At 34.0% G+C, this 121896-nt stretch overlaps 8 protein-coding genes and 2 pseudogenes across 15 annotated transcripts; 4 read left to right on the top strand and 6 right to left on the bottom strand.

The window, feature by feature from the left end:
- Positions 1-464: 464 nt before the first annotated feature.
- On the bottom strand, positions 465-15059 carry DEK1 (calpain-type cysteine protease family). Its single transcript, XM_078293191.1, has 31 exons — positions 14814-15059; positions 14119-14297; positions 13232-13482; positions 12812-12994; positions 12210-12345; positions 11699-11829; positions 11502-11616; positions 10064-11003; positions 9848-9958; positions 9661-9719; positions 9403-9565; positions 8897-9170; positions 8532-8682; positions 8337-8448; positions 8085-8250; positions 7919-7989; positions 7739-7830; positions 7459-7621; positions 7297-7368; positions 6793-7173; positions 6462-6577; positions 5999-6296; positions 4770-5089; positions 4137-4488; positions 3503-3820; positions 3269-3373; positions 3048-3176; positions 2591-2971; positions 2229-2366; positions 1897-2133; positions 465-1393 (listed from the first exon to the last, which is right to left on the bottom strand). The coding sequence occupies exons 2-31, from the start codon at positions 14244-14246 to the stop codon at positions 1091-1093; spliced, it is 6396 nt and encodes a 2131-aa protein (XP_078149317.1). The 5' UTR covers positions 14247-14297; positions 14814-15059; the 3' UTR covers positions 465-1090.
- An 11138-nt stretch (positions 15060-26197) lies between these two features.
- On the bottom strand, positions 26198-36737 carry LOC144544262 (paired amphipathic helix protein Sin3-like 3). Of its 4 annotated transcripts, none has more exons than XM_078292719.1 (23): positions 36245-36737; positions 35321-35509; positions 34653-34818; positions 34444-34542; positions 34189-34332; positions 33614-33929; positions 33319-33452; positions 33097-33172; positions 32989-33015; positions 32504-32769; positions 31942-32096; positions 31661-31788; positions 30942-31196; positions 29632-30090; positions 29431-29525; positions 28600-29184; positions 28397-28497; positions 28058-28196; positions 27824-27976; positions 27281-27441; positions 27062-27164; positions 26687-26876; positions 26198-26506 (listed from the first exon to the last, which is right to left on the bottom strand). In XM_078292719.1, exons 1-22 carry the CDS (start codon positions 36310-36312, stop codon positions 26706-26708), a joined length of 3990 nt encoding a protein of 1329 aa, XP_078148845.1. In that variant the 5' UTR covers positions 36313-36737; the 3' UTR covers positions 26198-26506; positions 26687-26705. The 4 variants fall into 4 exon arrangements, with proteins under 4 accessions (XP_078148845.1, XP_078148843.1, XP_078148846.1 ...); XM_078292717.1 differs by having other exon boundaries at positions 26716-26876; XM_078292720.1 differs by having other exon boundaries at positions 33614-33926.
- A 14514-nt stretch (positions 36738-51251) lies between these two features.
- LOC144544590 (RAN GTPase-activating protein 1 pseudogene) lies at positions 51252-53656 on the top strand (annotated as a pseudogene). The gene is made up of 2 exons (XR_013508265.1): positions 51252-51459; positions 51699-53656. The product of XR_013508265.1 is annotated as an RAN GTPase-activating protein 1 pseudogene (transcript).
- Positions 53657-54350: 694 nt separating this feature from the next.
- On the top strand, positions 54351-56243 carry LOC144544336 (uncharacterized). Of its 2 annotated transcripts, none has more exons than XM_078292823.1 (2): positions 54351-54473; positions 55647-56243. In XM_078292823.1, the coding sequence occupies exon 2, from the start codon at positions 55684-55686 to the stop codon at positions 56116-56118; it is 435 nt and encodes a 144-aa protein (XP_078148949.1). In that variant the 5' UTR covers positions 54351-54473; positions 55647-55683; the 3' UTR covers positions 56119-56243. The 2 variants fall into 2 exon arrangements, with proteins under 2 accessions (XP_078148949.1, XP_078148950.1); XM_078292824.1 differs by having other exon boundaries at positions 54372-54477.
- A 2031-nt stretch (positions 56244-58274) lies between these two features.
- On the bottom strand, positions 58275-60531 carry LOC144544589 (RAN GTPase-activating protein 1-like). Of its 2 annotated transcripts, none has more exons than XM_078293120.1 (2): positions 60411-60531; positions 58275-60227 (listed from the first exon to the last, which is right to left on the bottom strand). In XM_078293120.1, the coding sequence occupies exon 2, from the start codon at positions 60218-60220 to the stop codon at positions 58547-58549; it is 1674 nt and encodes a 557-aa protein (XP_078149246.1). In that variant the 5' UTR covers positions 60221-60227; positions 60411-60531; the 3' UTR covers positions 58275-58546. The 2 variants fall into 2 exon arrangements, with proteins under 2 accessions (XP_078149246.1, XP_078149247.1); XM_078293121.1 differs by having other exon boundaries at positions 58275-60244; positions 60411-60481.
- An 11829-nt stretch (positions 60532-72360) lies between these two features.
- LOC144544587 (E3 ubiquitin-protein ligase SIRP1 pseudogene) lies at positions 72361-73708 on the top strand (annotated as a pseudogene). The gene is made up of 2 exons (XR_013508264.1): positions 72361-73250; positions 73455-73708. The product of XR_013508264.1 is annotated as an E3 ubiquitin-protein ligase SIRP1 pseudogene (transcript).
- A 710-nt stretch (positions 73709-74418) lies between these two features.
- LOC144544588 (uncharacterized) lies at positions 74419-77751 on the bottom strand. The gene is made up of 7 exons (XM_078293118.1): positions 77615-77751; positions 77056-77130; positions 76863-76926; positions 76086-76193; positions 75468-75729; positions 74971-75048; positions 74419-74853 (listed from the first exon to the last, which is right to left on the bottom strand). The coding sequence occupies exons 3-7, from the start codon at positions 76905-76907 to the stop codon at positions 74711-74713; spliced, it is 636 nt and encodes a 211-aa protein (XP_078149244.1). The 5' UTR covers positions 76908-76926; positions 77056-77130; positions 77615-77751; the 3' UTR covers positions 74419-74710.
- A 5949-nt stretch (positions 77752-83700) lies between these two features.
- Positions 83701-85535, bottom strand: LOC144544285 (paired amphipathic helix protein Sin3-like 5). Its single transcript, XM_078292741.1, has 5 exons — positions 85408-85535; positions 84550-84663; positions 84142-84313; positions 83875-83973; positions 83701-83778 (listed from the first exon to the last, which is right to left on the bottom strand). The coding sequence occupies exons 2-5, from the start codon at positions 84657-84659 to the stop codon at positions 83701-83703; spliced, it is 459 nt and encodes a 152-aa protein (XP_078148867.1). The 5' UTR covers positions 84660-84663; positions 85408-85535.
- A 3882-nt stretch (positions 85536-89417) lies between these two features.
- On the top strand, positions 89418-90578 carry LOC144544284 (uncharacterized). Its single transcript, XM_078292740.1, has one exon. It carries the CDS (start codon positions 89418-89420, stop codon positions 90576-90578), a length of 1161 nt encoding a protein of 386 aa, XP_078148866.1.
- Positions 90579-103217: 12639 nt separating this feature from the next.
- On the bottom strand, positions 103218-105535 carry LOC144544586 (paired amphipathic helix protein Sin3-like 6). The gene is made up of 4 exons (XM_078293117.1): positions 105378-105535; positions 105035-105160; positions 104174-104254; positions 103218-103623 (listed from the first exon to the last, which is right to left on the bottom strand). The coding sequence occupies exons 2-4, from the start codon at positions 105104-105106 to the stop codon at positions 103432-103434; spliced, it is 345 nt and encodes a 114-aa protein (XP_078149243.1). The 5' UTR covers positions 105107-105160; positions 105378-105535; the 3' UTR covers positions 103218-103431.
- Between the last annotated feature and the right edge of the window lie 16361 nt (positions 105536-121896).

Raw genomic sequence — 121896 nt, 5'->3', positions numbered from 1 at the left:
AGCAAAAGCAAAAATCGATTTTCCAGATCGCCAGTTGGTACAAGACCACCCTGCTAGGCCCTTGTCGTTAGGTTTTCCAGTCTTATATCAAACGCGTTTGGTTGACAAAATTATTACGGTGGTGTTCAGATAGTATTACAATTTACCAGACTCTCACATTTTTAGATTGAGATTACAATCTCCGATCTGCTACGATGCATTAAAGGGAGCAAAACACACAGTTAGCTAGTATCAGAAAAATGCAAAAGACCAACACCCACTTAATTGAACTGTCATGCAGACGAAGTCCTTATCAGCACAATTTCAAAATGGATATTTATTTTCGGTGGGTCATATTATCATATACACCCCATCCCCATGATGGTTTTATGATGATTTTCAGATAATTTTGAATCCCTAGTAGATTTTTAAGTTTTGGTATTTTTGACTATCCAATGTTTGCTAATAATCGAAAGAAAAACAACTTGCTGGAAACATTCAAAATTGGATTTGACCTATTTCTAAGTTAAATGTCTGATTATCTGAAGAAAGGATAAAATTAGGATAGACAGACGCAACTACACGAGGTTCCAATCCCACCCAAATTCTGCCTCCAAAGAATTTAACTATCCAAAAATTAAAAATAATCTACCAACAACAGACTCTGACTAATCCACAAGCAACTACAACTACACAACCATGCTACTTTTTTATCCCTTTTCTCTAATTTCACTGGTTACCGCCCCTTTGGTATGTACAAAACAAGTTAAAACTTATCTACTCCTATACCACAGTTGGGAACCACATCCCTTCAAAACCCTAACAACTGTCGCTATTTACACAGGCGACCTTTCCTGTTCAGCAGGTATAAACCATGCTAGTTTCTCATCTGCACTAGACCCTACTTGTTTCAAGGAAAAGACCGACTTGGGGTTTAAGATGTGCCCACAAGAGCCTCAGCCACATCAAGTTTTCGACCTCCATGCAAAGAATTATTGCCACAGTTCGATCTTGGACATACATTTGAGACCATATATGTGCAAAGTGGACCCACCTCATGGCAACCAAAGATACATGCTTTCTCCCCTTATGAAAAAAATCTCCCTTCGACTCAAATTGCTTCTAGCTTGATAGAAGCTTTAGTGAAAACTGACAAAACAAATGGTGCCTCTTCTCCAGGTTGGATGGTGGTTGGTACAATGGTGTATCCCTTCGGATACGGATCTAGTACTAATTCACATGAAATCTCTCTGGAGTTGACATAGTCTGTACCACCAACCGACTCATGCAGGTATATGTTGTAAGCAGCCCGACGGCCACGGGTTTTTAGGATCCGCAAACCGATATAGTACATGGAGTCCGTGCTTGATTGGTAGTTCCTAAACCCATTTGTTTTTCTCGAGAAACCAACTCCCTGTAATTATAATGGATATCAGACAAACAAATATTTATTGTGTGAGACTTTCATATTAAAAGTATTTTGTGTATGTTGGTAAGGAGAGGAAAGTAAAAAGAACCACATCGGCAATAGTCAGTAGCATACAGTGTTTACCAGTGTTGTTATCAAAATCATACTGCAACGAAGACATGGTAAGATACTAAAATCTAACCCAACACAGCAACTGATCGACAATTCACTGGCATACATTATATAAGTGTTGTTATCAAAATAATACTGCAACCAATAATACTGCGACTGCATGATTAACCATCAATCAGGTCTGACCTAGTATTTGAATTGATCATAATCTACAAACATAAAAATTAAATAGATTTCGTTTTAAGCTATGTAATGGGAGATCCAAAATCAACATTTCCTACAGTGATCCCCACCCACCTGAGTTGGCCCAATCCGAACCTGCCCAACTTGGCCAGATTCACAGTTTTTGCACCTCTACTTGTATACTTTGCATGTACCTGAGTAAGGGTTATGAAGACATGGATGGGTGAAGATGCTTCTGGCCCAGTGACTCTGAGGCGGAATTGCGGATTCTGATGCCAGGTGTCAAAATCCTGACAGCCCCCAGCGCTGTAACCACGCCACTGGCCATGGATTGAATACCGCATCTCTGGGGGATACACTCGGCAGACATATATAGATCTAAAATGGATCTGAAAATCTTGCCACGACATCCAAAATATTCCATCCTTTGACTGTAACAAACCAAAATGTAAAGCTAGACAGGTCAATAGGGAACATTAAAGACAATGTCAGGAAATATTTATTGTTATTAACCTTTTCAATTTACCTGAGGGATGTGCTTGAGTTTATGTTTCATTCGGTCAGTCCATTCAGGCGATGAATCAGACCAAGGGCCGTTCCACTGCACCTCATTTGCCCATGGGTTTCTAATCTGAACTAGCTTGTGGCCATCAACTTCTCTTACCTGAAACCAAACAAATACGTTTTTAAACCAAAAAAGATAGCACCATGCATCCAATGTCATGTTACATTTGTTTGCCCCAGAGCATCTCCCATTTGACTTGGCATAACTTTTATTACAATACAAATGCTTTGAAGGAGGGATCCATTGCCATTTTATTTACCAGAAGGCAGTAGCACTGAACCACACTTCCAGTGTACTAACTTAACACTTTATGATGGGCATACCTGCAAAATTGAGTATGCATGGCCTTGAACAATGCCGGTGGAGGAAACATGCACGTCAGAGCCAGAAGGGCTCCCAGCACCAAGTAAAAAACCTTCTTGTTTAAAATACAACAGCTGAGACCACAGCCTGCCGCTCGCCAAATCAAGCTGTGCCTGGGGGCTCCTCATGTCAATCTCCTCTCCGGCCCCACCTGTCAGATCCACCAATGCATCTTGCACCAGACCTCCCTCTAGAGCCTCGTAAGAGCCATGAAGTTTAGCATAAGCTTTTTCCAAAATTGACACCCAGAGTTCATTTCTTTTCTTGCTTGTTGCAAAGGCTGGTTTCCCTGGAGATTCACACGGGATCCAATCATCTACCACAACAGGTACCCACTCGCCCTGGAGATGGAAGAATTAGTAAATCCAAAAGGATGATCTGATCAACATATTTCTTCAATTATTAACTGATAATTACCTGAATACAAAATCGGACAGTGTAGATTCCCTCTTCATTGAACTCTGGTGTGATTATTACTTCTGATATGCGGGACATCTCAGTCAAAACTGCAACAGCACTTAGAAACCAACAGTCTCCCAGTCGACCCTGAAAAAATGAAAAGGAAACAAATAATATTATAATACAGAAAATAACAATTTGAATGTTCGTACTTAAACTGTTGTAAGAGAACGGAATACCTGACAAACATCAGAAGAATTAACACTCCCAGAAAACAGGCAAGGCCTAGAGACAATGCAAGTCTCTCTCACGATGTCAGTGGGTCTCAACCACTCTGAAACAACCTATTAAATTATTTATAAATTTAAAATATAAATATCAACACATCTAAAACAAAGAGGCAGTATTTATATCATTGCTCCCATCAAAATTTATCTTCTACATTTTAATAAACCTTAGGTCAAATGATATACCTGCAACTTCAGTGGCGGATTAGCTGGGTCAACAAAAAGTGAGCGGTCATTTGGAGGAAACTCAAGATCGGTGAAGTGAGCCTCTCCTTTGGCAAGAAGGGAGTCCCGCACAGCTGCCTCAACTGAGAGCATGCGCCTTGTCACCTCCTCTTGCAACTCATATCGTGGTTTTCTGAGCTTTCTTGTAAGTGAATCTACATCAATTGCAACTCCCTCACGACCTGACCTTTTTCTGCCACTAGAGTATTGGCCGTCCCATTCTACATCCTCCCGCTCGTACATTTCATAGTTTGCCTCCTCAATCTCCCAATCTTCGACCTAAAAATTACAGAAAGGATGTATTTTTCCTTGTGATAATTTTGTTTCTTTTGTGAATGTTCTACACGATATAAGTTTAGTGTCAAGCTGTACCCACGCTTGAAATTATTACTCTGGAAGGAGACACATGGAGACCATATTTCCTTTTGGATTCTCATGAATTTGCACACACCATAAGCTCACAAATAATTATACCAGTGTAACTATATGGCACAAGTACAGGAAGCCCGCTTGAATGTTCTTAGGTACATCCAGTTTCTCACCTCTAAATAAGGAAAATAAAATAAATAAAGTGAGAAAAAAGACAAAAGGTTACCCTAGAAGATTCGCCGCCATGCCAGCATGCATCCTCTGGCAACTCGTACAGTTCGTCCTCTGATGGTCCCATTGTGGCATGGAATGCTGCCACTTCATCGTCAGTCAAACATCGGCCCCACAAGAATGCATCCATTATGTGCATCTTGCAACCTGCACCCTCACTGTCTGACCGCCCAAATGCATCTAGGTCAGTTGGTGGCCGGACACCAATCCAGACATGTGTTCCGGCTTCAAATATGCCGCTGCTCTGGGGGAGGGGTAATCCAGTTTGGTATCCATCATAATTGCCATCTATGTACGAGGTCGCCTCACCAAGGTCGGTATCAAGGGTTACTGTCACAATATGCCACCTACAAAAAAATGACAACTACTTTGAGCACAAATGATGAGAAATGAACAATCAACATATATTGGTGTTAAGTTAAACCTCAGATGTAAATCCTCTAGGTTGAATATATCCAGAGAATGATATATGCGAGTAGCAAATGTGGCAAATATACGGTATTACTTTGAAGTAAGAAATATCCAATATAATTTGCATAGTTTGATGAAAGAATGAGATCATGTTGTCAAAACCTCCTCCCTCTATTTATCATGAAAATTGAAAAACAATTTGAAATTGTATTATTACCTTCCATCAGCAATACTAGTGGAGCCAATATTCCACTCCTTTGCAACAGTAGTGAGCCTCTGGCCTTTGGTGACAAGTCGCAAGCCGACCTGCCCAGCCTCCATCCCCTGTTCAGCACCTGCAATCAGTATCTCCCAGCACATCTTCTTCTCGAATTCTGTGCCCAACAGGCAGACTGGACCCGAATCAGGCTGGACCATGACGGCAACAGAGAAGCTGACCTTGTGGGTTCCCCACAATTTCACGTCAATCTCCCCACAATCCCTCCCAGTGGTTCTTGGTTCATCATCTAACACGCAGACTGTTCCTTCGATCGCAGTCTGTTCAAAGAACAGAAGATTGTTCATATATCTTTTCTTTTGTGTGATGCTAAGGAAAGCTAAAGCCCAACTTACAATTAAACACCAAGCAACCCGGGAAAAGACAGAAGGCCTAAAAGAAGAGCATAAAGATTGTTTCCAGTATCACAAAAATCATAAGACCCCATTCCTGAAATTATCTCTAGGTTTTCTAGGGTTTTGATTTTTTTTTAATTACTCGTTTTTTTAGATATATTCTCGACTCCAGGAGGCAAATCAACTTTATTAGATTTGAAACAATAGATAATTTCAAGTGCTGTACCAAAAGCAGTATACACTGCATTGTCAGCTAGTGCATGCAACAATACTTGATATTTAAAGAAAACTAATAATAACAATAAAGCAATTTAGTACATCCTAAATAGCGTGAAAAGACCTTCGCCAAGGAGCACTATGTATCACGATGACCTTAGAAAACATAGGAAACATCACAAGATAACCTGAGTATATATATGAGAAGAAGAACAAAAGATCCTTTACAGCCCCCATACCCATTAAAAGCACAGCATAAAATACCACAACTTTGTGATTGTCAATGTGATTAGACATCCAAACCTTCTAGGAAACAAAGTTTTACTTATTTTAGAAAACTTTACTAATTTCTAGGATTTTTGAAAAAATGGCTGTGTTGATATGCATCATTTATATTTTACTATTTTAGCGCCACTTTTCAATATCTACAAAAGAAAGTAAAAAATTCTAAAAACAGTAAAACTCAGTTTCCTACGAGATTCTGATATATAAATCACATTGAACACCTTGGATCGAATATTCAGACATGAAAGCAAGAATTTGACAATTCATATTTCAGCAGAAATACAAACAGTTTTACAATAGCCGAACTCTACATTCTCCTATATATAAAAATACCTGCTCGGCTCGGCGGGCCAGCTGGGAGCTGCGAATCCGTCTGGCGATGCCTGACACATGTTCCCTAGCAAAGGAGTCTCCAAGCGCCGAATCACCACCTACTGCCCTAACAGCTGCAGCCATGGCTACAGCATCTCTGCTCCCAACATTTGGCATGGTAGAAAGGATAGAACTCTCTATTTCTTTCCATTTTCGCTCCTCTTTCTCTAGGAGAGCTTTCCTTCTTTCCTTTCCCTTCCCTTCTTCTTCTCTCCTCTGCATTAAAACCTCCTCCTCCATCTCCTTCTCCCTTATATAGCTGCAAATAAGATTTATGACAATTGCATGAATATTAACTACATTCTGCAATAAGATGGATATTATTTTTTGTTCCATCAGACTTCAATACATAACAAAAAACACTCATGATGTCAAGAACAGTAAACAAGCCAAAAGAACGAGAGTAAATAAAATAAAGACCAACCTTTCCTGGATAATTTCAAACTGCCTCCGGTCCTCAGGCATCCACTTCTTTATTTCTTTTGCACTCAGATCGGAGAGACCAATACTATCAAGGAAGAGCCTCAGCCTTACCTCGTCCTGCCAAAAAGTAAAAAAAAAAAAAAAAATCAGTATAAACATCTCTCGCACAAGAGCTCTTATGATAGCACATGAAATATGATAATGTGATCCTTTCTAGTAGGAAAACAAGGACCTGGAAGTCAGTACTTTTGTACTTATAAGCACATTCATTTATAACAAGGACCTGTCGCACAGCATGCAAGAAAGGGAGGGAGAGAGTATAAAAGTCATACTTGTATTTGTTCAGCCTTAGCAGTCAATCCAAGCAAAAGAAGCAAATAGCCACCAAATTTGTCCCACATATACACCCACTCAGTATCTATCGCCTCTTCCAGAGCCAAAATCCGTGCATGTGCACACATCCGCCTCCTGTGGTCCATGTCAGCAGGAGAATCATGAAGGTAAGCAATACCAGAGCTGAAAAAGCCACAACCAAAGCAACCAGCTGCTGCTTCTTCATTTTTGAGTCGGTCTCTGAGCTTCATAACATCAGCCCTAGGAAGAACAAAATTCCCAGCCCTGTCACGGGACACGGCCGGATCTCCTATCAAAAGAGCTGCTGAGCTGGCAGATCGCTGTGGAGCAGAATATGTTCCAGATAAAGCATTTCTAGTCTGTTCCACAACAAAAGAATCAAAAGAAAATATTCTATAAGGTTCTCTCTGATATGAACCAGCTTCAGTAAAAGGTTCAAACACATGGTGCAATAATACTGTTATATACTGAAATATTATTACCTTGGTTGCAGACCGAGATATTGCCTGCACAATTGTATCCTTGCTCAGAAAATGCACAGCATCTTCCAACATCTAGTCATAGACAAAGTAGAAAGCCTGTTGGTAAATATTTAACAAAAAAAACTTAAATTAAAAATGCACCAATGCCCGAATTTAACAAACCTTGAGACTGATAAAAGGTCGAGAAACAGCAAAGCTAAAGGAAACAACAAGCGTGATGGCTGACACAGCAGCTCCCGCAAATGGAGGGTATAATTTTAGACTTGCTATCACACCCCATCCTTCAGTTGCCAAGGCAATCCCGTATAGCAAAAGAAATGCATGGCTGCATTTCAAATTATGTAGATGGCAAAAGTGTCAAAAGGAATAAGCAGGAACATAAGTAAATAAAAAATAAGACGGAGAGAGACGGGAGAGGGTTGAAAGGGAAGGAGAGACTAACCTAACATTTTTGGCACAATCAGCATGAGCATCATAAACATAAACTGGTAATATTCTTGGGGAATATACAACTATAGGTGGAGAGAGAAGCACCTACAGACAACAAATAGCTACCAAGGTTAATATAAAAGCAAAAGAATAATTACCATTACAAAAAATAATAATAAGCCTAATAACATACAGTCAATGCCCTTCCGGTGAGAAGAAAGAGGAAGGAGAAGTAAGCGACAGATGCACCAACAAATGGTTTTCCTAGATAAAGTAAGAAAATGGTGATTTAGAACCTTAACTAATACTAAGACAATGGAAAACGATTGATGACAGTAATTCTTTTGAAAGAAAACTACCTTCAAAAAGTCCTAGCAAGAAAGCAGCCAGTGCAAGAAAAATAGCAAGGAAGCAAACAATCATCATTTGGGTTCTTGTCAAATAGAAGTTGTTAGAGGCCCAGAAGTGCGTGACTCCAATTGCAAATACCAGAAGAAAAACAACCAACAGAAATCCAACCCCAACCTAGAAATAACATAAAAGAAAATTAATTTTCATAGCACAGAAATATTGGAAGTATGTTAATTACCTAGTGATTTCAACAGACTTACTGTCCAAGGCCTGATTGTTACTATTACTGCGGAGATTGCACCGACCAGAAGAAGGAATCCAATGCCAACAAACACATATACCCCTCGAGATAGCTTCCAATCATCATCCTTCCTGAGATTTTTTTATTAAAGCATAAATATTAGTTCCTGGGGAGCAAAAGTAGACAAGGCTACAAAAAAAAGGTGCGTGCTAACCATTTGTAGAGGCCAGTAAACAGCGAGAATATGGCAGGAATGCAAATCAAAGGAAGCAGGGCTGCAAGGAAATCAGCCTTCAGTGGAACTTTGTCTTCCCGTGAATTCACCACTCCCCAGTATGATGCTCCACAAAATGAGACCAAGACAACTACACATCATAAATCAGAAACTAAGTAAAGGAGGGAAATTTTAAAGCAGCCACTGTAAACTTGAATCCGCATAAAATGTTATCCATGTATACTGATTTTTTATTCAAGCAATCTTGTCTATTTTCCTAATATAGTTCCCCAGATCCACTTTACAATTTTACCCATTTTTGTCAAGTGTATTTTTTTTGTATTAAACAGAGCTAGTAGACTTACCAGTAAATAAGCTAACACAAATAGCAGAGGAAAGCGTAAACCGATAAGTGGCAAACCAAGCAACAATGGGCAAAATGGCAGTGAACAGAAGTGCAATAATGGCACTAAGAGCCCAGCCGAGATACATGGAGGTGGCATACGGAGAGTGAGGGCTCTTGCTGTCTCCATCCCATCCCTTGTACCCCAAATCATCTAGTGGCTTAGCAGATACTATTAACCCCAGCCCAATAACTGAGGCAGCAAATGCTATTACACTAGCCACAAGGAGAATCCGCTGACAAATCCATGGAAAATAGGTAAGCATTTAAAAAAATATGACCATGCAATTTTCTATATTAGCACCTGTGACCCAAAGCCTTAAAACAGTAATATTTAGGACGTACTTGTGTATTCAAATGCTAAACCATATATCACAATAAAAAATATGGTAAGTATATAAAAAGGGGGTCTACTAGTAAATAGAAAATCCCAACTTTTGCAAACGCTAAGTTTAGAGAAGGCTTCACCTCCTTAGTAGTAGGTGTCTCATGGCTGCTTGTGCGGGTTTCAAGCTCAGACTGCGGGACCCAGAACCGATAGCCACACCGTTTCCATATTGGAATGGCGAAAGCAAGGCACACCACCATAAGAGGTACAGTCAGTGCCAATCCCAATATAACTGATGATTTGCTGGAATAAAATATTTAAAAACCCACAAAGCAGTGTAGGATTGTCAAAAAAGGATATTGTGAAAAGGCAATTTAAAGAGAAAGTTAGGGTTATACCTTAAGAAAGAAAGAAGCAAACCTACGCAAGTGCTCAACAGCCATGCTATGAAGCCATACTGCCAGAAAATAACAGTCATCAGTAAAATAGTCTTACACAGATTTAAAAAAACCAAGAGGAACAAATCAATGTTCACAGTTCAGAAATGGCTTTGTATATCAATTGCAAGAAATGCATATAAATTACCTTGCGAGGATTTGAAGTCATGATCATCTCTTCTGCATGTAGGGACCACAAGAAAGCCATTATAGAACAAACAACCGGTGATAGCAGAAGCACGGATAAACCAAACTCAAACTACAATTTAAAATCATGAAAAAACTAGTCACGTAAACTTAATGAAAAACAGGAGCAAAGCACAACTTGTGGCAGAAAAAAAAAATAATAATAATAATATTGCACCTGCTCGTGAGTAGCATTAATGACTTTAACCGGCTGCGGCCGGTGAAGAGCCAAAGTTATAGTCTCAGTGACAAAAACTGCAGTAAAAAGAACCAGAGCTCTCTCTGGGCTCCCTGCAATTTGGCGAAACAAAAACCTTGATACATACAACCAATTCTCGAAACCGCTCCTCCTGAGCTCCTCAGACAGAGAAATCTGGTTATTCATCGTTGTATCCAGCCTACCAGAATCTGCCACATCAGTTGCTGTGGCACCCTCTGGCTCCTCCCCATGGTCTCTATCCGCATCCAAACTACTCCTTTGTAAAAGAGAAAGAATTTTTGGGTCAAGACCTTTATCTTTAAGCATATAGGCAAAATTTGGGTCTAAGCCCTTGTCTCGAAGTAGATTAATCAATTCTATATCCCCTTGCGCGCCCCTCTTTTTCAACATAGAAGTGATTCTTGGGTCATTAAGCTTCTCTTGAAACACTGCGGCAAGATTCAAATCTAACAGTTGGTTATTTGATGACACTGCAGTCGAGACACTCGTGAAATCAGATACCAGTATGTCAGGATCCTGTAAAACAGATCTGCACGAACTACTCCGCTGTGCCAGACTAGCACAGCCACTCTCCGAAAGATTCTTGTCACGGCTGGTGCCCTCCTGACAGCTGTTTGACCGGCCAAATAACACGGAGTCATCATTCGTGCAGAAGTTACTATTTTGTGCTGCATCAACACTGCCAGAGCTGCGTTTGAGGCTTGAACCACATCCCTCTGATGAACTGGAAGAGGAGCTGTTGCTCCTTCTGCGAAATCCTTCACGTAGACGAACCACAGTACTGCGTAAGGCATCGATTCGCGCTGCTGAGGGACTGGACACAGAGAGTCGGCGGGAGACAACAACAGCTGAGAGAACAGATGCTACAAAAGCATAGCTGATACAATGGCCCAGATACCTGAAAATGCAGTCACAAGCACAAGAAAATACTTAGGACAGCTGATACAATGGCCCAGATACCAAAGACTTCTCACATTTGCTTCACTCATAATTATGAAGACATTTTCAGCATATAATGGATTGATAAGGTACATAATTCATTAAATGTTAAACAATTTTATCCTTATCTTTGATCAGCTATATTTTGTCATTCCTAACTACTGCATATATAAGATATAAGATATAAGATTGTATGAACACGTGACAAGGCAATTTAATATGTATGCTATTTGCAAGTTCTACAAAAAAGAAAAGAAAAAAAGGTCAGCTGTCAGTTGCCAATGTTAGTGTCAACTATCAAGTATAATGTAGAAAACTTCAATGAAATTTTTCACAAACACAAGTTCTATCAATTTTTCTTTTCTCAAAATTTCCATGTATGTTTTAAAATGATCACCCATTTCTTCCATAGGAAACAAAGTAATAGGTGTTTAAAAGTGCATAGAAAAATGCTAACCAGTAGTTCACTCCAAAGCATATAAGGAAGACTCTAGAAGTGCCCGCCACAAAAAGAGCAACCACCCGGCTTTTAAGCAACTCAAATTTAAACAAGCATAATCCCATATTCCAGTCTGACAAAAAAAAATAAAAGGGACAGAATAAGTAAAATAGAGCATTCTAAAAAAGAAATATTTACACAAGAAAAAACCTTACCGAGAACAATAACAGCAATTGAAGTAATAGCCCCCAGCCATTTAGATTCTTTTGCAGTTAAACCGTACAAAACGGAGTACATTATAAGTATGATTAGTGAACTCATGTAAAGAAGCCCCAAACGTAAAACCCTGTTACAAAAAAAGTTGGACATCATATCTCAAAAATGGATTAAGAATTAAGAGACACGAAGTAAAATAAATTAAGCTCTTTGATGTATGCCTGCACATCATGGGTTTTACTGCATCATTGCCTGCTTCACTACTTTGCTCAGTTAACATCCAAAAACTAAAAAACTACCAGTTTCATGCTTTAACACAAATTTGCTCAGCTGGAAATTAGAAACCCCAACTTTTGAAATTAATATTTGAACAATTAGGTTGAACACAAAGCAGAAGGTTTGAAATAATTTATTCTACAACAGCAAGCTGAAAACTTCTCCAGAAAGTTATGCAATCCCCAAACTTAAAAGTTGATGGCACAAAGCAAAAGGTTACAACATAATACTTGCCTAGTTGATTTCTTCATGTATAGTTCGTTCGGATCAGGCAGATCTGGTAGACACGAAACAGGCCCCACTTCAACACAGTCAGAATAAGCAAACTTGTACGACCTCCTCACATACTCATCCACATCAAATCCATTTCCTACAACCATCCACAAAACTTAACATAGTAATAGTTTGAAATACTTTTTATATGCTGAGAATGGGTTTTAGCAAATAGATTGAACACCATCAAAGCAAATGTTGAGTGCAGACAATGAACAATACCTTCAGTACTTTTCATCTTGAGTTAAACAAAACACCATCTAGTTAAAACCAAATGTACAGACTCTTAACTATAATTACAAATTCTCTTTGCTTCATATTAAATGAACTTAAATAAGTTGCTTATTAGAATAAAAATAAAAAGTTCCAATATTTTAGGAATTGAATTTCTTCCTCATATCAATATGATACTATTTGCAACAATTTCAGTAAAGTCGATCCATTGCCAAAATATGAAATTTTAAAATATATCTATAAACAATTTGAAGAAGCTGTATGCAAATTGTCAAATGACATAAAAATAAAAATTATCATACTATCAGCTAAAATTGACAAATAATTACCATTGAAGACCATCTTGCAGATAAAGAGCATGTTGATGGCTAGTGCTACAGCAGAAACACCGAAGAAAAATCCAGAAGGAGAGTATCTTTGTGATGCGCTGGTGCCAGCTGTGACATAGACAGCACACAATTCATATGCACAGAGGAGTGATGCTGCCAATAGAAGTAGATACGCCACAGCTCCTGCATCAAACAGTATATAACCAGTTAAAACAAGGAGCAAACAAAAAGAACAGTAGATAAGAAACTAGAAGTCTGCCACTATAAAACTGGAACATGGATATGTCGTAGTCAAAAACTAGGATCCTTCGTCTTTTTCTTTGCTTGGCTTATTTAGCTTGTCTATAAACAACTGCTGGCGCTTTGACTTCAACTACAGCACAAATAACACAATAAATAACAATAAAAAAAGAGACATACTCGAGCTTTGCCACTGAGTTCTCCACCAGAGCATAATAGAATAGAACGCGAGAAGAAGTGCTGTACCACCCATAATAACAGCCATGCCTATAATATTCCTCTCCAGAAGAGAAATGAGAAGACTCCCCCATGTTATTACCACCCCAACAGGAGATATCACCACTACCCATGCGGCTATGCTCAGAATGGTGCATATTACAGTTAGTAGTGAGCCTTGTACCAATTTAGGCCATTTCCTTGCATATATCCAGCTGCACAGATAAACAACACTGTGAATGTTTACGTACCGAAATAATGAAAAAGGTAACGAATAATCTCTGAGCACTAAGTTCAAGTGCCAACCTTTTTTTTTTTTTAAATGACGTGGCAAATTTTAATTGAACATTTCAGATTTATTAAATGCGTTACAACTTTATATCCACCAATTAATTTGTCTATGATTTACTTCTGTTTATAGCACCTATTGGAGTAACATTGTATTATGCACTCCTATATTTGGCAGTAATCATAAAAAAATATACTATATGTGAGTAACGCTGTTTCTGTAGTCCTATAATTGGCATTAATTACGAGAAAATCACTATAAAGTGTTAGAGATCCTGTTACAACCACAACCTAATGTTCAGAAAGAACATTTACAAAAGAAATAGTCAAAAGAAAATTTAAAACAACATGAACAGTTAGAACTCTCAAATTTATCAGGGGAATTAATTAAAGAAATTGTTTTATCATTTCTAGAAAAGAGTTGTGCATGATAATGTATCTTTCTCAAGCCCAATTTAATGACATTTCTTTGCTAAGCCTAATTTAAATAAGTTCATGTTTTGTACCTGACAAAATGTTTGCAACGTCATGTAAATATAACGAAATGTAATCACGGAACTGACCTGTATATGCGCCATGGTCTCCAGTTGACGGTCCAGAGAAGCCAGAAGCTAAGAGAAGCAAGGAGAGAGAAAATGGCACCACATACGCTGCATGCAATCACCACCTTTTGGTGCCTCTCCACTTCCATCCCAATTCTCTCCAATCAAATCTTTAAGCCATTAATTGTAGAACCGGAAACCTATAATGAACAAAATTTTGAAACCACGACTAGATAAAAGTTGGATGTACTGGACGGGATACACTCAAATAAATAAGATTCAGAAGAGAACTACTAGGGCGCAAAGAACTGAAATAAACACAAGAAAAACACCCAACGAGCTAAAAAAAATGATGTGGTAAAAAGGAAACCAAGAGTAAATTACATTAAGTTGACCAGCGTTAGGTGATACAACTACTGATATTTTGAAACTTGGAAAGGCACCACAATTAAAACCCGAATTCCAAATTTCAAGTAAACAAAGGAATTGGGTAGGTCATAAAACTGTGAGAAGATAATAAAAGCTAAAGATATAAATCTTGTAGTGGCACTGGTGTAAATCTTAAAATCTGTTGTCCAAAATCCAGCAATAATACCAAAAGTTAGAAGAAGAAGAAGAAGAGGAAGAAGAAGTGCATTTTATCTGGCAATTTGGGAACCCTAGAGGCAGTAGTTGGGAGTAAGAGAGGGAAGCTAAGAGAAAGCTAGGCAAGCTACCTTAAATGGAGGCGCTTGTTGTTGCTGTCGGGAAACCCTAGAATTCGGAGAGAGAGAATATTTTGTTAGCTGTAAACTGTTTGTCTCTCCCTCTCTTCTTCCTACCTTCCAGCCTTCCAGGTCACGGCGACCAACAAAGTGGGAGAATTCAGCGCGTTTGGAAAATAATCCCCAAAATAATTGACGAGACGAGAGAACAAACCCTCGGTAGAGAGTGTGGGTAGAGAGAGAGAGAGAGAGAGCAGTGAAAGGGAGACAAGGGTGACGTTTGTCAACTTCTATGCTGACTGAAGAGAGAGAGAATGTCAAATCCTCTCCAGTTTTTCAAAATGGAATCCTCCATTCCTGTCGAATTTCTAAATAATTGGGCTGGGCCGAATATTTAGCCCAAACACTGTCCCAGCCTTTCATCCAATCAGGAAGCTGTTTCCGGATTGGGATTAACGGGTACCGAATACCGATAGCCAATAGCCGATAGGATTGTCATATCATATCCATTAATCCATGGCTTGAAGCCTTCAATTCGCATCCTCTGATCTGAGATATCTCAATTTTTGCGTGTTTTTTTTCTGAAAAATCTCAACCGTCGATATGTTCTACACGAATCTCAAAGCACAAATAATAGGGCCCTGTCCTTTTTCCTTCATGTCTGGCTAGCTTGTTCTGGAGTTATAGATCAGATGAGAGAAGCTCGAGCCATACATAAAAAAATAAGAAGAGATGACTGACGGAAGTGAAAAGGTATTTGAGCCTCAAATTAAGTCCCTTTTTTTGTTAGCTCGCCTTGCTTGCTCTACCTCTTCGTTCTTAATTTTCACTACAAGTAAATTAATATTGCAATTACCTAAGATTAATTTTGGATAATGTAGTATGTGCACATGAGGTTCTTCATTAAGTGAAAATTAAAAAGCAAAATGATGTTCTATTCAAACTTGATTTTGAAAAAGCTTTTGACCATGCTAATTGAGAGTTCTTACTTGAAATATTACATGCTAGGGGGCTTTGGAAAAAAATTTACTACTTGGATCAAATTGATTTTAGAAGGTAGCTGAACATGTGGAAATTTAAATGGTACTTTAGACCCATATTTTTCTTGCCAAAGGGAGTACGACAGGGAGATCCCCTATCCCCTTTCCTTTTTATACTTGTAGCTGATGCTTTAAACAAAATCCTTCAACAAGCTAATAGAGGAGGATTTGTCGATGGTTTGGGAAACTTTTCAAATTTCGAAAATGTTATGAATTTACATTTTGCAGATGATACTCTTCTTTTTCTTAAGGCTGATAAAGTAGTTTTAACACACATTAGATAGCTATTGGTAGCTTTTGAGAATGTTTCTGGTTTGAAAATTAATTATGATAAAAGTAAGATGTATCCTCTTAACTTATCAGATACTGAAACTAATGAACTCGCTTCAATTTTGAGGTGTAAGATTTCCACTTTACCTCTTACTTACTTAGGTGTTCATATTAATAACAAATCTCTAAATGATATCGATTGACAAGTGTTGATTAATAAGATTGAAAAAAAATTCTTACTTACTTAGGTGTTCCTATTAATAACAAATCTCTAAATGATATCGATTGGCAAGTGCTGATTGATAAGATTGAAAAAAGATTGCAATAGTGGAAAGACTCTTTACTATCCTTAGGAGGTAGAGTAACTCTTTTAAATTCTGTCATTTCTGTTATTCCATTATATTGGTTATCCATGTATAGAGTACTAAAATTAGACATAAAATAGATAAAATTAGACGTAAATTCTTATGGCATGGAGGTAACTCTACTAGAAGAAAATACTCTTTAGTCTCATGGAGAATTGTGTGCAAAAGTAAAGATCAGGGAGGCTTGAGGGTTTTAGACCTTAAACTTATGAATAAGGCCCTTCTGGCTAAATGGTGGCATCGGTTTCTAGATAATTCTGTTTCTGGTAGATGAAAAAATATTTTGCTTAGTAAATATGGAACTAGAACTACTCTTTCTATTAGTTCACCATTTTGGCGATCAATCCTAAAAGATCATATGGTTATCAATTTATGACTAAATAAAGAAATAGGTAATGGTAAAACAACATCTTTTTGGTTAGATAGATGGTGTAGCGAACATACCTTAAAAAATCAATTTCCAAACCTTTATTCTATTGTTACTGATATGTTTATTTCTGTAGGTGAGGCATTTTCTACTTCTTGTTTAAGTTTGTCTTTTCAAAAGCAAATAACTGGTATTTATAGGGATGAATTGATTACCTTGCACCACAAGTTTCAACATTTTACTTTGTCTTCTCATTTGGAAGATAGATTGATATGGCGATGGTCACAAGATGATCATTTCACTGTTCATTCTTTTTATAAATGGTTAGAATATGGTGGTATTCCAAATTCTGATTATGTTACCATTTGGAAATCTCACATCCCTTTAAAAATCAAAATCTTTCTTTGGCTCGTCCGATGTGATAAAATTCTCACTAAGGTTAACTTGGCAAAAAAAGGATGGCCAGGAGATCTCACTTGTGCATTTTGTGACCAACATGAGAGTGCTGACCATTTATTTATACATTGTTCATATGTACGCTTCATATGGAATTGTATTGCAACATACAATTCATTCCCCTTTACATGTAATTCTTTAGATGATTTATGATTACTTGATGCTTCTGTCCCCTTAAAAGATAGACTCCTCGTAGAATTGTTAAGGAGAGCTATCTTATAGAATGTATGGTTAGAAAAAAATAGAGTTATTTTTAATGATAATACTACTCTCATTTCTGCTAAATCATTAGGGTTTAAGATAATCTCTTTAGCTACTTTTTGGTGTAAGTCTAGCTCTGACAATTCATACTTAAAATTAAGTCGAATGCTTCCATGTGATGTTAAGGACCTTCCATATCAGATACTGGGAGAGGAAGAGGAGTCCACCCAAGCTCTTGTAGCCGGCAACCCCCTAGATCATATGTCTGGAGATGAGATGTCGGATGAGGATTTATTGGATTACTAGTCTCCTAGGATATGATTGCTTTTTGAGACTTTTACTCAGGACCGGTCCTGAAGATTTTGGGGCCCGGGGCGGGATAAAAATTTGAATCCTTTATATAGGGGTGTAAATAAATCAGATATTATCCGATTTCGTTTGGATATGAATCAGGAAAATTACTTAAATTATCTGATATGTATTCGTATGGGAAACTATCGATATTTGTATCCATATCCGAAAAGTTATAACGGATAATGATACTATTTAATAATTAACTATTGTATCCGCACCCATATTCGTATCCGAAAAGTTACAACGGATAAGGACACGGTTTAATAATTAACTATCCGTAACTATCTTTATCTGACCATTTACACCTCTACTCCACAAGAAATGATTTGTTAAATACCAATGATTTATTACTTATATTTTAGTTGCATGGTATTGATATATGATCGTTAATGTAGCTAGTTCAAGACTCTCTTTGTTTTTTTTGTTCTGTATGCTTAGAAAAAAAACATTATTGATCTTGAATTGATATTTCTGATTAACAATATAATATTAGGAGATGAATAGTGACTAATATTTTGGTAATATGATATATGTTTTGTATCCAACAAATTTATTATGAAAAATATTAGATCTAATTGTTAGTTTGTAATAATCTAGAAGTCAATAATACGATAAATTATCATAAAACTTTGTTCATGAATTGAATGTTTATTTATATATCATTTTGTTGCCTTGAGTATTATTGAAATTATGGATCATTTCGAGTTCATGACTGAAATTGTGAAACTCCATAATATAGATAATATATACTCTTAAAAGTCACTGACCAAGGTAATTAGCAGGAACACTAATTACCGCGATAAGGTTAGCATGTGGATTAAAAGATGGTTAAGTTTTACAAACCACCTGACACGAGATGTCATTTTAATCACATGGATACATGTTCTAGGAACATGGTATTTGACAGACCCCGAATGAAACATTAAATAGAATTGTGTTCGTGTCATTTATATTTTCATTCAGTGTCAAGTTCTACAGTATGAGGTATTTATCGTTCCCACTAAGAAATATGTATGTGTGAGTGTTATCTAACGCTGTCCGTAAAAAACAGTCATAACGGTAGCATTTCCATATGTATAGCTTAGCTGAGGAAGTGATAGTCTGCCAAGAATACTATTTGTCCCTCGTATCTCTATACGAGCTATAGCATCACTAGGCCCCTTGGTAGAGTTAGATTATCTGCATGCGGTATAATTACAAGAGTAATTATATTTGATAATCTACTCAAGATCAAGAAAATATACAGTTAGCAAGGATGACACACATCTACCTTGAAACTGATCTGATAGCTATGAGACAGAAGAACAGACACAAGTAAATTGTTTACTGGATCGTGATATTGTACAGTACATCATCATCTGTGTAATTGGATGGTCATTGTGTATACTGTCAGATGCCTCCTATGATTATAGAAGTTAAAACAATTTTAATTCTATTTACCAACATAACACAGATCCTATTGGGTCACACCATATAGGAGTTAATCGGGGAATCTTATTGTGATTGATTATAAATTGGTTATGATCAATATTAAGATGGTTATAATTAATTATACGTGTTATAATTAAATTATATTTGTCATGTTAAAAATGACAAAGCAAAAACTAATGATTATAATTAGTTATACTTGGTATAATTAATTATAATTAATTGTACGTTATTTAGAATGACAAATAGAAACACAGGTTTGTTTATAAACGTGTTTGACATGTTGTATAAAAATTATCAAACAAAAACCGTAAACGACTATAATTGTACATGACAATTATACATATTTGATTTGGATAGTTACTATTTACTATTCCTTTGGGTTAATGGGTTTAGAATCCATTAAACAAATTCAACCAATATGAAATAGCAAAATCCAAATTGGATGCCTCATCCAAAAGGGAAAAAAATGTAATTTTGTCAAGTACGGGGGTATTTCGGTCTTTTGGCGAACCTCCTCATTTGCCTATAAATAGAGGGGCATAGGTGAAAGAGAAAAACCACTAATTCACGTGTTAATCTGATTACTTCGTTAATTGGATTTCTCTCTTTCTCTATTTACGGTTTTTTGATTGGTGAATAGTGTTTTACCGAATTTTCGCGGTATTTCAGATTTGGTTTAATTAGCAAATCTGATTGAAACGAATTTTTCGGTGAATAGTGTTTTTGCATAATACCGCGGTTTATAGTATTTCTGGCAAAAAAAATAAACCGCTCTCTGGTTAGTCCTGGTGGATAACCAATAGAGGTATCACACGTGTGATACTCCGAGTCGATTCCTTCCCTGGTGAGGCTCTACTCGCTCGGTCTGCATTCCAACTGTGATTTGGAAACAAGGTATAAACATGTTATATTAATCTATTTAATTGATAAATAGATTTAATGTTTTAGAAAATCAATTATTGAGTAGATCTGTAAATAGGATTAAACGGATCTTCTTGATTCGTTTAATCCGTAGCTTAAGGTAGATGTAAAAGTTTTGTTTTACTCTTTCCGCACCTTAAGCATATAAATGGGTTTGAACAGTCAAAACCCCAACATGATTAATCAATGGGTTTGAACAGTCAAAACCCCAACATGATTAATCAATGGGTTTGAACAGTCAAAACCCCAACACTATTAATCAATGGGTTTGAACAGTCAAAACCCTACACTAATTAATGAATGAAAAAAAAAACTATATTTAGATATTATACTTTACTAGAATGTATATTGGTATTTTTTTTAATTATCCGAATTATATTCATATCCATCCAATATCTCATCCGTATTCGTATACATTTAATATCCGATCCGTATCCGTATCCGTATCCGAGACTATCCATATTCGCATCCGTATTCAAAAAATTATAACGGATAAAGATACAATTTGATCACTATTCAATTCGTATCCGACCGTTTATACCCTTACCTTTATATACATATATTATTTTATTAATATGTCAATAGATCATTCCTATTTATAGAAAAATTTAGAGCTTTTATATATACAAAATTTTATTTATTTTTAATATATACAAATAATTTTTTTTAATATATATATACTAAAAAAAATTTTGGGGCCATCGCCCTGGGTGCCCTGCCCCAGGACCGGGCATGCTTTTACTTTGCTTAGTATTTATTTTGTTTCCATTTTAGCTTTTGCTATGGTACTATCTCTACTTGTATGCTTTTATGTTTGTTGATGGTGATATAAGACTTTTCATATTTGATTTTGATACATATTTTAGGTACCATATCAGATATGCTTGATTTCTATGAAATCGATGATGATACCACTATTTTTCAAAAAAAAAAAATATTGCAATTAGCTATTCACAAAAGTGCAGCACTTGTTGAAACTGGCTATATATTATATTCCTGTGCAATTGGACCACCCCGGCCCGGCCCTATGGAATTTGGAATTAAATCTGATTATATGTATTAATAAAAATATGCACGTATAATAAAAATATGTATTAATTTTAGAAATTGTGATTGTTCTTATTAGTTTTATTTTGAGCTGACAAAATCATTGGAATAACGTGCATAGTGTCAAAGTTCTTAATTATATCTATATTAGTAATTCGATTATAATATAATTTGAAAATAATTTATTCTTATTAATTCTATAAATAATATAACAAAATATTCTACATTTTAAAAAGAAAATAATATTAATAATAGTCACGAATAATATGACATAAATAGCATGTCACTGGTACAATTTGACAAGTATCTGAACATGGTAAAAAAATATAATATAGTTATAATACGAGTATCATTCAAAAATAATAATTACTATTAATAAAAGTAAGTATGAACAGATGAGATCCAAATTCAAATAATGCCAACCCAGATCTGTATCCAATCAAGGGATCAGATCCAAAATTCCAAATTAGCTGCATGCGCTCTTATAGAATAAAACCAGCAGATCCATCTCATGTATTCTATTCTTCGAAACAAAGCTTGGAAGCTTTTGGATTTTATATGGCGCTACCCAAAGATAAACAAGATTTTTTTTCTAATTACTTGGATTAAACGCTCTTATTTTTCCCATCAAACTTCACACAATTGAAGACTATATATCTCAATTTATCTCGGACGCTTGGAAGAGCTCCCTCAATTTTCTAATTATTTGCATTAGTCATTATTTACCCGCTACTGTTTTATTATCCGACAACTATAACGAATAAAGGTAGGATACATATAAGATAATTCATAACGGTAAGAATAAAGTACATGTAAAGACAATTTGTAAGACGTACATAAATAAAAGTGTCTTCACTCAATCCTAATCGCATCCGTTAACATCCCTAAATACAGAGGCAGATCTACTGTAGCACAGGGGGGCAGCTGCCTCCCCTGGATTTCGAGTTTTAGTGGTGATCTATTAGTACCGATCGACTTTGTCTCTTTCTGGAAAAAATTTTGCCCCCTTCTGGACGTTTGATTTGTAATTCGGGTTAAATTTAATGTTAAAATCAAAATAAATTTCTTAAATTATGATTGGTAATATTAATTATAAGTTATAGGATCATAAATTATAAGTCAGGGTATTGGAAAATATAAGTCAAAACATTATTTTTTTATCGAATACCTAATAGTTAATGGGTTTAAATCCGATAAGTTATTTGAATCTGATTCGATATTTTTTTGCCTCGCCTCCTGACGAAAATCATGGATCCACCCCTGCTTAAATATCCCTATACAAATTTAACATTATTTCTTATATTTTTTTTTAACTATTAATATTTTATTTGATTACTTTAAAAATTAAATTAATCAATATATCTTTTAATGGACATATCCATTATATTTTAACGTCCTCTTACTCCCTTCCTCAATGGAATCCATACTCTTGCCGAAAGAAAATATAAACGTTGGCAAAAGAAAAGAAAAGAAAGTAATATATTGAATAAACGTTGTTTAATCATGCGATCGTTATCTGCTGCCAAAAATACATTTTCGTGTGCCAATGGATGTGTCTGATATTTTATTATTAGGGGGAATTTCACGTATACCCCTCAGAAACTTCAGAATTATAAATTTCTGTCTCTAAACTTTAAAATTGCATATTTATCCCTCTAAATTTTAAAATCTCATAAATTTATCCATTTTATTATCTTATATATTAAAATTCATTATAAATTTATAAAATGCTCATTTTACCCTTAATTAAAAGCATAAAACATCTGTCGAACTCAAATTTCAATATGAAGGGTTCCTCTACCGTCTGATATGTGTGCGTCACAGTAAGATTTGTGTGTGTCGCTTCAATATACGTGCGTGTTTGCTTTAATATTTGTCCTGATCTTGCGCACGGATCTTAAAACAAATCTGATCCCCACGCATGCACGTCGCTTCAATATCCGTGTGTATTCGCTTGAAGAACCATGTTGATCTAGCGCGTACAGATCTTAAAGCATTTAAGATGGTAGAGAAACCTTTTGAATTTAAATTTGAGTCTGACAAGCATTTTATACTTTCAATAAAAGGTAAAATGAATATTTTATAAATTTAGAATGAGTTTTAATATACAAGAGAGTAAAATGAGTAAATTTGTGAGTTTTTGAAGCTTGGAGGGTAAATACACAAGTAATTTTGAAGTTTTTGAGAGGTATGCGTGAAAATTATTGGTAGGGCATCATCTGCCAGTGGTGGCGACAGGGAAACTTGATGTTTTAAAGGAGTGGTGATCCACTCGAGCGAGAAACGGACCATGCTCTCCTCATAGCAAACGACATCAGCAATGACTACATTAATTAATTAATTCTCTCCAAGGAAAACTAACGTTTTTTAATTCACACTGCATGCTTGTCAGCACAAAATTAAATATGTAATGGGAATGTATCTAGGGGTGTCAATGCTACCATACGGGTAGGGTGGAGCCATTATTCATACTCATATCCACTAAGAATTGATCTTATCCATACCATATTCATACCCGTTAAGAATTTGCTTTACCCTACCCATATCCGTTAAGATTAACGGGTAACGAAATGGTAGTGGACGAATAACGAATAATACGTACAAATATAATAGTTTTATTATTTTTACAACTAAACTATCAAAACTTATCATGTCATACACATACAATCACCATTACTAATATATAAAATTAAAATATAAATATACAGTCAATTCTAACTTATAATTTTGTACAAAGTAAAACAAATCAAAATCGCAAATAACTCTTCTAACAAATTCAATTCGTTAACTAAGTAACAAAACATTCATACATTTTCTCATGATGTAACATGCATACATTTTCTCATGTTTAGCATAATATTCTTCTTACAATATTCATACAATTTTCTCATGATGTCATGCATACATGTTTAGCATAATATTCTTCTTACAATAACATACATACATTTTCTCATTATGTGATTTATTTTATATAATTACCCGTTAAGGATACAAAATAGCATTTATCCCTACCCATATCCAAAAATTATTATTCATATCCATACCCAATAAGCTAACAAAAAAAAAAATCTTACCCGTACCCGTCCTATCGAATGCGATACGAGTAAGGTAAATGGCTAAACGAGTATCATTGACACCCCTAAATGTATCAGTAGATTAGCATTAACAATGTAAAATGTGTTGGGGATGAGAGGTAAATACCAAGGCTGTACCACACAAATAATTCTAAGAATAATTTTTTCAAACATCTTGTGTGCATACACCAATACTCAAATAAATGGAAAAATAGAGAGTCACACAAGAAATAAGAGAAGACACAAGATTTTACATGGAAACCCTTTCGGAAAAAAAATCACGGGAGCACACGGCACAAATTCACTAAATTAAAGGAGTCTTATAAGTACAAGAGGTTAGAACTCTCAATAGCACTCTCTCTCTCTTGTTATCGAGAACCGTGAAAGGAGTTGTAAGAAGTGAACAAATCACGTCAAGAAGTGACATGAAATGAGGTTGCTGAATCGATCACCCAAGTGGAGTCTTAACTTGTGTAGTTGACAAACCCGACATCACAAGCAATGAACGAATCGATCACCCAAGTGGAGTCTTAACTCGTGTGGTTGACAAACTCGTCATCACAAGCAATGAACACTAATTAATTACTAATAATAAGAATAATGAGACGTTAATAAATTATTAGCACATTATGAAAATAATTTATTGGCCCATTAAGCAATGACCACTGATTAGTAGCACATAAAGTCTTAACTTGTTCGCTAAATGCTCGATTTAACTCGCTAATTTACAACTCCAATCAGTTTCAACTCAAGTTCGATGACTCGTTTAATAAATGAGCTAAGTTTAAGCATACTCCAATTTGCATTAACAACTCGAGTTACACAAAATTCGTCTCAATAAATCCCATGCTCTTCTAAACAATTCCTAAGTTGTTGTTTGATTTTTTTTTTTATTAGTTGTCTTATTAATTATGTTTGAATTGTTTATTTTTAGATAAACTCTTAATAAATTATTTTAATTGTTTATCTTTAGATAAACTCTTATAATTATAACTAAAAAAATTGACTGATCAAACGAATTATAAACAAATTGTGAGTTAACTTGAGTTGGTAATGAGCTGAATTCGAATTGGCTTTACACTTCATTATTAACATCTCTACTCGAATTGACTCGCTCATTTACAAAATAAGCTGAGTACGAGTTAGAGATAATTGGCTCGAATTTAGCTCATCTACAGCTGTAGGCGATGACAATATTAGTGTTGAAACACATTAGAAAATAAAATGGATACATAAAAAAATGCACATGAATAGTATTCAAATTTGACATTATCAAATAATATTTCGAAATTTTGTTATACTTTGATCATGACATAACTAATATACTGTTGCTATCTTATAATAAAAATATAATCGCAACATATATAAATTTGACTTAATTAATTACAGCACGCTACTGGAAGCTGCCTGTAGAAACTCCGAAACTATGCCGCACTTGCGATATATAATCCAAAACTCACGCTAAAACTCTAAAAACAAGTACAACAAACTTCAAGGTAAAATCAAATCCGATATTAGACCCAACACCCCCTAAAGACACGTTGCTTGCTGCAGCCCCGCGTTGATCTGCTCACACCTCAGAAGTCAGAGCCTGACAAAGTATTCTACGGTCTTTTATTATGTACGAGACCATAATAATAATTCAATTTAGAATCATCCAAAACCCAAAAGCCATTTTATCCCAGAAGCAGAAAACTCGGAAATTAAAAATCTGAATGAACATTTTAATTTCTGCCGGAATGGACAACTCTAATTACAACACCATGCAAAAGAATGATACACGGGCAACGGATAGCATGCACAAATCATTGTCATTTAGATATGATAACCCCCTATTGTTATAACCACCAATCTCCAAAAACAGCACAGAAATCTTCAAACATGTTATGTTTACCATAATAACAGGAAAAAGAAACAAAAATAAAAGTTAGGTGTTCTAGTACAATTCTGCCAGATACTACAGAGGTAACACATATGTACACACCTGGCACAGGGAAAAAAAGAAACACTGCAATGATAAGGTTACATGTTGTTGTATACTTGCCCACTACTCTTTCCTTCTTCTATCCCTACCCTCTTACCACTTATAACTGAAAATTTACGATTATACCCACAGATACACTCGATAGACTTCTACATTTCCCCCCTCAGCACTCAAGTCCCTCATTGAGCACAGACCCTGTAAATTAGAGTTAAAATTGAACTTAGCAAAATGGGGAAATGTTATCAAAACTATGTATATCAGTACGTCCACACTATCATGCTCAAATACTAGCCAAATTTCACGTAAATGTCATGTGATCAGGTTACTAAATTATCATGCATGTTTGAAATCTTATATTGTTTGCAAGAAAGTTACCAGTGCTCAAAGGGCAGTCCTAAGATAACCTGCAAAGGAATCGATGAAATTGCTCCACTTTAGCTGCATTCTGCCTTGAAATCTGTGACTGATCAACTGTTTGACCAGCAGTGGACCCACCTACAGAGATTATCCTTCTCTTTTTTCCCTTACGGATGAGAAAGTCTTCAGTGTCGAGCACATAGGAGACCTATCTCATCCCCGTCAAAAATATATAAAAAAAAAAAGAAAAAGAAAAAAAAAAACTTAGTTAATTATACTCGGATAACATTCACAACTTGGAGAACTCAGGGGCACAAGACGCGCAAAAGCAAACAACTACCCAAAAGTCATAGAAGAAAAGAACTTGTAATGTTATGAAACTGAAGGTGATACCTTGGAGGTAGCACACATTAACTTATACTCCAACCCATTGGTGACCTTGACAGCCTTATTTGAAGCCGAAATTTCATCTTTATCCCTTGATTTCCTTTTATTCCTGTAAGTAAAAGCATTTTAGTCCAACAAGTGTAATCTTCAAAAACAAAAGAGCAATTACTAAGAGGATTATTTACACAAAACAGAAATGAAAATGAAAAACAACCACAACAATACCTGGAGAGATAGACGGTATCAATTCCTTTGCGGTTGAATTCACCGTGAAGGAAATCCTTAAATAAATAGGACGAAAAATTCGGGTCGATTGTTACAGCTGTCGCTTCTGGCTTTTCAACCACATCCATTAGCTGGATGAATAGCTCTGAAGGATTCAAACACTGCAAAATAGACAAAATGAATTAGAAAAGAAGTTCAATATTTCATAAGCCTCATTAGATGTAACAGTGTATACTTAATCGGATGTAAGTTTTATCTGCATCTTACTATCAAAAGCGACTAGACTAGTCTACTTAAAGTAGACACTGTCACCAATACATATCAGCATGTACTATATAATAAGGATAGTATTGAATGCTAAGATAAGGATCGTTTGCATAGACAGCATATCAGGATGCACTGCAAATGGGTAAAGTGTGCATATACTAAAAATAAAGAAGGTCATCATCACCAGCAAACAACAATGATAATAATAAAACATATTGTGATTTCCAATTTCAGAAAACTATATAAGGGTTAAAATGGACGTAAAAGAGAACATACACATTCAATACGGTAGATGCTTTCATCATGCATAAGCACGCGTGCATTTTCATAGTAAACAGTGTCAGAAAATTTCCCTGGACCTCTGGATTTCTCATACATGTACAACTGCAGCAGCTTGTTGTCCATCTCATCAGACACCATTGCTTGGAGCTGGTCAGATCAAATTGAAAATAAATTTCATTTTCTAAGAGGGGAAGTAACAATAAAATATAGAAAAGATATAACAATTACCTGCTTCACAACTTTATATATCAATTTGTCCAATGTAAAAAGAACATAGGACTGAGTTCCAATAATGGCCCTGCAGTCATCTTCAAACTTGGCATTATCTGATGAACCATCCAGCAAGCTAAACAAAGCACTCATAAACCTACAAACAAGAGAAGAAAGAGAAAAGGAAGGATACATATTTGTTAATGACTGGGACTTCAGAACTCAAAACATAGGGGGAAAACCAAGTAATCTTTGTTTCGAGTAGAAAAACTATGAAGTAATTGAACCTAACTACTAAATGACAGATTCAAAGGTACAGATTTATGGAAATAAAAGTCTCCGGGAGTAATGCATTACTTTGCGTACAAATCTGGGGGATTCGTATCCTTTGATGTCCTCCATTTCTTCTCCGAGTCTCCTGAGTTCTTCTTGGCTGAAAGAATTCTTTCATACAGAATCTGCAACAGTAGTCAACCGATCAGTATCTATAAGCAAACACAATCCCAAACTATTAGAATAATGGCCCTTGGGGGCAGAAATATGATAAGAAAAATTCGGACCTGATGAAGCCGGAAGAGTATGTAAAAGGAGTCATTCCCATAAAATACCCTTGATGCCTTCTCCTCCATGGGGACATGCTTGGTGACTGGGCGCACAAAGCGATCTGAGTACGGTACTGCAGCCGTTTCTTTCTCATCCACAACCCCAATTGCGGCACAATCTGCCTCACCCTCGCTCTCTGCCCCACCTTCCTCATCTTCTTCCTCCTCCTGGTCCTCCTCCCTTGAGCAATCCTCCCCCTCCCCGGACTCACTTCCCGAGCCTTCCTCCCCATTCTCTGACCCATTCTCATTTTCATTGTCAGAGTCCTCCGCAGATCGGTGTGCACTCTCCTCATCAACTTCCACATCATTTTCAGTTCCAGTGGGCTTGGGTTTTGGTGCATTGGAGGGGGTGGCAACTGCGGAAGGAGGGTTGGGGGTGGAGTCAAAGGCAACAAAGTTGTCTTCCTCAAAATCTGCATTAGGTGAGAGTTCGCCTTCTTCTCTCTCAACTTTTGCAGCTGTGGTAGCAAGAGAGGGAGAGGCCTTAGTGGAGTCAGTGGCTGACGGGCCATTCATGAATGTCTTCGAACCATCCCCTTTCTGCAAAAAGGTGAAAATTGACAAAAGAGATTAAAAAAATTCATTTAGAAAACTGAAAGCTGTTATAGAGGATATGTTTATCTGTTAGCACCAATATATAGCTGAATGTTCTATGATCAATGATACGCATACAAGCACACAAAAAGTTCTCTGATGAATCATTTTTCCCTTTGCAATGTCTATTTGGGATATGTGTCCACATGTACAAAACACTTAATAAACAACTCGGTGTAGAGTGGTTCTCACCTCTACTGCCAGCAAGATTTCATTGGTTGCTCGAGGTGGCTCTGTTGCAACCCCAGCCCCATGTGCTGCACTCTTAGATGGCGTACCAACCACACCTAAATTTCCGAACATATTTACGAGATAATATAACTAGAAACTTAATTTTTGCACTATTTAAAGACATAGTCATATTCAATAGAAGTTTTCACAAATAATATCTACCTGAAGCCACCTCAGCACTACCTCTACCATGAACATGACTCCCATTACCAACAGTATCATGGGACATGTTCTCCCCCTTTGATTTTCCTTCAATCAGTGCGGCCCCACCATTATTCTCAGCCAAAATTGCTATACCCGATTTGCCCCGGCCCTTGGTTCCACTAGGTTTAACCACCGCTTCCTTATCGTCTCCACCCTGACCACGAGGCTGGACCCCCAGCATTGATTCCAGGAAGGTGGTCCAGATTCGCATGACCTTCTCCGCTTGATCAGCTGAGGTGCACACCTCCCCGCAAGAATATTTTATTATTTTATACAGATCACTATGGATCTCCTGATCAGTAAATGCAAAACTCATGTCAGGTTGGAGCGATCGGTTTCTCCAAGCGGAGATTGACTGAAGGATTTCTGCATCCTTCCTCTGCTTCTCGCTGTTTTCTTTGATCTCAGCCAGCAAGGCTAGAAAAGAACAAAATAAGGAAATTAGTATATCTAAAAGAAGGAACAATAATCAAACAATTTTCCTTGTATGGTAGATCATCAGATCAAACCACAAAGATCCATAGATTAACCAAAAATCAAATTTTGCAGCCTATATTCATATTAGGTCATACCAGAATTAAATTATATACTGGGCAGAGGTCAAGCTCCATTTTGGAAAACGAAGACCAAAAAAATCATTTTACATTTTTACCAAAACTTCAACAAAATTATTACCATCTCGGGTCCAACAGGGTTCATAATTTTCCCTAAACTGAACAACCATATCTTCATAAATCTGCTGCTGCAAAAAATTATCAGAGACAGATTCATCCGGATCTGGATAACAATCTGGAACCGATTCCGATTCAGATACATGCATCAGTTCCAAACATGTCTCATGTTCAGAGTTCAATGAGTCTTCATCCTCAAAATTGGAAAGGTTCCCAAAAATCTCATCAAGTACTGTTGCTTTGAGAGGATCCATCCTCTTTTTTTTTTGTTTGTTTGGAAAATCCCTAGAAACTTGAGAGAGGAAGGCGCATGGGAAGGAATTTGTGGGGCAGGGGCGAGCGAGAGGTATTTCTTTCTGAGAGGCGAAAGAAGGAAACTGAAGAGAAAGGAGAGAAAGGGCAGGGTGAAGAAAGTGTTTAATGTGAGGTGCGTGACACTAACCGACAATAGGTATCAGACATTCATGCCTCCCCAGTTTCTACTAGAATGGAAATCTCCAGTCAAGACTAGATTGCAAACAAAAGAGCCCAGTGATGCCTACCAAAATGGACAAACCAAATTCGGAATTATCAAAACATTTAACTACTGTTAATTACCTTTTGTGCTGAGATTCTTTGTATCCTGTTGCTTAAAATAGAAGCTCCTGTGGTCAAGTGACTTGTGGTAATTTTTTGCGTAAATTTCGGCCCAAACCTTGTTGAAATCTGAACGGCACCTGGACCATTCCTCATCCTTCTGCTTCAGGCGGGTCAGTATAACAGGCAATGCGAGGCTGGCATTCTTGCGCAGGACATCCATCACATCCAGGCCATGGTCCCCGTATAGCCGTTCAATGCATCTGAAATTTAATGCTACAGAAGAAAACAGATAATATAAGTTAAGAAAAAGATTTTGGTACTTCAAGTTTGTGTCTAAATTCAACGCTGTACAAGAAAACAGATGATAGAAGTTCAAAAAAAATATATATATAGCCGTTCAATGCATCTGAAATTTAATGCTACAGAAGAAAATAGATAATATAAGTTAAGAAAAAGATTTTGGCACTTCAAGTTTTTGTCTAAATTCAATGCCATACAAGAAAACAGATTATAGAAGTTATAAAAAAAAAAATTAGGTGCTCTCAAGACCCATTTAGTTGGTTTGAGTTCAAGTTGGGTTAAGTTGACCAGCAGGTTCTCAGGTGGGTATAACCAGAAAAGAACTATGAATTCAGCAAAATTGAATAACAGAGTCCAAACTCATTTTTCTTTTAGTAAAAGTAAGAGGTTATCTGTTACGCGGAGGTAGAGGACATAAGAGGAAGCAAGTTACTCACGAGTCAGGTGCTCTTCAATTCGAATAGGGCTCTCAGGCTTAACAGAGTTGTCATGCATCTTTTCTAAAAGCTCCTCCACACGTTTAGTTGTTGCATTAACAGACTCCAACAACATGTCTAGCTCGAATCTGACAAACAATAATGTCAAGAAAATTCAGCGCATAGTTTCTGCAAGATTTTTTTTTTTTTTGGTCACGCTTGAGAATGTTCATCTCATTTTCTTCTATTCATTTTTTTTCAGTTTTGTATTGGGCAGGAACACACGAAGAGATGTGGCCTACCTGTCGTCTTCGCATCTGAACAAGCTCTCCTCGTACTGGTTCTTGCGCATGTGCTTGAAAGAGTAATCTTCACTTCCAGAAGTTACAGAGACCCACACATCATTCAGCACTGACACCCCGAGTGGTGTTCTACAGCTTGCTGGAGGCATTGGATACTGAAGCCAAAAAAATATACATCATTTCACCACCAGAAAAAAAAAAGGTCTCTTCCATAAAATTACAAGTATATATAAGCCATATTTATGTAATAAATTATTCATGGTATTTTTCCAATTGATGTATCAACAACTACAGCATACTTTCACTCTACTCTGCAGGCAGGCTCTTTAGTTTAACAATAAGATTTCAGATAGTTAACAGGGTTAAAATCAGATGATGGGAGGGTACTGCCATTGGCATCAAGCATGTTTCAAAGGCTAATGCTTTTGTGTTCAATTATAAAACAATGGCCATTTGACCACCTATTAATTTGTACAAATATGACTTTTAGTTAATTTTCAAGGTGCTAAAATCAACCTAGTAAAGATGTTTCTAAATAAAAACCAAACTGAAAGTACAGTACATTTTTGGGAAGAAGACGATAGCTAGGAGTACACTTGGGAGAATTGGAGAGATCAAGTTCAGAGATTGGCTTGCAAAGGTTGTATTTCTCTTTGCTGGGAGGGGCGGTCTTGTGCGAAGGCCCCTCCTTGGGAACTCCAGAAGTGCCCTTGTCTTGCCTCTCCACTTCCTTCTCCCGCTCCCGCTCCCGATCACGGTCTCTTTCTCTCTCCTCCTTCTCCCGTTCCCGCTCTCTCTCCTCCGGCTTAGCAGGCCTCGGCATTTGCCCTTCATTAATTGCAACAAGCTTATAAGTACAAATAAAACCTCGGTGTTTGTTATATAAATAACTGCAGACTGTTAAGCCCCCACTTAAGGGCAAGTTTACTTTCATCACAAGAAAAGGTATCAATTTCAGAATACAAATTTATAATTTACCAAAACAAACAAGATGATTCCAGTTGAGCACATTTAAGTAATGAAACCAGAATAAGAAACTTTACGTACTTTTGTTAATGCCGGCAATAAACTCATCTGCACAGAAAATAAATAATCTCTCAGAATCAACAATGAAATAAACAAAAGTTACAAGGCCATAGAGGGATATTCTCATACCTAAGTTTTCACAATGAGTTAAGAATTCGTTAAAGCCCTCCATTAGGTCTGGATACTTCCCAAGAAGGTCCCCTACCTGATAAAGATCACAACAAAATTATGTACTGCATACAATAGAAAATTGATACAAATAAGTTTTTCCCAGAATCCTCTCAAAAAGAGTAGAAATGCCTCACTTGTATTAGAGGATACTGAGATTCAAAATATTTCATCAGAACTCACCAGGTTTTTCAGTTCACCGCGGTTAATTATCTCCTGGCTATAGATGTGAAGGCATTTCAAGAACTCCTGGTACGTACTGGGGTGCAGTTTCTCCTTCACCTTCTCACAGTATTCAAACTCTTGTGGGTAAGCACCTGAACAATGAGAACAGATGTAGAAGAAGCATTATAAGATCAGGTTTGTGCAGGTAAATCCATTTCATCAAATACAAGATCTGGTTTGGCCAGGTAAGTCCATTTCATCAAATAAACAAGCAGCACTGTTACTTAGCAAAAAAATATATATATCTGCTTACTCTTCAGTGCATTCTTCTCATTGAAAGATGAGGATGCAACATACAAATTACTGTTAGCATCCGTGCCCTCGCCAGGAGCCACATGAGCCCGCTCGTCAGAGGGGTCCTCTGCCCTTCTGGACCGTTTGCGGGCCCCACTATCAGCCACATCATGCTCATTATCTCTCTCTTCCCGGTCACGCTCTCTCCTGACTCTACTCTCCTCTTTGCGGCTCTCTCTCTCCTTCTCCTGCCGCCTCTTTCTATCATGCTCCATATCCGGGCGATCCACACTGTGGTCGCGATCCATGGGAAGAGGAGTATAACTTCTTTCCTTCTAAACATAAAAGGAAAAAACAAAGAACAAAGCTGATCATATTGTAAGCCATATAATATACTAAACGAAATAGGCTAATTACAAATTAACTCCTTCATATAATTCTTGTTACAAGTTTCTAACCAACCCAAATTAAAGAATTCGATATGTATTTAGTCTTTAGATATACGGCATCAAGAATAAGAAAAATTTCATACAATTTTATTTTTACAACTTTCAAGTTAAGAACACCATAATCTATATATAGCGGATAAAGTACCTTAGGCATAATAGAGGTGCGGTCGTCTCGGCGTACAACCCTAGCCGGCGATGTGTGCTGGTTAGGCGCCACTGATGAGTTGTCCGGCAAGAAATGTGTGAACTCATCCAACAAATCAGGATGGTTCTCAAATAATACAGCAACCTGCCAAAAACCAAAAGCAAGTTAATCATGTACTCAAAACTCCATATTTTTGCCAAAGTGAAAAGTTGATGTTGTATTATCTTTTAATTATAACATCAAATAAACTCTGACCTCTCTATAGACATCTTGAATGGTCTTGTTCTCCTTGCGATACATGTTAAGGATGTCAAGAAAAGACTTGTATACATGATCCTCATCATGGAAACGATTCTACACACATAAAAAGGGACTCTCTGGTTAAAAACACATGAACCAAAAAGATTACTAACATTTAACTTTTTTTTTTCTATTCCAAGGAGCTCCTCAGAGTAATTACTTACTTTAATTTTGTTAACAAAATTAATCGCCTCATCAAACTCCACAGGCTTCTTCTCGTCAAACTTGATTTCATATCCCTTTGGCAAGAAATTGTTGAAACCAAGAATTAGATCACGGTTCCCTTTGAATAGCTCTTTGACTCTCATAATCACCCCATTTGTATCAATCCTGCAGAAAAGAATGATGAATAAATTGTTACTTAAGCATATGTACCAAATTTGGTTGTTTAAATGTTCAATTGCAAGTAAAATGGTCATTGAGTTAGGAGACATAATTAATATATACATCAGACCAGTCAGCTGTCAGCACTATTTCTGCCAAACAGCGTTGAGTCTGAACGTACAAAGGGTATAAATTTCTTAGTAAATATCCATGTATGTGAGAGAAACCTGGTAATGGCCTTTAAAATGGCATTCTTATTCTAAATTTTACAGTGAATTCAAAGATGCTTTCCCCGAGAAAACCTTCCCTGATCATGCCAGCAAATAAAGTGCTTGTCAGTAAATACGCTTACGTAAGCATGACATCAAATATGTGTCCAAAATTAATGCACTTTTAAATGCATGAAACTTGTCTAACAAGCAACTAATACTACGTGTTTGAGAGGTTATGCAAACTAAAGATAGAGTAACGTCCATGTGCATCATTATTACATGGCAAGATAAGATACCTTTGGCTCTTAAAATCCTTCATAACCTCTAAAAACTCGTCATATTTTCCCTTCTGGTCTTGAAATATCTCTTTGACCCTTTTCAGATAATCCAAAGCATCATTGGTAGTCAATTTTGCGCCGCTCATAGAAGCGGCCACTGACCCTGGTGGTGGGGCCTGCACAACAGTTGGCTGTGATTGCACTGACCTGAAGGAGAATAAACACAGAACATAATTTAGATCCTTTATTACACACCAAAAGGCAAAATATTCCAACTATTTTTAACCTAGCATTTGTTCAATCTGATTTGTTAGTACTGATATATTACTATAGAATCATTTCTAAATTTGAACTCTACTAGTAAGCTTCTATTTCTTATATCAAGTAAAATCTTTTCTTTTTATTTCAATGTTGACGACGTACTTTTCTTACAGTAATTCTTCTCAGAGCAAATAAGTACATAGCACACAATATATTTGAACAAATATAAGTATTTGGACAACAATATATGAGAATAATTTGCCAATTGCATTTTATGTTGTCTTTTGGATGAACAAGTTTACAAATCTAATTCTCCAAGCTCTATTTACGTACGGACAGGTAACAGTGACATGAAAATAAAATAAAAAACATAGCAATAGATTTTTGTGGATTGCTGGCAGATTATATTAACAAAAAAAGGGCCTAAGTATACCCAACCATGCAAAAATAAAAAAGGGAAAAATAAAGTTGACAATTACCGTAAGTCCTTTTTTTCTTAATTAACTCTAAGTTGATCTTAAATTATAATTTCTGAAAGATAGATAGATACAATTCATAATTGTAAGGAGAATAATATAATAAAACTCCCAGAAATCGTACCAAATCAAGCTACAGAAACAGCAAAAGATTAACTATATTAACAAAATAGAAATAAGAATTTAAAATAAAGAGAGAGCTCACGGATCCGGGCGAGCAAGACCAGGCCGCCGGAGTGGCTGGGGCGCACCACCCATCAACTCCCCCTTCATCTATCTCTAAATCACTGTCCTCTCTCTCCAATCCAAAGGCTCAGATTCGATCTACCTTTTAGTGTACTTGTGGAAAGGTGGAGGCAAAGAAACGATTGAAAGGAAAAAAGAGCCGCAAAGGAGATGAATAGACGAGGTGAGTAGCCGCTTATGATCACCGGTCGGGAAATAGTCCACCTCCCCGGCTCAACCACGGCCGTGCGTTTCCAATCCAACGTCTGACTGCGGATCTATTTGTCGCAGTAACTTCGGTACAGAGATACAGAGGGAGAAGAGAGAGAGAGAGAGAGGTTTTCTCTCTAACGACGATACAGAGAGGGAGGGAAGAGACGGGAGAAAAGAAAAGGGAAACACAAGAGAAGAGAGGCGTTTGTAAAATTGAAAGGAGGGGAAAAAAGAGAGGAGGAGATTATAAGGGACCGAACGAAGAGAGAGAAGGTAAGGGGTTGCTTATGTTCACCGAATCAGGAAACTCCTCCTCTCGTCTATGAACCCATTTTAAATTTTGGTTTTTTTTTTTTTTTCAACCTTCTAGTTCTGGTTCTAGGGTTCAAAACTCAAAACTCGTCGTGGAGGTGGAGGTGGAGGATGCTGCTTTTCCTTTTCTATATTTTACGGATATGATTTATTTCATATTTCAATTAGATTACTCAAATTAATTTGTTTATTAATTGGTTACTAACTTACTCATATCATATTAGCTAATTTATGATTGTTAATTATTTTAATTTGGAAATAGCAGGAAACATGAAATTCGGTATTGATTAATTGGCTTTAATTTAATCGACTCAATGTCTAGTTTATACTTTATACATACACTCGATTAATAGATAAGAAATTAATAATATTATTTTTGTGGCTCTTAAAAATATTGGTATTGGTGGGGTTTGTAATTGTATGAATAAATATTACCGTATTTTTCCCAATTCCCATCGTGACCTTGCAAGTTTTTTTATATTCTCTTCCTTGCCCTTGCCCTTGCCCTTGCACCAAACATGTTGGGTGAATGAGTACGGAATATGACCGACGCAACCTCCAATTTTTGTTGATTTATTTTCAATTGTAATAATTTATCGCCCATTAATAATTTCTTCTTTAATAATAATTTATTAGTTACTTGCTAAAGGAGGGAGGACGGACGCTGATCACTATTATTTAGAACAGACACTAGATTGTAGAAATAAAAAATAATATATGTGTGTGTGTGTTGAAATGCACATATCAGAATTTTTGTCAAACACTAGTGCAGAATACACTAAAAGAAAAAGAAAATTACTTGCAACTTAATATTTATGCATAAATCATCAATACACTAGTGCAGAATTTTTGTCAAACTATTAGTACTCTTTTTTCGGCGCATATAAAAACTAGCTTGTCAAATAATGTTTTCATGCAAGTCCAAAAAAGAAGGCTATTTAAATTGGATGTAGCTGAAAAAGGCTCAGTTTTCTTTGTTTGAAGTCCCGTTTGATTAATTGGATAACTGGTAAACTGAGTGCGGAACCAGTAAGGCAGTAAGCCCCTGTCGTTAACCAGAGAAAACCCTAGGGCTTAAATTGGGTCTGGGTCGAATCATATAGCACACAGGTTGTTATATTTTATATTTTATATTTTCTATGGGTGTAATGTAAAATTTCAGGTCCAATGTCGGTCAATTGCGGTTGAACAAGACTCAACACAAAAGGCTATTATATTTTTCTCAATTCTCAACGCTACATTGTTTTTTTGCTGCAAAAAACAATTAATTAATCTTCTCCTTCAATTACGATCCAACGGTCAAGGATTTACCCCTCGTGTATATATATATATACATGCTCGGAAGAACAACTCCCAGAAACTTTCAGAGCGAGTAAAATGAAGAAAGGTTGAAGAAGAAGGCCACGCCGGTGTATTTTCGCAAATACCCGGCGAAAATAGTTTAATTAGAGACTTGTTTGTAGAAAGATTTAAGGAGCTGGTGACGCAGATGAGAAAATTGTGAGGTTGTTTTCAGAACCCGTGCTAATCTGACGATTAACCACGCGAGGATAGATAGAGTCATAATGTCATAGAGAGAGAGGAATTGGGCTCCGGTTTGATCTCCACCGTTTAATTTGGATTGACGGGCTTGATTGTATTTGGGCTCAGAAATCTCTGAATTGTTATATTGGTGACGCAGAGATCCTAATCCTAGCTATAAACGACAAATACCAATAATAATTTCATCTTCCACATTATGATTGCTAATTGAACTCTAAAAACTTGGATCCGATAAATCAAGAGAGATACACCTGATTTTTTTTTATTATTGTTAGTGAACTAATCTAATCTATACAAAAACAAAAAAGTTCAAGAGCGATTCAGACCAAGTGCGGTGCGGCGGCGGATAAGTGACCAAAATCAAGTTTTCTTCTTCAAATTTATGACAAGGAAAAATACTTTGCGTCTTATTAATACGAGCTTACCTGAGATCAGAATTTTGAAAGTAGAATTAAGAACAATTATTTATTATTTGATTTCTTACCAAACTACAAGTATAACCAACCATATAATTGTACCCCACGGATTAATTTGAGCATTCATCGATCAGAGCCGTCAACATCCAACAATCAACGGTCCGATTTAGATCAACCTGTAACACAAGTTCGGCTAAAAGTAAAATACCTAACTAAGCTCTTCAGCTCTTGGGATTTATCAACAATAGCCAGGTCAGGTCATCCAAGAATTTGAACAAGTTTTTTATATATATTCTCTTGGGATTTCCCATTATATTTCAACTTTCAAGAGCATGTAGAACGCGTTGTAAAACAATTAGGGTTTACTTGTCAGGGGCCCGCAACACGAACTGGCTCACCTGTTTGGTTGCAGAGAATCCTAATTCGCTCCACTTTTTCCCAAAAGCTGGAGCTGGAGCTGGAGCTGGAGGGGTATCACTTTATAGATATGAAATGAAATGAAATTTCTTCGTGCATAGATTAGCTGTTGATAATAAATCGGCAAGTTTTCTATTTGTATACATGACGTATATACAAAGTTTTCGTCGGCTTTTGGTTTTCAATTTTCAAACCTTTATTTAATACTATAGAAAGAAAGGTAATTCCAAGGGGCGAATATGAGTTAAATTCTTTGCGCACGCTCCACGCTGTAAAAATTGTTATGCACCTACCCTACCTATCCGTCAAATTTTACACAGGTCATAACATTAATTTATGACTGCATGCTATTAGTTTTGGCGGGCTCCACCTGACAGACAATGATTCTTTTCTGATATCACAAATTTAGTCGTACTGAAACTTAAACCGTACCGTGCGCTCACTCAAAACGCAAATTTAAAGATATTGACAGAGCATATTTTGTTTTATGCAGCAGACAGCTGATAGAATCAGAAAAACGCTACACGTGATTCATGGACTGCACCAAGTAAAAATTGCTCTGTCAATATCCTTACCATATTATTCTCTTCAGAATTCAGATTAAAAGTGGTTAAGATAATTGAATTTAGACAGTAATTAGAACCCAAGATACAATTTGTTTCGCAAAGTAAAGTAATTAATTGGTTAATTAAGCGACATGCAGCTGACAATTCTAGCAAGTTCTTCATTATCTCTGCACCGGATAACAACGAATTAATTCGCCTGCAATTGTGACCGAATTAAATTTAGATAGAAACATAAATAATCTATACACACAGACCATTATCTTTGTAGAACCACCTCACAGCGATCAATATCGATCATCTTGTTATTTTTTTTTTGTTTTAATTTTATTTTGCAGTTTACAAATTTACACTCTTCGTTGATAATTTTGACCAAATTTGGAGTCAAATTAGCCAGGACCAATTATTATTATTATTATTATTATTATTATTTTTTTTTTTTTTTTTAAGGACCATGACCAAATTCAATGAACGAGAAGCTTCTTCAGAACAAAATGAACAATTCAACTTTATAATCTTCACACCGAAAATTGCAGAAATCGAATCCCCAGATATCCAGTTGCAATTTTTAAATATAAAGTGTCCTTTTAATCTGGTACGAATTTCAAAATGGACTTGTACAGTTTTCTTAGAAATCGAATTAAGTCTGATTCAGTTAGAATTAATCTGGCCGTTTATGTAAATTGCACTTTAGGTACTTGACGAAATACATACTAAAAAATAATCAGATGGCAGTAAAAGTATGAATTCGGATTCCTAATTACCTGAGGCTGAGGTGCAATATATAAATCTGGACACTTCTAATTTAGCACAAATCTCAAAACGAACTCTCTAATAGTTTCTACAGGCATCTAATTAATATGATCTCTTCCTTCATTATATATTATATATTGTACCTCAGCCTCCTCAGTTAAGTTTTTTTGTTGGTGGTGTGTGTGGAGTGGACAGAGGGGGGAGGGAATTCAGATCCAGTGAAGTAACTCAATCTTTGAGTTTTAAATTGGAATTATCTGATTTGAATCTGTGATAATTTATTCGAACTAGAGCGCACACAACTCGAGAGATGAATTCGATCAGAAAGTAATCTCAAACGATGGATTCAAATTGAATGGTCCCGATCCAAAACTTAAAGATTAGATTACTTTACCCCTTGTTTGGATGGAGAGTAGAGAAAGGGAGGGAATGGAAAGAAAATAAAACTTTTCATCAAATCGTATTTGATTGACAAAATTATGTTGGAAGTGAAAGGTTTAACCTTGTATCATTCTAATTAATAGAATTAGTTTCCCTCCCAAATCCCAATTTGAGATGTAGCAGATGGAAATAAATTTTGTTACAAATAACTTTAGAAAAAATAACACAAATGTCCAACCTATGTTATACATAATATAATTTTCATACAAGTTTTTTACCACAATTCTACATCAACTACCAAATTTGTCATTAACCTTCTAAATTTTAATCAACCAAACAATAAATAAGATGAAAAAAAATTATTATTTTTAATTAATCATTCAAATGCAAAAAAATAAAAAAATATATTAGTCTTCATTTCTATTCCATTCGCTTCTATTTGACCTCCCCTTCATTCCTCTGCTCTCCATCCTAACAGAGTGTCAGTCAGGGGATATGAACCAGGGAATACGGACTCATAAAAGGATTGTACATTTATTTATTGTAAAGGAATAATTTCAGAGGAAGTGTCGACGACCGTGGATAGTTGATGCTTGCGCCGATCGCAGTTCAGGTGAATCAGATGGTATGAATCTCTACAACCATGTGTAATGTGTGGAACCATGTAACGAGTTAAAAAAAAAAAAACAACTTACTGAGGAAATGAAAACAACTGTGTGGACCCCAGATGTCAGTATTCGCTTCTCGGCAGCTGTCATATAATTGATACGAGCTATTTTTGGATTAATTAGTTCGCCTACTTTCATTGTCTAAGACTAAGAGCATGGCTGCACGAGTATCATTAATTCATATCACCTAAAGTATCTCAAATTTTGAGTTTACATTAGGACCGTCGGATCTGTTTAAACATGATTTTAAAGGGCATCTTGCATTTCATCTTGGACCAAATTAATTTGGATTCTGATCGGACAAGCCAGATCTAAGCACAAATATTTTGTTACCTCATAATATATGGGCCCATTGGGCCGTAATAAAAAAAACTTATAAAGCCCAGGGGTTTTTGTTCGGTAGTGATCCCAACCGCACAATTTCATATAAGCTGATAAGCATCCATCTCGTTCGTCAAAAAGAAATCCAAACAAAAAAATAATAATAATTTTCTTAGAACACTGTTAGCTGAATTACCACGACGAAAAATTATAAAGTTTAGACAAGAAGGATAAACTGATAATTTTTATATCTTAAATTAAAAAAATAGCAAATAATCGCCATTTCCATTTTATATTCCAATTTAGTATATTTATTTTTTAATAATCTCACTCCGCCTTAAATTTATTTCTGTTTTTCTGTATCGGGGTGCTTTATTTTTATTTTTTATTTTTTTCCCCTGATAGTCTCTGTCACGACTTTAAAACAAAAATTGAACTGCTGGTTGGGAATATATTTGACTCAGAAAAGAAAAAGAAAAAAAAAAGAAAGATTTTTGGATTAGTGATGTTATTCCGAATATGATGCAATTCAAAAGTCAAAACGAATTTTAAAATACTAAAAGCAACAACGAATATATATATATATATATGATGACCAAATAATATTATCAGCTTTCCCTAAATAATATTTCGATTATTTGGATTAACATAAAATTACAACTCTTTTACAGATATTTTTTACCACAACATATTTGTTATTTTATTTCAAAAATCACGAAATACTAAAAAAAAAAAAAAAAAAAAAAAAAAACGGCATGTGCCTCTCTTGGCCCCACCTGGCTTTGCTCTATTCTCGGTTTCTCACTGTGCAAATTTAGCATTATTTTACTCTATCCTACTATATTGATCCAAATAGCATAATCTTTTTTTTTTTTTACTATTTCCTTTTAATCTGTATTTTTTTTTTTTTTACTATTCTACGCTTCACTGTACCGGTTCGGTGCATTAAATATTTTATTTATTAGCATTGGGTTTGATGCACTTCATCTTTCCATTAATTGATTAATTAAATACGGATCGGATACTGGCTAGCTGTTCTAATCTATTTAATTAAATAGGGATAGGATATTAGAGCATCTACATCCCTGAAACTATTAGAGTTTCTAATCTGACGTGGCAGTTTCTAATCCAGTTTCAGGGATGTGGAAGAGTTTCTTATTTAGAAACTATGGAAAGTTTCTTATTAAGAAACTGTTTATAAACTCTATGTTGGCCAAATGATTGGCTCAAATTGTTTCTCCTTTTTAATTTGTTGCTGACGTGGCTTAATAGAAACTCTAAAATGAGTTTTAGGGATGTGAGAGTTAGAAACTTTGAAGATCATAATTTCTAGAAAGTAGTTAACAGTTATTTAGAAATCATTTTGAGTTTTAGGAATGTAGATGCTCTTAGCTTGTCCGAGGGATAGTGTTTTTTTTTTAAAAAAGAAAAAGAAAAAGAGGCATAAGCTCATTTTATTGACTGAAATTGATTTTTAATTACAAAATTTGTCGATTTGTATGATTTTCCAGCATAGAAACCATATCGACTAAAGGATCATAAGTACTTAAGCCACAAAAACCGAAAATAGTTCATACAATAGCCACATCATAACTAAAGCTAAGGACCAAAAGTATACCAGGTTAAAGAGTACTAAGCCACTCAGTAAGGGGCTAAGACTAACTATATGGTAAAAACAAAAAGTGTCATCTGTCATCAGAATCTTCAAGGCGACTCCAGGTCCATATCTGCTGCTGGAGGCTCATACACCACCAGTGGCATGGGCATAAACTGATTGATGGAAATGGCATCCTCTATGATAGGAGGCCAGTTACCCACAACATCCTTGAGCTTCTTCTTTAGCCTACCTGTCCAATATAAGCAAAGAGATTTAATTAACATAATCAGATTTCTAGCTGTTTTTTTGTGAGAATTATTAAAACACAAATCATTTCTATGTTTCCAAATGATCCATGTAACAACACTTAAGACAACTAAGAACCCAATTTTATCAGATGAATTAAGCAAACAAGCAAAATTAATCAAATCTTCCCAAGTGAGCCATGGATGCATTACATCCTGACTTTTCCTAGCCAGAACCAGACCTGCTGTGCTAGGCTACATGTCAAGAAAAGGTGGTTTATTGTTTCCTGCTGAGGACAGAATTGGCACTATGTATTACCTATCCAACCCTTCTTGACTAGATTGTCTTTGGTCAAGATAAATTTATGTGAAACTAACCACATGAATATGCGAATTTTAGGGGGTACAGGTAGATGCCACCAGATCAATGTATTAATTGGTTGGTGTCCTCCAAAATTCAAAATATTGTAAATAGAGTGAGTGGAAAACTCTCTTGAATGCTCCCATCGCTAGTCTAACTTGTCTTGAGGCAAGGTGAATGATGTTTGACTGATAATAGCTAGTAATTCTAACAATTCTCTATGATCTATTCCTACTAATTTTATTCTAAATTGTAACACTTGGCCTTGAGAATGTATGACATCAGCTAGTAATACTAATTTGTTACTACACTTAGAGAACATAGAGTAATATTTGATGGCTAGTGAGCAATTTTGGTACCATTGGTCAAGCCAAAATCTAACCCGTGTGAGTACACCAGGGGTATAACTAGTACTCATTTTCAATAATGAAGATAAAAAGTTAGAATGAGATATGTTATATTTGTGTATTATAAGAGTTTTCCAAAGGCCATAATAGTTATTATTTTTAAGTTTCCATCACTATTTAAGTATTAGGAAAATATTCATTTATCTAAGATCTAATATTTCTAATCCACCAAAGTTTTTAGCTAGCCGAGAGGTATACCAATCAAGCAGAATATATTTTTTCTTTTTGGACTTACCTTGCCATAAAAAACGTTGCCTAACTTTATCTATAAGTTTTATGACGGTAAGTGAGACTCTATACACTGATAATGCATAGAGTGGTATAGCAGCAAGAACTAAATTGAGAAGGGTGAGTCGGCCTCCAATGGATAACATGTTACTCTTCCAGAGTTGTAACCTACTATCTATTTTATCCACTAAAAAAGCCCAATCAGATATGAGAAGTTTTTTATAGTGCAAAGGTAAACCTAAGTATTTCATGGGAAAATTGCCCCATGAGCAGCGGAACAACTGATTAAGAGCTTGATTTCTATCTACATTTATATCAAACATTTCAGTTTTATCATAATTAACCTTAATATCCGATATTGACTCAAATGCTAACATAGCCCACAATGCAGATTCAACATTCTCTTCTTGAGCCTCTAAGAAAAGAATTGTATCATCTGCATAATGGCAGTTGGTTATTGCTCTATTTTCTATGCATTGAGGACCTAAACCTTTAATGACATTAGCTACTCTACCTTTCAAGAATATTTTACTAAGAGTATCGGTTGCCAGAATGTATAGAAATGGGGAGAGGGGATCCCCTTGTCTAACTCCTCTCTTACAATAAAAATACGAACTAAGTTCTCCATTAATGGTAATATAAGATTGGGAGCTATACAACCAGTTTGTAATCCATTGAATCCATCTACTACCAAAGTTTCGACCATGTAAAATTTCTAAGAGACATTCCCAATTTATTTTATCATAAGCTTTTTCAAAATCTATCTTAATTACTACCCCTGGCTGTTTAGTAGTATGACATGAGTGGAGGATTTTCTGACTTAGAATGACATTATCTAGGATATATCTATGTTTAATAAATGCATATTAATTAGGATCTATCAGTCTATCCATCACTAATTCTAATCTATTTGTAAGTAATTTAGATAGGATCTTAAAACTACAATTAACTAAGCTAATTGGTCTATATTTTTTTTTATAATATTGGCATCTTTCTTTTTGGGTATAAGACAGATACATGACTTATTGATCTTATTCAGATTTAAGGTGTTATCATAAAAGAAGTGTGTGAGAACCATTAGGTCATCCTTAACTAAATCCAAGAAAAATTGATAAAATTTAAAAGTAAAATCATCTGGACCTGGTGCACCATTTGGATCTGAGGCAAAAACAGCATTTTTAAGATCATCCATACTAAAAGATTGTTCTAATTCCCATTTTTCTAAACTAGTTAGTTTATCTTCCTCATTCCAAAAGTGTTGATCTAAATAACCACAAGTAAAACCTGAAGTACCCAACAAATCCTTATAGTAGTCTACTACATGTTTTCTAATTTCTATCATATTATTACTAACTGTGTTATCTATCACTAAACTATTTATTCGGTTTTTTTTTAGATCTATAGGAAGCAATTTTATGAAAATACTTAGTATTTGAAAATAATATATTATAAAGTTCAGTGTTATCAAATGATTAATAAAAAATAATTAATTATAATATATTATAATTGAAAATATCAATTCATTAGTTGTTGGATCTTTTGTAAAGTTCGAATGAAATTCAAAAATTTTGTTACAAATTTGTGGGCACTCGTAAGTCACCGACAAGTGAATTACGCAAGTATATTATTTGGATTTTAAATAATACAAATAGGCAGGATCCGACTGGGTGTGCAACAGTGATGTTTTATTCAGGTTCATTTAAATTCATTCGTGTTATATATTTTTTTAGATAAAGAAGAAATTAATTTATGCATTCTAAAAATTTGAGTAAATTTCATCCGATTTCAATAAACTTTATACTTTGTCGCAAATTAATTATTACTCGAGTTTGATTTGTCCCAAATAATAAACTTTATACTTTGTCGCAAATTAATTTCATCCGAGCTACTGAAATTTTCATGTGTCCCAAATTCCAATAAAGTAACTATATAACTTTTCCATTAAAAAACTAATGAAGTATAAAGTTATACGGAGATAGATAAGCATATATATTTTGTTAGCATTTAAAATAATATTTGCAAATTCTATTAATATTTTGAACATAAAAGTTATATCGCGATTTGTTTGAAATATAGCTACACAGAGACAAATTAAATTTGAGTTACTAATTCAGAACAAATAACAAAGTTTAGTGAGCCGGATGAAATTTACCCTAAATATTCGTAGGAGATCTTTTGTTTGAAATTTTAGTATGTAATTTTTCATACAAAGGATATTACCTGTTCGTGATATGATATGCTTCAATAATTTACTTACAATTTGTTGTGATATTTTAAAATTATCAAAAGAAGCACAATTTTATTTCAGTAAAAATATGCATGGTTAGGTTCACTTATTAAAAAGAGGTAGTAAATAAAAATTGGAGAAAAAGAAAACTAATTAACCGGAGAAATTAGAAGCTTATTTACAAACAAACCGAAACACGGTTTCGAATGGTGTTGCTTGGTTATTGAACCACACAGAACGCCACAAAATGGAGAGCGCAGTGAATCGAGGATTTAAAAGTGCACGCAAGGATGACTTGATTTTGAAGGCTGCGTATGCACATGATATGATATGAGCTGTTACTGTTACTGTTACTGTTAAATCATATATAAACACTGATAATATTAATTACGCCTTTATCCTTAATAAATATTGGAATTACACAATCTGTTTAATCTTGACCATTGAAGCACGAAAAAAGGAAAAAAAAAAAAAAAACAACTTTCCGTGCTACACACTCCTGTCACGAATATAATTTTTCATTGTACGTCTCGGCTCACCTTGCGGTCTACAGATTTTATTCAGAGGTGCATTGAGAAATTGTGTTGCTCTCGGTTCTACTGAGCCGCAGTAAGTGAAGAAAAAACATAATGTGGTTCAGAGGCGGACCCAGTGTAGTTTAGGGGCGTCCCCTTTGAATTTTGAAGTTTTATACAAATTTATAAGTTCGGTGCGACTTTGATCCCCTTTGAAATTTTATTTGTCCCTCTCTGAACTTTTGATTTGTAATTAATGTTAAATTTAAGGTTAAAATTATGATAAATTTCTTGAATTTTAATTGGTAATTAGGATTAGAAGTCAGAGTATTTAAAATTAGAAATAAGAGCATTATTTTTATCTAATATTTGAGTAGCTAATGGGTTTGAATCTGATTCGTTATTTTTTGCCCCTCCCTGAGAAAAATTATAGATCCGTCCTTGAATGTGGTGTGATTAAAATTTATATTTACATAGTGTGATATATTTATTGTTTTTAAGTTTTAAATTATTTAAAAATAATAATAACAAAATATATCAAAAGAATCAAATAAATATTATAAAATAAATTATAATTAAGAAACAACGTTAAAAAAACTGGTCATGTAACGTATCACGTGACGTGATGTGACCAGTTCAATTTGCATTAATATGACTTTAATTAAGACAGTGGAGAATAATCACGACATGTGAGTCACGACACGTGATTGATACATGCAACGTGGTGTGTCGTGTGGTGACGAAATGTAACGTGACAAAACTGATACCAACGTGGTAAATTTGTTTCGCCAGTCAAGAGGCCCTGCTAATCAGCCAACCTAATAATAAACTTGCTATTTATCTCAAATGGGACATCAAATTTACTAAATCCTTAAAAATGACACGAACTGATATTGATTTAGACATTTAGTGGATGTTCGGTGGGGGTTGATTAAGCCGCTTTAAAACTCCTTAGCATATTAAGGAGTTTTAAGCTAATAACCAAACATGTATTCTTTAAAAAAAAAATTAAAATTATTTTTTTAGTCCTCTTTTTATCCACTTCTCTTGAGTTTGTCCAAAATTTTAAACCTTGACTTAATAATTTTACACAACTTAAGCATTTTCTCCATTTTAAAAATCTCTTAAGAAAATATCTTTAACTATATTACTGAATATGTTCTCCTTATTGCAGCTTAACATTTAATGTTGTAACTTTTAACACTCTCTTAGTAATAAAATTAAATCTTAGATGGAAATGGACACGCCAATTGTTAATAAAACAGAGAGGAGCTACGTTGTAGTATGCGCATCGCAGCTGGTATCGAGATGGCTTGTTACTTGTTGCTTGTTACTAGTTGTTAGTTGCTAAATAACGAGATACTTTATTATAATTTCATGTCGCATTTTATTGTACTTCTTATAAGTCATGAATAAAGACGTAAATGGATCGGTCCACTTCAAAAGAAGGCCCAATTAGGCCCAAACACACCTATAATGAGGTTCCATTTTTAAGCCCACAGCCTGTTATATCTACAAGCATGGATTTGTTCAGGAATTTGGGGGAATTTGGATTATTATATATTTACATGTAATATATATTGAGTTTATGACCGGATATATATTGAGTAATCACAAAAAAGTCAAGAAAATGATTCCCGGTAGATTACGTAATCTATTAGAATTTTTGGCAAGTTTTTAGCTCAATATGTCCCACAATAATTGTTAGTGTGCCCATAGAAACATTCTAAATTGTTTATTTTTCTATAAAAAAAAAAAAAAATTCTTATTTTTATATTCTTAATTGAGATTCTTTCATATTTCCTTCGTATTGAATAAATCTGAAAAGTCAAGCTAAACTTTAACTTTGATTTTATTTTAAAGTTGAAATGTCTATTTTGCCCTTCTTTTTAAACCTGAAGACCTTGAAGGTTAGCTGTAGGAAGTTACCCCCTATATATGTCCAGTAGGAGTTATAAGGAACTGTGTGCAGTGTGCTGCCCCAGTCTCTTCCTCAATAAGGCTTGAGGAGTTGAGGGGCAGTTGCTCTCTTGAATTTTGAATTTTTTAAAGAATTATTGGCCCAGACTAATTTTTTTATTTAATAGGTCCGGACTAATTTTTTATTTTTTGAAAATTAATTTTGTTTCTTCTTATCGTTTTTGTTATTTTCAATATGCAACATTATATTATTTTATTGTTTTTAATTACGTAAAAGATTGTTATTAGTTAAGTATGTGCATATGAGCATATCTCAAGGTATGTGCTAAGTCTGCTTCTTCATTTGTCAACTGTGAATTGTCAATGCTGCGCTGGAGAGGACGGTGCTTCCTCCTTTTCGGGGAGATCTGGGGTGTCCCAAGTAACTCACATTTTGCTGCGCAACATGCAGTTGCTTGTGCAGAGAAACTTGTTGCTGTGGGATTTCACCTCTTCACACGGCTCCCTGTATTGTATATGATCTGATTGAAATAAATAAATGTAAAACTATCAACAAATAAATTCTCAAAAAACTAACGGAAAATAACCATATATTATAATAATAAATAATAATTTTTCTTGTGTTGAAATCATGAAATTAATTTACATGATCACAGAGCAAAGAAGAAGGCGCTAAAAGTTATCTTCAAATCGCCGTCTCCGGTCTTCATATTGCTAAGAAAATAATATACAATACATATTGCTAATAGCACGGTCGGATTTATAATTTTGATCAGGAGTATGCACCAAATATATATTGATAAGAGTATATTTTTTTTTCTCTTGATCAAGATTTAAATAACGATTATCACGTCATCGTGGAAATGCTAAAAAAAAAGCCATCGTGAATAGTGTAGTTATAACAAAAGCTATTATACATAGAATTTTTTTAAAAAATTATCAATATTATTTACAGACTCATAAAGCAATAAGCATCACCAAATTGATTAAGAAATTATAATATTCATATTGAATCAATACAAAGTCCAAATTACTATTAAAAATATTCTAGTAATATCATAAATTATCTATCATTTTCTCTTCAAAAATAATCTAAACATCATAGTATAAACTATTTTTTTTTCTATTCAAAATAATTTAACTATCATGGAATAAACTATATATATGTTTCTATTTAAAAACAAAACCAATCCGAGTCTTCAAAAAATTTGGTTCTTGAAAGAAATTTTCAGTTTGGGCATTTAAATAAAAACGTATGTAGCATAGCGTATGCTATTTGTGCTACGCACAATATATACGCTATTGCGGACCGCTATTACCGCAATAGCGGTCGTAGCTAAATTAGCGCATTTTTATTCCATAACTTAGCGTTTATGATTCAAAAATGCTTTAGTGGCGATATTGTGTTGCTATAGCGTGCTATTTAGAACATTGTTCTTGGCGAATCAAAAGTAGAAGACCTCTTTTTTCTCCTGACGAATCATTGATTTTTTTTCTAAGCGGAGTAGTGGACCGGACTACGTCTTTTTTTACAAATCAGTTTGAACTAATTTTTTTTTTTTTGCATGTTTTTCTTCTTTTGAACCATGAGTTAAATCTGATTTTATTCTTATTCAGAGGTAGGTACTAATAAAAAATATCATTTAATCTAAAAAAAATTTCAAATTCAGAAATATACACTTGCCTACTCCCGAATCACTTTGGATCCGTTATTAAGACTGTTCTAATCCAAATTTAGTCGGATAATATCTGATCCGTTTTCATCCCTATCCTAAACCCTTTTAACGACAATTGGCAGTTGCTGTTGGAGTCCGCTTGGAAACCCTAGTCGCCGCTCCTTCCTGTTTCAAATTTCAAACCGCACCCAAACCCAATCTATTCGAGTTGACGGATCTGATCTGATCTGAGTGAGGAGGTCAAACGGCTACAGTCTCCAGAGTCCAGATCCTTCCACCTTCCTTCTCTTCTAGAACTCCTCCCACCTCTCCCGTACTCTCCTTTCTTCTAAAACCTACCTCACTTCAATCCCCTGCTCCTCTCCTCTCCGCCTCCGTCCGCGCCGCCCCCCTGCCGATCTCCTTCCTTCCTTCTGGCTCCCTGCGGAAAGAGGTGACAAGTTCATTTTTTAATTTCACCCCTTGAGTCTTTTTGCAATTTCACACCTCAGCCTTGCTCAATTTTTAAAACTTGTCAGGTCATGAGCTGGTTCGGTTGGGCTCGTATTTTATCAGAGTTCGGATTGTTATATTTACCCTAGGAAACACAATTTCAAGTTTTCCTTGGATTCTGTTTCTGAAATTGTCATTATTTAGGAAGATCATAACAAAATACAGAATTTCAATTTCCAGGTAAAACAAACAACTTTTACAGTTCAAGGATGGCTGAAGAAATCGCCCCAAGGTCCTTCTCAATCAAGCTCTGGCCACCAAGTGACAACACTCGCCAGGTCATTGCGCAGCGCATGACCAAGAACCTGTCAACTGAAACCTTCTTCTCCACGAAATACCGTCTCTTCTCTAAGGAGGAGGCGCACAGAGAGGCTGTCAGAATTGAGGAAACCGGTTTCAAAGCCGCCAGCGAGCTTTTCATGAAGGAACCTGATGGTGATGGCAGCTCAGCGGTCCAGTTTTACGCCAAGGAAACCAGCCGCCTTATGATCGAAACTCTAAAGCGTGGCCCAACTGAGGTCCCAGAAGTGGAAATTGAGACCACAAGGGCAGTGGAAACCGAAGTGAAAAGGGAAATGGAAACTGATGCTATTCTGGTCGAGAATGGCACAAGACGGGAGGGTGCTGTTTTTGACATTTCTGGTGGGAAGCGTGCGTTTATTGAGGCAGATGAGGCAAGGGAGCTTTTGAGCCCGTTAGGCCAGACTAGTAACTGGTACACTAAGATAGTGTTCAGTAACAGGAGTTTTGGCACTGAAGCAGCTCGTGTAGCGGGGCCCATTCTTGAGTCTATCAAGAATCAGCTCTTGGATGTTGACTTGTCAGATTTTGTGGCAGGTCGATCGGAAGAGGAGGCTCTAGAAGTGATGAGAATCTTCTCGCTTGCCCTTGAGGGGAGTGTTCTGAGGTATCTAAATTTATCAGACAATGCAATGGGGGAGAAGGGGGTAAGGGCATTTGAGGCCCTCTTGAGCTCACAAAAGGAGCTAGAGGAGCTTTATTTGATGAATGACGGAATTTCAGAGGAGGCTGCCAAGGCTTTGAGCGAATTAATTCCTTCAACTGATAAGTTCAAAGTTTTGCATTTTCATAACAACATGACAGGAGATGAAGGCGCGGTTGCTATTTCGGAAGTGGTCAAGAAGTCTCCTTTGTTGGAAAACTTTAGGTGCTCATCTACACGTGTTGGGGCAGAGGGCAGTATCGCATTGGCTGAAGCACTGGGTGCATGTGTCAACATGAAGAAGCTTGATTTGAGGGATAATTTGTTTGGTGTCGAGGCTGGTTTGGCACTGAGCAAAACCATAACTAAACTTACCAGCTTGAAGGAGATTTATCTTAGTTACCTTAATTTAGAGGATGAAGGGACTAAAGAGATTGTGAATGCGCTGAAGTCGGCTGTACCTGGGTTGGAGGTGCTTGAAATGGCCGGTAATGAGATCACAGCTGCAGCTGCACCAGTGGTGGTTGCATTGTTGTCTGTGACACAAAATCTTAAGAAGTTGGGTTTGTCAGAGAATGAGTTTAAGGATGAAGGTGCGATTGTGATTGCCAAAGCATTAGAAGGCCAAACTAGTCTCAAGGAGTTGGATTTGAGCAGCAACTTGATTGAAAGGGCTGGTGCGAGGGCCTTGGCAAATGCGGTGGTTAATAAAGAGGGGTTTGAGTTGTTGAACATTAACGGCAATGCCATGTCTGATGAAGGGTTGGATGAGGTGAAAGAGATATTGAAGGGCTCGGATGTGCTCGGGCCATTGGATGAGAATGATGTTGATTTGTTGGATGAAGAGAATATAGAGGGAGAAGAGGGAGAAGAGAGGGACGAGGGAGATCTTGAGTCAAAATTGGGGAATTTGAATGTTGAGTCTGAGGATTAGAGTTAGGGTTTCAATTTCATGGTGTCTTGGTCTTAATTTGTTGTATCGTCAGTTTTGTTTTTTTCATTTCTGTTATTTGGGTTCTATTAAGAAGTCTTGTCGGACTACTAAATTTATTGCTCTGGTATTTTCTGAGCAATGCTAGATTAGATAGCTCAAATTCCTGATTTGAGTTTCTTTCTTTTATGTACTGTTGTTTCTTCTAATAATACCTTTTCCTATAGTGGAAATAGCATTTTATGAAACTAAATGGTTTACTTCGTTTTTCCCTCTTATACCAGTAAGTTTTGGAGTTGCTTGCTTGGCACCGTGAGCGTGCTTATAGCTTATTTAGGCACTTCTGTTTTGCTGTCATAGTATAACTTTTCACTTCGGTCCCCCTAATTATTGTTTTGCCCAAAGAATATTGGTTTAGTGCTAACAGAACAAAAAGTGGAAAATACTTTTTCTATTGATGAGCTGAAGATTATATTAACCAAACAAATGCCTAACTCGTTCCTTTCCCTGAGATTTATAACACCTTTATGTGGCCGAACCATAACAAACTTTAGCATTCCACTTTGTTAAGCTGCAAATTTCACAATACTCTGTGCAATAATCCAAAACTATATGAAAACAGCACTTGCAATAGGGGAAAAAAGACCTCCCAAAATAATTATCCAAAACTACACATGGAAGTGTTGTATACTCCCGACTCCCGAGTCCAAACATTAGCAACAATTTCGCACTTTTCATTAAAAATCAAAAGAGAACTACATAGCCACGTGTGTGTGTGTCTAACTGTCTATGGAACAACTTGTAAAATTTATTTGGTAAATTCTAGAGGGTATTTTGGTAATTTCCAATGCCGTGTGAACTGGAGATGTTAATGGAGATATTATGGACAATCAAGACCGTCAGTTTCTCTCTTGTTGATGCCACAGCCCACAAATCAGAAACTTTGAGGAATGGATATATTATGGACAATCTAGACCGTCCGTTTTCTCTCCTGTCGATGCCCTCGCACCGCATTTTCTCTTTTGCTTCCTGTGTCGCTCGCTCGCTTGAATTGAATTCAGGATCTTTTCCTTCATTTCAGGTTGGTGAGTTGTCTGATCTCTCTCTTCTTCTGTCGTTGATGTAGGAAATGTTTGAAAAGATTGAGTTTCTATCAATTATTTTTTGGCAATAGATTAGATTAGTGCCTGTTTCAGTTTGTTAACTGTAGTCATTATTATAGGTAGGTTGTTTTAATGGTGGGTGACTGAAAGTGAAAGGTACACATAATTGGGTCCGGATCCCCTAAAGTAACCCAATCTTTGAGTTCTGAATTGAGACCGTCTGATTTGAATCCGTTGCTCGAGATTGCTTCGCGACTCCACTTCTGATAGATTATCACAGATTCATTCAAATCGGATGGTCCCAATTTAAAACCCAAAGATTGGGTTACTTCACTCCAGATAATTGGGGCTACAACTAAATTACTGTTTTCACTGGCCAGCATTCATATATTAATCAATCCATTTTTTCATGCAATTTAAATATTCGAAATATTGATTTAGACCTACCAAGAATGATGTGTGCACTTTTGGAATATATATATATATATATATATATATATATATTTTGCAAATTCAATAGGGGATTAGGGGCAAAAGACTTATCCACTAACTTTGTATTACATATAACAAGGCCTTTCTGTTTTGAAATTTTTGATATTGTAATGTATGAAGTTAACTTAAGAAATTTTTGATATTGTCATGATGGTTTGTATTTGAATATTTAATTTTAAAACTTTAATGAGAATAAGTGGTTCTGACTTCTGACACTTGTTGCACTAGGCAGTTATGGTATCAGAATCTCCTCTTTTTAGTAATCATAAAAAAAATAACAATAAGAACAGCTAATTACTAGACCAACTTGGATATATGATATTACTACTTACAATCCAAAACTAAATCTTGATGTAAAAATTGTAAGCTTAAATTTTGAAAGTAAATTAAAACATGCAATTACCACTGTTGCTCATGTTCAGGAATTTTCAATGATCAATTAAATGTGGTCAGCCATGCACACATATAAACGGTATTTGATATGTATAACATTTTATGAACAGTGAAACTTGCACAAATTTCAAAAATATTAAGTTTTTTCTCGTTGTCAAGGTTATCAAACTAATTCTTTGTCAATGGATCCCCACCCATAAATAAATAAATTGTACATCAGTCCTTGCCTTTAATAATAACTATTATCTGCTGCTTCTTTTATGCAGGCTGACCTTCACACATATCCCCTAGTTTTGGTTACAAATGGATTCAACATCTAATAAACTTGGTGACTTTCTAGAAGAATCGGTTCTTTTAGAAGAATCACAATATCAAGAAGGTTTCAAAGATGGATACATGGATGGTATGGTTTCTGGTAAGGAAGAAGGAAGAGAGGTTGGCTTAAAAACTGGTTTTCAATTAGGAGAGGAGCTAGGGTTTTATCAAGGTTTTATCGATGTATGGAATTCTGTCATACAGATTGATCCTGAGGTTTTCACACCTAGGGTTAGAAAGAATATTACACAATTGGAGAAGCTGGTAGATAGTTATCCCTTAATGGAGCCTGAAAATGAGAATGTGCAAGAGCTGTTGAAGAATATAAGGCTGAAGTTCAGGGTTGTTTGCGCAAATTTGCGGGTTAAGGTGGAGTATGAGGGTCAACCTAGTTCTTCGGATAAGGATACTGCGGAGATGTAAATTTTTCTTTAGGATTTGTGTGTTTTTAATGACAGCATTTAAAAATTAGTTGTTATCAAACACTGAGATTTTTATATGTTTGGTGCCTTAGTATATATGAGAGTATAGTTAGCTGTTGGGTACAAGTGGTGAAGTACTTCCATACTGTATTCCAGCACTAAATTAGTCATGTAATGGGAAATGAGAGTGGTATCGGACCATACCAGTTTCTGGTACCGAGTAGACTATCTTTTTATCTTTTAATAGTCTCGGCTGCTGGGTGTTTAATGGATGTAAAGGAAATGGAAAAAAGAAGAAGGTATCGGCTGATTAATTATTCTTTTTGAAACCACTGATTTCATTAGAAATCATAAAACTGTTCATGAGAGAGCTACCAAACAGCTGGTAACCACCATTAAAAATGAGGGTCATGCCCACATTTGTATTATAAAATAAAGGTTCAGTTACAGAAATCTGGTAACCACCATTGAAAAGATAAAATAAACGGTCAAAACAGTTGAGCTGAAGCAAAATTTAAAACTCAGAACATAAGAACCATTAAGTAAAAGAAAAACAAGAGACCTAAATTTAAATTAGAATACAACTCTGAAACCAAGTTTGGAAGTGCTCCCAGGATTAATGAAATGCTGGCATCTCTGTGAATTTCAACTGAGCCATTACTTCGCCCGCCAATTCTTGTACGTCCTTATTTGAATCTCTAAAAATTCTGGTCCCCCTTTCTCGCCACAGTACAAACTGTGAGGTTAGCAAAATTGATCTTGATTTCTTATAGTGCACCACCACTTGTGTCAGCATCTCAGTCAACCGTACCAGTATCCCTGTGGTGTTGAGCACCAAATTTGTCCCGGCTGCTACGGTAGTATCATATAGTGCCTTAGTAACAGGGTACTCATTGAAGATGTGATCAACTGTCTCGCTTCCACCTTGCAAGTTGCAAAGAATACATCTATTTGGCAGGATCCAGCCTCGTCTGATCAAGTTATATATAGTGAGTATGTGATTCAGTTTCAGAAGGCATCTGAACACCTTCATCCTCGGTGACACCTTTAGACACCATAATCTATGCACCTGCGGGTTAACAATCGGGCCCTGTATCATTCCTTTTTATGCACTGTTGACTGTGAACATTCCGTGATTATTCCACTTCCAGAGAGCTTCATCCCTGCCCGAATCCGATAACATAGTCTGCGCCAGAAAACTCAGAACCTGATTCAGTTCAATCTCAGACCTAGGTGAGATGTTTGACCTAAATAGGTTTTGGATTGTTGTAGTGTAGGTCAAATTGCAGTTATTTATTGTTCTATGCGCTTCTAGATTTTAGATTTTCAAATCAATTTTTGTTCTTCATGTGCATACTTGCTACTTGAACAACAGGGCCTACGAGTTGCTGACAAAGGCATCACTATTAAAACCTGAAATAATGGATGACAAGCAGCTCATGCAGACTTGAAAAAAAAAATCACAAAAAGCTATCTGAAAAAATATTTTTCAGCAGTACCAAAAACTGAAATCTTTAAATGAACCAAAACTCTAGGCAAAAGCTCATTATTATTATTTATTTATTATTAAAGGCCCTATACACTCCAGCATCTTTTACATATTTTTGCAAGAATTGAACATGTGTCTCTCCATAATAGAGGAGAGACGGGGCTTGCCCCAATGCGCTAAGCTCGCGTTTCGGCAAAAGCACATTAATAAAAATAAATAAATATTCCAGATGGTTTCTGACTGACATCATTTCCTACCTAAACAATTTTTTTTTTTAGTCTCGTGATCCCACTGTATTCCCAAAAACAAATAAACTGATTTACCTCTCCTTAGCCCAAAAATGAAAACACCAGGCACAATTCAGAATCCAAACTCTGGTCCAAGTGTTTCCAAATGCTGGAGCTGGCTGGAGCCTACCACATTTGTGCTTGATTCATAAATATTCGTGATTTGATTTGATGCTAGTTAAATATTCTTTGCAATGCCATAGATGAAAAACATCTCCACATAAGTTGGACACTTGTTTGGTGAATATAAACTTCTGTCCATTAATAGAAAAAATATACTTTCCACATTTTGTTCTGTCAGCAATAAAAAAAAGCAATATTATTCCGTTGAAAAACAATAATTAAGTTAACGGTGCAAGCAACTCACAGAACTTGATGGTATAAGAGTGGAAAAGAAGTACATAATTAAGTTCAAAGATCTAATTTCGAATAATTAAGTCGACGGGGCAAGCAACTCCGCTATAGGAAAAAGGTAGAAACTCAAATCAGGAATTTGAGCTATCTAATCTAGCATTGCTCAGAAAATACCAGAGCAATAAATTCAGTAGTCCGACAAGACTTCTTAATAGAACCCAAATAACAGAAATGAAAAAAAACAAAACTGACAATACAACAAATTAAGACCAAGACACCATGAAATTGAAACCCTAACTCTAATCCTCAGACTCAACATTCAAATTCCCCAATTTTGACTCAAGATCTCCCTCATCCCTCTCTTCTCCCTCTTCTCCCTCTATATTCTCTTCATCCAACAAATCAACATCATTCTCATCCAATGGCCCGAGCACATCCGAGCCCTTCAATATCTCTTTCACCTCATCCAACCCTTCATCAGAGATGGCATTGCCATTAATGTTCAACAACTCAAACCCCTCTTTATTAACCACCGCATTTGCCAAGGCCCTCGCACCAGCCCTTTCAATCAAGTTGCTGCTCAAATCCAACTCCTTGAGACTAGTTTGGCCTTCTAATGCCTTGGCAATCACAATCGCACCTTCATCCTTAAACTCATTCTCTGACAAACCCAACTTCTTAAGATTTTGTGTTGCAGCCAACAATGCAACCACCACTGGTGCAGCTGCAGCTGTGATCTCATTACCGGCCATTTCAAGCACCTCCAACCCAGGTACAGCCGACTTCAGCGCATTCACAATCTCTTTAGTCCCTTCATCCTCTAAATTAAGGTAACTTAGATAAATTTCCTTCAAGCTGGTAAGTTTAGTTATGGTTTTGCTCAGTGCCAAACCAGCCTCGACACCAAACAAATTATCCCTCAAATCAAGCTTCTTCATGTTGACACATGCACCCAGTGCTTCAGCCAATGCGATACCACCCTCTGCCCCAACACGTGTAGATGAGCACCTAAAGTTTTCCAACAAAGGAGACTTCTTGACCACTTCAGAAATAGCAACCGCGCCTTCATCTCCTGTCATGTTGTTATGAAAATGCAAAACTTTGAACTTATCAGTTGAAGGAATTAATTCGCTCAAAGCCTTGGCAGCCTCCTCTGAAATTCCGTCATTCATCAAATAAAGCTCCTCTAGCTCCTTTTGTGAGCTCAAGAGGGCCTCAAATGCCCTTACCCCCTTCTCCCCCATTGCATTGTCTGATAAATTTAGATACCTCAGAACACTCCCCTCAAGGGCAAGCGAGAAGATTCTCATCACTTCTAGAGCCTCCTCTTCCGGTCGACCTGCCACAAAATCTGACAAGTCAACATCCAAGAGCTGATTCTTGATAGACTCAAGAATGGGCCCCGCTACACGAGCTGCTTCAGTGCCAAAACTCCTGTTACTGAACACTATCTTAGTGTACCAGTTACTAGTCTGGCCTAACGGGCTCAAAAGCTCCCTTGCCTCATCTGCCTCAATAAACGCACGCTTCCCACCAGAAATATCAAAAACGGCACCCTCCCGTCTTGTGCCATTCTCGACCAGAACAGCATCAGTTTCCATTTCCATTTCCCTTTTCACTTCAGTTTCCACTTCCCTTGTGGTCTCAATTTCCACTTCTGGGGCCTCAGTTGGACCACGCTTTAGTGTTGCAATCATAAGGCGGCTGGTTTCCTTGGCGTAAAACTGGACAGCTGAGCTGCCATCACCGTCAGGTTCCTTCATGGAAAGTTCATCCGCGGCTTTGAAACCGGCTTCCTCAATACTGACAGCCTCTCTGTGTGCCTCCTCCTTAGAGAAGAGACGGTATTTCTTGGAGAAGAAGGTTTCAGTTGACAAGTTCTTGGTCATGCGGTCGATAATGACCTGGCGGGTATTGGCACTTGGTGGCCAGAGCTTGATTGAGAAGGACCTTGGGGCCATTTCTTCATTCATCCTTCAACTGTAGAAGTTGAAGTGCTGCAGTGTGTTATAATCTTAATAAATAATGGCAGTTTGAGAAACAGAATTACAAGAGAACTTAAAACAGTGTTTTCTATGGTAATCACTACAGGAACCAATTTCTTCAAAATATTTGATAACTAACATATACAGGGATAAAGCAAACTAATTTATAAAAACTGACCTTTTCTCAACACCAAATCCAATTCAAATGTAAACAAATAACTGAGCAGGAGGGAAGAGACTAGGTTTAGGGGTGTGGAAGAGAGGTAAGAGGGATCGGAAGAGAGGAAGAGGATTGGAGCGGCGACTAGGGTTTGGGACGTGGTGGGATCTATCTATCTATGATTTTGGGGGTTTGAGAATTGGGAGGGGTTTGAAAATTGAAATCCTTCTGGAGATATCTCTAACCTTTTCTCCATTAACAAGTCAACCGTATTCTCCATTTCCAGGTATTCGCATTATAATTAAATAGACTTCGCCTTTTGTCGTTTCGAATGGAGACACCTTAAAGCATCTTCTTGTGCTGGAGTAGGCTACTCTCACTGAAGAAGGGGGCCACAATTCCCCACTATCTCGTCCGCTTTGTTTAGTTATGCATTTGTATTTTGTAATGAATTAATGGGTTCCTTTCATTGTATAGAAACCATTGGGCTTTTCAATGACTTTATTCCTAAACGGGCCCGAATTTACGAAGCCTAAATCTCTAACAGACCTTTTTTCTTCTCATTTACGAAGCGCACTTGAATAAATATATTTCAAGAATTGGCTTATAATTTCTTCAAAGTGTTGGCTAATTTACATGGCTAAATATATTGCCAGACTTTCTGTAAAATAATTAACAGCAAAGTAGCTAATTGTTGCATTCAAGTACAGATTTTGAATATTTATAGCTCCTTACTATTTAGATCCGAATTACTCAAATCAGATAGAATGATTTTAGGTAATCAACTCATAGTTGTAAGCTTTTAAAAGGTTACAACTATAAAATGATTTGAGCTGTTCTCAGCCTTTCATTAAAAAAAAAAAATCAGATAGAATGAATAAACTGGCATGTCTATTCATTAAATTAGGTGGTCGTTTTTTTAATCTTATCTTTTTATTTGTAATTCTTAAAATTATAATTGGGTTAATAATGCTGGTAGTCTTTATTGATTTGTTTTGTTTTTTTGTTTTTTTAATCTTTTCCTTGGTGACATCTTTAAAATGATGCAACTCTTTTGTAATTATTATCTAGATTTTTCATATAGCCAATTGTGTTGTTCTTCATTATACATAATTTTAATTTTTCGAAAAAATATATTTTTGTTTTTAAGTTCGTTGTATGTAAATTTACAACAAACATAATAATATTTCTGAAAAACTCAATGATTTGAAACCTAGCAAAAGATCAATCAAATTCTATCAAATGCTGAATCAGGAGAAACATTAATGGGTACGCGGATCAAAACAAAATTTCTTAAATAAATGGGATATGTTGATCATATATTTTTGTCACCGATGTATCTCTTGCTTTGCTTCCGACTCAGGTCTCAGACATGTCAGTGCCAGATAAAGAGAATCAGAGATAACACCAAAATCTATGAATTACCAAGGATAAAGCCGCCAAAATATATACAAGTATATAAACACACTGAAGGTTCTCAAAACTACCAACCTATCAAAATAATATAGCACCAAAATATTTTCAAAACATAAACCTGAATACCAGTATCAGCAGTACCAGCAATACCACATCTAATGCCAAACCACAAAGAGATGAGTGTTTGCTACTGGTGAGGTTTCACCGACAAGTAGGCCATCAAGATAGGAACCCTAAGCTCATCCAATAGATTTGGATGGTTCTCTAATGATACCATGACCTAACCCAAAAGAAAAAAAAATTAGTTACATACCGTCGCACACACATATTACTTCATACTGTGTAAGATAGCAGATCTAGAAATGACTTATTCTGGTAAGGTGATTCTAGAAGATGTTTGAAGAAGAAACTTACCACTAGAGAAGAATTGACTAAAAAGATAAAAAATGTCTGAAACTTAAGTTCTTTTTTATTCATCTTCGACTTTATTCTAAATTCTTTTATTGAAGTTATTCTTTCCCTCTACAAGTAAGTCTATTAATTCCCAAATAAGATGGCATACCAAAAACCTTTTAAAACCAACACTGTTTCTCTATGTAAGATCTCACTCTCACCTCTTTGTAGAAATCTTCAAAAGTCATGTCATTCAGATTGTACCCATCAAGGACCTCTAAAAATGGCATAACCTGGTTCAGATCATGCAGTAATCGACTCTACATGTGAAAAAGGTTAACCTAATTAGCTTGATCTGACAAAATTGAAGATCAATATATTAATGTTTGTTTTCACGGTGTATTTGTTAAAACCTTAATAATGTCAATGATATCAGTGGCACGATCATATTCCACAAGCGTCTTCTTGTCCACCCAGTGTTCCTCTTGTACAAATATGTTAAACCCTAGAATTAAGTCATGGTTCCCTTTGAACAGATTCCTCACCTCTGCAATTATCTTGTCTTTGCCACTTCTGTCAAATGAAACAAAATTAATATTTATCAGTTCTACAGAGAGAAATCGAATCTTAATGTGGGGTTTATGTTTGATATTTCTTATCATGTGACGCTCTGATATCGTTTCTATGGATATTATATTTGAAAGAAGATGGAAATAAAAAGAAAAAGGTTAAGTAACTCAGGGGATGAAAAGATAATTTACAAATACTAGTTTATGCAAGTTCTCTTGCTGGACAGGTTCATTGACAACTTATCCTACTACATCATTACCAGTATTCCAGTTTCTGGTAAGAAAATATATCTTACCAGAAACTGTTATTGAAACTTTGCAAGTGAATGAAAGCGCATTCATGCTAGAGGCTTATCAGTATGTGTGCTTGTGGTCTGTTAAAGTTATACCTTCGGTACCTAAAATCCTGCAAGATCGATAAAAACTCTCTGTATGTATCCGGATCGTCTTTGAGTCTCTCCTTAATCTTAAGCAAATAATTTATAGCATCCTCTATCTCAGTGCTGCGAGAAGCTGCAGCTGACCCAAGCGCTGACATGTCAGTTGGCTGTGATTGCACTGATCTGAATAGAAAATAAATAATACATAATGCCTTCAAACTGTTACTTTTGGCTATGTAAAACAATCCAAACATCTCATATTTAGCAATTCTTTTTTCATCTGATTTCGTATAAGGAACTGTAAGATGTAGTGAAACTATTTGGGAGTAAATGCTATTGCAGATGTGAGTAGTTGTTTCATTCCAAAGAGAAAAAAGCTTGTGCTTTTTTAATAATCAACTAATTCCATAAGTTCAAATGATCCAATTCATCACCCTGGATAAATCCCTAAATAAAATTCCTAACTTTCCAAGATCTTATAATTCCACGTGTAGATATAATCTAGAATACATCACTAGATACACAGATCAATTTTCATGGAAATTAGGAAATAGTAAAAACTCTTCTCAGGATTTCGATAATAGATTTGCATATGGATTAATTTGATGATGATGATAATTAGAAGGCAAATTGCCTATTCAAAGGAAAAATTGCATAATAATTGCAGTGTCTAAACTCAGATGAGTGTATGTTCTTTTCATTGCCTTAAGCTGAATATTTTCTGTCCACAGAATGCAAATATATTATCTTTTATATTTATTTGATCTTCAATAAATAAGACCTGATTAGGCCCCAGAAAAGCCTTCTAGAGGCATTCTAAAAAGGGGTAAATTAGAAAAAAAAAACTTTTAGCACAATAAAGTACAAATCCAAGAAAATAAGCACAATAAATTTTGTCCAGTTTTTTAAATTCCAATCAGCAAACAAGCACAGCATAAAATGATATTGCAAATTAAGAGTATCAATGATAATAAATATTAGCTCCAGATCTCACATGACGGGAGGCAGATACTTCCGGTACTCTAAAATAAGATCAGGATGTTCCTCAAATAGCTTGCAGACCTATAAAGATAAACATATAAAAAATGAAGATATAAATTATCACTTTTGTCCACATATATATATATATAAAAACAGATTAATGCTGGTTTTTAACACCGTGATATGAACACTCTGCAAAATGCCAAAAACAAGAGAAAAATTGTCAGGATAGAATTCTCCTACTATGGTTGGAAGCATACCTATACCAATTATGTTGAGAAAGAAGAACATCAAAAATGGAAAAGCACCAAAATAGAATAGAACCTTTTTGAATGTATCCGCTATACTATAAACTCCATCCCTGTACTTGCAGAGAACTTCTACAAAAGATTCAAACACTTTAGGATCGTGCTCGAAACGGTCCTATGCAAACAAATGAGATGCTTGTGAGTGCATTTTCTTGTAAGGTTTCCAGCACAAGGAATTATCCAGAGGGTAGCTAGTGTTATATTTGAAAAGCAAACATGATCTAATTAGCACCTTGATTCTGGTCACAAAGACAATAGCATCCTCAATGCCAAAATTTTCACAGCTTCTGTATGCCGTTGGTAGAAATTGGTTAAACCCTTCGAGAAGTTCTTCATGCTCCTTGAACAATACGTACACTTCAATAATAAGACACTTAGAACTAGTCCTGCACTGTAATCACTGTCAAAATTTGAAAGCAGTACAAATCACCCAAAAATGAGACAATAAGGGGTGCTGAGTGTTTCCAAAATATTGTCAAAAGCACAAACATCAAGTAGTCAATGTATATGTTAAATCGAAAATTTGATACTCCATGTGAAACTACAAGGCTAAGAACAGAATATTAAACCAAATAAACATGGAACATAACAAATGAACAGTAATGTCATTCTCCTTTTGCTCTTTTCCATTCTTAAACTTCTATTCCCTGTACCTCTGTCAAATTTACATGTAGTTGCAAACCTTGAAGTCTTTATCGCACTTTTTGTCCACGACACTAGCTAGTTCTCGATAGTTTTTTCTCAAAACAAGTTCTCAGTTTTTCCTATTGATCTAGATGAATTGGTAGCATAAAAAGAACGAGGTTTGAGATGTACAATTTCTTTAAATTGTATGTAATACTTTTTTCTATACAGAAATCAGAACTAAATATAAGTTTGATGTTATTTTGAATCTTATTTGGCATAAGTTACAAAAAATGACTTTGAAATAGTATCTGGTTTGCTAACTAGCTGTCCAAGAAATGAAAAGAATGTTTTATTTTTTAAAACTTTCCTAAATCTACATAAAAAATCCTGCATAGGATTGTGAATAAACATTTATTTGTATATTGTGAAGATGTTTACGTGGGAAAAACCTAATATATTATCTTCTGATTCAAATAATAAAAATTATGTATAGCATGTCTCAATACACATAAGAAAGCCATTTACTTAATTATATCATCACTTGATAATACAAAAGCAGCTCTCACCCATTGTTCAAAAGACAAGAATATTTTTGGGTTTTCTTAGATGAACTTTGGACAGATGTGTTAGACGGATGGTGTCTTCATTTCTGTTATAGCAGAGGTATGTATGATACTTTGGATGCTATTAGGTTACATATATATACTTTTGCCAATAGAAATAAAAAATGAAAAAAAAAACAAATATATAATTCGACCACGAACCTAAACTTCTTGTAATCTGCCATCATTCGGAAAAAGTGTCGGTAAACCTCTGGTTCATTTTCAAACGTTTTCTTAACCAAATTGAGGAAACTCACAACATTGTCAGGCCACCTGCACAAAACACATCATATTATCAAGTCACATAGAAAACCAACTTAATTAATATATTTTCTTAGAATTAATCTACCATGCAATTCATGCAGATTTTCTTAATGTATAGGAGGTGATTTCTTGAATGAACTCTTAGTTTGGAGCCGATCCTATCTGAACCGTCTGATATGGATCAGACAGCTTTAAGCCTATATCAGGCAACCACTATCAGTAGGATCCGCTGAAGAGACACGGATTTGGATCCCTATCTGTAAGCCGCCTGGTACCAAATCTTGGTTGACGGATTTATGCGTAAGTGGCGAAATATATCCATACTAATTGATCTAGAGATCTTTCTGGTTATAATAGTTTAGACTACAACTGATGACCCAGGCCAGCCTATAACTTTTTTCTCAGATTATCAAGAAAAAGAAAGAAAAAAAAAGGCTGCTTTATTTGATAAATCTAAACATCTAGAAAATACACCCTTCGAAAAACGTCAAATTAAATCTTTACATAGCTCAAGTTAATGCAGATAAAATAGGAAGCTAGCTAGAATATGCTCAAAATCAAAAGAAAGACATCTCTTCAAAATCAAAAGAATGAACAGCAAGAGAACATTTTTGTTATATGTTAAATCAAATTTAAATTCAATTTTTATTTCTCAACTTTAGCATGCAAGAAATCATAAAACCCTGATGACCTACAAGAAGGGAAAACACTCTCTTCTACAAAGAAGTATGGTTTTTCCAGACGCATGCATGAGCGCACAAATCCCAAGAAAATAGAAAAAAAATATTAAAAAGAAGGAAATGCATGTTAGCATGGGAAGAAAACCAAGAAAAACCTTGGTTGATTAACAGAGGAACAAGTATTCTCTGCATGACCTCCCACATTCGCCACTGGATTCCCCAGATTATTCGCCATGGTTGGATTGTAGAACAGAGGAAGAGGGAGAGGATTCGTTTACAAGTGAAAGAATATCAAGGTTTTTGGTAAAACAGAGACGCTAAGTCTCTATTATAATCAAATTCCATCCGCAGTATTCTGCATTTTCCAGCTTTCAGTAGTTTCCTGTATGACAATCTGGATTAAATGTGGTACATATTGACGATAGGACTGTGTGTCTTTTGTCTGACATGGGAATTACGGTCTATGTTTGGGAGCTGTCAGTGGTTCGCCGCACTGTGTGCCTTTTATCCGTCACAGAGGCTTCGAGTTCTTGCTTTCAAACCTAAAAGAAACGGAGTATCCTCTGAGATATCTTAACTTTTGCATGCCCGACGTGTCCGGTGCCTATTCGGGGGTGATGTGGGGGTCAGTATTATGTGTGTTTTGAGATTCGTGCAGAACGTATTTAAACGGTTAGGATTTTCCATAAAGTCACGCAAAGTTTAAGATATCTCAGAGGATTCGAATTCGAAGAAACGGAAGTGAATCGATCACTTTTAGTGTGGCACTGGCACAGACTGTTGCCAAAATCTGGGATCCACGTACGAGACTGAAAAGTGGGGCCTGCCTTCAGTCATCGCTACACATACAGTGATTTCCCGTCTCGGTTCTAGTAAAACAACGGGAAATATTTTAACAGAATAGCTTTCACTTGATGCAGCGCACGGATTATAAAATCGAAGCATTGCTGCATATGGTTCATTCTCTGTACGAAATAAAAACTGCTCTGTTAAAATCTTTACCCTAAAACAAGGGATTCGCATCCTCTGACAAGTCTCATATTTTGCGTGACTTTTTGGAATATCTCAACCGTTCAAATAAGTTCTGCACGAATCTCTAAGCTCAAACAATTTTTATGATATATGTATCAGTAAAATTAATTTGAAAATTTTAAAAATATTAAAATAGGATTGATATTAAATTTTTTATTTCAAATTGTCTTCGCTTAATGTTTTTTTTTCTACATTCAATGTATATATAGGTATTTATTACTTGGATCTTTATTATAATTACATGGTCCATTTCATTTAATGTGTGAAGCGACTATATATATTATATGATCCTCTATCAAAAATATATTTGATAGGAGTGCATATACTGCTAGTAATTAATTGAAATTCCGCAAGTCCACCCCTTAATTATTTTCTAAAATTTGCAGTTTCATTTTCAACATTTAACTGCATTTATTATTTTCTTACACATCTAGTGCACTGACATAAATAAATACATAGCAGAAATAGAAGAATTTTAATGAAGGGCAAATATAAGATATTATATATATTAAAAGTTTCTTCATCACTTCATATTAAAATTCATGCACTGAAATTAACACCACTCCATTCATTTTAAAGATTCATTTCTCAAATTATCTTGGGCTTTGAAATCTAATATAATTTTTATTACCAATCAAATTAATAAATTTTTGGTCCAACTCAGAGAAAAGATGCTCACATTTCAACTTATAGCAAACTTGTTAATACTGTGTTGTTAAAATTATGATATACTGGCCTTCAAAAAAAATATTTGAATATACATATGGTATGTTATTTATGTAAATTATGTGATAAATTTCTTTTTACTGTACGAATAATCTATAATAATTTAGATATCTACCCATATTTTAATTAACATTCGTATTAATACTACAATCTATTTATATGAGTGAGGCTATGATACTTTGTATAGTGCGGAACAATTTGTACTATGAATTAATATTTTTATTTTAAAAAAGTTAACATTTGATCGGAACTAGGGGTGGCAACGAACCGAACCGAACTTATCTTAGGTTTGAGTTTTGTTTGAATTAATTTCGAACCGAACCTGGTTTGATTCGTTTCGAACCGAACCCATTTCGAATCGAATTAATTGCGAACTACACATTTTTCGAATCGAACCCGAATCGAATCACGAACTAAATTATTTTTTAGCAGCCTTAGTTATACCGGTAGTTTATACATTAATTTTTTCTCGTGAGACAAAATTCACATGACTTCCTTTTACCGGTATGAACTATGAAAGAATCGAATCACGAACTAAATTATTTTTTAGCAGCCTTAGTTATACCGGTAGTTTATACATTAATTTTTTCTCGTGAGACAAAATTCACATGACTTCCTTTTACCGGTATGAACTATGAAATGAGTGTTTTTAAGTTGAAAAATTGTTCATGAAAAAATACATCAGAGACGGCTTTCCTGGTATGAACTATGAGAGACGACCGAAGAGAGAGGAGAGACAATCATCTAGGCCGGAGAGATGAGTGATAGCCGGAGAGACAGCCAGTCACCGAGAGCGTCGGCTAGATTTTTGAGCTAGAGGGAGAGTGAGTTAGGGAGAGGTGGAGAGAGAACTAGGTTATTGAGATTTGAGAGCGATGGAGTGTTGGCTAAGTTAAATTATGACTCTCTATCTTGGATTTTAATTTCATCAGGTAAATGAATGGCCGGTGATTTTATGAGATTCGAACCACAAAAAAATCACGAACCTATTTCGATCGAACCAGGCTAGGTTTGAGTTTGGTTTGAATTAATTCCGAACCGAACCTGGTTTGGTTCGTTTCAATTCGAACTCATTTCGAATCAAATTAAACTCGAATCAAACCCAAATCAAACCCGAATCGAATCACGAACCTCGAATTTTTTTGCCAGCCCTAATCGGAACCATTTAAGATGATCTTCATATAAATATACTTGGAGATCAAATTTTACATTTTTTTTATATTTTTAGATATATAGAAAATCACCCGATTTAAAGATTGTGAACCATCCCAAATAGTGATCATTTTCAACCAATTTCAAATTAAAATAGTAGATCCAGTCAGTCTGCACTGTTCGGATAACTGCCATAATCAGTAGCAGATCCAGATTATATGGACGACTGGACGTACCTATTCGTTTCTCAATATATATTTTTTCATTATTGAGAGACTCTTTCTTATCTTTTTTCACAATGAATGCACAACGTATTTAATTAAAAAAGGAAGATACAAGAGAATATGTTGCATCTCAAAAGGAAAGTGCAAAGGTCGGTTTATTCCCCTTTATTTTTTTATCCATCTTTAATTAAGAACGTCTATATGTAATTTTTATTATTTGCTCATCTTTCAGAGAACAAATACTTAGTGATCTTATATAGTTATATGCTTGTACTCCCGATTTTTTTATTAATTGAAAATAAAATAAAAAAAATATCGGGAAAGGATATCGTTTTGCTGGAAAATCGAAATCTAAGAAAAACGGGATGGTTTATCCCATCAAGTTACAATGTTTGGATGTGATAAACTATCCCGTCCAGATTAGTGCTCCGCTAATCTTGCTAAGAAGAAAAAAAATATATCTTGGACGGGATAATCTATCACATCCAATATATATATATTTTTAAGTTAAATCGCTAATTAGAGTTAGGATTAACGGGACAAGATAGTTTATCCCATCCAGACACTGTAGTTGGACGGGATAAACCATCCGTTTTTCCTAGATTTTGATTTTCCAACAAAACGATCTCCTTGTGCGATATTTTTATATTTATTTTTATTAATAAAAAAATCGGCTTGTACTCCTGTCAAAAGAGCTGTAGAAGAATGAAAAAAAGAAGAAGAAGAATAAAAAGTTAAGGACAACTCTAGATATTCCTGAACTTCATTTTGAATGTATATTGTACTGGATTTATGAGCTTCCAGTTTCTCTCTGAAAAAATATATATTTGTTATATAAAAATTGCCCTCATTTAAATACAACACATTAATAATTTAAAATGAGGAGAGTTAAAATGCACCATCTTTTTGTGCTCCTAACGTGTATCCTCCCCTCATATTTTCATTTTCAAAGTTCAAATAGTTGATTCGAACATTCCAACATGTTCTTCATATTAAAATGTGCTTGGAGACCAAATTTTACATTTTTTGGAATTTGTTTACTATTTTTTCAGAGTTTTTGATTAAATTAAACAATAATAAAAAATTCAGCAAAGTGATGATTTTCAAAAAATAGTTAAATTTTTTCAAAAAATATAAAATTTGGTCTCCAAGCACATTTTAATATGGAGAACACGTTGAAAGGTTTGACTATTTGAACTTTGAAAATGAAAATATGAGGGGAGGGTGTACGTTAGGAGCACAAAAGGGAAGATGCATTTTAACCCTCCTCATTTAAAATAAAATTTAGCAATAATTATCGTTCTCTACCAAACAAAATTTCAATATAATTAAAAAAAATTAATATAACATACAAACATTAAAAAAAATATAATATATAGTTAAATTCTTATTGTGTATTTTGTTGTTGCATTTTAAAAATATTTCATAAAACTTTTTTTTTTGTGTGTGGTGCATTAATCGTTAATTCTAGCATGCGAGTGAGAAATCGAGAGGTTAGGAGAGGTGAGAGGGGAACGCCATCAGTGTCGAGGTGATGGGAGGGGTGAGCAGATTTGGTAATGTGAGATGCAAATATACGACACCAAGAAACATGAGGACTTAATATTTGACAAACTCGTTAGTACTTACTAATACAACATCGGTCAGATTTGGTAAACAAATCTTTAAACCATTCGTTAGACAGCTCCAAGTCATAGAAGCATAGCATCCGGGGATAATAGCAGCTGATGTAGGAGGCTGTTCAACAAACAAGATGTTGGTGCCAGACTGGTTCTGTACCGGACACATCCACCATTTGCATGAATTACTGGTATCAATTTTGGTCTGTGAATCAATACACACATCCAAACCTTGGTAATCAGGTTATCACACCTAAAACAGACCAAACCCAAAAAATTTATTTGTGACCAAATTTTGAGTAAAAACTGCTTTGTTGATATATCATTTAGAAATACCCTTAAATATTACTGAAATTGGTGGACAGTTGGGTTTATTTTGGTTGGGGCCGTTAGGTCAAACTAGCTCTGAACCCTGTGTCAAAAACATACTAGCAAATCAGAATCAAACAGTAAGCCTTATCATCTAACAGTACTAGGCCTTAATACAAGAAAGATGTGGCCATTCATCTTGGCATCTTCTTTTGCTGGAGTAGGGTACTCTTATATCAAATATGCTACTATCACTGAACAAGGGGCCCACAACTCCCCACTATCTCGTCTGCTTTGCTTAGTTACATTTTCACTGCATTTGCAATGCCCGGCCATATGGGTTCCTTCCATATATTGTCTCTTTTGCAATGACTTGATTCCTAAACGGGCCTGAATTTATCTGATTGTCTCTTTTGTATCATACAAGTCTAAATCTATTGCCAGAATTTATCCGAATAGGCTTATAATTTCTTGAAAGTGGGTATACATACTCTTATATTGTTTGTGAGTGTTGGCTAATTTACATGGCTAAATATATTGCCAGAGTTTCTGTAAAATAATTAACAGCAAAGTAGCTAATTGTTGCATTCAAGTACAGATTTTGAATATTTATAGCTCCTTACTATTTAGATCCGAATTAAACATACCAAGAGGTAACCCTAAAAACGATGTGGCTTACTGTTATATGAATGGCTTACTACAATCCTCCTTGGCATGGTAGGTGAAGATAACGGGTCGGATTCAATCCAGAGACTGCCACGACCTGTCAGGAGAGAACCTGAAGAAGATATTTTAGAAGAAGAAGAAGAGGATGATGGTGAAGAAGATGATGAAATTGAGCGTGAGATTGAAGATATCTTTAGACAGTCTCGGCGCAGATCAGCAATTTTTCAACTGCTAGAGAGTTTAAGGGTTGATGACAGAGACAGAGACAGAGAGAGGGATAGGGTTCGGGATAGGGAAAGAGAAGGTGAGAGTCTGATCCTTATAAATTCAAACAATCAAGCAATAATTCTTCAAGGGAATTTCAATTCAGAGGACAATGGTAGTGAATCGGGTTCAGGTTTGGGTGACTATTTTCTTGGACCTGGTTTGGATCTCTTATTGCAGCATCTGGCTGAGAATGACCCAAACCGGTACGGTACCCCACCCGCCATGAAGGAGGCTGTTGAGGTGTTACCGTGCACATCAATTAAGGGGGTTTCATGCTGTGCAGTCTGTCTAGATGACTTTGAAATTGGTACGGAGGCCAAGGAGTTGCCGTGTAAGCATAATTTTCATGCCGGTTGCATTTTGCCGTGGCTGGAGTTGCATAGTACATGTCCAATTTGCCGATACCAGTTGCCAGCTGAGGAGAGGAAGCATAGCGGAGAAGGCAGTTGGGAGGGTACTGGAGATAGTAGTAATATAGGTGCAGGTGAGAGAATGAGTTTTTCCCCAAATGAGAACCGACCATGGATTAGCGAGTTGTTTTCTTCCTCTGATTCTGATCCATCTCAACGTAATGCTGGTGCAGATTTGAGTGAGGAACAGGACTCGCGTGAAATCTGAAGGAAAATATTAAAAGAACAGAACTGTGAGTAATTTTGTGTTCATGTCATATAATTTTGGACTGTCCTGCCAAATTCTTGTCTGAGAGGTTACATTCAAACAAATGCCAGAAGGAACTGAAACCTAACCTAATATTATAATGTACCAATACAGTACCAGTGAGGTATTTACCGGATACATACATGGTTCTTCTCATGGCTGATTTCTCTATTTTTAATTTAAATTTCAGATAGAACGGGATACCCTTCAAGTGAGGAGAGGCTGTACAAATGTTACAGGGAAATGGAAATGTATTGTTTCCTTGCTATTAGTCACTTTTATGATCAATTTGTATAAACAAAATGTTTCTGATTAGGTCAGGATTCTCTTCTTTCTCGCTCCCCCTTTGGTTTTTAGAGTAGGTAGGGCCTTTTTGCCTTGTCTTGTCATTGGAGAGAAGTAACATACTATGGTATATGAATAAAATCTTTCTGATTTTCCTGCAATTACTAGAAAAATACATGAATGAATGAACAAACAAACAAACAAACAAACGCCTCCTTTTGTCATATGAAGATGTCAAGCAAGACTGTCTTATTGGGCCTATTTAGCCAGTTCTAATTCTCAATTTTATTGATTTTTCTCTTGTCAGAATTATGTTGGTCCATCTTTTTTTCCCTGTTATTGCATTGGTATATTATTTGAGGCAAGTATAATTCGGTTGGTATATCTCCTATGAAACCAGTGAAATTGAGATGGAAGTATTACTGGTTGGTCAAGGCCAAAGATAGCCCCGATGTGTTTAGCATATTCCCATTATTATTTGTATGAAACAAGTGTTCTCATATGTGGCAGAGAACATCCCATTATTCTTTGTATGAAACAAGTGTTCTCATATGTGCCAGAGAACATCGCATATTGCAATGATCAGGTATGCTGCATGGCTTCCAGGCCACTGCTGATTTGTGCATCCATGGAGGAGTTTCATGTGTACCCCCTTCAAAAAGCTCAGCAAAGCAAAATAAGTTACTCTCCTTGTATCTGTGCCTTAAGTTCCTTCATAATTGTTTTTACAGTACTATTGATTATCTGTAACAATGATGTAATTTTTTTTCTTTTGCTTGAAACTGAAATCTAAGCAAAGCAAAAGAAGCCAAAATGTGTGTTAGTTGTAAGAAAGCCTTGTTCCCACCTAACACAGTCAAAAGCATGTATTGGAAACATTGATGGTATCCAATCAGTATCACTTTTAACATAAATTATTACAAAATACAAGCATCACTACCAACAATTCCACCTATTATGAGGTAGATAATAGTCGTATATCATTACAACTTTTCTTACATAAGAGGAGAGAAAAGACTGTTCAGAAACACAATAAGCGATAATCATGCTGTCAAAGCGAGTTTGCATCTGTCAAAACTGGACCCACTTTGTAGGCTATTATTTATGACTGCTTTGTTCCTAAGAAGAATGAACAAAAAGGAAAAGAAAACAAATTTGTTTTTATTTCTTTTGTAATCTATTTTCAAGCCTATCTATGGCAGCACCTACTCGGCTTTGGCTCTGAGCTCTCTCTCCAGCCTCTTTAACATCAGATTTAGATATCTCTTGATTTACACTCTCCCTCAACTTCATTTGCAACCAACCTTCACAACCAATTTCATTTGGAAAATAAACTTATATATGGGGTTATGAAACAAATTTCAAGTACTTAGAAATCATACACATAAAAATTTATAACATTTAGAGAAAAAATAAAATACCTAGAGGAAAACAAATTCCAGCTCCAAGAACTGAACCGAGCAATCCATTTCTAGCACGCCATGCCAGAGAGCCAGGCACTGCATGAAAAAAAAAATGTAAAGCTGATGTTATAAATACAATAGATCCCCCACCAGCCAGTGAGATATAGGTTAGTCTGCCGATAGACTTCCTACTATGCACTCAGCTGCATAGGTTGTGATACACCATACCATGACAGTACGGGTAGGAACTTGTAAGCAATTGTTTCTGAATCATATTTCTATACAGCATTGTTCAGAGATGGTACTGGTAGGGCAAGAGCTGTTAAGAAACTGTAACTTCCAATAAATGAAATAACAAATTAAAACCACGAAAAATTCAACTCAACATTACACAGAGATAATAAAACTGAATATTTGAGCTGACTAGGAAACAAAAAAATCATTACCAAGACCCTGTGCACCACAAAAAGTGAAAAAAAAAACTGAATAAATTTCAAAAGAGTAAAAGAACTCACTTATGAGACCAAAAGTAGCAGCAGTGATGGAACCGGCACCGACTACATTGAAGACATCATACACATCCACACCTCTTACATCAGCCAGAAGATTCTGTATTCCATAAAAAGCACCGGTGAACATGCCGAGACGGACCCCACCGACCAGTGAACCACGAGCAACTCGAAGAAACCTCTTCTCCATGGCATCTCTCATCAACCGGTACTGCTCTCTTTTGTCTGCTGTGCTCCCCATTTTTAGCATCACCTCTGCATCTTTACTCTAAAATGAAAAAGGGGAGGGAACTTTTATTACAATTTGAAATCTTCCACAATAGCTGTTTGCAGCTTTAGGTTTCTGCAAGTACCAATTTCAGGTATGAGATACAAATTAGAGGAGTTTTGGGTTTATACTTTAGTTTAGTATGGTGAAAAGTGGTGTAAATTGCAAAGTAGTCCTCAAGTCATTTTTCAAAATGTGGTACCACAAACCAGTTTCATACAATTTTATTGGCTTCTGATGCTTTGTTTGAATTCTTAATGTAGATATTAGGCCCAACAATACCTTGGATGAACATCCTGTTCGAGGAATTAGACTTTAGTCCATAAAAATAAGGTCTAGAGGAAATGAAAACTTACAACAGATGCTGAAGCCTCCTTACTTCCACCATATACTATTCCCGCAAATACCCCTACAAGAGTGTAGGAGCCCCAATTAACTGTTCCCACTTCTTTTGTTGGGCTTTCCTATAATTTAGGCAGATGCGATTTAAAGAAATACTTCACAGTTATCAAAAGCATCTTCAATTTTTCAGGAATTCTAAAAACTGCCTTGTGGTTTGGTGAAGTACATGATATTTAAGTTAAATAAACTTTCAATGACGTGTCAGAGATTATTCTACAATAACAGGTTAATTATCTAAGCCGCATTATGTCACATAGAATTAAACAAGTTAATGTAGAAATGTTGCAACACCTTAGCAATGTTTATAGTGTAAGATATTTTTCCTAGAAACTGACATGAAATCAGTTGCAACACGCTTTTGGCTAAAACGCTAATTATAGCAAAAAAAAAAAACTAACAAAAATTAGAACTCAGTCCAGATTGATAGATGATGTGTTAAATTTCCTTTTATTAAAGGCTATATTTCAATTGAAGGTAAAACCTTTCCTAAAAAATTGAAGGTAAAACCAAACAGTAATTGGAACTAATTATCTGATGCTGCAAAATCACCACCACTTCAGTGATTTCAAGAGTGTAATACAAGAAAGATACCAGTCCATGCTTTGATACCAGAAAAAAAAAATATATATGAGAAAATAAATCCTTCAATTTTTTTTTTATTAAGTTTTTCAGTAGGCATTAAGACAACATAAGAAATGAAACAGCAATGGATTAATGGTAAGATCTCTAACCGTTGTATCTGCAACCCCTTCCTGATTTGATGGTGCATCTGCCATGAGAAACAACAAATTGATCCTAGTTGTAAACAGTGGCGAGGCTAGGAATTCAATCAAGGGTAGGCAAGCATAACTATATAAATAGTTGTAAATTTTTATTTTAACATAAATGAACATCAAAGGTTTCAACTAAGGGCCTAAGCTATACCCTATTTGTTGTGATCCTTGTGAAGATGAATCAATTGGAGATTTAGACGCCGTCGTGTAGTATCTGTCCCATTCTCTATTAACAATTTCAAAGAAAAAATTAGAGTTAAGCAAGAGTCTAACCAATTCTAAATTTTTAATTATCTGATTCAATTCTAATCTGAGCCTCAGCCAAACCCTCTTAGCCTCATGTACTATCTGATGTAAATAAGCCTAACTCAGATGGTAAACAATAAAACACATTCATAAAGAAAAATTCACTGTCTGATGTAAATATCCGATTCAGAGTGCCCAATTGCAAAATTCACTGTCTGATGTAAGTCTGTACTGTTTATAAAGGAAAATTGCACAATTCAGAGTGCCCAATTGTATGGTGCGCAATTGAACTGAATTGGTTTAGTTTTGTATGGTGCCCAATTGCACAATTCAAAGTACTAAATACTAATTCAGAGTACCAATTTAGGTTGCACAATTAAGTACTAAATCAAGGAAAACTGAAGCTTAAGCTTAATTGCACAATTCAGAGTGTAATCTGAGTAAATCATTCATAAAGTACTAACGGAGGCGGGGCTGGCAGAGGGCTAGCGGAGGGCAGCGGAGGCGGAGGTCTAGCGGAGGCAGTGGCGAATGGCGAATGGCGAATGGCGATGAGTTTTTCTTTGCGCAGGGCTAGCGGAGGCAGCGGTTTTTTCCTCTTTTTTTTTTTTTTTTCGGCTCTGGGTTATTAGGTTATTGGGTTAGGCCGTTTGGGCCTGGGGTAGGCAGATTTACAGGCTCAAAGCAATTTCAGTGAAACAAGCCCAGTGAAAAGCCTGGTCCAAAAAAAAAAAAAATTTACTCTAAAACAAGGGATTATGAAATCAAAGCATTGCTGCATATGGTAATATGGTTCATTCTCTGTACGAAATAAAAACTGCTCTGTTAAAATCTTTACCCTAAAACAAGGGATTCGCATCCTCTGACAAGTCTCATATTTTGCGTGACTTTTTGGAATATCTCAACCGTTCAAATAAGTTCTGCACGAATCTCTAAGCTCAAACAATTTTTATGATATATGTATCATATCAGTAAAATTAATTTGAAAATTTTAGAAATATAAAAATAAAATATATTAAGAAACTAAAAACCAATAGGATTGATATTAAATTTTTTATTTGAAATTGTCTTCGCTTAATTTTTTTTTCTACATTCAATGTATATATAGGTATTTATTACTTGGATCTTTATTATAATTACATGGTTCATTTCATTTAATGTGTGAAACGACTATATTGTATGATCCTCTATAAAAAATAAATTTGTTGTATATGCATATACTGCTAGTAATTAATTGAAATTCCGCAAGTCCACCCCTTAATTATTTTCTAAAATTTGCAGTTTCCTTTTCAACATTTAACTGCATTTATTATTTTCTTACACGTTAGTGCACTGACATAAATAAATACATAGCAGAAATAGAATAATTTTAATGAAGGGCAAATATCCCCATTCCATTATAATTAAGCATGTTGAGTGTCCGATCCGCCAACGGCTACGATTGAAAGATGAAATTTCGGATTTAATCTCAACCCTCCAATTATATTATCTGTCTTATTTTGATTAAATGCATCCGAATAATATGTAGAAGTCTAAATTTAGTTAAAAACATACTCACCACACGTAATGACATACGATATGTTACAATTAAAATTAAGTAGATTTCGAAAATTTAGCAATACATTTCTTGTTTTCTTATTTCTTACTTTCCTTCTTCTTTTCTATACAAATCACTTAACAACATAATGGATTCCATTCAATTTTTTATTTGTTTCCTTTTTCTCCTTCTTTGTTTGATTGACATGGAAAATCTAAAATATATTTTCCAATTTCGTGTAATACAGATCACCCTATTTTGTTTCTATACAGACAGTTCGGAGAAAATCAAGAATCAAGAGTTTGCTTTTCCAATTAACTTGGTAATTCGTACAAAAGTTTGAATCTGGCAGATCCTTTTCGCTAGCTTTGATTTACCTGACGGATAAGGGTTTCTTTCGAATTCTGTTCAAATTGTAAGCTCCGTTTTTTTCTTTTTTCTTTTCATTTATCTTCATTTGTTTTGCAATAATTTTGTCAAAAGCAGTTCTATGTTAGTGTCTTCACTGTCTTCGGAGTATTGGTATTCAGTATGAACAAAAACTTACTTATTCCAATATTCATTATAGAACAGGAGTGATTCTTTAATTGATTCATGTATATGAACCCTGTGTTAGAATATACTTGTATTAAATAGAGTAGTGCAACATAATTACATATAGAATAATTTTGTATTTGAATTTTTAATGAATAGAACATAATTACATATAGAATAGTTTTGTATTTGAATTTTTGATGAATAGAACAGGAGTGATTCTTTTGTATATTGTAGCTAGATGTTGACATATATATTTTTGTAAATTTAATATGTTTTGTAGGGTATACATGAAATTTTTCATCCTGCAAGTATATTGAGATTTTGAGAGTGGTATAGATAATGGTATGTTCTTACTAACAGTTGTAATTTGATTTTGAAATAATTCACCATCTATTTCTATGGCCAAGCATTGTGCAAAGAGATTGCCAACTACTTGCTTTGATCTTGCAGTGAGCATTGGCAACATTATTTTCAGGAGAGAGTATCACATACCAAATCCAAAGGTAATCTTCTATTATTCTCAATTGGAGTTAGTTTTTCTTTTGAAATGCTTTATCAAAAGAATTTTATTGTTGAAGTTCCCAAAATTGAGAAGCTGTACTTCTTGACCCTTTTTTTTCCATCTTTGCGTGATTGCAGCTTCCTTGTGATTTAGTGTGAAATTGACAAACTATCAATTTCTTACTTGTTTGATTTTTTGATATATATACTGGAAAACAAAAAAGTTAGGTTTATGAAAGTTACTAAGTACTAATTTGCAGTCTTTAGAATATTCTAGCTTGATAATATTATTTTAGACTACAATATCTTGTCAAAGACATTACGACTACATGACAACTTGCTAAATTTAATTGCCACAACATTTTTTTTTCTTAAATTTTCAAATGATTATACAAGCGATCCTTACTATTAGCCCTATTATAAAGCCAAAACGGCACCCAGAAAGAGTAACTCCATTTCTGAGTAGTCTGGAAGAAATTATGCATGGTGAGTCTTAAATTTTGATTGATAGCTTTAAATTTATTATAATGTATGTCTTGAAACATGTAGCTATCTTTTTATGAGAATGAATTATTTTTATATTGGCAGCTCTCTTTAATTAAACATTTCAGTTTTTCTGGCAAAATGATTTTTATTTACTTGTTGTACTTATTATTTGTTAGGCGAAAACAACATTAGAATACATTTGGTTGGAATGAGAGATATAAGGTTGCGCTAGGTGTAGCCAGTGCATTGAATTATCTGCATGGTCATGGCAATCACCGGCCTGTCATCTATAGGGATGTTAAATCCCAACTTCAAATATGACAAGCCATATAAGGTTACCTATGTAATGTCATATCCTACACTTCGAGAGAAGCATGTGTAGATGAGATTAAGAAACAGTCACTGGTATATCATATATCGTATATGGGGTGAGTTTGGCAAGGGAGGCGATAGAAGAACATGTGAAGAACAGTTCAAGCAGCTGGTGGATTGGATGAGAGAACATATAGCTACTGTGCTTGCTGGTAAATGGATCGAAACATTAGAGGTCGAATTAGGAACCTTGACTGTTGTGATTAATTCATTTTTGCCATTTCAAGTGGAATTAGATTTTGGATTTTGTTCCTTTGTCATGGCATTGCCTTGGGTGAGGCCGGCTCGGTTTGGGTATGGTTCCTTCACCATTTTGAGGAGCCTAAAAAAATATGGTTCATGGCCGGTTTGTCAGTGCGCTGCTGTGTACGAGGCTGGCATAGGTGATAGAACAGGATGTAGAGAGGGTGTTTAAGCTAGACACAACATAGAGCCTGAGTTTTGTGCTGGCATAAACAAGACAGTTGTGATATTGGAGTTAGCATTGCAAAGATTGCTCAGGGTAGTTCAACTCTATTGTAAGTTGTTCTTTGATTCTTTGCCAAGGATATTGTCCTTGATCTCTTGAAATTAAAAGATTTTTATTCAATATAGAGATCACAATCTATATTTTGTCCAGCCAATGCTTCATAATATAGAGGGTTTCTTGATACTAATAATATGCAATATTGGTTTGATCGGGGTGATTATTGTTCTAATTTTTTTTTTGTTTTGTTTTTCTTGTTGTGCTTTTGACTTTGGGCCAATATCTATTTTTTTGTCTTTATCTATTTTATTATTAAAATATATTATTTTGTATGAGAATATTTTTTTTCTCTTATAATATCCCGTTGCAACGCACGGGCACTATACTAGTGTGTATATCTCCATTTCTCCATTCTATTATTAAGCACGTTGGGTGTCCGATCCGCCAACGACTACGATTGAAAGATGAAACTTCGGATTTAATCTCAGTCCTCCAATTACATAATTTGTCTTATTTTGATTAAATACATCTGTTTTATGTATAAAAGTCTAAATTTAGTTAAAAACATACTCACCACATGTGTTGCCACACTTACAATTAAAATTGAATAGACTCTAAAATTTAGCGATATTTCTCAGTTTCTTTATTTCTTTGTTTTAATATTTTTCTTCTTCAATTGAGCAGACTCTACCTTCCATTTTCTTATTTCTTTGTTTCCTTACTTCTTTTTCGTTTCTATACATATCACAATGGAAATCAATTTTTTTTTATTTCCTTAGTTCTCTTTCTTTGTTTCTATAAATATTATTGTGGGCAATTTAGAATATATTTCCACTATAGAATATATCAATGTGTGTACGTATATATATATATTCTAAAGAAGAATAACATAAATTGGAACGTGTGTCTATATGTATATTTCTCTTATAATGTGTGTGTTTATATATATTCTATTATCTACAGTATAATATGTATTAATAAGAGTTTGGAAATTATGATTAATAAGAGTATAATATGTATTAATAAGTATGTATTAATAAGAGTTTGAAAATTATGATGTGGATTTTAAAATTCATGAAATAGACTTTAAAAATTAATTTTAAACTGTTTAAATCGATCTATCTAACTCATTTTATATGAAGTCATGCAGTTAAAAAATATCAAGTTAATTTTAATACATTTATTTTTATTATATTTTTACTGTTTAACTTTATAATAAATAAATTTTAAAATTTATAAATTTTGCGTATAAATACATCACTTATAAGGCAGATCGGTTTGAATATTTTAGATTCTTTATTTGAAGCATATTTGATAGATTTTGAAATCAGTATCACAATGGTGGCTAAAATAACACTGCATACTCATTAATAACTTAGATTGTTTGTCTTATTAAGTTGCGAAATGAAAAAAAAAAAATTAGAAAGCCAACTGTGACTGTGACTAACAATTGTAAGGATCTCTGCAAGAAGCCCGCACAATTCTAATTTGAGTTTTGAACGTTGAGAAGAGGGAAGGGTTGGTGGGAATGATATTTCAAAAAGAGTGAGTCTATGGTACTATGCATATTACGATTTGGCCTGTAGTACGGTTCAATATTTGATTTTTCAAAATCTAACGGTCGATCTGAATCGTTCATCTTGTTCTCTATATTAATATGTGTTTGGAGACCAAATTTTACATTTTTAAAAAAATTTTACTATTTTTTTAGATTTATTGAAAATCACTGTTTTTGGATGGTTCAGAATTTTCAGATCAAGTGATTTTCTAAATATCTAAAAAAATAGTAAAATATTTTCAAAAAATGTAAAATTTGGTCTCTAAACACATATTAATATGGAGAGCAAGATGAACGGTTCAGATCGACCATTAGGATTTTGAAAACTCGAATATTGAGCCGTAGCACGGACCAACCTGTGATATGCATAGTACCATAGACTCACTCTTTCAAAAATTACAGATACACTGTGTTAAGAGTTAGCTATGATCATCAGTTAGTTCTCTTAGGCTTATATAAAAACTAATTCATTAGTGAAGATAGTAGAATTAAAAAGATAACATCAAGCTTAGGCAAAAACTACGTAAAATTTAATGATTTGACTCGCTGGGCACAAATCGCTTGAGTTTTATCTAGTAATTAATTCATTCTTATTTGAAGAACAATACTTCCATTTCCATGAATTATTATTTTGTTTCAGAATAATGAAAGAGATGGTCGGTTTGGTTACTTAAAAAAAAATATAATCACACCCGATTATCTGAGCCAGCCAGCTAACCTACCATTTACTATTCCTACAGGGTAACAGGCTTAGTACAGAAAGATGCAAAATGAAATCAAAACAAGTACAATCCTCATCATTACAATTGAGAATCAGAAAGATGCAAAATTAAATCAGGCTATATTTAGCGACCAACAAAAGAGTTCAGATACCAACTATCGAATTGTACCAAAAAAAAAGAAAAGAAAAAGGTTCTGCTATTTTTCAGCTCTAACCAAACAGGAAATTAACCTGTGTGGACGGCACCAAACTTGTACCAATTAGCACAGAGGGAAGAGGCAAATAGATTTGTTAATTCTTCTAGCAATGGAATAATGAAAAAAGAAATGAATGATCATTATTCATTAACATTTGTCCGGCTTTAGACCGATGTTAGCCTATTGAGATTTTTACAAGGTATTGTTTGAAACCTTCAAGCAAATCTTGTTGGTCTTCGAAAAGTCTTGCCATCTAACAAAAAAAGATCTAATTCATTAGAAGATCAAACAAGGCATTACAAGAACACAAAACTCATAACTATATGAAAAGAACAAGAAAAAAATTTACCATATAATAGGCCTCTAAAAAACTAATGTTAATTTTCTTAAACGACATCAGAATATCAAGGAAGGCCTTGTACTTTGCTGTCCCATCACCGTAACGCTCCTGGAAAAATATGTAAAAAAAAGAAAAAAAAAAAACTACTACAATTATACTCTATACAAGAAAACAAATGATTATGAATTTCCACCATATATATAACTATATAAGTCTTGATAAGCACTTGTTCCGTGTACTGGTAGCAATGAAGATTAAAGATTTAAAAAAATGTACCTGCACTTTCAAAACATAATCCTTAGCATCCACAGGAGTAACCGGAGGATCAAACGTGGGAACATTTTCCAGTTCATCATACAAATATATAAGTCTCTTAAACTGAACAGGCAACTCCTCAATCCCTTTGATCAAAACATCTTTCTCTTCCTTCACGTCATCTAGAGCAATCCTATGTTTAGTAAAGCAAATGCACAACCATATAAACTGAACACAAAATATTAATTGAAGGATTCAATATTGCTCCTAATAACCATGATTAATTTACCAGTATATGTATGGCACAGAAATCTACATAGCAGTTGAAATGTGCCAGTTTTGTACAGTACTACATTGTGGGTGCAACCTCTTGACTGTTATTAATAGGTATCATACTGATATAACATCTAGATTGGTAAGGAGGCGTACCTATCATCAATGAAATCATCTATAATTTGGTAAAACAGTCTGTATATACCCTTTCTTTTCTGAAGTGCATCCTCCTTCATAGATCTCTTTTGTTCTGAAACTCCTTCCATTAACCTGCACCAAAAATTGAAAATTCAAATGAACAAGCCCCTTTCAATATCTTTCCTTAAGGATCTTAACGTTTGTTTGCAATAATTATTAGTTTGGTGTAAGTGTTTGTGGTTCCTTTTTGCATGGCATAGTCTACAGATATGAAAAGACACATTTAAAACAAAAGATATCTGACATGCCCCTGAGATTTCTTACGTATAGAAGAAACTACACCTCTTTACTTCATCAGTTTTCCAGAGAGAGATACTAAAGAGGGTGTTTTCTAAAATAAAATAGGAATGACATAAACATCATGAAATGTAGGAGCGCACACAAATAATTTTTGCATACTCAAGAAATTTCATGTTTTCAGGGGCATATGAGATAATTTACAATTGCCCTCTTTTGATGTATCCAAGGCCAGCAAAAAAATTTAAGTGTATTAATTTTATTCCTCAAGAAAAGCATTCGTTTTTACCACTGCAGTTGCAGTTCAAACTTTGAATTCTGGAGACTCATCTTTCATCATATATTATGTACAAGAGTAAATCTTGATTAAATTTTTCTTTTACATATATTGACAGATTCGTTCTTGTATCTTTGAAAAGAAAAGAGGGAAAAAAAGAACTTCAATTCAGAATTAACTGAAGTTAATTAGTGCATACAAACTAATCTCACATTTCTCAGAAATATGCAATAAATGCAAACACATACAGATATCTTGTTCAAACAAATTGGGTAAAGAAATAATAAAAAAAAGGATGAAACCTTAATTTAATAGACGAGAGCTGATAATCAACCGCTTCCGCTCCTTTCGCTTCTTCTTTGGACCACCACTCCTCCGTGTGTGAATCTTTCTTGTGTGTTAGAGAGAGGGGAGGTGTGGATTTGAGAGAGGGGAGGTGTGGATTTGAGAGAGACGAGTAGAGAGGAACTGAGGAAGGCTTTAGAAGGAAGGAGGCAGAAAAGAAAGGAAGACAAAGGAAGGGGTTTATAGCTCCTCTCCAGTTTAATTGATAATTTTGAGTTTAGATCCGAACCATTCGATCTGCTTTGGCACGAATATTAAAGGAGGCCGTACATTCAACCTCGGATCGGATTGGCTTGAATTCTGATCGTACGGTTCGGATCTAAACACAAATATTCTGTCACCTCAGAGGATGCGGACTTGATGGTACATCGAAGAGTATTCTTCTTTGAACTGCCATTCTAAGGATTTTTTCTTTTATAAAAAATAAGTTTTTTGGAACTGCCATTGAAACTTCAAAGGAAAATTGTAATTAACGATTGTAATTAGCAATTTGTATTTGGTTGGAGTTTATAATGTTACTAATGTATCTTCAGAAGATGATTGTAAGAATCATATAATTATACAAAATTGCTAATTAGAAACTTAATTAGATAATTATTTTAGTTTGTGTATATATAAATATTATATTTTTTTTGATAAAAGTTTGAGGTCAAGCTATCTAACTTTTTAATATCCAAAAAATGATTATTCTTTTCAGATTTTTAACAAGTTACTTTCCACGCAAAAAGCACTGTCTTTGCCAATTACCACTAGACTGAAGGCTAATTCTCATATAAATGTTATAATTTATCTTTAGAAATAATTTGTTTTCTATTTGTTGTTTTCTTTTTATTTTCCTTTTATATTTGTATGTACTATTTTATTTTATTTTATTTTTATATAAGAACTCTGTAGACTGAACTGTGATTTGTTTGTTAATTATTATTCATGATTATACAAGATGAAAGTATTATCTGAGTTGTCCAAACTAACTAACTAATGCTCTAATATCATAATTATAATATTTAAAATTATCATAACTAGCTAATTCATGAAAGTATTTTCTCCACAGTAGGTCAGTAACTAAATAGATGTTCTCTTTCAACTTTGTTCCTCTCCTCTTAAAATAACGAACGAAATGCTGTCTTTAGTTTAAAAACCAACGAAATTCTAAATAACCTCTCAGATTTTTAAAGTTTGACCCTATCGCTGGCAAGGCCAGCAGTACTATTTTCCTTCTACCGCTGGTAGGGCTGGGCAAAAAAGCTCGAACTCGTAACTTACTCGTAACTTGCTCATTTACAATTCGTTTAACTTGATTCATTTACAACTCGAGTTGGCCAACTCATTTAATAAATGAGATGAGTTCAAGTTGACCCCAACTCGCTCATTTATAACTTGAGTTACATAAAGTTGCATAGTATTGGTCACAATAAATTCCAAAATAATCAAACTTGAATCTCTAGACTGTTATTTGTGCTTTGAGATTCGTGTAAAATATGTTTGAACTTGTGTTGTAATACTATCACTGGTTAAACGAGTTGTGAGCCAACTCGAGTTGATAACGAGCTGAGTTTGAACTTGTGTTGTAATACTATCACTGGTTAAACAAGTTGTAAGCCTACTCGAGTTGATAATGAGCTAAATTTGAATTGGCTCTACAACTCGTTATTATCATCTCAACTCAGATTGGCTTGCTCGTTTATTAAACGAGCTGCTCATTTATTAAACGAGCTGCTCATTTACAGCCCTAACCGCTGGCCTTGTGAACAATAACTTTTTTTTTTTTTTTTAACTTTTCAAACAAAATTAAAAGTATGGTTCGAGCATGCATTATTAATTTTTTTTATTGACTTTAATACTCAATTTTAGAATGTTGATTATTTTAAAATAAATTTTCCTCATGAAAAAATAATGAACAATAGAATCATAAACTTCAACTGAAGTTTTGAAGCCCTAAACAATATTTTTTTTTGTCAATTCGGATTTGTTGGTACAAAGGCACTTAGAAGAGGATGAATGTGGTATTTTTAAATTTTTTAATCTAAGTTAAATTAACTAGCGTGTCTATAAGTTATTTTTGACGGAAACTCGAATAACTTTAATCTAAACTAAAATGTATGAAAATAAATAGTAGAGTTTAGAGACACTTGACACAGAAGTTGTTTACGGAGTTTGGCACTAACGCCTATGTCTTCGGAGCCCGCGACTTTCGAGATAACACACCTTTCTTTACCTAATAAGAAATGAGTACAAGGTGAAACCTGTGAACTTTTACAAAGATTCTGAAAAATCACACGGCTCGAGCACGGAATGGCTCACGGGCACTAAAGGCTCAAGGATGAACAAGGTGAGCAACAAAGGCTCTAGTGTATAAGTGAGAAGGTTGACACGCAAGATCACTCAAAGTAATTGAGTATTGGTTGAATAAGTTTGAGATTGAATATGAATATTAAAGTTGGAGTGTATCAGCAACAATGACTTTTTTTAGATCTGAATATGAATAATAGCAACAAATACTTGATATTATTGCTAGATCACTAAATTACTACTAATTTGTGAAGATATTTTTGTATTGCTACAATGCATCCTGGAAGTAATCACAGTCTATGGCTCCAGTGAAGAGCAAAATGATGAAAACTGGAGTGCTGAAAAAACCAAAATATTTATTAAAAAAATAAAATAAACCAAAACACTCTTGGTTGGTAAGAATTCGAAATTTACCCGGGCCGCAAATCAACTGTGCGGTCTCATTTTAGGGGAGCCGCACAAACAGTCTGCATGGGGCTACCCAGCCACTCTGTGGCTAAGGGGACTGCACAGACGATTAATTTGCGGCCCTTGGGGTATATAAAGGGGGCCGCTGGCTACCATTCCTTTTGTCTCATTTGAAGTTTTCGAATCCCTTCAAGTTCGGGTAAATTTTCTTCTTCTATTTTTTTTTTCAATTTTTAGTTTAGTTTAGTAATTATGTTTAGATTTAGGGTTTAGGATTAGGATTAGAGTTTAGGTAATTTAATTTAGGATTACAAAATTTAATTTCGTATTAGGTAATTTAATTTAGGATTAGAACCAAAATTAACTGGAATATGACCATAATTAATTGTTTATGTAATTATGTTCTAATTTGATCGATTCACGCGGTTAATATTTGACCAAAATTTGTTTGATCAAAATTAATATTGACCAAAAATTGCTTGATCAAAATTGATTAAACCAAAATTGTTTGACCAAAAATTGTTTAATAAAAAATTGTTTGACCAAAAATTATAGGGCCATTATTGGGCATATTACTATTAGCCCATGACCTATCATTTATAATGGAAAATTTCTTCCTATTTCTCTATAAAAATAGAACTTTTTGAGAAAATGACTTCCGTCGATATTTTTTCTCCAAGAGAGTCAAATAAAAAAAAAAAAAAAAATCTATCTGATTTGAACGATTTATTTTGTTGACCTAAAAATAAATGTATTAAAATTCGCTTAAATTTTTTATTCAACTGCTTGATTTCTAAATGCATAAATTGTGAAGTAGATTGGTTTGAAAAGTTTAAATTTATCATTTGAAATCTATCTAATAAATTTTGAAACCGATAACATTAAAATTAAAATACCACGGAAGATAGATATATATATAATTTTCAATTTCGGTTAAGATTTAGGACTAATAATTAATAGACGTCTTTTTTTTAAAATATATATTTATAAATAGATATATAATTCATATACAAACACAGCGTATTATATATAAACATGTTGCCTATGTATATATATATTTCTTTCATATGTATACTTGTATATAACTGGCAGACCCTAAATTGAAAAATAAAAATAGAAATAGTAAAATAGAGCCGCCATTGAATAATATATATTATATATATAAACTCTTACATTACACCCTGAAGGCTGGATCGACAACAATATATATACAATTAAGTATATGATCGATGTCTGTTAAGAGCATAAATTAAGAGTCGGATTCCGATCGATGAGTTCCTGGGCCAATCTTCCAGCAGACCTGCTGCTTTTGATCGCAGACAAGCTAGATGTGACGACATCCATCCGACTCTCCTCTGTGTGCATTTCCTGGGCCTCTACAATCCTCCCTGGCCTCCCTTCCTTCCCTCCCTTCCTTCCCTCCCTTCAATCCATCCCATGGCTGCTCTGCTCTGCTAAAAAATCTAATACTACTACTAATACTACTGGCCCTGGCCCCAACCGAAGTGAAAGTGAAAGTGAAAGTCATGACGAACTTATCACCTTTTATGATTTCAGCACAGCCGCCTATTATTCTGTTCGGATCCCCATTCCTTCTTTCTCTTTCTCTTTCTCTTTCTGCGTCCACCAATGGTTAGGCTCCTACAAGGGCTGGCTTGTGACCCTTGACAACCAACTCCAGCTCCACCTAATCAAGCCTCTTACAGGCGCTCATGTTCTTCTGCCCTCCAACGGCATAGAAAAGGAGCTCCCGAAGAAAGTAATTTTGTGCCACCGTCCCGACAACACCAACGAATTGCAAGCTTTTTGTTTGACCCAAGACGGAAACTTATTCTCTATCAAACTTGGAGATGGCAGTTGGACTTTGATGGGTAGTGCTTGTGGGATTTATATGGATATTATTGTGTATCAAGGAAAACTTTATGTGGTTTCAAATGGTATTCTATCTTACTGGAACCTCCAAAGTTCTTCTATCGAAAAAAAGATGGTCATCCGCAATGGCAATGGCGATTGCTGGGGGTGGACAAAGTACCTCCTAGAGTGGAACGGTGAACTCGTCATGCTAATGATAGACGACGACCAGGAAGAGGAAGAAAGGATTAGTTTGGAAAATTACACACCAAACCAAGTAAAATTGTACCAACTTCAAATTATCATAAATGTCTCGTTGAGCCTTGTTACAAGCTTAAGGGAAGATGCTTTGATTGTGGGTGACAATTGTTCTTACATCATGTCGAGTTCCTGTCATAATGGTATACAACCAAATAGCATTTATTTTATTCATCAATTCTCGCACTGCTTTCACGATGCTGAAACATCTCAGTCTCAGTCGAACCATTATTTAGGAAAACAGGCTTATAATTATAAGCCATGTTGTCTCAAAGATTCACCTATGCATATGACCTCACCGATTTGGTTCTGGCCTTGCTAATTATATATATATCAACCTAAGTCTGATACTTACGGTAAGTTAATTATATATATGTCTTTTTCTCGAATATATATATGTGGTACTGGTACATATCTATTGTCTAACTGATCATATATATGCAGCTAGCCTCTAATTATCTGATCAATTTGCTACTATGTGCTATGCATGCATTTATATTAGGAAATAGGCCCATAATAAATACTATTGGCAGGAATATGTAGCTCAATTTTTTTTTTAAATGGGATTAAGGTCTCTTACGTACTAGGTGTACTAAAATGTAGCCGAATTTTTTATTAATATCCAAATTTAATATTAAATTTCAAAAAATACCCGAATCAGCACCCTTTTTCGAAATCTACCCTTTCCGGAAACAGCCTCTATTTCCGGAAACCGGCTAAATCCGGAAATTTTTTTTCCGGAAACGGTGGGTTTTCCGGTTTCCGAATCCGGAAATTTTTTTTCCGGAAATAGAAGGAATTTCCGGAAATGCATTGAATTAGTTTATAAAATCCGCGGAGTATCGTCGCTTTCACAGCACCTGCTCTCTCACAGTAAGTTTTAATTTATTTATAATTTATAGTTTATAATTTAATTTATTTATATTTTAAATTTAATTAATTTATAATTTAATTTATTTATATTTTAAATTTAATTAATTTATAATTTTAATTTTAATTTATTTTATTTATAATTTAAATTTAGAAGTATTTAATTTGTAATTAATTAAATATGTAACTATTTAATTTGAAATTATTTAAATTCTCAATATTGTCATATTAATTGAAAAAAATAAAAAATGGTGCAGAATAATTTTAAAAGTTTTATTAATTCTAAAATAATTTTGATTAATTCTGAAATGATTTAGAATTGTTTTAGGAACTTTTTGCTTTTCGGATTCCTTACGGAGCTCTGACAGTCAGATCGACCGGTTTTTGATTGAGGTAATTTTATTTTCTTTATGTTATTTTTAATTTAATTTATAATTAATTACTTCATTCCAAAATATTTTTTTATTTTTTATAATATTGTCCAGAAAATTTAGAATTGTTTACAACCTTCCAAAATGATTTATAATAATTTAAAAAATTCCAATATAGTTTAGAATGTTGCCCTATTAATTTATGAAATTCCAAAATAGTGTAGAATAATTATTGAAAATTGTCTAGAATATTTTTACCAATGGCAACACAATTTTTAATTAATTATATGTTGTTATTTTTGAAATTGCCAGACCAATCGAAATTAAAAATGACAACTATTTGTGCGAAAATTTATACTGGAGGGGAAATCCAATATAATGATGACGGGGTCTATTACAGTACCCGAGCTAAATACTCATTACCGCTAACTGTGAAACACAATTTTGATTATCTTCAGAATGAGATTTATAAATTTGTTGGGTACAATGCTAGTCAAGCAAATCTGGAAATTCAAGCCAGGTTTAATATGTCCACCGATGGACAACGTGACTATCAATTAGTACCGGTAATGGACCAACAATCATTCGAAATGATTTTAGGAATTGTGTCGTCTTTTTCACAAAGGTTCCAGATTATGGAGTTATATGTAGAATTGGAACCGAACTGTACTAGTCAGATTCCTGAACCTCGATCCCGACCCAGTACAAGTCAGAATCCTGTGGAACCCGACCCAATACCAGTTAGATCCCGACCTAGCACCGGTCGGTACTCTGTGGATGTAAGAATGAGACCCGGACCCAGTATCGGTAGCAACTCTGTGGATCAACCAGTTATATCCCGACCCAGTAGCAGTCAGAATCATGTGGATCAAGACCCAATACCAGTTATATCCCGACCCAGTAGCAGTCAGAATCATGTGGATCAAGACCCAATACCAGTTAGATCCCGACCTAGTACCGGTCGGCACTCTGTGGATATACCAATGAGATCCCGACCCAGTTCCAATGCGGTCCGCAGACATGTACGCGATTATTCGCATGTACCTGTGGATGCAATTGATTCTGATAGTTTGGTGAGTGGAGATGAGATGCTCTCCGGTGAGTCGTCGGGTTCCGATGATGATATCGGACATCCCAATCAGTCACAACCACAATCCCGTCAATCACAGTACCCGATTACTGGTCGGGAAAATATGACACATCCGGTTGACAGTTTCAATGACATATCCAGTTTTCGGCCTGCGGATGTCGATTTTTTCGGCAGCTCAAAAAAAATGACAGATAATCCATTGGCTAAAGGTGTATTTTATGAGTCGAAAACGGCTCTAAAGATAGCAATCAATGAGTTTCATCTTGAAAATAATTGTGACTACAGTGCTATGGGTAGCTAAGAGGCCTCCCGTACTACGGCTCAATATTTGACTTTTCAAAATCCTAACGGTCGATCCGAACCGTTCATTTTGTTCTCCATATTAATATGTGCTTGGAGACCAAATTTTACATTTTTTGGAAATTTTTTACTATTTTTTTAGATTTATTGAAAATCGCTGTTTTTCAGACAAATCTGGACCATAAAAAACAGCGATATTCAATAAATCTAAAAAAATAGTAAAATTTTTCCAAAAAATGTAAAATTTGGTCTCCAAACACATTAATATGGAGAACAAGATGAACGGTTTGGATCGACCGTTAGGATTTTGAAAAGTCGAATATTGAGCCGTAGCACGGGAGGCCTCTTAGCTACCCATAGCATATTAGCCAAATCCTATATATATATATATATATATATATATATATTTAGGTCTCAAGCAAGTTTGATTATAGAACAAGGGTCTAGCCTATACCCAACATTATTTGTGATTTGTGATAAATATATTTAATTAATCTCCCATCGATTAATCCTAGCTAGACACCCTATCTAAATGATTAAAGGTACATGTACAAATATTAATAACAAATTTCCCCCAAACAAATCTCCCACGGATCCCCCCAAGTTCTCAAACTTTATAGAATGTCGATCGGCGTCTATGATCTATGTCCAAGTCTAATCTTCTAAAATATCGATCGGCCCTTGTCCATGTCCAAATCTTTAAAGCTCAATTTATAGAATTTAAAATATTTTTCACAACTCTTAAACCGAAGATATTTATCATATCACGGACTGATCTACGATATGTTTAGTACCATAGTCTCATACATATAACAATTAATATAAATCATGTGTTTAATGCAATGTTATCAGAACCGGACCGGACATCAAACCGGTAAAGTTTCAGGTTGATGGTTTACTGGTCGGACCGATGGTTCAACCGGTTCAATTGCTGGTTTATTTAAATACTCACATACAAATGAAATATAAAAATTATTATAAGATAACAATATATTTTATTCTTGAATTTTCACATACATGTTCAATAATATAATTGAGATCAAATTTATAAATATATTTCATATTTAACTAAATTGAAAATACTAAATTTATTAAATAACTAAATGTTTTCCAATAAGGTTGAAGAATATAACAACCAAATATTTTATCTAATAATTATCTAGACGTTATATTACAATTGCAATAAATTATTTTTTAATAAAAAAAAGAGTGATTCAACAAAAAAAAAACAATAATAATAATAATAAATAAACAATAATAACAAATGTTATTTTGAAAAAAAAAATACACAAAATATGTATAGTTTTTAACTTTTTATACTATACATAATTAGTTCTTTTAGAATATCTTAAATCTTGAGATCTTATATGTAAATGTTTTAATATAAAATAGATTAAAGTAGTGACTTAACAAGTTCAAATGTACGGATCTCAAGAGTCTAGGTAGTAGCAAATAATCATTCCCTAGACTTCTCTCATTTAAAGCAGGAAAAGGTACAAAAAAACTGAGCCCATATAAAAACCCGGGTTTTTTTAAAGAATTATCTGTCGGTTTTCTAAAAAACTGTGAAAATAAATCGGTTTTTACTGGTTCAATAGCACATACGGTCTTCTATACGAATCAAACCGGAAAGAGGTCCGGTTCCGATTTATTTCGGTCCGGTCCGGTTTTAATAACACTGGTTTAATGAATTTTTGGTAAGTCACGATATATTTTTATATTGGATTTGAAATTTTGTAAGTTTTATTGACAAATTATATTATTTGAATGTCAACATAATTAATGATGTTGTATACATAATAAAATGTTTGTTTGGAATTTATGTATGCAAGAGTAAATTAATTAGCAATTACGAATCTGCTTTTTTGTGCTCTAACAAATAAAGTAAAACTATCGCAAGTCTGTATATATATGGTTCATTGATTATTCAAAATCACGTCACAGACTCGGTCAAGGAAATGAGACTGCAACAAACAAAAAGAACTGTAAAAATAAAAATAAAAGGATATTCCATCATATACATTCCCAATTCCTACCACCCCAATCTTGTCCAGTTCTCCATTTGCCCAGATCATACGGATAAGGATTTTAACAAAATATATTTTTTAAATAAAGTTGAAGATCAAACCGCTCAATTATTTAATATTCTTATTTAACAAAGTAATTTTTACACTTTTGATAATCTCTACCCAAATTATAGAAAAAACATTAAAATATTTATTATAAATCAAAATAGTGCTACCTATACATATGATTGGTGCGTTGAATAAAATTAAAACTACTGCTCCGTTAAAAACTATACTAGATCATACGGCTGTCAATACCTCCATTTTTTCAGTTGTTGTCACGTGTACCTATTAGGCAGCACCATGGTAACTAGAAAGGCATCACTAACCCCAAGTGCTAGTAACTTGTTTCCTTAGTGGGAGAATTTTTGCAACTGTAGCTGGAGAGGCATAAAAGTTTATGAGTGAGTCTAGGGTACTATGCATAGCACGGATGGGTCCGTACTACAGATCAATATCTTCGTTTTAAAAGTTCAAACGGTCGATTCGAACCGTTCAACATGATTTTCATATAAATATGTACTTCCCGATCAAATTTTATATTTTTCAAAATTTTTTTTTACTATTTTTAAGATATGTAGAAAATCACTTGATCTGAAAATTCTGGACCATCCAAAAAAAGTGATTTTCTACCTATCTTAAAAAATAGTAAACAAATTCTGAAAAATATAAAATTTGGTCGGGAAGTACATATTTATATGAAAATTATGTTGAACGGTTCAGATCGACCATTCGAATTTTTAAAACAAAAATATTAATCCGTAGTACAGACCCATCCGTGCTATGCATAGTACCATAGACTCACTCAAAGTTTATTCCTCGCCTATTTTACCAGTTTTAATTAAGTCTTGTACCCTTTCGCTACATATACTGAACTTGTGGTACGGATAGGGATGGAAATGGGCTGAGTCCACTTGTGTTTTATCAAATCTATATCTGATTTGTCTGATAAAAATTAATACCCAACCAGCCTGATCCAATATGATGGGCTAGAAATTTATACCCGGACTGCCTGTGGGTATTTCCTTCAAACCCAATCTTTTTTAATTGCCAATATTTGCATATTTAGCACAAACGCCGTAATTTAACCAATATTTGAGTGGAGTGTTGCTCGAAGAGATATGCAGCTACAACATATTCATTAAGAATAATATGTTCTTCTAATTTTAATAAAATATGTGATATTAATTTTCAAGTTATAAAGATGAACTTAAAATTATACTTAAGGCAAAAATGAACAAAAGGATAAAATTAAGCCAACAACACATGAAATAATATTATATATTGGGATTCAATAATTATTTACGAAGTCGCAATTAAACATACAATATCAATCCGAGAATATATATATATAAATACTCATATAGAGTAGTAACAGTAGAATAAATAAAATATCAGAATGCAAAATAAAACCAGAAATTATAATTCGGTTTGTTTCAATTAGGCCTTCTAATTTGACGTATTTTGTTGGTGTGCCTGATCATCTGCCTACATAGTGGGTTGTGCGACCTCTTTCGTAGCGGACTGATTTACCTCTTTGATCGTATGCAATGTGTTGAGATGGCGTCAGGTCAAATAAGTGCGTGACAAACCGTGTTGCGTGACTTAGGAGACCAGAGTTAGAATTTCGAACTATTAAAAATTAATCATATAATATATCTTACCATTTTACTCTAATTAAATTATATAAAAAATCTATATAAATACAAAATAATTAAAATAATAGAGTCAATTGACTCCTATCGAGTCTTCTTCAATACTTCTTTGGTGTGGGAAGCAGCTTGGCTCCGATGTCCATTGGACCCAAAGTGGTTCCAATGGGTTCGCTAACCGTCGGATCTGCTTTAGGATTCGCGCCCGCAATTTCGCGTCTGCTTTAAAATAACTTTGAAATTTAGTATTGCCCCCTCTAAAATTCATAATATCATATTTGTCCTTTTAAATTTCAAAAACTAACAAATTTATCCATTTAATTGACTTTCTATTAAAACTCATTTTAAATTTATAATGTACCCTTTTTACCCTTCATTAAAAAATATAAAAATATGTAGTGTGATTAAGGAAAATTTTAGTTTCTAATTGGCCAATTTATGAGAGCAAATGATAGTCATTTTCTCTAATTTAACACTTACACAAGCATATACCTAAATGTCACTTTTTATATGCGCTAGAAGTAGAGAAATGACCCATTTTCCTTCAAAAATGGATTAAACATTTCTCTTAAACACGCTACATATATTTCATTTTCCATAAAGGACAAAATGGGTACTTTGTAAATTTCAAATTTCTTTTAATAGATAGGATAAAAAAATTGGTAAAAAAATTGGTAAAAAAATTAGTTTCTGAAATTTAGAAGGGTATTTATGATATTATGAATTTTAGAAGGACAATACGTAATTTCAAAATACTTTTTTTTTTCTTTTTTGTAATAGTAATAATATTCACCATACTTAACGTCAAACAATGTTCAATTACAAAAATGAAAATATGGGCCTAATAAATAGGGAGAATTTCTAGCTGGTGTGCATATGTAATTTTCTAAAATAGCCAATTTGTCCGTGAAAATAACGTAATATTCAATATGCTCATTAAAACTTTATATAATATCCAATATCTTTTGTTATTTATTTAATACTTTAGTTTATTTAAAACTAAATTGATAATACTACTACAAACGTGCAGCTTTCTATCGGACAAAAATGTTGCTTTCTAACGGTGGTTTGTACACCGCTAGAAGGTGGCACGATAAAAGAGGATTAGTTAGGTCTATCGGTAGTCAAATTACTATGGTCATGCTTAGTTGTGGAGTAAGTGGTGGATTAAACATTCTATTTTATCTTTAAGGAACCCAATGAAGAATAAATTTGAAGGAGTGATGAAATAACATTTGAGTTAATCCACCTATGAGTCTCACGATTAATGTAACATCATGTTACAATTTTTTCTCTCTTCATTAGTTTAGTCCAATAAATTTTGATTATTTTAATCTATCTTAATTTGAAGTAAATAATTTAATTCAGAATAACTTTACTCAATCAAACATGACCTAAGAGACTCCACCTCTTCTATTGGTAGTTTCCTCAAATTCCTATCCTCTGCATTAACTCAAAAAGGAATCTTTTGAGTTAATGCATCTGGACTTTCTGATCCATTTGAAAATTAGTGCGGACTAGATCCACACTAATATTAAAGAGCTCCTGAATTATAAACTGTAGTCAGATTGACTATGTTTAAAATCAAACGACTGAGATGCGTTAACTCAAAAGATGCTCTTTGGAGTTAATGTAGACGATGTGGACTATGTGTCTGAATTGCTGCGTTTTATGCCTGTTTTAGCTTGAATAACACTAAAAATCTGCAATTCTCCAAAATCAAGTAAAATAACCAAAAAAAAAATATGATTCTATAGAAAATGTGTAATTGTAATTCGATAGATGACAATATTTTAGATCAAGTGATAGGAAAAATCACTAGTTATTTTATCCCTATCATCATAATATAGTGGTCACCAATGGTAAAGGACAAAAAAAATTCAAAATTAGAAATGAAAAACATAATCGGAAACTAATTCAATTTTGAGGCTCTTCTCTTTGTTTATTGCAATTCAGAATTTCAGAAAACAACATAGTGGTCAATGCATGCATCTTTTCGCAAGCTTTCGAAAAGTTATAATTTGTTGAAATCAATGTTGTAAAAAACGACCGTTTAGGCTGATTAATCGGCCGATTAGTCGTTGGCGATAATTAAACTGTATAGATTTTTCTGACTAATCGGCCGTTTATTCCTGACTATTCTTGATTAATCACTTGGCAGTATCATGTCCGTACGACGAGCGCATACTGTTATTTGCAACACTGGCTGAAATCTGACATTAAAGCATTATTTTATGGCTGTTTGAAGTTTCGTCGTTATTTTTCACTTTCTTGGTGAAAATATCGTCTCTCTTGCCTTATCACTTGCCCTAGCCTCGCCTGTTTTCGAGAGATGTCTTAGATAAATACATGTACAACCTACATGTGCTTTAGAAATGAGAGAAATGACTTTCAAAACAATAGATAGAGATACATTATTATAACAGGAAGACACGAATCAATGACGTGAAAAAATATTATATTTCTTTTATCACACACGGATCATACAATAAAACCATGTATTATTGTTGGAGCATTCATATACATCCGTCTGAATAAATGATGTTCCTCATTTTTTTAGTTGAATTAATACAATATTTATATTTTATTATGTCATTTAGTCAGAGTTTTATATTATCAATTTGATATTAATCATTAAAAAAATTTATTGATGAGCAATTTCATTACTCAATTACTCATCAACTAAAAAAACAGAGAACCACCCCCACAGTGGGGCAGTCCTCTTCTGAATAGAACCATCCCACTGTGTGACGGTTGAGACAGTTTTCAAATTTTAAAAAATTGAGAGCATATTTGTTATTTTTTTCTTAATTTAGTGCATTAAAAAAAAAATCAGAATTTTGCTCATTGGACGGTTTCTCAGTAAATTGGTCTCTCTCTCGATCGAAAGGCTGGTCTTAGAAAAATTAAACGGGCTAAGATGACACCTGACGAAATAACCAAAAGGTAGGAGGAGGTTAATTTGCTTCTTTCAGTCCTTCCTTCTTTTCCAATAACTGTTCACAAGGTTAAGTTAATTTAGTAAAAACAATAATTAAATAACTCACAGTTAATATAATTTCATATGAAGAATCATTATTTAATCTAGTATATTCTCCGAATGAGAGATCATGAGTTCAAAATCCGAAATCCTTTAGTGTAATAAATAGTATAAAATTTGCAAGCTTGATCTTTCATCTTTCTTTCAAACACATAGAGTTGGGCTATCATGCTTTGTGAAATAGAGTGTTTGTTTTACAATAAATTTTGTACTCTTGTTATTTCAATAATGGATTTCTGGTTTTGAACCCATGATCTCCACTCAATTGTTATTTTTTTTTTAATTCGAAATTGTTTTTTAGCTAATAGTTTTATCATATTAAAGCAACGATTTAAAAAAATTCTAAACAAATAATAAACAATTTTAAGAAAATATAAAATTTGGTCTTTAAGTATATTATAATATGAAGAATATGTTGACTTTTTGAATTGAACATTTAAACTATCAAATAAAGATATAAACAAAAAGTAAGGCATGCATTTTGCTTCCCTAAACATAATAGCCCAACTCTATCTCTAGATATAATTTCATATATTTCGAGCAGAATAGACAGGACCGTGATCTAGTAATTAATGCATTATCTGATGTATATTTTAATTAATTCATCGTATACAATAACTTATATTAATACATGTCACGAACAAATTATTAAACAACTTTTGTAATTATTATACGCTACTAAATTAGACTAGCATTTAATATTTTCTAGTCAACGAGCAACTTTGTATTTTGCACTTGCTCTTAGCTTTAAGAGGTAAAAAAAAAATTTCACTTAGAAAATAAACAAACCGAAGTTGAAACAAAACATAACAAGTTTGGAAACTTTGTATTCAGAGTTGCACTTGCTCCTAGCTTTAATATTCTCACAAAAAAAATTATTATCCAATGCTCCTAACTTTTAAATCTCCAACGAATTTTACAGACAAAATAATCCAAAATCCTAAACCTTTGTGACAGGAACATGGTGTATCCTACTAAAGTACTTATTTCTACGCCAAGAGACAAATCTATAAGAATCGACATGACTCTTATGCATTCCTAACAAGTGCTCCTTCAATTGGTTTCGTGAGGCGAATAATTTTAAACAACAAGGCACGGGACATGTCAGAGCATTACACGGGCAACGTTCTTCTAGATGGTCATCAAATTGGTAGAATGTGAATTTCTCATTGAAAGATCGGAACTTGTTTGGACAAACATCCATGATAGCTCTGAGGATTGCATCCACTGATGATGCAGGGAAGAACTTATTCTCCGGACACAACATACAGTTGTGGTGATCCCGATGGCAATCAAAACAAAAAAGGTGACCAGCAAGACACTACAGTTTTTAAAACATATATGATCTTAGAAAGAAGTTGACAATTCAAAAGATGTGAAAAATAAATAATGTAAGGGGATCCTTGTAAATGCATAATGGAGATGGATTATTTTTTTTAGATGCTTGATAGAGTCTGATAATTTATTAATGTACATGGATTTAACACAGGGGGTCTAACAAACATATATATTAGATGCTTGGTACATCGAAAGGCTGGTCTACCAAACATATTAGATGCTTGGTAGAGTCCAACCAAATTTTTTGGAGAAGCATAGGATCTAACACAGGGGGCTTAGCAAATCATCAAGTGGGAGCTTAAAAGATGCCTAAACAGGGCTGTGGTAGAAATTTACAGTAATTCCTACCTGGTTTTTGTACTTGAGAAGTTACATGCATATGTACAATTATTCTATAATAATAAAACTTTTGTTAAATCTTTCGATATTTCTGGTTGATCCTAAACAATGTTGATTGTATGATACTAGTTACTTCAGGTTTTTTAGGAGACACCTGTATAATGGATGCATAATTAATTCTAAAAATTAATCCATACTCAATACATTTATAAAGCATAAAAATTAATTGTTGAAGTAACTACGTACCTGTCTAATTGACACTTTAAGGGGATTGCAACAATCAGTATTTTGACAAGTAATTGGCTCTAAGTCCGTGATATACAACGGGTTACCTCTATTCAAACTCATGCATTATTTACTCAAAAACAAAGAATATGACATGACTGGATTTTGACACGAATGCAAAAATAAATTACTTTCGATATTTGTGTAGATTTTAATTTTGATTTTCTCCAATATTTAATAGAGACAAAAGTGTCTCAACAAAAAAAAAATATACAATTGCCACCGTTTATTACTTGAAATTAGTGACATAGATAAACTAAAATAAAATAATAAGAAGTGTAGTGCAAAGTATTGGTAATTGTATTTAAAGGAGGTATGCGACATGTAAAACTTGTGTAGTACTCGACATATATCACTAATTAAGAGTGAGTATTGCATGTCTTTTGTGTGGGCAAAGGATTGATTAATGATAACCAATAACTGGACAAAGGATTAATTAATGGCAATCAATAAATCAACTAATTTGAATAATGTGTCAATTGAATAATTAATTAAATTAAAAGAACTAAACTTGCTGCTGATTAAAAAATTCTTTGTACATAAATTATGATTTTTTTTTGTTTAGTAAATTAATTTATTAAACTGTATATGCATATATACTTATCATTTATTACTTGTATATTTAAGCCGCATAGCATCGATATATGATTTTGTTGAAGTAGAAGTAATTTATTTTTAATTATTTGAATGATAATCATATCCGTATTCGCATCCATCCAATATCCAACCCGTATCCATTTAATATCCGATCCGTATCCGTATTCGTATCTGAAAAATTATAACGGATAATAATACAATATGACCATTATCTGATCTGTATCCGACCGTTTACACCCCTATATGAGGCTCAGAGCCCTTTGAACAATGATTTATGCGTGCGTGACTAGATAATGGTACGATCCACCATCCACTTTGAAAATTCTCTGAAAACTTCCCATTATTTAGTCTGTATCTGACCGTTTACAACCCATCTGACATCTGAGGCTTAGAGCCCTTTCTGTTCCTGTTCAAATTTGACCGAATTGTTTACTCCAAACCTTAATTAAGTTCATATTTCTGTTCAGTCTAGTGATGTTATTTTCAAACATTTCGCCCCCTGAATTCTTTTTTACAGATCGAAAAAAAAATCCTAACATGAGCCACAAACTGTAGCCATAATTCAGTAACGGCAATATGTTTGACCAATGGTTTGGATATATGTTAAAAAAAAACCTATAAATTAAATGCTTTCATCTAATCGTCCAATTTTAATTGAACGGGCCACATTGATTAATGATTCAATTTAGTAGCCTACAAGAAGCCTCAGGAAGCCTCTTTTTTTTTTTTGAAGGCCTGGTAGTGACTATCAAAACTGTCAGAAAGTCAATACTGTTAGCATAACAGTACTGCAGTAATTGAATTGCTTATGATTGAAGCATAAAACATGCTCCGGTAGAGTATGTATGCATGATGATTTCTGATTGTATACATACAGATTTACTGTTAAAACTGAACGAATAATGAATGCAAGAATAAGATGTACATGGGGAGAGGAATCGGAGGTTCCCGAAAGAAACAGCAATGCTTGCTCCTGGGATGCATATTAACTTGATCTTAAAATGATCTTTGACTTTACAATGAAACCCACTTTTGCTTTATTCAAGATTAATGCTAAAATTTGAAAATTACATTTGAATATATACTAAACTCGGTTTTCGCACCCCAGCCTCTAATAATATTATGAAAAGGGACAAATATACATCAAACCAGTAAGATGCCTAAACTTGCATTTAATTTGCATCAATTTGCAACTTTTTGGAGGTAATAGAAGGGCTCTAAGTTGTATCAATTTGCAACTTGTTGGAGGTAAGAGAACGGTTTGTCGAATGCAAGAAGCACACTGACAAATACGAGGGGCAAAAGGAAGATAGACATCCAAAATGAGTTGTGGCTATATAGACCCCTTTGAGGGCATTTTGGTCTGAATCTCTCCAGTTCTTCACGCAAATCTTCATGATTCCGAAATAACATAAATAACTGCAAAAGAAACCATGTAGTAAGAAAATGATGGATTCCTATTTTCTTTTTTCTTTTCATTTTTGTGACATGGAATCACAAATGAAGCAAAGTACTTTTGGGATGAGACAGACAAAAAGGGGTATCCAGAATACCAACAATGGTAACATCTATGTACTAATACCAAGGTTCTAAGTTTCGCAAAAAAAAAATTAATTAAATAAAAACAGGAATCATATGTGCAATTGTTTCGATAAAAGGTATTATAATCGGTATAACAGTAAATAATGTGAAAGGGAAAAGGCCAAAGTCCATTCTTTCACATAAAAATGGCGCAACAGCAAATGCATCCTTTTATCTGAAAGCCCCAGTAGTTTCAAAAACCTTAATTAAATAAAAATCACACCAAATTTTAGCTGTCATTCTTTTGTTTTTTACCCTAACTAAACAACTTGTATCTGTTCACTAAATGATACAACTGACTTTTTTGTTGTTCATTTGGTTCATTCTAAAACCAAAATGACGATCAGTGCCATCAATCCAAAATAAAATATTAACAAGTGTGAAGTACCTCTTGATAAGTTTCAAGGGGAATCTGCTCTTTTCTACTAAGAATGTCAAACAACGAGAGGTATAGCATATAATCCCTACTCTGCAATAAAATTAAAATTAAGAAAAAGATAGTAAGTCATTCCTAAAGAATATTTCAAGCTACATACAAGCAAAAGCAATGCCATAAAAATAAACTGTACAAAAAAAAAAAAAAAAAAAACTAGGAAAGATGATTTAGTCAAAGTCTCATAAATTGTTTTGTAAAGAATACCTAGAAAAGATGATAGATAGTCAAAGTCCGTAGATTGTTTTGGAATGGATACCTAGAAAAGATTGTTTTGTACAATTGAACACCAATTGCATGCATCTCAACAGATATATTATCATCTCTATACTTATTTGAAACAAAAAAAGTGCCCAAAATGCCCTATTTTCTTTTTATTTGCATAGAAACATTAACTAAGGAGGAGGCTTTTGCATCTTTCAAATTGAATGGGCATCCATTGCTGCACTGGATATGGTGCAGCGCACATCAAATGGTGATCATTGCTTTGAGAATTGTGTTATATTCTGAGATTTGGAAAAAGAACCCTATAAGCATCTAAGGGTCAAATCCCCACGCTGCACCATGCAGCGCTGGAAAGGATTGAGAAAAGTTGAAATTTTGGTAGAGTATGACATGATCTTGTTCCTATTATGCCATTCTCTTATCCATTCTTAAGAAAAGTTGCCTCTGGTAGTCAGACAGCCTTACGGAATTTATATTTTAAGGCTACGGTTTTAGGTTTATTTAGGCATGGAGCATGGTTTATAGTCAATTTTTGGTTAAATCAAAGATATGAAGAAGCTAAAATAAAATAAATTGAAGGATAATTTTTACCTTTACTTTCTTGACAAAGCGGAGAGAGTCCTGGAATGTGATCGGTTCCCGCTTAGGAATGTGGCCTCTCATGTTTAATAATTCGATTTTTCAATTGCTTCTAAGCAAATATTAACAACATAATTCCTGAAATTAACAGAGAAATTAGCAAGATTAAATCGGAACGGAACCCTAGTTAAGTTGAGCACACTCTAGCAATAGCAATAGCAATAGCAATAGCAATAGCAATAGCAAGAGATAAACTAAAAGTACATAAACCCAAACCAAAGAGCGAGAGAAATTAACCAAATTGAAGACTGGTCTTCTCCAATTAGGCGTAAAAATGATTAGAGTGTAACCGCACCTGAGAAAAGAGAATCAATCACCAAACGCTGATTTTTAAAAGAGTTATGAGCACCAAACCCAATTATTGTAGCTTATTAGAGTACCATAAAAGAGAAAGGTGCGAAGAAGAGATTACTGCCTCCAAGCTTAGCTTCATTTGGGAAAGAAAATTTAAGACAAAAGGGAGAAAAGGTTTGCCATTTGCCATTGGCTGAGGTGGAAAACCAGGTGAGGTTACCGCCTGATAAGGTTTTTTTTGTTGCCTTCTTCCAAATGAAATGGACTCGGTCTATACTTTTTTCATGCAAATATCATTGATCGATTGTGCCTTCCTCTGTTAGAATAAGATTCAAGCAAGAGAAACATCAAATATAGATTTGACAGATCTGATATTTTATATAATGGCATGCAAAGAATTTTTTATTTCAAAGTCGTCATCTTGAAAAAAAAATAGTATTTTTTAATTGACTTTATAAAGTTTGCATTTATAAATTACTAAAGTAGATATGCTGACAATAATAATCTAATAATAAATGTTATTATAATGTTTCGATATTTAAATTGACTAAATCAACCACTATTATAAATATTATTAAATTGAGTCCTAAATTCTAAATATATAAACGAGCCAAGTCATGAACGCAAACTCTAAATACCAATATTTTTTTTTATTGTGCAAAATTTGGTTAAACGTGCTGATGCTCAAGACAATAAAATAATATTATCAATGCTAATTTTAGCATATGCACAATGCCAAGTTTAAAATTTTGATCAGGAGTTGATTTCACATACATTATTTTGTCATGAAATTTTTAATAAATCAAACTTGTAAAATAGTTTTTTTTTTTTATTTTGACCTTTAGAATACATAATTAGAATGACATGTTCTAATTATTTTTCTTAGTAGGTGGGCATTGTATTCGACTTTTTATTTGAAACAATAAAGAATTTTTTTTTTCTTCGAATAGTAGCCTTTAGTCAAATAATGCTTATAAGATAAAATTTCTGGAAAGGAATATTCAATTTTTCTTACACATACTTATAATTATTGATTACTTCCGTGAACCAAGTGTATTTATGAAATAACACGTGTACATTTAGTAGATATGGTGTTTATACCAGGTCCATGTAAAACGTTATGTATGTTTAAAGTTGTTAACGACGACCTCGACCTTGCTATATAGTTAGTTACATTCTGTCATATTACGTTTATCTTAACAGGTTCACGGAAAAATACACAGCTTGTCAGCTGGATGCCAAGGACTTGGCACCGACCATCTTACAATCCATCTCCAGTCAGAGCCAGCTTGATTTATCAGGTGCATCAGCATATCCACTATCCAGTACTTGTCATAATGTCATGTCTGTTAGGCAATGCGTGGGACTTGAAGTAAGATAAACAGAGACGTCAAATTAATATGTATGTTTTGTATAGAAAAAACCAGGGGTGTCAATGGTACGATACAGATAGAGTGGAAACAATTTTATACTCATATTTATTAATAAGAATTGACTTTACTTATACTCTACTTGTAGTTATTAAGAGTTGATCTTATTATATTCTATCCATATTCGTTAAAATTAGCAGGTAATGATGAATAACGAATAATACTAATAATCTATTCCATCAAATAAACTAAGAATTTCAGCCTCATGTGTTTTACAAATTCTATTTTACTAAATACAAAGATTACTTACGATATTCGAAAGAGGAAGTCAAATTTTGAAGAACCTTAAAGGAGGAAGCTTCAGGCCTACAATCACGCAATACTTGAGACTTTTTCAAGAGGGAGGAGGAAGGGGATTGAATTAAAAAGCCAGGTTGACGACAAAGAGAATGAAAGTCAGATTGTACCGTAGATTATTTTCATTTTCACAATTGAGGAACAAGACAACAACAACGAAGAAGAAAGAAAATTGTATTATCAAGTTCAGCATGGATACAACGATGGAAAAGAAAAGAATTGAATATATATTTATATATCTATATATAATTTTATTTTATATAATTACCCGTTATCCAACGGGTACAAAATAGCATTTATCCGTACCCATATCCATACCCAATAAGCTAACGAAAAAAAAACCTTATCCGTACCCGCCTTGTCGAATACGATATGGGTAGCGTAAACGGTTAAAATGGTGCCACTCACCCCTAATTCTGTATTTATTATTGGAATTAACATTTTCATTTTTTTTAGCGAAGTTAGCGTGTATTTTAGTACTTATCAAGAGAGTTTAATGAGTACAACTTTAAAGATATATTGGATTGGTTTCAAATGACAAATTTAAATCGTTGAAATCAATCTACTTCACGAGTGATACATGTACATGCAAAATTTTGAAAGTTTTGAATTCATTTAATACAAAGTCAAGCTGTCAAAAAAATAATAAAAAATAACTGCATAAAATAACTTATAAAAAAGTCCATATTTTTTACTGCTTGACTTTATACTAAATGAATTTGAATTTTTCAAAATTTTACATGTACACACATCACTTGTGAAGTAGATTAATCCAGTAGATTTTTAAAGTTGTACTCACCAAACTCTCTTGATGAGCACAACACACGCTAGCTTTGTTCTATATTTATATTCATTTTCTTTTTCATTTACTGTAATTGGAAGACTCATATTCCTTTTGCGTTTTCTTTATAAGAATTTTTATGCAGTTAATTCATATTGTTTAATATTATATTTATTTCTAGAATTAAAAATAATATTCATGCCTAAATTTTATTTGATTGTAAGATATTTTATAAGATATATATATTGCTTTTTTGAAAACGAAGCTTGAGGGACAACTCTAGTTTCCCATAAAAGAAACATTGAGAGCAAATTTTCTTCGTCTATTCTGGCTTTTACAAAAAGAATAACATGAAAATTAACACCTCTCTGTCTAGTTGTCGCCTTGTCGGTTCCTATATGTTTAACAAGTTCAACTCAATGTATACTTTAACAATGCTGAATAAAATTTACAACTACGAGATGAAATAGAGGGCTTCGATTTTTTTTTTAATTTAGAAATAAAATATCATTATTTTTTATTTCTAAATACAAAAAATATCGAGAACTTCATGTATGTACTTGGAATTATCAAAATGCATGCGCAGCAGCGCAGGCATTACATATTTAATAAATTAAAGGAGATATAAGAGAAAAATATTGATTTTTATGGTACATTGGATATTAAAATGTTATTATGATAAAATTGACTATTATAAAAGTTTTGATGGATAAAACTAATTTTTTTTCATATCATTAAAGTATAATTTTTTCTCATCATGAAAGTATGAATTTGTAAACTAACTTATCGCGATCATTAATTATATACTTACAACAGTATTCCAATGAAACTGCGTTCAAATCTGTTGAAATTCGCGCCTCTATTTAGAATTCTGAAATCCCTCCTCTATCCCTATCTCTCTCCTAAAAGAATTAAAGAGAGAGAATAGAAGAGATTTCAAGATCTTAAAATCGGGGTTGGAGATTTCAACTGATCTCAATTCGATGAAACTATTGCATTGGAGCAAAATCAAAATAAATATTCGGAGAAGCAAACATTATTCATGGTCCATGCAACACTTGTGTGCCGCCATCCATGATCCAACCATCAATTTGAATCATGATTATTATTGTATCCTCTAATCCAATTTACATATAAACTTTTTCCTCAACCTATATTAGCTATTCTTTACTTGAGCTTTCTGTCTCACTGTCTGTTGCTTAAGCCAGCTTGTTTACAGTAATCCTTAAACAAAATTAAAGCTGCATATTCAATTTTAGACATATATTTTTTTTTTAATTTTAGAACTCAAGATATTAGTGTTATTATTTTTAAATTAGAGAATATACAAATAATTGTTTCCATAAAATTAAAATTCACACATATGCACCTGCTTCATTATTCACAATCATAAGATGCCGAAAATACAGCATATTAATATGTGGGAGACTATGGGCGGTTTTAAAAAATTAGGTTGACACCTAGCTAGTTTTGCTGATAGGCTAACTTACGACTTAAAAACATAAGCAGAAACCGGTCTACAGAACACCGTGGTCCGTGGATATCAATATGGGCTTCAACAATTGATAGGATCTGGGCTGTGTGATATTATTATTCCTGCTAGAAATTATCACTTATCACAGGATTTGGAGCTGGATTTGGGCTTAGTCTTGGCCCAAACAATCAAATGCTGCCTACGGTTATTGGTCTCTCTCTAGTCTCTATCATGGAATATGGAATTTTTTTTTTTTTTTTTTTTTTTTTTTTTGAGATAAAACAGGATCTTTGCTCACCATGAATCTATGATTGGTGACTATTAAGCAATAGCATTGACTGTTCAATAAAAAAAAAATAGCATTGACTGGGCTTTACCTTTTTCATTTTCTATTTTCTTTCAGCTCTTTGGGAGAAATTTCTCTCTATTTTCCTGATATTGCGCTTAAATTGCCAAATATTCCTTTATATTCATAAAGAGGATTTACGTTTACCTTCTGTTATGAAATTATCATTTTAATTTTATCATATATAATCATTGAAACCCACTTAAATATATTCCCTGGCCTAATTAACATGCATGGGCTGATCGATGGAGGTAAAAGAGCAAGGGGCTTAACATATATATTTAGAATTTTATTAAGAGGAGAAAATTAAATATATATATGTTTACTCGCTCTCATAAGTCGTGTATATATATATATATATATATATATATATATATATATATATATATATATGAGTTGGGCTATGGTGCATTGCAATGTATGGAGGGATTTGTGCATTGGACCATAAATCTAAAATTCAAAATTCAAATGGCCGATCCAAACCGTTCATCTTGTTCTTCATATTAATATGTGCTTGGAGACCAAATTTTACATTTTTCTGAATTTTTTTACTATTTATTAAGTATTTTACAAAATTGTTGATCCAACGGTAGCTTAACAAAACAGTAAAATCAGCATCCACCATTGGATCAACAATTTTGTAAAATACTTAATAAATAGTAAAAAAATTCAGAAAAATATAAAATTTGGTCTCCAAGCACATATTAATATGGAGAACAAGATGAACGGTTTGGATCGGCCATTTGGATTTTGAATTTTAGATTTATGGTCCAATGCACAAACCCCTCCATACATTGCAATGCACCATAGCCCAACTCATATATATATATATATATATATATATATATAGAGCAAAACTAGGGTGTGATGTGCTCACCAAGAGGGATTGGTGAGCACACCTCCAAAAGATTATTGGATTGACTTCGAACTACGAATCTAAACCGTTGAAATTTAAGTACTTCATGAGTGATGTATGTGCATGTAAATTTTTTAAAGTTTCGAATTCATTTAGTACATAGTCAAGCGGTCAAAACAATAAAATTTTTATAAGTTAACTTTTTAATTATTTTATGTATTAATTTTTCATCATTTTTTTGACCGCTTGACCATGTACTAAATAAATTCGAAACTTTAAAAAATTTACATGCACATACATCACTCATGAAGTACTTGGATTTCAACGGTTTAGATTCGTAGTTCGAAGTCAATCTGATAGTTTTTTTGAGGTGTGCTCACCAATCCCTCTTGGTGAGCACATCACACCCTAGTTTTGCTCATATATATATATATATATATATATATATATATATATATATATATATATATATGTTATTATCATTGAAGTCTATTTAGTTGACTCTTAGACCGATCGAGAGCCTCATGGTCGGGTCCGGGTCGTCTAACGTGATGAGATTTCAATGACAATATTTAGTACACCTGCGACCAGCGGAGTCCGTTGAGACTTAATTAAGTCTCTTTACACGTAGACCACACATCTCGATCCTCTCCAGTCTTCAAAAATGGACACGTCCCGTAAACTTATTAATTTGTCATTACCTTAAAAAAGTGTGTCAAGTTAGTGAATTCATATCACTCAAGTTAACTACAAATTTTAAGCTTAGATCCGAACCGTCTGATGATCTACTTTACGACAAATATTAAAGAATCAATAATGTGCATTCCACTTTGCTTTGAATCAAATTGGTTTATATATATTCTGCTTGAACGACTCTGAACTAATCACCTAAACTCAAAATTTGAGTTACTTGAGAGGATCCGGATATATTCCGAGTTAGTAACTTGATGAATGGATATTATTATATTAAATAATTAATTGTGAAATATGAATTTACCTATCTAATGACACGCGCGTAATTAACTTATAATCTTATTAGTAGATAGGTCTACCAATTATAATTATTACAAAATAAAATAAAGGTCGAAACCTATAAGATACGTACATATTAACTATATATATATATTTCTTACAAGGATATATATGGATAATCTAAATTATCTTACTTTTTATATCTCAATTTCAAATTCTTGGTTTTCTTTATTGAATGTCTTCCGGATTTTGTATATATGCTATATATCTATTATAAATATCAAATAGTCTATTTATTATATACGGTTTAAGTTAAAAATTTCTATATATTATTCTAAAATACTTATTTTGTTGTGCTTATAAATACATGCACGTCAACTATTTATTTTATATATATATATATATATATATATATATATATATATATATATATATATATATATATATATATATATATATGTACCCATAGACCATAGTGATGCATGATATAAACTATAATTGACACTTATTTAATATTTATATTAGTTCAACAAAATATAAATAAAGATATAATTTTTAGATTTTAATATCTATACAATCTAAGCTTGTCACGGAGGATGATAAATGGAGAGCTTCAGCATAATATATATTAAATATTTATCTAGAACCGTGAAAAGACTAACGATCGAGTCAATAGCTAGCAGACTTATCCTACACGTCTGTTTTGGACTTAATTATGTGGCGACTGATTAAAAAATAATTACATAAAATAAAATAAAATAAATGAGGTGCTAATGGATGAACGCGACGAAGCCACGTACTTGTCTCTGCACTCTGCTTGATGGAGTACCAATTAAGTCTCTTTTTTTTTTTTTTGAGGGGAAGCCCGTAGGCATAATTAAGTCTTATTTTATCCTACCAAAGTTGCACCGCGTTGCTTTTTCTCTGTTGTTTGCATCACTTTTTATTGTTTTTATATATATGTTTTTTAGAGACCATATATGCATTAAATTCTTCTGCAACTGCAATTAATGTTAATTTGTAGTTTACGATAGATCTTATTACGTGGATTCTTTTTTTTAAATGAATATATATATATATATGAGCTAGGCTACGGTGAGTTGCGAAGTAAAGCGACTATTTTACTTCATGCTCATATTTTACGATTTTAAAGTTCAAAACGTCAATCCGAACCGTTCATCTTGTTCTTCATATTGAAATGTGCTTGGAGACCAAATTTTACATTTTTTGGAATTTTTTTACTATTTATTAAGCAATTTTGAAAGTCGCTGATCTGATGGTCCAGAAAATTTTACTGTTTTTTACTGTTCACAGCAAAACAGCAATTTTAAAAAATGCTTAATAAATAGTAAAAAAATTCCAAAAAATGTAAAATTTGGTCTCCAAGCACATTTCAATATGGATTAAACATCTAACGGTTCGGATCGGTCGTTTGGACTTTCAAAATAAAAATACGGCGTGAAGTAGAAACGCATTTTACTTCGCAACTCACCGTAGCCCATCTCTCTCTCTCTCTCTTTTTTGAAAAATCATCTCTCTCTCTCTCTCTCTCTATATATATATAGAGGTATGCTAATGTGCTTTCGGTAGCCTATGGGTCGAAATACACACGGTTCAAATTTGAAATTTGAAATTTCAAAAAGTCGATCTGAACAGTTCATCTTGTTCTCCATATTAATATGTGCTTGGAGACCAAATTTTACATTTTTCTGAATTTTTTTACTATTTATTAAGCCACTTTGAAAATCGCTAATCCAACGGTTTTACTATTTTGTTAAGCCACCGTTGGATCAACAATTTTCCAAGTGGCTTAATAAATAGTAAAACAATTCAGAAAAATGTAAAATTTGGTCTCCAAGCACATTTTAATATGGAGAACACATCTAACGGTTTAGATTTATAATTTGGACTTTAAAAATCAGAAAATGAATCGGTTGCACGGGAGGCGTGGTGCAAACGTTTTGATATTAGCCATTCTATATATATATATTGAAATTAAATTAAATTTGGGCCAGTATATATATATGGAATCTGGCCTATTAAATTAAATTTTATTTTTTAGATTCAACCAAACATCAGAATCGGTTCTGTTTAAAAAACCGATCTAGAAAACAAATTTAAATAAAAAATTATATTTCAACATATCAAGATCGGTTATAAATAAAAACCGATCTTGATAGTGAAGTATCTGGATCTTGATATAATTTTGGAAATAAATATTTTTATATTTTGAACTATCAAGATCGGTTTGAAATAAAAAACCAAAACCGATCCAGATACTAAACTATCAAGATCGGTTTTTATGTATAACCGATCTTGATACTTAAGTATCAGGATCAGTTTTAAATAGAAAAAACTGATCCAGATGGTAAACTATCAAGATCGGTTTTTATGTATAACCGATCTTGATACTTAAGTATCAGGATCGGTTTTAAATAGAAAAAATCGACCCAGATGGTAAACTATCAGGATCGGTTATATATAAAAACCGATTTTGATAGTTAAGTATCTGGATCGGTTTTGTTATGTTCAGCCGAGCTTGATATGTCAAAATATAGGAATATACAAATTTGAAAAATTATATCAAGATCGGTTTTATAAAGAAAACCGATCCAGATACTAAACTATCAAGATCGGTTTTTATGTATAACTGATCTTGATAGGTTCTCAACTGGATCGGTTCTGAGATATAACCGATCTAGATAATGGTTATTAAGATCGGTTGGTTAAAAAATAAGAAACCGATCCTGATAGTATCAGTATCACCTTCATCAGGATCGGTTATATTCCGATACTAATAGCCGTATATAACCAATCCTGATTTCTCATTTTCCACTAGTGGTCCCGTAAACTTATTTGTCATTACCTTAAAAAAGTGTGTCAAGTTAGTGAATTTATATCACTCAAGTTAACTACAAATTTTAAGTTTAGATCCGAACCGTCTGATGATCTACTTTACGACAAATATTAAAGAATCAATGTGCATTCCACTTTGCTTTGAATCAAATTGGTTTATATTCTGCTTGAATGACTCTGAACTAATCACCTAAACTTAAAATTTGAGTTACTTGAGAGGATCCGGATTCCAAGTTAGTAACTTGATGAATGGATATTATTATATTAAATAATTAATTGTGAAATATGAATTTACCTATCTAATGACACGTAATTAACTTATAATCTTATTAGTAGATAGGTCTACCAATTATATTTATAATTATTATAAAATAAAATGGTAACCTATAAGATAACCTATATTTCTTACAAGGATATGGATAATGTAAGACATATCTCAATTTCAAATTCTTGGTTTTCTCTATTGAATGTCTTCCGGATTTTGTATATATCTTATCTATTATAAATATCAAATAGTCTATTTATTTATGGTAAAAGTTAAAAAATTATGTATATTATTCTAAAATACTTATTTTGTTGTGCTTATAAATACATGCACGTCAACTATTTATTTTATATATGTACCCATAGTGATGCAGATATAAACTTTAATTGGCATGCACTTATTTAATATTTATATTAGTTCAACAAAATATAAATAAAGATATAATTTTTAGTTTTTAATATCTATACAATTAATCTAAGCTTGTCACAGACGATGATAAATGGAGAGCTTCAGGATAATATTAAATTATATATCTAGAACCGTGAAAAGACTAACGATCGAGTCAATAGCAGACTTATCATGCACGTCTGTTTTGGACTTAATTATGTGGCGACTGATTAAAAAGTTCTACGATCGAAAATATAAAATAAGAAAGCAAACAAACAATTACATAAAATAAAATAAATGAGGTGCTAATGGATGAACGCGACGAAGCCACGTACTTGTCTCTGCACTCTGCTTGACGGAGTACCAATTAAGTCTTATTTTATCCTACCAAAGTTGCACCGCGTTGCTTTTTTCTCTGTTGTTTGCATCACTTTTTATTGTTTTTATATATATGTTTTTTAGAGACCATATATGCATTAAATTCTTCTGCAACTGCAATTAATGTTAATTTGTAGTTTACGATAGATCTTATTACGTGGATTCTTTTTTTAAATGAATATATATATATATATATATATATATATATATATATAGATAGATGGGCTACGGTGAGTTGCGAAGTAAAGCGACTATTTTACTTCACGCTCATATTTTGAGATTTTAAAGTTCAAAATGTCGATCCGAACCGTTCATCTTGTTCTCCATATTGAAATGTGCTTGGAGACCAAATTTTACATTTTTTGAAATTTTTTTACTATTTATTAAGCAATTTTGAATGTCGCTGATCTGATGGTCCAGAAAATTTTACTGTTTTTTTTACTGTTTACAGCAAAACAGCAATTTTAAAAAATGCTTAATAAATAGTAAAAAAATTCCAAAAAATGTAAAATTTGGTCTCCAAGCACATTTCAATATGGATTAAACATTTAATGGTTCGGATCGGTCGTTTGGACTTTCAAAATAAAAATACGGCGTGAAGTAGAAACGCGTTTTACTTCGCAACTCACCGTAGCCCATTTCTCTCTCTCTCTCTCTCTCTCTCTCTCTCTATATATATATATAGAGGTATGCTAATGTGCTTTCGGTAGCCTATGGGTCGAAATACACACGGTTCAAATTTGAAATATCAAAAAGTCGATCTGAACCGTTCATCTTGTTCTCCATAATAATATGTGCTTGGAGACCAAATTTTACATTTTTCTGAATTTTTTTACTATTTATTAAGCCACTTTGAAAATCGCTAATCCAACGGTTTTACTGTTTTGTTAAGCCACCGTTGGATCAGCAATTTTCCAAGTAGCTTAATAAATAGTAAAACAATTCAGAAAACATGTAAAATTTGGTCTCCAAGCACATATTAATATGGAGAACAAGATGAACGGTTCAGATCGACTTTTTGGATTTTGAAATTTCAAATTTTGACCGTGTATATTTCGGCCCATATATATATAGGAATATGCTAGCATGCTATGCATAGCATAGAGCCCCTCTATGCAACGCATTGGATTTCGACTTTTCAAAATTCTAACGGTCAATTCGAACCGTTCATCTTGTTCTCCATATTAATATGTGTTTAGGGACCAAATTTTACATTTTTTTGAATTTTTTTACTATTTCTTTAGATTTATTGAAAATCGCTGTTTTTTTATGGTCCAGATTTGCTGAAAACAGCGATTTTCAATAAATCTAAATAAATAGTAAAAAAATTCTAAAAAATGTAAAATTTGGTCTCAAAGTACATATTAATATGGAGAACAAGATGAACGGTTCGGATCGACCGTTAGGATTTTGAAAAGTCGAAATCCAAAGCGTTGCATGGAGGGACTCTATGTTATGCATAGCATGCTAGCATATTCCTATATATATATATATATATATATATAGAGGAGGGATCAAGTTACAACACTTGAAAGTTACAAGAAAGTTACAACATCTATTTTTTTCATTTTCAAAGTCCAAATTGTCGATCCAAACCGTTAGATATTCAATCTATATTAAAATGTGCTTGGAGACCAAATTTTACATTTTTTGAAATGTTTTTGCTATTTATTAAGATGGGTACAAAATTGCTGTTTTTATTAAAATTCTGCACCATTAAAAAACAGTGATTTTGTACCCATCTTAATAAATAGCAAAAAATTTCAAAAAATGTAAAATTTGGTCTCCAAGGCGACGGGAGGGGGCAAGAGTCGGTAGATGAAAAGTCGCTAACAGAGAGATGAAAGGTGTATTATGTCTCCGTTATTTTTCTCAGCGTCAATCACCAACACGAATTTTAAAGGTAATCCAACGTTGAAAAAAGGGGTAGCAAATAGTTGTGTTAACTACCGGTAGCTTCCTAGCCTTACTCTTTTTTAAATAATGGGATGAGATAAGGTTAAGGTAAGGTTACCTCATTTTCACCTTTGCCAAGATTCCTCCTCTCTCTCTCTCACACCATACACTTGCTGGCGACAGAGATCGAGAGAGATCAGATTAGATCAGGACCGTCAGATACTTTTAATATTCGTACTGATTATGATCTAACGGTCTGGATCTGAAATCAAAATTTGAGTTTGGATATCCAAAGGGGAGGGTTTTGTTTGTTGGGACTCGAAAGCGGAACTTGTAGCATCACTCAAACCATATTTGGTACAATAACGGTCTAAGTTTTTCGATCTGCTTCAAGATTCGTGTAGGCCTTTATTTTACGATTGGTTTTGTTATGGTTGCGATCTGGCATCCATTAGAATTTCGGTGAGTTTATTCTATGTAAAAGCTGGTAAGAGGTTGGAGATCTTATAATGCAGGTATAGTGGTGTTTATCGGGTCCGGTTTAATCAGTTTTATACTAAAATGAGAGTTTAGTTTAACGGTTAATTTTTCTAAACTGTTTAATTGGATCGGTTTGATTTATTTTTTAAAATCAATTTAATAGATTGGTTTAGAAATTTAAAAACTGGTTATATCGAACTAATCGAAATTAATGGACGGAAACATATTATCAATTGAATCAGTAATAACATCAATAACTTGCGGAAGTACTTCTTATACATAATCAATCAATTAAATTGAATCAGTAACATCAATAACTTGGAAGTACTTTTTATACATAATCAATCAATTAAGTGCATATGTACGTACACTTATATATATGTAGGTTCATAGTCTTGCAAGTTGCAATTTGTGAATGCATAGATTGAAAAATTAGAAGTGTCATATAGATCGATGAACTTGTTTAAGTCATGTGATGCACTTGTTAATATCACATGTTATTTATTTTGTTAATTACGTGTTACATGTTCATTTGTTAATTACATACTATCCAATCACATTTGTTGATTCTATAGTTAATTTAGCATATTATACCATTTATATATATAAATGGTTCAATACGCACAATTATATATAGATGAACTTGTGTAAAAGATAAATAATTAAACATCAACAGCAAATTAATTATACGGAATAAATAGACGTGGAAATGGAATTATCAGATGTAAATGTTCAATGCACCATTAATCTTATTCTATTAACAAATAGGAAGCAGCTAACAGTCCTCCAACTCCAGTCCTCCAAAAATCTCCGGATATTTTCAACTAATTCTGTAAACATCAATATTAAATCATGTAAACTAATTCAACAAATCCTGTCAACATAAAAATGCGTGAAAGCTGTTAAAAACGCGTGACAGCTGTTAAAAACGCGTGAAAGCTATTGGGGACGACCTTCTGTGAACATACACATAGTATCCTGTGAACATACACATATTAATTAACCTGTAAACATACACATATTATCTTATAAACATACAAATATTATCCTGTAAACATACATATTGTACTTGAAATTATGGCAGTTGAAAGCGCGTTAGAACTAAGCTAAAAAGAGAAGGCTTTTATACACGGGGATTTTCGGGGGACTGTAGCCCGGGAGACGTTACCTTTTCTCTAACAAATAAGATAGATCATGTAATATTTGTAATATGTATTGATTGCTTTTTAATTAACCTATACATAGAAGTGCTCCCTACCAATGTAATAAATTACATGGGTAGATACTAAGGGAGAAATGTGCAATCAGCATTAAAAATAATAATAATAAACTTGTGAAATTAACAATGTACACAAATTACTGACAGATGAATGTGTAACATTTAAAGGCAAAAATAACTAATTAATAACATAGCAACCTATGCAATTAACAATTGAACTTAATTACGCATTAAAGCAAAACACATGCTCATTGACAACTATTTTTCTGGATTTATAAAATATCCATTTTCTTTACATAAAAATATTATAGATATAGGCATCATCCAAATAAAAAAATTATGTCTGAAAAAAAAGTCTGTAGATGTCATCATCTCTAATCAACCTAATATATATATTTTTTAAAAACCTTGGTAGAAGCTACAACCTAATTATAAAAAAATTAAACACAATTAATTATTTCAGCTCATTTATACACAATTTCGTTTTGAGCCAAAAAGTGTACCAGAGGACAGTAATCATGGCCTGATCATTTAATTACTAGGTGAACTAAATTCAATATATAAATGGTTAGTGAATAAGCAATTGAATTTTGAATTTATTTAATTGGTTAGCAGAAATTGTTTCTATAATTTTATCATCACAAAAAGCTAAACTCCTCTTGAAGAGCTTTTGAATTTTTTTTATTTTGTACTTTATTAATTTCACGCACCCACCCGACCATTATATATTTATATATTATGGCTAACAATTGAGAACGGTATTTCATATGTCATACGATTGATGATAATAAAATATTGATATGAAATGCAATGGACCATCTCCAGAACGGCCATTTTTATTAATACTCCAAAAGAAAAAAAAGTTAATTTTAAAAATAACTCCGCATTCTATTTTTTTTCAAAAATGATCTAACCGCCTGGTCCACGGGCGGTCTCATAGTCTCATACGTATATGTATATATTATACATATATTATAAAAACCGGAAAAAGAGAAAAAGATCAACAAGCTGTCAGAGCTTGAAATTTTTTGAATAAAGGCCGAGTCCTTTATTAGTGTTATATTTAGACTTGTGATATCTAACTGAAAAATAAAATCAAAGTTATAAAGAGTTACAACATCACTTCATAAATTTATCAAATGTCTTATTTGTTTGGCATACACTCTAAACAAGAAAACTTTTTCTTCACAAAATTATTTAAATCAAAATACTCAGATCTCTAAAATAAAATAAAAAACCGCCCGTGGGAGGGGCGGTTTGGTCCCCTAGGAGACCGCCCGTGGGGGGGGAGGTTTGGTCTCCTAGGAGACCGCCCGTGGGCCAGGCGGTTAGATCATTTTTGAAAAAAAATAGAATGCGGAGTTATTTTTAAAATTAACTTTTTCTTTTGGAGTATTAATAAAAATGGCCGTCTCCAGAAAGATGGTAGTAGGAGTGAGTTCGGATCCTCTAAAATAATTCAATATTAATTAAATTTGGATCCAGATCGTCTGATCAGTTTTGACACGAGTATTAATAAATTAAAGGATTAAATTGAACTAAATTGACCTGAATTTTGATCATATGCTCTGAATTCAAACTCAAAATTTGAGTTATTTGAAGGAATCTCGACTGGATTTGAGACGGCCGGATAGAAATATATAAATAAGGTCCATTCGAAGGAAGGAATAACTCTTCTTTGGGAAATTAAAGAGATAAAATGGTAAAATTAGAACCGAACACTAGTTGAAAAACTGGAATCAGGATAGGTCTATTTGGATCGGTTATATGAGACAACCGATCCTAATAAGTATCTGGATTGGTTTTCTTAAAAAAAATTGATCCTAATAACTATTCAGATCGGGTTTTATTGTTAACCGACCCTAATTTATGAACTATTAGAATCGGTTTTTTGTGAGAACTGATCCTAATAGTTCAATCATTAGGATCGGTTGTTACTAAAAACTGATCCTGATAGTATCAGGATCAGTTTTTAGTAACAACCGATCCTAATACATAATTTACTTTTGGAAAGTAATACATATTTTTTAAGAAACTAGAAAGATAATTTTTTTTTATTCCTAGAATAAACATATGAGTTATAGACATGGAATGCAAAATTGGTCGATATCACATACTTCACTTGCTCTTTCTATCTCCACACTCTGAATGGTTGCAATGACGAAAAGATGTGGGTATCGGTACTGCTACAATTGAAGAAGTTAAGAAGGGATCACTGGAAGAAGAAAGAGATACATTTCCAGAGAATAGTAACATTGAAAAAGAAATTACTTGATTAACTTGAGAGTACATGAGATTGAAGCAAATTGAGCACTCTAGGAAGTCGGTATGGATTGTGGCTATCTCATTTTCTTCTCCAGTCTCGTTTTGAGGAGATGTAGGATTCAAAGTCTTTTGTCCCTTGGTGTTACTCTAAGATGGAGGATTCAAAGTCCTTACTTCTTTGATTTTACTATGAGAAGACGGAATATTCAAAGTCTTTTCTCCTTCGTTAGTCTTTCTCCGCTTGGCCATTTCGCCTTTGTCTTCTTTGTCGTCTGAGGATAATTTCGCCATTGCAACCATTCAGAGTGTGGAGAGAGAGAGCAAGTGAAGTATGTGATACCGACCTTGGTTCATATGTTTATTCTATGGAATCAAAAAAATTTATATCTTTCTAGTTTCTTAAAAAAATATGTATTGTTTTCCAAAAAGTACAATTGCAGAATTTTTATTAGGATCAGTTGTTGCTCCAAACCGATCCTGATAGTTCAACTATCAGGATCAGTTATTTATAAAAATCGATCCTGATAGTATCAGGATCAGTTCTTAGAAGAAACTGATCCTAATAGTTGAATTATTAGGATCAGTTGTTTAGAATAACTGATCCTGATAGTATCAGGA

This window comes from Carex rostrata, chromosome 26 (genome assembly GCF_964058835.1).
Source record: "Carex rostrata chromosome 26, lpCarRost1.2, whole genome shotgun sequence".
In the NCBI taxonomy this organism is placed as follows: Eukaryota; Viridiplantae; Streptophyta; class Magnoliopsida; order Poales; family Cyperaceae; genus Carex; species Carex rostrata.
Note: the sequence above shows the minus strand (reverse complement) of the source record. Positions and strands in the feature narration are given on the sequence as shown.

Excerpts from the sequence above, each read along its gene's own strand:
- DEK1 (XM_078293191.1), bottom strand. The coding sequence starts at position 14,246 with ATGGAAGTGGAGAGGCACCAAAAGGTGGTGATTGCATGCAGCGTATGT. Across the intron at positions 11,004-11,501 it reads TGCTTTGGAGTGAACTACTG|GTATCTGGGCCATTGTATCA; the intron begins GTTAGCATTTTT and ends CTGCATTTTCAG. Across the intron at positions 3,177-3,268 it reads ATTCTTCTGATGTTTGTCAG|GGTCGACTGGGAGACTGTTG; the intron begins GTATTCCGTTCT and ends TCATTTTTTCAG.
- LOC144544262 (XM_078292717.1), bottom strand. The coding sequence starts at position 36,312 with ATGAAGGGGGAGTTGATGGGTGGTGCGCCCCAGCCACTCCGGCGGCCT. Across the intron at positions 33,453-33,613 it reads TGAGAAGAATGCACTGAAGA|GTGCTTACCCACAAGAGTTT; the intron begins GTAAGCAGATAT and ends CTCATTGTTCAG. Across the intron at positions 31,197-31,660 it reads AATTGAAGAGCACCTGACTC|CATTAAATTTCAGATGCATT; the intron begins GTGAGTAACTTG and ends TTTCTTCTGTAG.
- LOC144544336 (XM_078292823.1), top strand. The coding sequence starts at position 55,684 with ATGGATTCAACATCTAATAAACTTGGTGACTTTCTAGAAGAATCGGTT.
- LOC144544589 (XM_078293120.1), bottom strand. The coding sequence starts at position 60,220 with ATGAATGAAGAAATGGCCCCAAGGTCCTTCTCAATCAAGCTCTGGCCA.
- LOC144544588 (XM_078293118.1), bottom strand. The coding sequence starts at position 76,907 with ATGGCAGATGCACCATCAAATCAGGAAGGGGTTGCAGATACAACG. Across the intron at positions 76,194-76,862 it reads AAGGGGTTGCAGATACAACG|GAAAGCCCAACAAAAGAAGT; the intron begins GTTAGAGATCTT and ends CCTAAATTATAG. Across the intron at positions 75,049-75,467 it reads TGCTACTTTTGGTCTCATAA|TGCCTGGCTCTCTGGCATGG; the intron begins GTGAGTTCTTTT and ends TTTTTCATGCAG.
- LOC144544285 (XM_078292741.1), bottom strand. The coding sequence starts at position 84,659 with ATGGAAGGAGTTTCAGAACAAAAGAGATCTATGAAGGAGGATGCACTT. Across the intron at positions 84,314-84,549 it reads GATGATTTCATTGATGATAG|GATTGCTCTAGATGACGTGA; the intron begins GTACGCCTCCTT and ends TACTAAACATAG. Across the intron at positions 83,974-84,141 it reads ATTATGTTTTGAAAGTGCAG|GAGCGTTACGGTGATGGGAC; the intron begins GTACATTTTTTT and ends ATATTTTTCCAG.
- LOC144544284 (XM_078292740.1), top strand. The coding sequence starts at position 89,418 with ATGAGTTCCTGGGCCAATCTTCCAGCAGACCTGCTGCTTTTGATCGCA.
- LOC144544586 (XM_078293117.1), bottom strand. The coding sequence starts at position 105,106 with ATGAGAGGCCACATTCCTAAGCGGGAACCGATCACATTCCAGGACTCT. Across the intron at positions 104,255-105,034 it reads GCTTTGTCAAGAAAGTAAAG|AGTAGGGATTATATGCTATA; the intron begins GTAAAAATTATC and ends ATTTTATTGCAG. Across the intron at positions 103,624-104,173 it reads CCCTTGAAACTTATCAAGAG|TTATTTATGTTATTTCGGAA; the intron begins GTACTTCACACT and ends TTTCTTTTGCAG.